This window comes from Genypterus blacodes, unplaced genomic scaffold (assembly GCF_046128005.1).
Source record: "Genypterus blacodes isolate CSIRO-AG114 ecotype Tasmania unplaced genomic scaffold, CSIRO-AGI_Gbla_v1 ptg000021l_1, whole genome shotgun sequence".
In the NCBI taxonomy this organism is placed as follows: domain Eukaryota; kingdom Metazoa; phylum Chordata; class Actinopteri; order Ophidiiformes; family Ophidiidae; genus Genypterus; species Genypterus blacodes.
The window spans coordinates 11,102,194-11,222,202 of NW_027466834.1; the positions used below are offsets into that span (position 1 = coordinate 11,102,194).

At 45.0% G+C, this 120,009-nt stretch overlaps 5 protein-coding genes and 1 long non-coding RNA gene across 13 annotated transcripts; 2 read left to right on the forward strand and 4 right to left on the reverse strand.

Annotated features, from left to right (window-relative positions):
• Positions 1–2,247: 2,247 nt before the first annotated feature.
• LOC142991820 (DENN domain-containing protein 2A) lies at positions 2,248–30,536 on the reverse strand. Its single transcript, XM_076141966.1, has 20 exons — positions 30,099–30,536; positions 15,820–15,906; positions 12,509–13,543; positions 10,846–10,973; positions 9,435–9,547; positions 9,148–9,345; positions 8,811–8,907; positions 8,396–8,446; positions 8,039–8,226; positions 7,815–7,924; positions 7,031–7,100; positions 6,761–6,838; positions 6,138–6,278; positions 5,861–6,009; positions 4,841–5,018; positions 4,679–4,720; positions 4,486–4,591; positions 3,554–3,853; positions 3,292–3,378; positions 2,248–3,192 (listed from the first exon to the last, which is right to left on the reverse strand). Exons 2-20 carry the CDS (start codon positions 15,903–15,905, stop codon positions 3,161–3,163), a joined length of 3,189 nt encoding a protein of 1,062 aa, XP_075998081.1. The 5' UTR covers position 15,906; positions 30,099–30,536; the 3' UTR covers positions 2,248–3,160.
• Positions 30,537–30,688: 152 nt separating this feature from the next.
• Positions 30,689–33,829, reverse strand: LOC142991761 (uncharacterized). Its single transcript, XR_012960990.1, has 5 exons — positions 33,738–33,829; positions 32,928–33,056; positions 31,964–32,112; positions 31,168–31,212; positions 30,689–30,757 (listed from the first exon to the last, which is right to left on the reverse strand). It is a non-coding gene; the product is annotated as an uncharacterized LOC142991761 (long non-coding RNA).
• Positions 33,830–33,892: 63 nt separating this feature from the next.
• On the forward strand, positions 33,893–37,494 carry adck2 (aarF domain containing kinase 2). The gene is made up of 8 exons (XM_076141867.1): positions 33,893–34,763; positions 34,849–34,995; positions 35,088–35,216; positions 35,325–35,420; positions 35,565–35,843; positions 35,925–36,053; positions 36,341–36,394; positions 36,592–37,494. The coding sequence occupies exons 1-8, from the start codon at positions 33,900–33,902 to the stop codon at positions 36,730–36,732; spliced, it is 1,839 nt and encodes a 612-aa protein (XP_075997982.1). The 5' UTR covers positions 33,893–33,899; the 3' UTR covers positions 36,733–37,494.
• A 1,476-nt stretch (positions 37,495–38,970) lies between these two features.
• srpk2 (SRSF protein kinase 2) lies at positions 38,971–80,565 on the reverse strand. Of its 5 annotated transcripts, none has more exons than XR_012960989.1 (16): positions 80,096–80,259; positions 51,694–51,845; positions 50,046–50,154; positions 49,214–49,301; positions 48,931–49,018; positions 48,718–48,824; positions 48,027–48,192; positions 46,672–46,712; positions 45,891–46,209; positions 43,961–44,935; positions 43,519–43,619; positions 43,281–43,388; positions 43,114–43,183; positions 41,399–41,491; positions 39,379–39,869; positions 38,971–39,050 (listed from the first exon to the last, which is right to left on the reverse strand). XR_012960989.1 is itself a non-coding variant. In XM_076141864.1 (16 exons), the coding sequence occupies exons 1-16, from the start codon at positions 80,429–80,431 to the stop codon at positions 39,685–39,687; spliced, it is 2,685 nt and encodes an 894-aa protein (XP_075997979.1). In that variant the 5' UTR covers positions 80,432–80,565; the 3' UTR covers positions 38,971–39,684. The 5 variants fall into 5 exon arrangements, 4 of the variants coding, with proteins under 4 accessions (XP_075997979.1, XP_075997978.1, XP_075997981.1 ...); XM_076141864.1 differs by adding an exon at positions 80,416–80,565 and having other exon boundaries at positions 38,971–39,869; positions 80,096–80,162; XM_076141863.1 differs by having other exon boundaries at positions 38,971–39,869; positions 46,687–46,712; positions 80,096–80,260.
• An 865-nt stretch (positions 80,566–81,430) lies between these two features.
• Positions 81,431–83,807, forward strand: LOC142991759 (Golgi apparatus membrane protein TVP23 homolog A-like). 4 transcript variants are annotated; one of them, XM_076141871.1, is made up of 6 exons: positions 81,431–82,214; positions 82,523–82,667; positions 82,787–82,876; positions 82,960–83,088; positions 83,162–83,290; positions 83,371–83,807. In XM_076141871.1, exons 1-6 carry the CDS (start codon positions 82,135–82,137, stop codon positions 83,395–83,397), a joined length of 600 nt encoding a protein of 199 aa, XP_075997986.1. In that variant the 5' UTR covers positions 81,431–82,134; the 3' UTR covers positions 83,398–83,807. The 4 variants fall into 4 exon arrangements, with proteins under 4 accessions (XP_075997986.1, XP_075997984.1, XP_075997985.1 ...); XM_076141869.1 differs by having other exon boundaries at positions 82,960–83,290; XM_076141870.1 differs by having other exon boundaries at positions 83,162–83,807.
• Positions 83,808–112,722: 28,915 nt separating this feature from the next.
• On the reverse strand, positions 112,723–119,254 carry rhcgb (Rh family, C glycoprotein b). The gene is made up of 11 exons (XM_076142153.1): positions 118,924–119,254; positions 117,586–117,778; positions 117,006–117,156; positions 116,600–116,744; positions 116,316–116,482; positions 116,039–116,176; positions 115,819–115,955; positions 115,597–115,721; positions 115,367–115,440; positions 114,613–114,680; positions 112,723–113,531 (listed from the first exon to the last, which is right to left on the reverse strand). The coding sequence occupies exons 1-11, from the start codon at positions 119,144–119,146 to the stop codon at positions 113,498–113,500; spliced, it is 1,455 nt and encodes a 484-aa protein (XP_075998268.1). The 5' UTR covers positions 119,147–119,254; the 3' UTR covers positions 112,723–113,497.
• Between the last annotated feature and the right edge of the window lie 755 nt (positions 119,255–120,009).

A 120,009-nucleotide genomic window follows, 5' to 3' on the forward strand; every position in this document is an offset into this window, starting at 1 on the left:
CCTTAGGAACAATACAGCCTTAGGAGTTCACGTTACATTACAATTCATCTGTCTGGGACAATCCTGAACCCAAAGCCATGAAAACAAAAGGACCCCGACCTGGAAAGTATCCAACCTCCTCTGGCAGTCGGTGCCTTCACAGGAGGCTTTGACAGGTGCCTGCTAGCCCCCTTTCACACTGTCAGCCTGCCCCATTCCACCTGTTGCCCCTCTGGAAAACACACACCTCAGCTGCCCGGCGGTCACCATAGCGTACACACACACATGCACACATGCACACACAAGCACCCGCAGATACCTAGATTGAACCATGACTGAAAACATTCATAATGTTCCCGTCTTTAGGGCAGTTTGCCACAATAAAGTTCCTGAAAGCATCAGAACTTAACAAACAAATCACAGTGACATCATCCAGTACAACTACATCACTCTGGAAATTCTTATAAACTTAATAAATATCGATATATTTTATTATTACATATTATCAGGAAGTTTGCCACATTCTTATATCTAAAAATATATTCATGTTTTGATATTTAAGCAGCACCTGTGGTTTAATATTTCGTCCAGTAATCAAGATGACTCTGCAATCATGATTTATGAAACCAGGAAACACACCCGGGACTGGGCTGATGTACTAAGACGGACATAAGTTTTATTATGTCATTTAAATGTTATAGTTTTTAGAAGTTAGAAGACTATTTTGACACAGAGAACGTTAAGAGTCAGGATAGCATTTCAGTAACTGCTATTACAACTACAAGCGCGTCTGGAATAGTAACACGGTCCATGTAATAACATAACATGCAATAACATGAACACTATGACATTCACGCATCCAAACTAACAATTAAACGTTATTTAAAGGAGTTGAATATGAATCAACACAAAAGCTTACAGTCCGCTGTATCACATCGTTTCCACTCCACACACACTTGTTGCTACAACAGAGAAACCATCGCTGTGTCACCTGCGAGTTAATGAATACATTGTGTTGAATTATCTGAGTTTCCCGGTGTAAAAGTTTACCCGGGCGAGCATTAATGTTTGACTGCATGGCTATGACGTGATTGGCTTCCTTCAAAAAGTTCCGTGTGAAGCGCAGGAAGTCGAACGCACCGCTGGAATTTGACAAAACGTAGGAATTTGCGCGGAGAAATGCGAGATATTTAAGGAATGTTATAGCCGACGAGTGACAGAATGATTCAGAGGGCAGAAAGCGAGCGGCGTGATGACGGCGTGAGACGTTCACGTCCACACACACCGCAAACTTTATACAACTTCGAAAGATGAGCATGAACGCAACGCTTTAGTAAATGGAAGAAATGAGCCAAACACTTGTTGGTTCTTACCTGCTGCACTCTGCGGAGACAGGTAGGAGAATGTTCTCTAATTGGATGAAGAATGACTCTGTTTGACGCTTTGTTTCCTCTCTTGTTTGATTTCTGCTCCCCGCGTCTCTTCTTTCCTTTTCCCCCGGAGCCGTTTGTTTGAAGCGTGAGGAGGGCAGGAATTTCAGGAATTAGCCGTGGTATGACATGAAGCCTGGAGAAAAAAAGGCAGAGAAAAAGAAGAGCAAGGCAGAAAGAAGGGGGAGGAGGGGAGGGGAGGAGGAGAGGGGAGGTCTGACCGGTCAACACGTAATGACGGAGGGAGGAGAGGAGAGGAGAGGAGGAGGAGGAGGAGGAGGAGGAGGAGAGGAGGGGGTGAGAGGGAAATCTCAGCAAAAATGAGAGAATGCTGACAGAGAAGCAGCTTCAAATGTGCTGTATATGTATGATAACATCACATTATATCAGACCTGTTGAAGGGAAAGTATCAAAACAGTGGCCCTGAACGCATCACATTCAATGTTGTGTCTCCTAACAGTGTCTAAACAGTGTCTTCTAATTATCACCGAGTGGAGTTTATTATAGCATAATGTCCTGAACGTGTTAATGGCCGAGAGATTGAACAGTTTCTTTGATTCCATGTCTTGCTCCAGTCTTCTCGCGTTACTTGCCTAATCTCTCCATGAGCCTGAAGGAGCCGGTGTCACTGTTGGACTCGGGCATGTTGTGCAACTCATTATAAGTCCAGTGGCCTAATTGTCGCCGATGTGATTGTGGACTTTGGACTGTGCAAGTGATAGAAGTGTGGAATAAAATACACCGGGGAACAGCGCCTCTCAGTGGATTGTATTAGTAGTGCACAGTGCCGGTGTTTGTTTGTTTGTTTTTGGCAATAAAAGCAGAAAATGAAACATCCTAATTAAAAATCACTTTATTTATACAGGTTCATTGCATTCTCAAACTTTTATAGGGCCTAGTTGCTTGATACCGATTGGCCCAAATCCATTCAACATCAGATCAATCCAATTCTTACATTGAAATCCAACTGAGAGATGTATTCACACTTGTTTCCTCTTCATCACATGCCTCTTTCTCATTCATATGATTTTCAGTCTTTTGGCGTTTGTTCTGATTGCAATAAAACGTTAATTTACTTACACAGTGGCATAGATACCCAACAACCCAAAGTGGTCTACAAACAGTCTGAACTAGACTCTGTTAAAAAGCTAAAAAAGAATATAAATTAACTTAGCCTCCTGTTGAAGAAGAAGTTGTACTATTGTATTTATAAACGTTTCTATAGAAATTACGTGGAATGTATAAGAAGTCTTTTACAAAACTGGATCTGCCACTTGGCCAAACATCAAAATCTTCAGGGATGCCTCTCATGCAGTGTTGCCATGGTGAAGTAGTGACACTAAGAAGCAGTTCCTATTGGATTTACACTGTGCTATACAATGATACACTGTAATCTGTATTTTTTTAACAAATATTAGCTTTAACGAAGCACCTACAGTATACTTTGAAAAAAGTGAAACAACACAGAATGACGTCCATGGTGTCGGTTTTTGGTCCGAGCTACACAACACTAAAGGAAAGTGTCCAGAGAGGCTGGGAGCGACGTCTTCACATCATCCAGATTTCCCACCGTGCTCACAAACAATGAGTCCAGTTCATTGACGGGTGTGCCTTAGTTAGTCCAGACCCAGAAGCAACACATATCTCTATCTCCATAGGTTTGAGACCTGGGAGCACTTCCTTTTTACAGCACAGTCCCTTTCCAGCTTCCTTTCCTATCCTGATACTCTCCCACATGCTCCTTCTTCCAATCATTTCTTGGAGAGGAATTTCATCTTGTTTCCTTTAAAAAAATAAAGCAAGAGATTTTAGATTTTACATGAAGCCATGACAAAAACAGTGAGGAATTTTACATTTTTACAATAAACACAGTAAAGCTCACCTAGGCCCTTAAGGAACTTGTTGACTCCTCGCTGCTCACTTCCAGGCAGTGAGTCCAGATACTCTTGTGCCCTCACCTCAAACAGACCTGGGAACATAGAAACAGATTTAAACATAAAACAAATATTTCAGATGTTCTTGACTGCAAGTAGTGTAACTCAATGTTCTCTTGAAAACGTAAAAAGTTCTCGCTTTCATGCAGAAACCTGACTTCTAATTCAATGGGAATAGAGATGAAGTGTGAGGCCTGAGCCTGTCCGTACCTCTGAGGCCCTGCCTGCGTAGCTCCCTCTCCTGGATGAAGCCAGTGAACGTTTGGGTCTCCATGAAAACTTCCAAGAACCTTCTCAGGCTCTTGGAGGTCACCGCCTTGCGAAAGGGCTCACGCTGGAAGGAGGAGGAGGAGGAGGAAGAGGAAGAGGAGGGGCTGGGCGTGGAGGGAGAAGAGACAGACGAGTCATCCTCCCGTTCAGCTCCTCCCATGAAGAGAGAGTAGTGACCCACCATCTCCACAAAGAAACGCACAAAGGCCTCAGAGACCACGGTGCTGAGAGAGCAGGAGTCTGGGAGGAGACAGAGGTGAGAGAGAACAAAAGAGATCATGTTCAGTCACAGGATTTGGCATTGAAGCGCTCACTATCCATCTCTGGTTAGTTTAGTGTTGAGTATTAACATAATTGGCAACAGTTGACATCTCTGTTCTGAAATGTCACATTAATATTCATGTCAGTCACTGCCAGTCATAACACAGGGGTCAGGGAGGATGTGAGGGTTGGGGTAGAGGGCAGCGTTCAACCATTTCTGACCACTGACACAACTTTTAGGTCCCACATTTCTCATGACCCCAGCTCTATGAATGTGACTATGATGTCTGTATGTTACATGGAGGGGTGTAGATTAAATTTAGAGAGGATATGTACACGAATAATGCATAAATAGAATTAAACCAGTTTGGAAAGCATTTGAAATGCTTCGAAATGTGTCTGATTTTCACCTTTTCTATCATTTATATATGTATAATGGCGGAAATAATAATAATAGTAATCGTTTTCAACCACTAGATGGCAGCACAGGCAGGTTGTTCATGTATTTTGTGTTGCTTCACTGTTCATTGATCAGTTAAGTTTAGTATATTTGATTCTTCTGATCAAAAACATAAACCTGTTTCATTGCATTAATAAATGAGCTCATTCACCATTGGGCAGATCTCCTTTCTCACATGCCAGTTCCTTCCTCTTGTCCAGTACATGCTCCAGAGCAGCCTGCAACTTGTGAGGAAGAATAGAATCCTCATCATCCAGCTGCAGAAAAAGAAACAAAAAACTGTTGGCAACTCAAACTGAGGAAACACATTAAACATGTCGTCCCTATGTTACTTTGCTTTCTACCTGTCGCAGGAAGCGGCTGTTGCCAAGGTCAACGACCAAGACCTAAAGGGGAGAGCGGAGGGAGAATGATGTCATTTCCTGGAGCCATTGTTTAGTGTAAGATGGGCCAAAGTCAGGGTCACTATGGGGAGTATTTAATGTACAAAAAGAGCTTGTTCTCACCTCTTCAATAGGCAGCTCTTTGAGACGAGGCAGCGAGCTGGAGAGGAGGCCGACTATAAAGGGGGTTGGGGTGCAAACGATGTCCAACATGGAGGGCGGGAGCACTGGGATGTAGGTGTGCTGCCAGGTGAAGGGGTAGAGCAGAGCCACTACCGCATGACAACACTGAGATAATGTGCTGAGGGGAAAAACAGAGAAGAGGTGTGAATGATGAGAAGTCAATCATTTAAGGAACAGTAAAAATATGACACAAAACCAAAGAACCTCCTCGAAAAGTCTAGCCTCCACCACAAGAGGGTGCTACATGATCCCTCCTAAATTCCTCCTGAAATTACATTTTTACTCCTCACAGTATATTTCTGCCTCATCTAAGAAACCGTGAGAATAATGCTACAAAGCCTCTTTTAAAGGTGTGTGTTGTAACGCTCATAAAAAGTATACAGCAGCATCAAGCACACCTCACGTGCTGATACTTACTCGCTACTTTGTGTGCATCTGGTCTGACTTAATTCATTCGAAATGTGATTGACGAGGCCAAGTTTCCTCTCCACCATAGAGAATGTGCAATAAGTCAAGATTTGCTTATAAGCTCTGTTGAATAACGGCTTGTCAAGCTAGTGTTAAGGTGCCAAATGATAGATACAGTGTACAGTATAGCTCAAATCACTCCACTTCTGCATATGCAAAGGAAGAGATTGGTGTAATTGTCACAGGGATGACAGCGAGTGAGGAAGTGAATTATGTGGGTGTGGGGTGTCAGTGAGCACATGTGTCGGTCCTACAGTTGCACACTAAAGCCCAACTTCTTCTATCTGGCATCCATTAGAGTTTTCCAGAGAAATGATTGTTCCCCAGGCGACGTTACAACACAGCAGCATTCCTTCCTTTAACACTTGCTTGGGCTCTCCTCTTCTTCAATCTGTTTGTCGACTTGAAGTCTCTGTCGTACATTTCTTTCCTTTCAGCATCACAACTAAAACTGTCCTGTCTAAGGATCTCTGACAGCTTCTAGGAGCCAACCTGAGTTTGTCAGCGGTGAAGATGACCCTGCGCTCCAGTAACAGGGAAGCAAACACCCGGAGAAGAAGACGTAGACTCAAGGAGGAGAAGAGACATTCAAAGTCCACATGTTCCAGTCGAGAATCAGACGGCCGACACAGCTCGATCACCTGTGGGAGGGAGGAGAGCAGGATCAGACTATGAGATGTGCGGTACACACACATGAAGATATCACCAATGTGGAAATGGATCGGGAAAGCACTGATGCAAAGACTGGTGTGAAGTTTGTTCCTCTCACCTCTGTCCCAGAGCCAGGAAGGAAGTTCTTGACAGTGATGGTCCTGCCTGGAGCAGGGAAGGGAGCCTCCATGATGCCTCTCATGAAGGGCTGCACCAGGGCAGGAGAGATTGCCCTCCTCTTCTCCACTTCATCCAGGATCTGGAGAAGACACACACTGTTGGTATTGTGTGCTCGTTGGACTACAGGGCTTTGGAACACAAACACTAAGATATACTGTGTGTACCTGCTCATGTGCAGGCCTACATCCACGCACAACTTCATTAATGTATAGAAATATGTGAAGAAATGCACACGCCACACACATTTACACACACACGTCGACATAGATATAAATCTGGGGCTCATTACAGAGAACCTTTTCCACAGCAGCAACCACATCAGCTGCAGATTGCACATGTGTGTGTTCTGGAGCCAAAGCTTCAGGGCTCTGTGGGAGAGCAGCTACTAAGCAGAGGGTGGGTGGGGCTCTGCGGGCGCACAGGGTGGTAAATGCTGGGGAGACTTTTGATGGGCTCAGCTCCCAGTTTCTCTGAGGGAAGTGCTGCACGTTCACTTGACTTGATGTGTGCACACTTCATTTAAAGGCACGCTTATGTATTGTGTGTGTTGTCTGTTGCTACCTTGGAGAAGAGGTCGAAACATCCCAGGCGGCTGACGATGCAGTAGACCTCTGGAAGCCTTCGGCCTTTACCGCTGGGCTGTGAAAAGCGAGCAGGAAAGAGACAGACTTCAGACGGCTACAAAACAACAGCGTCTCACATGACTGCTCGCTCAAGTGCAACTCCAGGATTAGAGCAGTGGTGCAGAGACAGGCCTTTGTTTCTCAGGCGTTTATAAGAAGACAACCGGGAAATGGCTTCATCTAACCAGCCCGCATGTCCAGAACTTACCAGTAATCGCCGACAGTAACCAAAGCGTCTGCTCCCATCCTCACCAGTCAGGACAAAGGAGAACGTCTCACTGAGAATAAGAAGAAAGGATTCTCGTAAAATATTTGGAATGGTTGAATGGACAAGACATTACCAGCCAAGTAGGTGTTTTGGAGACGTTGTACTCGATCGAAGGCCCTGGGCAAAGGCTTATTCTTCAAATATCCACACTAAGCCTTCTAAGCTCCACCTGACAGGTATTCATTGACCAGGGACGACCTTCTTGACACGGGAAAATGTCAGCCAGTTCAATGGCTGAGTCTGCAGGTGTGTGTCTGGCAGCTCACATAGCTTGTGCCAACAACATTCCTTTGGGTCTTCACCCATCAAACATTTACCGTCAGGTAATTATTAGCCATCACCTTTAGGGCTCACATCATCATCACTTTCTCTGAACAATGTGGGCCTTCAGAGGTAGACGAGCTGATAGTGGGTAATATGGGGGTAGAGGATCATATTTTTTTAAAGCATACAATGAGCGGTGATTTTGTAATTGCAAACCAGGCGTTCCTCCCCTGTAATCATTTGTCATTGGCAGTGCCTTGTAGTTAGAGAGAGTGCAGTCATCTTTAAGAGCTGAAAGGTCATTTCCATGTTTGGATTTTAACATCTTCACTTATATGTGGTTATTACGATCCAAAAACACTTCAACCTGAACATCTGCTAGGAAATTCCTGTGACCTTGTTTTCTTTCATTGTTAGTCTACGTTCTTGAGTGTCATGGCAACAGTCAGACTCCACTGACCTGGGGAAGTTGTCAACAGGCGCCCAGTCCTTGGCGTCAGGGAAACAAAACTGAGGAATCACCTTCAGCTGGTCCTCAGCCTCTCGCATGAACTTAAAACTCCTCTCAAGCTAGATGGAGAGTGACAGAGAGTGGAAATACAGACGTTTAGCTTCAGTTGAAAAATAATACATCAATAATTTCCCCTGTAATCGTCCGTGCTTCCTTTGCTATGCTCTTGTTACCTTGAGAGGGAACTGCTGCGTGACCTCTGGCAGGTACGGGACTCCGGCCTTGGTCTTGTGAAGCGCCACGACGATGAAATACTCAAAGAGCTTCCTCTCCTGCAGCTCCATTAGATCCCTCTCCAAGGTCCGGTACCGACCCGTCTGCCTCAGCATGGACTGGACCGACACCAGGCGCTGGCTGTGAGCTGAGGTAGAGAGACACACATGCATGACTGTCAATACAACGCAACAAGGAACAAAGTGTGATGATCAGTCAGCTTTGTGTATATTTAGCTCTTTAAATGAATGGAATGATGATAAAAGAAGCTAGAACATTTTGTTTGCACAGTCGAGTGTCAGTGTTTTGCTTCTTACCTTTTAGTTTCTCCTCTGTGTCGCTCTCCGACTCGCTGTTCTCATCCGTCACTACAGGAAATAGAAGGAAATGAGGACACTGAGGAGGCAGCAAACAACAATCAGAAGAAACTGAAGACACGTGCTGTTTGTTTCGCTTCAGTCATTTCCACACCACAATACCAGCCTCAATTTGTGCAAAAATGCAACCCTGCTTGTAAAACTAAGTGAACAAACACAATAAGATGTTATGACAACAGTAATGTAGCCGTTGAATTCCAACTATGATCACATTTCTATGAATAATCTGTAGCTTAAGAGGAAACAGTATACATATAAAAATGATTTCTTTCTCAATTCATTCTGTATTTCTATGACTTCACTTAAAAGCATAAAGCTGTGTTGTTTTCTGTGACTTGTAGCTGTGAAGCCTCACCTCTGCCTGAGCTGCTGGACTCTGTGGACTGAGACACCCTCTTCATGCGTTTCTTTCCTCTCCGCGCCTCAAAGATGGCATTGATTTTCAGCACCATCTGGAGGATGCAAAGAGAAAGAACAGATCGTATTTATCTTTGTTTATCTGCTTGAACTGTTGAATGCAAACCTGCCATGCAAAACAGATCTGAACCCAGCGGCTCAGTACAGTAAACATATGTTGACCTGTGTTCTTCACATCCCCAGACAGCAGCATGAGTTCACCACTGAGCAATGCCTAGAACCAAAACATCACAAATGAGTGTGAGCTCATTGCGTGGCCTCCCTGACTCAAGTACCTTGGGGATTTTTCTCCGTCTGCGGTTGTAAGGGTCTCCAGAGAGGCAGGGGGTGTCATCGGGGCTGCTGGGTGTGGAGGGGGGGCTGATACGGGAGGGCGAGGAGATGCCAGTGTCCCGGTTGGTCTTGCGTAATTCCAGGAGCTTGAAACTTCGGCGCTCTGAGTTTTGTCTAAAGAAGCCGGGCTTGGAGGAGAGCTGAGGAGAGGATAGAATAAGTAATGAAATGTATGATTGCTTCCAGCTTTGTGTCTGTTAAAGACGGTGTTTTGAGGTCAGATGTGTACCTTAGTTGGAGTATCGGAGACAGGAGATGAGGAGGCAGGGGATACACATTTGCTTCCTAGGCAGCTTCTCTCCAGCTCTATATCTTCATAGGGGTTCTCCTTGGATGGAGGATCTGCAGAAGGAAACCTTTTAGAACCCTCACACCACAAAACACTCACACTACAAGCTTATGAACGTTTGAGTGAAGCATCCTTCCCAGGTCATTTAGGTTTATGACCTTTTACCAGGCTTTTCCTACACCAGGTGAGCAGCAGCCTTGCCCAGCTCATGGTTCACTATCATCAACAGACACCAAACATCTCGAAAAACTGATACTAAATGGAACTCAAGCCCAGCAGTCCAGCAGATAAGGAGTGACGTAGATCTGTTTTCCAAAGGCTTCTTTCTCTCTTTGTCTCTGTCTGTCTGTATCTCTCCTCCTCTACTCTTCTCCTACGATCCATCCACCAGATGTGACCTGGAGGAGGAGGATTGAAGGGGACGTTCAGTTCCTCTTTCCTTCATCCTCTGGTGAAAACAAGGGATCAGTGTAGTGTTTTTCACATTGCCTGGCCGCAGCACACCGATCTCTGCGGCTTGTTTGTGTGAGCTGGGGATCTGTGTATGTACAGGTGAGCACGCTATGTCTATTTAGATCACTCATCATTCCCGTGTGGGCATGTGTGTGTCTACATGAACCGCTGATGGCTGCTTTCCACTCAATCAGAGAACACTGCCTGCCGTGTTGTTTCTGTATTTAGAGTGTGCTGATGACAACCTGTTCACACCCATTCATTACTGTCTGCACTGTCTCTATAGGCGCTGCAGTAGGAGTTACTTTACCCATGAGGCACTGCAGGGGATTTGGTTAAAAAATGTCTGAGCATTTCCAAGAGCAATAACTCTATGGAAAGAGGAACTTCAGTATAAAGACATCAAGAATACACTGCGGTATCATTCAGGAATAATTAAACATCATTTTATTGTTGCCTGTAAGCAATGCTAATTACATAACTGTCTTGTGGGGAAAGAACAGACATGTTGAAACCATTGCCAGTAATGTCTCATGGCTCTGAGCCATTCCAACAGTGTGCCCCCCTACTGCACACACAGTCACAGAAAGCAACCTCAGCTATGACCTCACACAATGAAACTGTTATAAGTTATTAAATTAAACAAGCTGCGAGTGGGGGTTGGCATAACATGGCAGACAATAAGGCAGGAGCACAGGTCAGGTTTCTGCGTATCATTTTTAATAAAAAGTAGAGCAGAGTGACTCTAAATTAAAGTAGCAAAAGAAAAAACTGCGCTTGAACTCCTCATCACCTCAGATACTGACATTCTGATATAAGAAATGAAACTGGAGGGTCTGACAGCTCATCAAAGGTGCAGAAACATACAGAAATATCTATAAATGTGTGTGTTACGTACCTATTATGTCCTCATAGACATTCTCTTCTGATAAAGTGCGTGTGAGGCCCAGTCTGGACTGAGCGTACCAGTCCACTCTGCATCCATCTGTAGATGAATGAAGCAGGTCCTCAAATTCATACGATTTCCTGCAACACAGATTCAGGGGAAATGGGAGTGAGGGAGTATTAACTGTTAACATGTGTGTCCTTGTCGATGTCTCAAAAATGTCGATAAGCTAACACACTTGTCAATGCCAGAGGGAATTTGTGAAAGCTCAAACTGTGTTTCAACGCTGCCGAGCAGGGCCGGCCCAAGGATTTGAATTTTAGGGCCCTTGGACTTTGAGATTGCCTTCCTTTAAATTTAATTTCTGTAATATACCACACAGAACTGAACACATCAAAAATGATTACCCACATAAATACATATTATAAATTAAATGACATAAATAGAATGTTATAAAAAGTCTTTTGTTGATGCTGACTATAGCAAAAGTCACAAGGAATCTGGCAATAAATTCTAAAAGTATAAACGCAGGCCTTCCTATAAAAAGTAAGGTTGGCGATATGAATGCTTTCAGATCAATATTTTACAGGGTTTGTATGTGTAACACGATGTACATCAGTTTTTTATGACTAAATTACAAAGGCTGCTTATGTTGCTTAATATGGAGACCCGGCACTGCTGCCAAGACAACGCTGTAGTCCAGTTGAAAAAAAAGCATACAAGCGTCCACTCATGCACGTACATGATTGCAATTATATGTGCCGACATGGAAACACACAGACACAAACACTGCAGTGGACATTCAAAACAGACAGCCTGACCAAACAATGGGTTGGAAACACCACATTGGAGCAGAGTAGGGCCTCCACATATGGTATGGAATGCACCAGTCACAAGCCAAACTCCGAACAAGAATGCAGACCACTGGAGAAAGTGAACAATAGAGTTCCTCCGATACTGCAGACTTGACATTTTTGGTTTCCCTACAGAACAATGTTTGTTTGATTGAAACCACCTGAATTCCCTGCCAGGATCCTAGAGTTCCAAAATTTAGTTGTTGGCAAATTAAATACATTTGTGTTGTGACTCAGACTTTGTTTTTCGATGAATTGTCCAATTTGTTGCTTTTGGAAATTGTAACTCTACAAACATGATGATTGTCCGCTCATTTCACGGCGGTGACGCCTTGCACGAGGGCTTAGTCAGAGTTGAGCTCCTTGATAAAGCGAGGGGGGCCCCTTACACTACATCCACGCCTTTGCATGTTGCTTTCCCCTTCCAGCAGAGTTTTGCAATGGAGAATGAGTTTATGTGTACATTCTTCACATCCAACCCATGAGCTCACTCTTCAGGATATTTAGAAACAGGATGATGTCACTGCTGGTGGTGATTTACAGCAGATGTGGGAGATGTTGTTCACTGCTGGGTTAGTGATGGGGGAAGAGTATACGCCAGGCCAACATTGATTAATAGTATTTTCACTACAGCACTCTGAAACATTTATTTTTTTTAATTTAGCTTTCAGGTTGAGAAAAGCAAACTCAGCCTTGAATGGTGTGATGTAATTATCTTTAGTCTTTTACTGCAAAGAAAAAGGGAAGCTTTAGTTTAAGTGAGCGTCTTTTAGATCGTTTGATGGCAGCAAGTCTTCTTTGTCTCACATCAGGTCTCTTACCTGTTATTGCCGTCCCGAGGTTTGTCCCCCCAGGGTCTCCTACAAACTCCCGGGGGTGGACAGGTGGGTAAAGGTGGAGGGGGGAAGGAAGGCAGAGGGGGCAAGTTCCTCTTGCCCTTCCCTGATCCGGGCCCTGAGGCTGGCGTAGGCGGCGGTGTGTGGTGCTGGAAGGTTCTCTGAGGTTTAGGTAGAGGGTTTATCGACGGGGCGCCTGGCTCACTGTATTCGTTCTCTGGGTCGCCCTCTCTCCTCCTCCTTGACCCGCCGGGCCGAGACGAATCGAACGTCCCAAAAATGGGCTCGTTGGTCTTCCTTTCTGTTTCCTCCTGCTCCTCCTTCGAAGGAGGACAGAAATAATTCCCTGGGAATGCCAGTGAAGGTTTGTCAGGAACATCCTTCATTGCCTTCTCCAGTTTCTTAATATGAGTTAAAACTGTTTTCTTGTCTTGTTCTGTTTGTTTAGGGCCTCGAAGTCCTCTCTCTAGAATCACCTCTCTGTCTCTGTTTGTTGGCCCCTCTGGAGATTTAGGCCTTGAATCCCCCAGCTTTCCTACATTTTCCTTCCCTGAGTCTTGTCTGTCCCAGCTGACAAACCTCTTGCTGTCTGTCCTTTGGACCTCTGAACCTTTGGATTCCTTTTTCCGAACTATCTCAACTTCCTTCTGTGCCGTAGTCAGTGGGCTCATTCCTGTAGATGCTGGTGGAGTGGGCTCCCTCTTGCCCTCCCATTGTGAGATCTTATCTCGGATGCTTGCAGTCTTGGCTCCTGCCGGACTCTTGTTGTGATTCAGCTTGCCGCACAGCCCGTTCTCCGCATTTGGAGTCCGTGGGTCGGTGGTAGCGGCCCTCTTGTGTGCCAACATGGTGTCAGGAGGACCCAGGCTGTCGCTCAGGCTGAGTAAGGGGGAGAGGGGACGCTTAGTGGACACAGTAGCGTCCTTCCTGTCCTTCTCCCCTGGTAACCCACACACCTCTTGGCGCAGGGGCACCACAGATGATGGAGCCGCCCCGACCTTCAAGCCACAGCACTGGAGCCTGGAGACACACAGAAAATATTCAGAAATATGAACACACACCACCTCAACTAATATACGCTTAATTCATTCCTGATTTCAAAAAAGCCCAAAATTTGTCAAAGATAATGAGTACTAGAGCAAAGAGTTACGTCATAGTTTCAATCCTAAGTGTACAAAGCTTTTTATATTGGCCAAACAATCTGAGCACTTTGTCCAAACAAAGCTTTGTTTTATGAGATAAACAAGAATTCATTTTAAAAGCGCCCAGCCTCTGTTTGGTGCCTCTGTTTTAACTATGAGTCACTCCTGGAAGACTACTGGGTCACGACTGTTTGAACTTTGGGTTGGGGGGGTCAAAGTTTACAAGCTGCACACACAGCTATTTCTGGAGGGGATGAAAGCATACAGAGAGCAGGGGAGAGGCCAACGCGTAGAAGTGAATCTTTTCTTTGCTAATCGTGACCCAGAAAACGGTGTTTGACTCACAGCTCATTTATCAAATGATTGGATTTCCAACAAACAAAGGATCTGTGGCTTCAGATGACATCGCTGGATGTGAAGTCATACTATCTGGAGGAAATCTCAGGGGGAAATGGGCGATTCATGTTTCCTCAAGATGATAAAGAAACGAAAGAGGAGCTTAACAGTTTCTGACCGTGATCAAAATGTAAAATAACCAAACCATCCTCTCAACATTATTACTTTGACCTGCTCCCCCTCTTCCCCCCTCCAGCTTCTCTCTACCCGCCATTTCTGGCTCAGATGAAACAGCTGTTTTTTTTTATTGAGCATGAAGCAACAGACAGGAAAAAGTAGGTCAAATAGGAAAGCCAAGGAAAGGACAGATCGAGGCTGGGGGTGGGTAAAGAGGGGGTACAGAGGGTAAATGAAAGACACAGAAAGAGGGAGAGCGAGAAAGAGGAGCAGCTGTGGGGAATCAATGGTGTTGGTTTCCCAATTCAGAAAGGCACTTTGTAATAAAGAGAGATGGAGAGACAGATACAAAAAGAAAGGGAGGTATGGGAAGCTCATCCGTGGCCGTGGATGGACGGGTGGAGGATGGAGATGAGGGTCGTTGGAGGAGGAAGGAGGCAAAGTGTCTCTGAGCAGCTAAACTAACACGGGACCAGAAAATAAGTAGAAGAACGGGTTGAAATCGAGAAGGAGGAGGGGGAACATGTAGAGATATCGCCACCCTTTTTCTAGACAATCAGCATGAACCAAGATCCATTCACATAGCGCTAATGAATAATGCCAGGCTGACAGAAGGGGACATGAGACAGTGGCAGCAGGGGGGCAGTAACAGTATCCAGATGCCAGATGGCCGACTACAGCCTCCTCTGCCCTGCTATTGTTATACGGCTGACCTGAAAGGAACGAGGGCGTCTTCAGCTTACTTGGGAGAAATACAGAAACCCGTGACAGAGAGGGAAAATGTGCAATTGTCTCATTTAAATGTTTATACGTTAATGTATAACATATGCGTGTGTTAGGATCAGACAGTGAAGATAAGCTGCCGATAAGATGTTAAGGTTTTGTCCCATCTTGTTCTAACACAGGGACACAGACTTCTATAGTACAACGCTACCCATGGTTCGGAACCTTTACCTCCACCAAGCAGGCTGCTGGCCGTTTTTGCCTGCATTGGTTTGTTTCTGTGTTTGATTGGTTGGTCGAGTCGTTTACCCAAAACATCCTGAACTGATTAAGTCAAAACTGGGAAGAAGAGAAGAACCTGTTCAGTTTTGGCTTAGGGACTCGGTGGTTAGCAGTCTTGCCATCGCCATTGGTGGGCGAAGTGCTAGATTAATTCAAGTAATCATATTAAGAACAGATTTTGTCTTGTTCTACCTTGGCAGGGGTATGAAGTCGAATGAGCAGCCTTCGGGTTCTATGTGAGAATGAAAGAGTGCAGTGTAGCTGCTATACCAGACCCAAATGAGTTTACCCAAAAAGTCCAACTTATAACTGGCATCCGATGCACGGGTTCACCAAAATAACACCTCTCACTCTTCATAAACAAATAATACCATCTGTGCTCTGTCTCACATCGTGTGCCAGTGGATCTGATTTCATAGGGAAATCTGCTGAGTTGCTTTCTGGCACTCAGACACGATGGTGTACAACAGAAGGCAGAACATGGGATTCTCTGCTTCCAACACAAACAAAACCTAAGACTTCTCCAGTTTCCACTTTGCAAAAATGAAACCTTACATTTACCAGCGCGAGTAGGAGGCGGTTTACTGTGGTTTGATTTGAATATAGAAGAATCAGAATGAGTTTGGAGGCACCTACCCGTTGACTGATTGGTAGATGCAGTTGTCAGTATTAGTACAGAGCAGCAGGGCCCTCCCACCAGTCATGGTGCTAGCAGCCGGCATCCTGGACAGAGAGACAAAGAGGAACAATGAGGTTTGCATCTAATTCAACATGTTGTGGGTCGTGGCGTTGCAAAGACAAACTACAGGACAAAAAGCTGAAACTACTCCTGCTTTTCTTAAACCCAAACATATGGAGATAATGCACGAAAATAGGCGGACATATTGACCGAGGAATGAGGTTTAGGTCAAACGACGAGCTGCTTCCCCAGGACTCCCTCAGGGAAACATCTCTGTCCTGTTGTGTGTGAACATAAACTACCAAATAGCTCCAAACTCAATTTCTGTGACCAAGCAACCGCGAAGCAAGGCATCTCCCCAAAACTGCCAACCCGGGCTTGATGAGTAATTGGAGGATACAGCTGAAAAACAAAGCTTAACCCGTGGCTAGCCAGCTGCTGTAAACACACACACACACGCACACGCACACGCACACACACACACACACACACACACACACACACACACACACACACACACACACACACACACAAACACGAGGTTCCAGCAGCCGTGTGGCATTATGGAAAAAACCCTATGGAAATACTGGAAACTACAAATCATAATATAATTAAGCTCCATTAGGGAAAAACATTAGCATCAACTGAAAGCCTGCGAGCCAAAGGGCATCCAGTCCAACATTTTAGTCATAAGAAGTTCAGATGTGTTATCGCTTGATCTCTCGTTTTCATTTGCCAGAAGAGATTTTTCCAGACAAGAAGTTTGACAAGACACTTTTAGTCACCCTCATACAAACTTCCTTGATGTGTTAATGTGTGTGTTTTCCTCCCTCGGTTCCTTATTATTGCCAGAAGGTGTGTGAAGGGACATGCTTGGCAAGTGTGGCATCATTACTCGGTCCATTTGTCAAACAAAACCAGACCTTCTTGGGATTGTAGCTGGATCAAACAAAACGCCCCTGAGCGAATGAGAACCCCCGTCTCATAGCACCCAGTGACCCGGCCTGTGGGCACCGACCAGAGGCTGGCATGGGTGTGAAGCAGGGGGAGCCAAATGTGGAGAACAGGTCAGATATAACTCCTGCTGGCATGTATTCACTCGTTTTCAAAGCGCAAATTGAAGTAGACATGGATACACGTGACAACACAGCATAAAATAATAGAGAAAAACACACCTACGCAGAGAAGGACACACATCCTGCAGTTCCAGACAGTCCATACTCTCTAGACCAGCATATGCATATGTGTGTGTGTGTGACTTTAACCAGATGTGCTGGGATACTCCAGGCTATCCGTAGGCCGTTAAACATTTCCTGAGCACTGCCCGGCCCCGGACCCCCCTCCGTTTCTCTCCCCATAAACTGGCATTAGCTAATCCTGACACTTCTCTCTTTTTACCCTCTGACTATGCAGAGAATGCAAGTCAAATTCAGAACCAAAATTCCTCAAATTGTTGTCCCCAAAGGCAGCGAGGCACATCAGAGAAAAAAAGCCACAACTTGGTAGATTACGTAAAAAAGGCAGCCAAAGGAGCTGAACTCTTCCTTTGGCTAACAACATAATTGGCCCTCTGAGTCCAGTGTTTGGAAACGATTCCAGTCCTGCCCCTCTCTCTGCCTTTCTTCTCTTCCAGTATGACGAAGAAACGGACACAGCTGAAAAAGTTGTGGCAGCCTCACCTGACAAGAAGCGGACAAAAAGTGGTCTATTTTATCTTCATCTCGCCCCACTTGCAGCTCAGCTTACAGCTCTCTTTTGCTTTGTCTGTAGCCCCCCCATCAGTCTAAGGCCAAGCCCCCCCAGAGAGAGGAGTGAGGAGGAGGAGGAAGAGGAGGAGGAGGAGGAGGAGGGTTTGCGTCAGCCATCACTGGCCTGTAGGCCCAAATTATTTTCAGCTGTGAGCTGAGAAGAGGTCACATGTTTGAGGGGAAACATCAACCAATTTTTTTTCCTTCCTCCTCCCCCCTCCTCCTCTCTTCCCCCCCCTCCTGTTTCTTTTCTCCTTACTAAAAGAACGCCGAGACGCAGAACAGAAATCCTGCATGGAAACGGGGCGGGTGCCAGGAGGGACCGTAAAGAATGTATGCAGCCAGTTCATTTTACATTTCAGGCTTTCTTTCTTTTTTTTCTCCTGGGCTGGGAAGAGTGTGAGTGTTGCATATCAGGGGACGGGGAGAGATGGGAGATAGGGAGAGGAGTCAAATGAAGAGGAGAGGAGGGGGCTGAGGAGACCGAGGTTGTCAAAACTAAGGAAGAAAGTGGATATTGTAAAGAATAATACAAGTATACTGTTGCACTGTGGAAACATTGCAGGCTTTTAGTCCGTCCTACTTCATTGTTTTGAACTCCGAGGCCCAAATACAAAGTGTAGCTCATTGCAGACTCTCATGCCTTAAATGGTAATGCAGTATTTTAACACAATTCTGACTGTCAAGGCATGCAACTCTGGGTTTGAGCATGTCTCAACCTCACTGAATGACTCAGGCTTTTAACGCCACACAATGCATCCCAGTGGCTCCACTCGCCTGAACCTGACAGAGATGCCCTCATATCTTGTATAAGCAATAAAGCTGACAGGACTGACAGCTTTAAAAGCTCTTTAGGGCGCAGAGAGCAAAACCTTCACTAGAGCTTTTCTCTACCATAGCTATTGGCAGCCATTGTTAACCCTGACCCTCCGAGCAAAGATGGCCACCATAACAATGCAGAGGCTGAGGGAAGCCATCTGCTCAGGGCCAATAAAAACATCACGGGGGAAAGCGTGACCCTAATGACCTCCACCAGCCCCGCCCCCCTCCTCCTCCGTCCCTCCCTCGCCCTTCACCATGCGAGGTGTGACCGGTGTGACGGCCTGTGCACGCCATGGCAGAGGAAGTGTGTAGGGAAGCCGTATTGTTCATCAGCGGCTGGGGGGGTGAGCCTACAAACAAACTACAAACCACCATAAAGGAACGAGGTGGCAGGAAGTGGACTGGAGGGGCAGCGACTGACTGTGGTTGAGATGTTTGTGTTTGAGATTGAGACTCATTAGAATTCAAGTTTCATCCAATGAACTAAATGAAGTCTTCAGAGTCTCCTGTTGATCCTGAGGGCTTTCTCAGGTTGATGAACTTTACATAAAAACCATTGCAAACCACACCTTACTTTCAAGCGTGCGTAACCTTAAGTCATGGCATGAAAACACACATGACTAGTGTTCTGTGCAGCAAACAGCAAAGCGTCCTAAATGCCTGAAGGCTTTTCACCAGGGAGAGATAGCAGCAGCCTGGGTCAGAGGCAGGGCATCAGGGCCAAGCATCAGTTCCATAACAAACCCTGCAGGAGATTCCTATCAGAGGACGGATGGATGGACACCGGTGTCTCGCTGTGGACAGACTCACATGTATTTCTGGACAGGGAGGAAGGTGAAAGAGTTGTAGTCCTGTGAAGCTTATATGGGCTCAGGCAAAAACTTACACCCGCCATTCTGTTGCTGTATTAAAGAAGTTCTTCTTATTTCGATGTCCCTAAACTATCATATGGGTCAGGTGAGTGTCAGGAAGCTGTCAGTCACACAACACAACACACAGTCCTTTCATAGATGACCTTTGGCCTGAATGGGTTTTCACATATGGAACTCACAATGCACAGAGGTAGAAAAGACAGTTTGGCCCTGCTCAGTACACACACAAACACACACACACACACCCACACACACACCAAATTTTCCACAGTGAGCTCCTGTTCCTCCTTGTGACTGTTTTAGTTATGAGCTGGCTTTTATAGCCGCGCTTGCCAATGTTATCAGGGCTCATATAAATCATGTTGTCAGGGATGAAATGTAAAACTAGAAAGCGCTCAGATTACACAAAACTTCTGCCAAGGCCGCACAATACCACAATACACTACATTTACTATAAGTCCTAAACGAATATGCAAATGTACAGTAAGTGAATTTTGTCGTCGTGATGAAACTCATCTGCGTGTGTCTTTCAGCTCATCCTGACACACACACACGCCTGCTGTGTTAGTTTCTGTCCATGTGGCAGCGATTACAGCGAACAATCCTGTCAGAAGGCTTTGGATTTGATTTTTGAAGGGTCGATCCTTTTGCTTGCATTTGAACTACACATTGCAGTTGGAAACACAGAGCAGAAAAAGCTCCAGTGTATGTGGATACAGATCTTCATCATAATACAGATAGAGGTAGAAAGAGTCATATCTCACACAAATAAGAAGCCTTTGGAAATATTCCTGGATCTGCACCTGGATTCTGGACTCTTAGCCGCCAATCATTAATTTTGCTATCAAATCTCACTGAAGCCTCTGAGATTTGGGGCCTGATGTGGTTGTTGGTTATATTTGCGTTTGCGATTCATCACAGTGTATGCAGGTGGTGCTGTCAGTGTTGAGTAGCTTTATCAGGCCCGTGGGTTGTTGTCAGCGAGTTGTTGGCTAACTGGAGGCCCGGCGCTCCCCAACAGCTGCTTCTCATAAAGACTTCATCCTCCTCCCAACCATCCATCCCTCCATCCCTCCTTCTCCCTGCAGGAACATCTACCGCTATGACATCATCATCCCTCGCAAATTGCACTCTCCCTCTCTCTCTGTCTCTGTCTCTCTCTCTTGGCCCGTTTATGTCATTCACACATGCCTAAAAAGGGTAAAAGTTGCTCCCAGCACGCATTGCATGTCTCAAATGTCACGATGTGGAATCGCACTAAACACCGAAAATGACTAAAACCACTTTGCAGACTCGTGGGTGAAGTTGGAAGTAACTCGGAGGCAAAGAGAGAATATGATCGCTTGCATGGTGAACAAAGTAAAGAGTGGGCGTTTGTTCTTGTGTTCAGCACCCAGGCTGAGTAGATGTGGCTGACTCCAGCATGTGCCGAAGCCTCGCCTGCAATCAATTTAACTCACGCTGCACATTTAGCCAGCTTTCTCTGGAATGGCAAACTTGGATGTTTTTTTTTTCCTCTCTCTCTCTCTCTCTCTCTCTCTCTCTCTCTCTCTCTCTCTCTCTCTCTCTCTCTCTCTCTCTCTCTCTCTCTCTCTCTCTCTCTCTCTCTCTCTCTCTCTCTCTCTCTCTCTCTCTCTCTCTCTCTCTCTCTCTCTCTCTCTCTCTCTCTCTCTCTCTCTCTCTCTCTCTCTCTCTCTCTCTCTCTCTCTCTCTCTCTCTCTCTCTCTCTCTCTCGCAGCCCACTAGGGTTGCCAGATCTGATAGCAATCGTTTGGTCAGAGCAGAATGAAGATTCAAATGACTGACACGTCGACTTGACCTGATGGGGCTATTGCCTGGTGGCCCAAAGTGGGAGAAAAGGAATTGTCGATGGGGAAAGAGGGATGTATGGAGAGGAGGAGGTCAGGCAAATAAACAATGGAATTTTATCTGAGCTCTGCAGTCTCTCTCTCTCTCTCTCTCTCTCTCTCTCTCTCTCTCTCTCTCTCTCTCTCTCTCTCTCTCTCTCTCTCTCTCCCTCTCTCCCTCTCTCCCTCTCTCCTGTTCAGGGCCCCTGTTGCTTTCCCAAGCTGATTTCACAGCAGGACCTTGGACACGAGCCAAGCCGGCCAACTGTCTAACTGACTGTCTGCATATATCTGTGTGTGTGTGTGTGTGTGTGTGTGTGTGTGTGTGTGTGTGTGCGTGTGTGCGTGTGTGCGTGTGTGCGTGTGCGTGTGTGGAACTTACACTCATTGAATTTCTCTTTTTCCCCCGGTATCTCATTTATCTGTGTATCTGTGTACACTTTTCTACACACTGTCTTTCCCGATCTTTCTTTGTGTGTCCATCTGCAGACAGCTGGGATGTGTGTCTTGATTCTCATGTTGTAGGATGTACAACACCAGAATGAGATTCCTATCAGTCGTCCCATAGGGGTAAAAGGCATGCACACACACACACACGCACATATATATACAGTGAATTAGCCATCCGCTGCCCTGTGTCACGTCCAAACCTGCTGTGCTGTGTCCTTTTGCCCCTCCACCCTCCCCTCACCTCATTGTTAGGAAAGGATGGACACGAGACCGCATTGAAACTCCACTCGCTACAGAACCAGACAGGAACTGAAGTATATTTGCTTATTATTTAATTCTAAATATAATGCAAGCGTCCATTGTCACGTTCCTCTGATATTGCTAACACCCCATGCATGGCGTTTCTTGTTATTGTGGCTTTGTATAGAACTGAGCCTCCTCAAGGCCGGGGTGTTTGCAGCGTGTCCCACTGGGAGCCGTAGGAACCGGCCTCAGAAAAGCGCATAAACAAACCTTAATTACAATTCGGTCCAGAGGAAAGACCACTGTAGAGCTAATTATGGTGCGTGGCAACAACCAAGAGACGTGATTGAAGAGGATGCTTCAGTTCCAGCCAAGCACCATGGAATAAACACTTATTTTCTTGTTTGTTCCATTGTTTACTAAGGGAAAACACACAATCAGACAGGAAGTATGCTCTGACATCCAGGAAGCGGATGTAGGTTTGACTTCCCTTATCTCCTAAATCAAGTTATTATGTCTATTATAGACTTACGTAGGCAAGTTTTCTCATCTGCCACAATAAGAATTCAATCCGTCTGTTGTTGATGAATGGCACAGTCTCGTTTCGTCCAGCAGGAGGTCAAAATGGCAGCAAACAGAAGGAAACTCCAGACTGACTCAGCAAAACCTTCACAAGGCCTTTTTACTTTCTCCACCTGCCAGATTTTACAAATGACCAACACGCTGCTGTAACCACAGGCTGTTAATGGAGGAGGTTCCTCTTCCCTTTGCAGCTTGTGGCTTCCACTCCACATTCCACTGACTGTGCAAATGGTGCGGCACACAAGCTAATGATGCTCTTAAGACCTAGGCGTGATAAGAAACAGAGCGATGCCGCTGAAACTACAGGCCTAATTTGAGGTGAAAATGAAGTTGTTAATTGGAAAAAGGACCTTTGGGAGCTTTAAAGAGCAAAAGACTTTAACTGAACGGACCTGCTGGAAAATGGGATTAGAGAGGAACTGTTGTTTTTCAATGCCTGGTTTGACCTGTTGCCAAGAATCACTAAGTAGTTCAGAGAAGAGAAGAGAAGAGAAGAGAAGAGAAGAGAAGATGCCTCCAACTTCCAGGAGCAGGAGGATGAATCTGTCTCATGGTAGAGCAAACAAATCTCTCTCTATCCCCCATCTGGGAGACGGTATCTCGTTACGTCTCCTAGCGGGGGCGGAGCTTCTGTCCTTCACCTCCCTCCTCCCACATGTCCGTCCCTCCTCCCCTACAGTCTTCAATCAGCAGAACTCCTGACTCATCCGTGGTCTGCTCCCAATTACCCCGCTGGCTCCGCTGGTCACGGCCCGTGCCAGCTCCAGCTCCTCGCGTCTGGCCTACGTAACCTCCCCCCCCCATCCCCCCTCCCTGTCCAACACGGTCTGCGTCCCATCCAGTAACGCTGAGACATCTCCAGCTTAGGGAAGACACAGTGTTGTCAAACTCAAGATTTTGCAATTCTTTCCAGTACCAAAAACAGATGAATCTACTTCTGCTCTTCTATACTGGAGCGCCAAAGTACGGAAGCTTAACATGTTCTTGCAACGCCAAAATGGACTTTGCTCGATTCTTATTGGCACAACAGATCAAAACCCCCAATGTGACTCATTCAAATTCAACCCTACTACCCGCTTTCAGCCCCTATTCTTCTCCTAGTCTTTAAGACAAATCACCACACACCGTATCCTCACCCGGCAGTGAGACCTGAGAACTCGGTCTATAGTCAGACCCGTGGGCGGAGCGGCGCGGTCGCGGCGAGCATCAATCATCGGCGACAGCGTAAGTCAGGCCATTGACAGGAGATCTTGGCAAACAAAAGAAGCCGAGACTCTGTTCCTGGCAACACGCGCTGCTGCTCTTTGGCAGGCAGCGACACATTCCAGAGGGTGAAGACAGTTAGAAAAAGAGTTGTAAACTGCCACAAGACAGGTAAGACACCAGGTGCTTCCGAGACAGAGACACACACACGCACTCACACACCCACACACATTCATGGCCGCAAACCACAGCAGTATTCCGTTTCAGCGTGGTATTAAAGACAGAGGCAACAAGAGACAGACAGACCCTGAGACAATGCATGTCCCCTTTGTCAACAACACCCAAAGCTTCTCATTCTCACAGACATGAGGAAGTGACATATAATCCACGCAAACTGGTTCAACCAGGACCAAGCAGGAGTCCAAACCCTGGCCAGTGGTTCCTGCTATCAGATATTAAATTGTGCTGACAAACGTTGTGGGATTTTTCTGAGCCTGGTAGCTTAATAGTAAAACCGCTCGTCTGTAAAACAGCAGTGAGAGGACGTACGGATCCTTTCAACAATAACCCAGCTTCTTCAACACACTAACATTATTCTCAGGGCCCCCAGATCCAATTTCTCCTCCAAGCCGCAGTCTCTGAGCTGAGCTTTGCTGCCAAAATCCTCTATTCTCCTTCTTCCTGCTGTATCTCGCCCCCCTCCCTCCACCCCCCCATCATCCCATCCCATCAGCCCCCTCTGCCTGAGAATTCCCACCAGAGCCCCCCTCACCCCCCCCTCCCCTCCCGTCCCATCTCTGCTCCCCTGCATGCCTGTGCAGAAGACAGATTTTTATAATTCACCCGCTGATTCCCCGGAGGAGCACAGAGAGGCGAGAGCTTGGGAAAGGGCTCTTCCGTAGTGTAAAACACCAGAATCTGAATCCCCGGCCCTACGTTTCTGACCGCCACACACACACACACGCACATACACACACACACCCTGCGACCGACAACTGCGAGACCAGGGCCAAGATCGACAGTAGTACAAAAAATGTGAAATGGAGAGGGGTGTTTTGCACGGCTGAAGCACGCCAAACTAAACGGACCTAAGATGTATATTTCCACCTCCATCTGCTCAGGAACGTGACTGTTTGTACTACGCACGTGGCAAATAAGGCTTATAGACGTTTATAGGCTTCTTTGGCAGTTAGCTGGGACCAAATCAGAGCAACAAGAGAGACCTGAGGGACAATGAGCTAACAGGTAAGACGAGGTTAACAACAATCAGCTTCAGCCTCTATACAACCATGGATTTGGATTTGGAATGAATCAATGATTTAGTGAATAAACAGATGAATCTATCTAATGACACATAACAGTCACTCATCCGTCTTTTATGAAGCATTAACCAGCAATCATCTATCATTTGGCATCATAACCATTTAAAATGATTGTCTGATATAAATAAACTATTCATCAACTGAAGAACTGATCAATGACCTAACTTACTTATTAATTATGTAGTGCTTAGTCAGAATATAACTTTTTTGGCGAATAGACCTTAGAAATACTGATGAACACACACAGGGTCAGATGTACGGCGCCTTCTCTGCTGGATTTGGATGCAGATTTGACGCATTCTGATTCAAAATACATGCCTGTTAAGTCTCAAACAGGAGCACAGACATGGAAGAAGCAGTTTGCATGTCAGATCCATATCATAAGCTTGGTTGATTGCATATTCCGTTGACGTTTATGTGTCAATTCTACTTGAAACGTCTCCTCCTCTGCAGAACAGGTGCAAATCAGCAAAGGCGTATTAAAGCAGCAAATCTGATCTGATGTGAAAATCTGCGTCCAAATATGAAATGGACACGACGACACACAAGACACACATATTATGTTTGGAGTGTGGAACTGCTGGAACCCTCCTCACACAGAGGCAGACGGAGAGACGAAGACTACTACTTTCCTCCCTCTAGAACCGAAACGAGACGGTGTTTAGATGTGATCCCGTTGCCATGAAAGCAGCTTGGCGTCGACAGAGTGTCTCCACCGTCTACTCATTAAGTTGTCACGTGTGGATGGAGTCCCAGACATTGTTTTCAATCTCATTGTGGCGCGTCTGACGGACAGGTAAACAACATTCCTCTCAAATCCAATTCTCGCCTCATTGGAGGGAGAGGAGAGGAGAGAAGGAGAGGAAGGAGAGGAGGAGAGGAGACACCGCATACAACAAAACCAACAAGCACGCTGAGCCATTTTCCTTGGAATGCTCACTATAACATGGCAACCTGAGCCTGAATCAATGAGCTGTGCAGCCACATTAGAGTTACGCTTCAAACCCTGATGGACGCATTCCATTCCAGACAGCAGCCTTTCCCGACATGCCTGTGCCCTTTCTCTCAAACAGCAAGTGTGGGTGGTTTCATATGGACGTGTGTACATGACGGCAAAAAGAAGTCGTTCAAGCATTGGTGGTGATGCATTAGTACTCGTTATTATCTATATTTCCATGCCTGTGTCGGCCTATGAATGTGTGTGTGTGTGTGTGTGTGTGTGTGTGTGCTGCCACCACAAACTGCACAAGCCACAACCAAGCAGGCAATACTGAGCTTTTGGATTTTCTTCATCAGCGTCGGCTTGGCCACGATTCCACCAGCAAGCACCACATCTAACAGCCCGCCTGTCACACTGCAGCTGCCTCGGCCTTCACCTCCTCCCTCCTCCTCACTCCTCCTCCTCCTCCTCCTGAACCCTGCCACAGGTTCACATGCTCCGCTGGTCGTCTGGGTAAACGACGCCTCACAGCAGGGAGCCTCCGTCCGCCGTGTCACTGCTAAACGTCCTAATTAGAATCGCGGCGAGTCGGGTTTCTGTTCGCAGCTCTGAGGAGTTAAAGCGTCAAACAGGAAGACAACTCGCGAGTGTGTGGAAAATAGTGTGTGTGTGTTCTTTGTGTGTGTGTGACAGTGTTAGAGGGGGTGTTTTTGTGGCCTGATGCCAAGTGGATAAATGCATCCAACATCCAGTGTGATGGGATCCATTATCCATGCATTCATGTGTGTACGTGGGTGTATGTGTGTGTGTGTGTATGCCGGGTCTGACTTACAAGGACATGGTTAAGAGTGTGTGAGATGGTATGAATTATCCATGCATGTCTCAGTGTGTGTATCACACACAGGGGGGTTGCGGGGGTGTTTTGATGATGACTAAAGCCACGGCCATCCACCAACTTTACACACAATGCCCCCACCATATACTACACACAGGAGCCGGGCTTTCACCGTCGCCACGGGACACATTCTCTCAGAGCTCGTCCCCGTGGTAACAACAGCAGCTCGGGGACGGCGAGGGATGGGCTCCGGTGGGGTCCTTCAGAGTCACAGGGTATCCCACAGAGCGCCTGTCAAAAGCCAGTTCCTGTAAGAGGGGGGGTGGGGAGAGCCTGTAACCTCTAAAGGCCCTGCTGTCACTTTTTTTGAATGGAAAACAAAAAGAAGACAGATGTCAACACACACACACACACACACACACAGTCTACTGTATACTTAACACACCGAGCCAGTATGCATTAACAGCCTATGGAGGTAAATGCGTGGTCATGTCTAAATGAGTTTACATGAAAATCAGGTTAAAGTGTTCACATGACGACAGTGACACACATTTACACACACGCATTCAAATACATACAGTAATAAAGCCTATATAAAGCCTTAATTTAATCTTAAGAATCCCAAATTACACTTTTCAGATGACACCCCAATGTGTACGCGCTCACACCCACACCCACACACACACACACACACACACACACACACACACATGCAAGTGCTCAGGCGTGTATGCAAAAAGGGCGCACACATGTAAAACAGGCGTCTAATAGGAGGCTCGTAAAAGCTAAACAGCTCTTTTCCTGAATGACTTACAGCCACAGTGACTCATTCCAATCATGGAGTCCTGATTCTAAAACCCTCTTCATGCTTCCAAGAAAAAAACAAGCTGATTCAGTGGAGGGAGATGACAGAGTCGCCCTGATACCAAACATCTGGCCTGTGAGTCGTCAGGAGTTCTGTCTAACCCGCCGCACAGAGTTTGCATATTGAGAAAACATTCCATTAACGTCTGCTGGGTAGATTGAAGAGCGGGCAGGAGTGCTTTCATAGACGTGTGCTGCACGTGTTGATGTCTCGGTGTGTGTGTGTGTGTGTGTGTGTGTGTGTGTGTGTGTGCGTGTGTGTGTGAGTCAGAGTGAGAGTAGAAAGATAGAAAAGTGAAGTGTAAATCTGAATCTGTCAGTATTTTAGTGTGTGACTCAGTGAAACAGAGAGATAGGAAAGAATACCCTGATAATGTGTGTGAGTGTGTGTGTGCGTGTGTGTGTGTGTCTCACAGTAAATGAGTCATAAAGGGAAGATTTTCAGTGAGGAATTGATGAATATGAGGCCACAAATATGCACTTATTCAACAGCGGAGCACATTGTATTGCAGAGCACTCAAGCAGACAGTTAGGCTCTGTAAACAACTGATCCAATCTCTCTCTCACACACACACACACTCACACTCCACACCAGAGCCTCTTTACAAGATTGCTGCCCTCTTATTACAACCTTGCTGACTGGCAGACAGACCGTCCCTGTCTCTTTATCTTAACGTCCATAAAACGGCGCTCCCCAGTGCCAGAGTCAGCCGGTCTCAATGAAATAAGGTCCAAACCTCACCCGCTCAAAGTAAACACAGACCCAGAGCGAAGAGAGAGAGAGACGGAGGGCAGAGAGCAGAGGAATGTTGATGAGGAACCTGTAACGTCCCCATTCATCTGCTGAGGCCGTCCGGAAATAGGAGGATAACACGGTGCAGAGGTAATGTAGAATGTCACACCAGCTCTATAATGGAAGAAGATAGAGGACCAGGTTCATACTTGAATACTTCATGTAGGCTTCAGCTCATATTGTCTCCATGAGGTGTGAACTGTAGTGTGGAACTACCATGTACCATCTACCAATCAATGACGTCTGCGTTTAACATTCAGTCATTGCATGAATCATGATTCTCCATCGTTTCTCCTCATAACTATCACTCATATTTACCTTTGGCTCAGCTGGTGTCAACAAAACTTGACATTACCGCCCCCTATAACTTTTCACCGGTACTGCATCCTATGAATTAGCAGCGATTAGCGTGGTAGCCATCTTATGTTTGCATAAGCAGCGCAAATGCCAAGTACAGATCTAAGATAGAGTCGTTTCTATGTTATGTTCTCTATTTGTGTTCCAGTTGCGACACATTCCACAGATCTAAATGTTTAGACTGATGTCCATCTTATCTCCATACGGGTCAATGCTTATCAGACAGAGTGGAGATTTCTGTCACAATGTGGCGTGACGTGCAACAGAACATCCTTTATCTCATCATGACAGGATGGGAGCATTTGGTACACACATTCAAACACGCACACACACACACACATCAGTCCATGTATACACACTGTGAGTATATATTTGCCTTTTAAGCTTCTGATAACATCATCAAGTCAAAAATTGGAATCCTTGTTAGTCCACATCCATGTACAGGGTTAATGAGTGTAACTGTCACTCAGCACATGAAACAAAGTGGATTTTTACATGGCTCAATCTGTCAAAATGTTAAACCTAATGGCTTTTTGTAGGTGTGAGGTTCGGTTAAGAAATACCACCTGAGAAACTCTGTCCTCTGTCCTCCCCAGGGACGTTTCCACACCCTGGCCTGCCTCCTCACAACAATTCACACACTGGGACCCTGCGTGAAGAGAGGTGCCTTTGTTTTCAGAAAAGAATGCTCATCTCACTTATCCTCTCTCTCTCTTTCTCTCTCTATCTCTCTCTCTCTCCCTCTCCTCTACAAGCCGGTCAGGAATGTGACGGCTTCAGAGCTCAATCTGATCCAAATGGTCGCCGCAACATCTTTCCCCACTCTGTTCCTATTCAGTGGGGAGATTTGAGCTGACATGCATGGAGTTGTGTGCGTGTGTGTGTGTGTGTGTGTGCGTGTGTGCACATGTAGATACTTAAGTGAAGTAGTGATATGGCTCTCCTGAGCTGCAGTAATGGACTCGGTGCAGACTAACTACTTGAGCAACACTCAGACGCAGATTTAACTGGAGCCAAAGCAGCCCAGATGAATTACAGCTCACATAAACACAGACAAAGCCACATCCCAACATCTACCATGCATATATGTTTAAACACACATACTGTACACAAACACACACACACACACGCATGCAAGGTCACACACAAGCATGTACACTTGTGGTTGTCCAGAGGCTACATATGAGACTTGGGGAAACAGATTTGAAGATTTGAGATGGTTTCCAGACATAACAGTGTATTTACAAGTAGTAACCATAACATTAACCATATGTCCATATTCTCAAATGGATAAACACACCCATCTCACACACACACAAACACACACACACACAAGCTCTCTCCATTCTTCACGTTACCTTTCTCAGCTGGGTGAGCCCTGTTGAAGTGCTCTTGGTGAAGTTTCTCATTTTGTGTAATCTGAGCCAGGAGAAGACAGCATCCACTTGCATGGTTCCTTTCCTTCCCTTCACAGCAACTTGCCTTCTTGGGCCGCTCGCTCGCTCACCCCTACCTACCCCTGCCTCTGACTCTGACTTCTCTCACTTTGCATAGCCCCCGTCTGTACCTCCCACACACAAGGAGAGAAAGAGCATTACAAAAACACAATTCCAAGGGTATAAGAGGTTTGAAAAAGTTCCCAAAAAAATCCCTCTGTTTCTCCTCCAACCTCGAGGCTAAAATGATTACAGCTCTTTCTCTCCTCTCAGCTCTTACTCTCTCTCACATACACTCACTCACTCTGACTTCTATCTTTCAATGAGGCTTGCTACCTCTCTCTCTCTCTCTCTCTCTCCCCTTCTCCAACCCCTCCCTCCCTCATGACCCCCCCCTCCCTCCTCCTTCCCTCCCTCCTTCCTTCTCATTCTCTCTTTCTCCTCCCTCTCCTTTTCCATCATCACCACCACCACCACCCCCCTCAAACCGCTCCCACCCACCCACCTAAACCCCCCACTGTTGAACTAATCTGCAGCTGGCCAGGCGATTGGAGCCCTGGTTGCCTTGGAAACGGAGTGTCCTGCTTGGAGAAAAAAAAAGGAGGAATGGAGCAGGAAGGGGCATAGCTGAGTGCAACTGAATACATAAATAACAGCCTCCTCCGGGAGCCAATTAGAGGAGCCTAAAGGCTGCTCTTCCTCTCTGTCCAGAAGGGGACAACAGGACGGGGGTGGTCGTCCTGTTCATCCAGATTATCTTTGTTTACTGGTTCACATGTACCACGAACAACAACAGCAGCAACAACAAGTGGTAATGGTTTGCAATGAACTTTGACTTTGAGGGTTTTTGAACAGACACACATGCTTAGGTTGCGGTGAGAGAGAGAGAGAGAGAGAGAGAGAGAGAGAGAGAGAGAGAGAGAGAGAGAGAGAGAGAGAGAGAGAGAGAAGAGAGAGAGAGAGAGAGAGAGAATCCCAAAATCCAACTCACCATCTGATACGGAACTGCGCAATCACACAAAGGTCATCAGGGGTTCTAAGGGTCAAAGGAGAAGAAAGTGGGAGAACAGGAAACAAGGTTGAGCTCATAATTGATGATGATTGTGATTAATGATTAATCTGTTGGACACCATGGACCCATATGTTTCCTGAACAGTGCTCATTATGCTGAATTCAACGTCATCATCTTAAAGTACATTGTTATAAATGATTAACCACGCAGAAATGAGTAGTGGAGTCCTAGGGAGTTTGCTTTAACTGTCACTGTTGCTGTAGTACATTGTATTATCTTGTCCAACTAGATACAGAACATACGTATGAACAAACATCATAACCTAAACAAAGATGGGTTTTGATGGAGAACAATGTAAATGAAAAACACGCCTAGAGGGAAAGCTGAATCATGGAAAAACTAGAGTTCAAGAGCAGATGACACACAATATGTACACAGAAGCAGGAAAGCAAACACATATGCATACATGCTGTACATGCAAACCTAATTAAGTATCTGGGGTTGCTTTGTGATTGAATGTAAATATCTCCATACTAAAGGATGCATAATGGCCACAGCTGCATTCCTGCACTGATTTCACTGGGCAGCTCCTCATAAAGCACCTAACATGGCATCACCTCAGAGCAACTATCCTGCTGACCTCTGAACCAAAACCCTGACCCTGCCTTTGAAATGCAAGAGAGATCTAAAAAAGCCTGGCGTGCCCATCAATGGCTGTGGGGGGAAGCTGGTCGGAGGGCGGGGGCTCGTAACATCTGTTTGGCGTTTATCCCACCTTATTGTGCTGCAGAGTCCTCTGTTCGGCCTGCAGATGGGATCCAAAGGTTTACAGAACCCTCTGTTCGGAGGACACACACCATGACTGGGAATATGGCTGGAAGAGGTTCCCAGTGCTTGATGGTGGATGCTGATGTGAATGCATGACTGTTGGTTGACAGCAGAGAATAAGGCATTGAAATAAACCCATGAAGTCCATTCAATGTGTCATCCTTCTCCTCTTTCCTTATATGGATAGATGTTTGTGATGTGTGTGATACAGTAAGAGCCTCGGGCTGACGAATCAAAATGAAACACAAATAAAGGAAATATCAGAAAACCTTTTGTACCTTTTGTTTTAACTTTATAGTTTAAGAAACGTATGTAAACTTTATGATCAGGCTATGTCATCTATAAAGGTAAGGACTATAAACAAAATTACGCTGCTTCTTTTGAAATTGCATCCTTTGTTTTTTCTTTGTGTCCGTTCGGAGAATAAGTTTACACTCCCACAAGTCTCCATCTGCTGGAATGTCCTTGTACCTACAGTTACTTTAGCAATGAACTGCTGTTGAGAAGTCTGCTAAACGTGGCCGAGATGTCCAAACTAGACGTTGAAGTGATTGGACAAAGGTTTTCACATGTATGGAAGGAATAATGCAATAATTGAAATAGCCTCAACTACGGCCTGAAGGTTGTTTGATCATATGTGCGCCTATCATTGATCTTCCACCTCCGGGCCAAGAAAACCTGCTCTGTGAGGTTTAGGAAGGGGAAGTAAGGTGGACGGAAGTGTGATCTGAACTCTGGATGGGCTGTAACTCAGTCTCGCACAAGCAATGCATGATGGAAGTTTACATTGTCCCAGACACTGATGAAAACCATCTGAGCGTTTGGCTCTATAAGACGGTTGTACAGCCCATCTGGAAAATTTATCAGTCATACAGACTTGTATACCCCCAGCAGAGAGTCACGAGCCTCACCTCCATTGTAGGGAAATGGTTGCACACATTGTGATGTTGGCTCCACGCTGTCGCTTGCAGAGACGAAACGCCGCTTCATCCAAATTACATCTCATGCTGCTCTGCTCCCACATCAATGTCCATTATTCTCTGAAATATAAAACACATGAGCATTAAAGAGACAGAAATACACTAGCAAAACATTTCTTTTTTTTTGCTTTTCTAGTTTTCCTTCATCCGGGACATTGTTGTTATTATATTAGGTGGTTTGTTCTGAGAATGGAACATACATATTTAGAGTTTGGCACTTTGTATACAGTTTTACACTTAGCACTTTTAGCATAGCATTTAGAGTCTTAGAGTAAGAACATTGGGACTCAGTTTGGCACTTTGCATTTTAGATATTTGTACATTTACCTTCTGCTGTGAAAAGCCAAAGCAATTAAAGCAATATTTAAAACACTGTATTGCATTTTTGGGCACATGCTAGGTTAAAAACGACTAAACAGTGCACCCCACAGGCGCAGCGACACTTTTAAGGTAGACTGGTAAAATTCGACAGTAGCTGGTGGAAAAAGTGTCGCAGGGCACGCGGCGCCTTTAAGACCACCTTAACGGAAGAGGAAGTGAAGAGGTTCACCGGGACGTGTTTACTGACCGTCTTGTTTTCAGTTGGAACTCGTTCATTTCTTGACTTGTACATTATCATAACCAAAACTGTGAAATGTGTCATTCCTGCGCGGAGGAAAACGAAGATATCACATTTCCAAGCACGTCCAAGAAACTGACCGTAAGTTAAAATAACGCAGTGTGTTTGTTGCAGAGGCTTACATATATTTGTTGGAAGTAGAACATAGAATCGATCCAGGTTTTCCTTTTCGTTTAAGGTGGAAACTACTGTATGTCTGCACAGCTGATTTACTGTACACAACAGACACGCATGAGGATCAGCTTGCCTCCTTATGGACTCAGCTGGGACCATTTGACACGATCATGGTGCTATTTGGAGCAAGACTAGTCCTCAGCTTCAGGTCCACTTTTCAAACGACCGCCTTCACTAAAATAAGGCTCCTCCTCAGATCCCGGACTTGTCAAGCCACCAGGGGGCATGTTGCTCTATCCCAGATACCCAAAGTGTCCCTGCTGTGTTGTGGTGCGTTCAGTGTCGCCACCTCTGCAGCAAGATGTCAAGAAGCCTCCCTCCCGAGCCAAGCCACTGCCAGGAAGTCTGTCGCCAAATTCCAAGTGCACAAACTGGTATTTGTCCTCCGTCTCACCGTCCGTGCTCTGGTGCTGCTCCTCAAATTCGTCCCTCTCCTCCTCCTCTACCCTTTCACCCTGGTCTCCTCTCGATGGGCCTCCCACTGGCTGGATGCTCTGCTTTGGGTGACTGAAACCTCTGGTCCCGCTTTCATCAAGCTGGGACAGTGGGCCAGCACCAGGCCGGACATCTTCCCTCTAGAGTTTTGCGAACGCTTCTCCAGGCTCCACGTCAGGGTGCGCCCGCATTCCTGGGTCCACACCAAGCAGTGTCTTCGCCGGGCCTTCGGGGACCAATGGAGGAGCGTGTTTGTGTTCGAGAGCGAGGAGCCGGTGGGCTCGGGCTGTGTGGCCCAGGTGTACCGGGGCTGGGCCAGGGCAGATCGGGTGGAGGACCCTGCTTTCCAGTCCTTGGTGGAAGAGTTGGAGAAGGAAGACCTGTTAAAAGCCTGGGAGATACCTGGTCTACAAGGTATGATCAGCTCCCTGTGGAGGCGGGGACAGGATCAGGAGGGGAACGAGGAGAGGAGGCACCCAGAGGACCAGCATGTTGAGAGCAGCATGGGGAAGGACCATCTGATACCTGTGGCTATCAAGGTGAGTATGGCCATCAAAGAATCAAGCGTGTGTGAAACAGAGCATAGTGGGTTACTTAAGTCCACATTGTTACTGTGTATTGCAGGTGATCCACCCAGGGATCAGGAGACAGGTGGAGATAGACCTGCTGCTGATGAAAGCAGGGAGCTGGGTGCTGGACTGCCTGCCTGGACTCAAATGGCTCAGTCTGTGTGAGATCGTAGAGGAGTTTGAGAAGCTCATGACCAAACAGGTGAGAATATTCACTGGCTCCCACACACACACACACACTTCAATATGTCTTCAAAGTGTGTCTACTTTAGTGCCCACATGTTTTTGTTTCAGGTTGACCTTCGTTTTGAGGCCAAGAACATTGAGCAGTTCCGGCATAATTTCCGTGATGTGGATTTTGTTAAGTTCCCAACTCCGCTACGGCCTTTTGTCACCAGGACTGTTTTAGTGGAGACCTTTGAGGTGCAGTAAATACAGATGGATTCCTTTATTGACATTTAATTGATTATATGTGTACCATTTATAACTGTATTTAGCTCTATAGGTGACTGAATCTGTCTTCTTCTGTAGGAGAGTGAGCCCATATCAAACTATCTGAGCTCTGCGGCGCCTCAGGAGGTGAAGAAGAGAATAGCCAGGATGGGAGTGGACACGCTGCTGAAGATGGTGAGATTGATGATCTGCTCTCATTTACATCTGAACTTACCATTGCTGTCTTGTCTTAAACTCCTATTATCTCTTTGGCCACGTGATTAGATGTACAGCAAGTTGTTCACTTCTTACCTCTACATTGATTTCCATATCCTCCAGATATTTGTGGACAACTTTGTCCATGGAGATCTCCATCCTGGAAACATCCTGGTCCAGAATCGGGACCCCGATGTCGTCTCCGGTGATAGCGGTCCAATCACAGAGGAGCCCCATGGTAAGGCCACGCTCACTGACCTGTGGGACACGGTGGTGGTCAGTGTGAGGCCGGACCCGTACCCTCTTCAGTTAGTGCTCCTGGACGCGGGCATCGTCGCTCAGCTCAGCGACCGCGATCGTGCGAACTTCAAAGCCGTCTTTACAGCTGTGGTCCTGCGACAGGTAATCACGAGTTTGATTATACGGTTTCACTGAACAAGGCTGAACGCGGAGAATAACCTGCCACTCTTGCGCCTTAATCAGGGTGAGCGAGTGGCCGAGCTGATCCTGAATCATGCCAGAGCGAACGAGTGCCAGGATGTGCCGCGGTTCAAGCAGGAGATGGCCCAGCTGGTGGACCAGGCCCTCAGCAACACACTCTCTCTGGGAAAGGTGCGGCAAGATGGTGGCTTCAGAATTGATTGCCTATATTCTGCAATTACAACAGTTTGATGGCTGTTTTCTTCCTCAATGAGCAAATGAAATTGAACTCTGCAGATTTGTCTCCCACGGCCAATTTAGCAACTAACTAACACCAACCAGAGGTATTCATCTATTTAGAATGTGTTGTTGGTGAAAGTGGCCATTTAGGTTAAGGAAACGTTATTCATAGTCGCCAGCGGAGGAACACTCTGGATATTGAGGTTTGTTGTTCACTGGTATTTTGTCTGCTTTTATAGATCCAAGTGGCCGACTTGCTCTCCAGAGTCTTCGGCCTCCTCATCCATCACAAGGTAAAATAAAGAAACATTCATTAAGGTTTCAAATGATGTTGTTGTGTCAAAGCTTTTAAGAGACATAACTCACTAACTGAATCACCGCTGTTCCCATCGTCCAATTCGGAAATACAGTTTGTGCTGTGGTATGAAATGTTGTGTTATTCAAGACGATGGAGAGATCAATACTGATTCGATACTGTTTGCTGCTGCAGGTGAAGCTGGAGAGTAACTTTGCCTCCATTGTGTTTGCCATCATGGTGCTGGAGGGCCTGGGCAGGTCCCTGGATCCAAACTTGGACATCCTGGAATTGGCCAAGCCTCTGCTGCTCAAGAACTGTGCTTCTCTCATCTGATACACAAATACATGCGCACATTAACAGCTCAATCACACTTTTAACACGGTTACAAAGTCCTATATGTAGGCTAACATATAGTACATGCACATTTTAATATATCCTCGTAGCAATATGATGAAGATTTGTCAAGTTAACTGTACGGAATCCCATTATGGAGTTTTTACTGAATCATCTCTATTGTATGTTTTAGCAGTTTATGCCATAATACCTCATTGCGTTTGTGGTTTTATCAGCTTAATTTTACTTTTGTCTTGTGATAAACATTTCACCGAATCACCCATCGATTTGCCTTGTGGTCCATTTCCCTTTGTCCCAAACTGAGCCTAATGAAGGAGAGCATGTGCGCCTTTTACATGAGGCATCAGTTGTATTTTATTGAGTGCTAATGGATGAGTCAGACACATTGGCAAACACACAGATGCCATCAGAGACCATTTGTATTGATAAAACATATAAAACAGAAGAGTGAAAAAATCCCTAGTTGATACTGAAATGCATTTTTTTTTTTTACTTTTTAATGACTTATATTGATCTCAGGATGTCTCACCACTCTTTTACTTTGACTGCAGTCCAGATAATAATATTGTCTAATGCTGCGTCCTGGCTTTAGTGTAAATGATGTTCTCATACATGACATTGACATTGTGAAATTGTACTCAAGTCGGATCGATGTCTTTTTACTTTCCATCATATAACAGTGGGAACAACTACGGTACATGAATTATACATATCAATAAAAAGGAAATCTATGTGAATTGATCTTTTGCTCTGTTGTGTGGCCATTTTAGTGAGGTTGACTGAGGGAACTTTAAAACAGAAAGATAAACACTACATCAAAGCCACAGAATCCATTAATTTACAATTTTATTAAATCTGTCAATGAAAAACACAGATAAGAGACTCGTTTCTGTCAATGTCATCAGGAAGAACAGTCAGCATGGCTGAGAGATTGAGATCTGGAGGATTTGGTGCAAAAAAATTAATCACGTACTCTTTATTGCAAAACTGTTGATTCTTTTTTTCATCATCATCATCATCATCATCATCAAGAGCCCAGACAGAGCAGCACTGTTCAAGTAAGGAGGGAGGGGAGAGGTGACAACTCTGTAAAAAAAACCTCTAATAATTAATAATTAATAGTAATAATAGCAAAAGAAATAAAAACAGACAAACACAATCACCTCAGTATAAGACAAGATTCGGTCACATCACAACAACCAGAGAAAAGTTGTTTTCTTTTTTCTCTTTTTTACATGATTTAAATAGCTTTTAAAAATATCTCACCATTTACTTATACTCATATTTTTTTTTCATTTATTGCGAAAATAGGCAACTGGACTAATTGTGATGATGTGAATTTTTGTGTGTGAGACAGAGAAACATAAGTAGAGAGAGATAGTGGAACGCCTTGGAGCGTTGGCACTGAGAGCAGCAGCTGTGTGTGGAGATGCAGTACTCTCATTCTGCCACTGAGTGGCGCAGTTCATTCCTCCAGGCCCCAGCTACAGAGGCCCCCACTGTACCAGAGGGAGTCAAGTTCTGTCAACTAAAGCCTCTGTTTTGGAATGATGCTTGTGTGTGTTCAAACTTTGTCGATGGTCGCATATTTGTGTTGCCAGATCTCAGTTCTATGTACAAAGGTTTCAAATCCCTGAAGGACATCTTACAAAGACAAGTGCAACCTCCATGTGACCATCCCCTCTCTGGAGAAACTCCAGAAGCAAGGCGTTCCTCTCGGGGAAATAGGGGAATAGTATCAGATCTGGTAAACGTGCCACAGCAGGACTCAACGTTCTTGGTGTTAGAAGAGCATGGGGCTAAGAGTGAGGAATGATGGCAGACGACCAAGACTGAAGGAATGTCAGCTGTAGGGTCGGGGAGCTGTAACGTAGTGACTCTCCTTAGGTGGAGCACCGACAATGTCAGAAAATAATTCTCTCATCTTTCTATACTGATTGTCCCAAAAGGGATGAAAGGAACCAAAACAAATGAAACCAAACTAAATTTACAACTAAAATACGCATCCGTGGTCCAATTGTGATATCCGTTCATGCCGATCCGTCAGTCTCTCCATGCATTTGTCTCTGTCTCTGTCAGTGTGGCAGCTATTGTGGCGCCCCGTTGAGGACTGGCTGCCCTCCAGTTCTCTACATTGGCCCGGGCCAGAGCATGCAGCTCACTGGAAACGGAAAGTGGGGAGGCCAAACAGGAGAGGAGGGCTTTTTTGGATCGCGGCATTGCGAGTAAACTGTGTGTGCACTGCTTCAGTCCCGTGTTAGGGCGCTTCATCCAGGAGGGAAGGTAGGGCTATTAGGCTGGAAAGAGAGGAGAAGAGAGATGTATATTCATACACGTACCTGCACACTCTTTGAGGCTGTGGTGATGTAAAGGTCACGGCAGATGGAGCTAGTGGGGCTTCTTACGCACTTTCCCCTCATAAGTCGGCCCATAACTGGATCAGAACAGCGTAAAACTGAGTGCGAGTTAGGAATAAGATTGATGGGACCGGTCAACTTCTTTGATGGCAGAAGAGAAGGGACAAAAGCACTTCTGTTTCAAATGGCAGGTAGCGTCTGACTTCTTCCTTCAGCGGTCTGAGCAACATCCACGCTTAAATGATCGAATTCTTTGCCATTTCTTTACCTTTTAGAGACCTTTTTGGAAGACACCGCCTCGACGTCACCAACTGTCATGTTTATCTCCGTGAACATGGAGTCTGTAATCTTTACATTCCTCTTGGGGAATATGGAAGGGGTTGTATGGGATTTTAGCCTACAGGGATATAAGTGTGCATGTGTGGGATAGGACATGAAGGTCTTATCGCTCTCTCCGACGGTCTTTTGTCTAGCGTCTCTCCGTGCTGTTCTTCCGCAGGCCGCCACCAGGGGGTAATATTTGGGCTAATTGTTGGGGGACGAGGGCAGGAAGGTGTCTGATCAGAGTTTGTGGCTACGAGTTGAGCCAGGGGTGATTGAGGCATTCGCCGGCTGAGGCTCTCTTCTCTGGCACCATCTCCAGCATGGGCAGCAGGAAGTGGGTGAAGTGGCCGGCGTCCTCGTGCGACCAGCCGTATTTTTCTACCAGCACGTCAAACAGGGACCACGGTTTCAGCTTGGTGATGTGCCGCAACTCACCTAAGGAGAGCAGAGAGTGGAGTCAGTGATGGCGGCAGGAGGTGATGGTTTGATGAGGCGCCACAGAGTCTGCAAAGTTTCCAACCAAGAACTACGGCGGCTGATAGCGCGGCTTAATTGGCGTGCTAATCAGTGACGCGCTGTGATGTTCAGATGGTATGAAAACCTGCTGACTCCTGGCTGGAGCCTGCTGGAACGCAGGTCAAGAGAGGAAGAGGAAGAGAGAGGTGGACAAGGAGATGGAGAAAGACAAGGAGGGGAATACTTTCATTATTAGAAAAAGGAGGGAAATGATTGGCGGGACTGAGTGAAGGTAATGTACGAGGGAATGATTCATGATGGGAGAGATTAAACCCAAAGGTCCAGATCAAACCATCGCTACCATGGTAACCTCATCTTCCACTGCACTGATTGGAGAGCACAAGATCGAGGGGGAGGAAGCAAAAAATTAATCAGGACTTCCTATACATCGTACAAGGGATTGATCAAGATTGAAGTCGATTTCTGGCAGCGATAGGAACGCTTTCATGTTAGAGAGACAATCCATGAATTGTACTGTACTGTACCAGACTGTAAGGACATACTGTCCTTTTATGGCAATAAAGGACAGTTTGTTTGGAAATCTTTGCTAGATCGCATGGAAAATTGAGCGTGTAATTCCAATGTATCCGCCTTCCCCCAAGTTCATTACAAATCAGTGTGCATGAAGGAAACAAGGTACCAAGGCTGCTAGGCTGCACGGCGTGGCCCAAAGCAGCATGGCAGACAGAGTGAGGGAGTCAGACCAGATTAACACAGCGCCGAGAGATAAAAGGGAAGAAGACTGAGACGTCAAGCCCAGGCTCAGACCTCAGACTGAGACGACATCAAAGAGGGAATATTCAAGTCTCAAGATACAGTATGAAGAATATATGAGCAGAGAGGGAAGGGAGGCGAGAGAGGAGCAGAAAAAGAGAATAAACTAGAGGAGTGTGAGGAGTGTGAGGAGTGTGAGGGTGACGGACTGTGTCAAACAGGGATCAACACACTTACCAGGTTCAGAGAGGAGCAGATTCACTGAGGTGTATCATAAACTTAAGCCTTACTGCTTCATGTATAGGCTGGTGATGACTTTACTATTGGGCCATTATAACTGCTAATACTGAGAGTGAGAGGAATGAGGCAATACATTCTGCTTATTTTCTTAATTAAATTATTCCTTTTCACAACATTAAGATGCTGATAAGAATTCCTTGCTACGTTATAAACCTCTGATCGCTCACTAGTGCTTATGGGACAGAAGATTTGGTCGAATATACTTAAATCATGTTGCATAGTCACCTAATGAGAGCTTTGTTGTGTTTCTGTTGTCTTAGTATTTAAAAGTCACTTAAGTGTTTTTGCTCTGATTGATCACTTACCTGAACTGATCCAAATTCCCTTTCCAAACACTCCCAGACCTCCTAACCCCTGATACACTACAGCTCCTCCTCCTGCAGGTTCACCCTCCACCCCGCTGCTCTAGCCAGCCGCTAACCAATGTCGTTTACCTTTCTTGGAGAAAAACTCTCGGCTGTACTTCCCGGCAGCGACCACTTTGCGTGGGACCTTCCCAAGGAGCTCCATGATCAGAGCGATGTGGTCTGCCCACCACCACATACATCACAGAGGGAACAGGCACGGTTCAGCATTACAGCATGCACACACACTTCAACACACACATACACTGGCTGTATGAGACTGACACACACAATTGCCTCGAGGATCGTGGACACATTAACGGGACTGATGGCCGGTACCAGGTCAAGTGGCAGAATTTTGAAATTTTCAAACCACACATCCAATTTGATGCTAGAGCAATTCCATGGCAAGATTTTGTCCGGTGTCTCATCAGTCTGTTAGTATGTATTTCTGTCCATCTAGGTATTTGTGCATCCCGGCCTCACCAGCTCTCTGGCCAGCGCTACCTCTTCGGTTGAAGAACTCCCGGGAATATTTTCCGGAGAGTGCAAAGTGCCTCGGAATACAACCCAGCAGCTCTATGATGTGGGCTATGTGGTCTACAAAGGACGGAAGGGGGGTAAGCAGGGAGGAGAGGGGTAAGGGAAAAGAAGAGGGGTGCCAGGAGGAACAGGGAAGGGGAAAGGGAATGAAGTGCAAAACACAGGAAGAGGAAGAGAAATTTCAGGAAGAGAAGGAGAAGTAGAGAAATAAAGGGAGGGGTAAAGTGGAGAAGGACAGAGGGGGAAGATAACAGATGGGTCGGGGGAAGGAAAAGGAAGAGAAACAGACAGACAGTAAAGGAGAAAAATCTTGTGTTAGTGAGCTGTGCCCCCACAGCAGAGGTGAAATGGAAATATTCAGCTTTTGGAATTGAGTGAGATCAAAGGTGTTACACAGAAAACAAGACGGTGTGAAAAAAACAAAAAACTGAATTATTGACCGAACCGATGTGCAAAATGAGGTTAGCTGCAGCGTGTGATGGGAAACATATTGGTGAGATTAAAAATCATCGGGGATAAAAAAGATGTGAGGCGATCTGTGAGGCTGACGGAGCAAACAGTGAGTAGAATAAAGGTGATTCGTCATGATCTAATAAGATATGGGAACTAATACAGCCAATTAAAGAGCAGAAAAGGTGACAGAGGCAGCATACAGAGCACACAGATACATGGTTAGTGTCTTGCTTTATGGCTTTATGTTATTGTTATCATTGCACAGTTTGCTGGAAACCAAGTCTTGGATGTATGTGTATCTATAACAGGTTGAACATGTAGGATGGAGATGAGTGGAGGCATAGCAGCAGAGTAAAAGGACAGGTTTCTCAGTGGACAGGGGGACAGGAGGACTGAGGGGAGGGGAGGCTCATTTACACTACACACAAGTTTGTTTGTTTTTTTGGGGGCATAACTAAAAATCAAATCTGTGACTCATCAAAACATTCACATGCAAAATATTTCATGTATTCAATATTTCAAGCCTAACAACAATCCAAGACACTTTGCTTTCACATCAAAAACATTCCCACACAACAACGGCACTGCAACCCCCCGCATATAGGCCAAGTCTATAATCCTGAATAACAATTCTGAGATGAGACATTCTGTGTGTGTGTGTGTGTGTGTGTGTGTGTGTGTGTGTGTGTGTGTGAGAGTGTGAGTGTGAGTGTGAGTGTGAGTGTGAGTGTGAGTGTGTGTGTGTGTGTGTGTGTGTGTGTGTGTGTGTGTGTGTGTGTGTGTCACAGTGGTTTTAAATAAAGACTTACCCTCATCACGGGAGTAGTCCTCTCCAGAGTGGGGCTCGAACAGGTAATCCCCAGTGGCCAGCTCAAAGGCCTGCAAGAGACAGAGTAGAGTCGAGTGTCTGCGTCTGTGTGGGTACGAGGGGGAAATGAGTAAATACTTTATGTGTACATGTATGTGACCTCTTTACCATGCAGGCGGTACTCCAGATGTCAGCAGGAGTGCTGTAACCAGCTCCTATCAGGACTTCAATGGATCTATACTGTCTTGTCTGGATGTCCTCTGTAAAGTGCTTGTGCTGAGGCGAGGAGAGGAGAGGAGAGGAGAGGAGAGGAGAGGAAACATACATGTCAATTCATCTCCCCACAGGTTTTACACAGAGAGACACACACACACAGACCTACACATAAATCCCAAATGTGTCTTACCACCCAGCAGGCATTGCCAAGATCAGCAATTTTGACTCGGATTGACTCAGCGTTGCGTGGGTCTAGTGGGTTGACCAGGAGGTCAGCAGCTCTGGCCCTGGCTGGGAGAGGACAGAGTGGGAGAGCGAAGGGTTAAGTTGGGCTCGATCACATACACAAGCTTTATTCAACACTAGAGATCAGTGCTCAGCGATTTTAAAACCAGGAAGCCAAATATGACACCAGACATGATGAAATATGAGCTTACACAACAATGACCTAATTAGACTCTCAGTAACGCTTCAGTGAAGTGGCTCTTTGATGAAGCTTGTCATTAGACCATAATGACCAAGTTAATAACGCCAAAATGAACACTGTGAGTGGGTGACAGCAGATTATGGATACTAAAGTCAAATAATGAGCATCTGACTTTGTGACGTTTGTCCTCTCGACCGCGTCTCACCTTTGGGCGTGTCTCCTGTGCTGGAGGACGACACGGTGCGACTGCGGTCGGCGGTGGGGCTGTTGGGTGACGGCCCTCCTTCTATGTTTGCCATCCCGACCTGCACGGGATGCCCCGGTTCGGGATCCAAGGGTAAGTCTGGGAAGAGCGGCAGTGTGCTCCGGTGACGCTCGTTGGAGCCGTTGGTCAGTCCCGGCTCGACCACCTCACCGTTATACAGCTCGTAACCCGAGCTGAGCGAGTTGTCTCTGTCCGTGTAGCTCAGTTCAGACTCCACCAGGGGGCAGAGCAGGGTCTCGGCTCCTGATGAGGGGGGCAGAGGACGGCCGGGGTTGGGTTTCAGTCCCTCGCACCCCATCAGGACGTGGCCGTTGATTTTGACTGGATTGTTTTTGTTGATGAGGGGCTTGATGGGGGACGTGCTCTCTGTGAGGAGCTCAGTGGTGGTGTCGTCATCCTCGTGTTCGTCATCCTCATCTTCACCCTCCTCCTCGTCGTCATCATCGTCTTCCTCATCATCCTCTCCCTCCTGCTCTTTCGACTCCTCTTCTTCCACAACCACAACCTCTGTTTTACACTCGCTTTTTGGCTCCTCTTCCTCATTCTCCTCTTTTTCAGTCTCTTTCTCCCCCTTCTCTTTTTCCTCCTCATTCTCCTCCACCGTCTCCTCTTCCTTGTTGTCATTGTCATCCCCTGTCCCTTTCACTTTCTCCTGCTCCTGCACCTCCTCCTCTTCTTCTTCATCTTCCTCATCATCATCATCCTCTTCCTCCTCTTCCTCCTCCTCCTCCTCCTCCTCTGCATCTTCTTGAGCTTGATCTCCATTGCCTTCCTCCGATGTGGGGGGAATGTGGACATCTTTTTCCGCAACTGGCGTGGGCTCTTCATCTTCCGCCTCCTCATCTTCCGCCTCCTCATCCGGGTCTTCATCCGTGACGTGCGGTGTGTCGCTCTGCTCCTGAGGAGGTGCAGCACCTGAACAAAGAGGAGAGAGAAATCATTTAGAGAGCGGGTGGGTGGAAAGGAGATACAAGTGTGATCAAAGCCCGTGTGGGCAGAGTGGAGAATAGCATGAAAGGTGGCAAAGAGTAAAGATTGAAGAGAGAGAGAGGGGAAGAAGAGGATAAAGCAATGAAGGAGAGGTGGAGGAGGGAGACGCAGAAATACGGGGGCTTTTTGTGAATCAGCCTGGCCTCCCCTACACAGTGAGACTGATGTGGGCGGTGGGGTTGGAGCCAATTCGCCTCCCATTCATCCAGACACAGACTATGTTCTATCTGCACACACACACACACGCACGCACGCACGCACACACACACACACACACACACACACACACACACACACACACACACACACACACACACACACACACACACACACACACACACACACACACACACACACACACACACACACACACACACACACACACAATGCAGGGCTGGCTGTCAAAACACAAGCTTGCCTTTAGAAATGCGCTCTATTTAGTTGTTGACAACCTGGATGCAGTAAACAGTGCAGTCTAACCCAAATGTTGCTCAGTTTTCCTTCCCTGTGCATATTTAACTGAATATGTTTACTTGGTGCGACACACACTGAGGCTGAGCCAGTGCTGTCTTTAATCCATCTGAATGCGGTATCAAGTCTTTTAAATTAAATAACGTTTAATGGCCACACAGGCTTTTGGCACTCACTTTAGAGTTCTTTTGAGCATTTGTAAAGCTTCCCATGGCAACGCTGCACGGCTATAAATGGCAGCAAGGAGAAACTAAGACTAAGATGAAGCAAATGTTACATGTTTCGGGGCTCAGAGAATAATAACAAACAAAATGATTGATCACAGCACCCAGAGATTGATCGGCCAGAATTGTATATCAGACTATCAAAGCCACAACTCCACACCTGAGCTCAGCATCGTCTGACTCACATGTATGATTGGTCAACCTGATGGGCCTCTCCCTCTCCCCTGTATCCTCCTCATCATCGTCCCCGTCCTCCTCGTCCTCGTCTTCCTCGTCGCTCTCTCCCACGGCCATGCTGGGGCCCAGCTGCAGGGTGGCGGGTCGAGGTGACACCGGGCCGTCTTCGGGTTCCTCTTTCTCGCCGTCCTCTTTGGCTCTCTCCTCCTTCTTCTCCGCTTCTCTCTCCAGAGCCTCGATCTCCAGCATCCGCCTCTCCAGCAGCTCCGCCTGCCTCTTCTGCTTCTTCTTCAGCTTCTTCTTCTTGTTCTTGGAGATCTTCCCCACCTGAGATAAAGGGGACAGGAGAGGCAAACACATAAGCCTGATTGGTGCTATGCCACAGAATGAAAAGGTGTAATATGATATTTAATACATGCTTCATTGTGTTTCTCTCACTGGGATATGAAATAAAAACAAAACACATCATACACTTATATTAAATTAATTAATTCATAAAATTCCTGAAACTACTGCAAAGTTCTTTATTGAACATGTATTACACAAATTGAGGATCCATCCTCCATGATAAGTGTTTCCTGTGGTTTGAACTTTGATACCACAACAATGGTATAATGGGATATTAAGACACTTTGAGGATTAGATAGCAGCACTGTGCACAGTCTTCCTCGTTCGCGTCTCTAGCTGTGACAGAAATCTCACTTAACGGCGCGAAAAGGCTGTGATGTACCCTGCGTGCGTGCATATGTGTGTGTCGGTGTGTGTGCACTCCTCTCAGTTCATACTCACATCTGTTGTACTCACCGGTTTGAGCTGTGGGGCTGTGCTAACTGACAACAGAGAGAGAGAAAACACATCAGAAGCCTCGAGCCTCCTCAGGTTCACAAAAAGTTTAGAAAGCAATCACACAACTTCACGCTGCACAACAGAGACTTCAGACATACAGAATCTGTGGGTGAAGTGGGAACGAACAAAGACACATTTCACACATTCACACATCCTTCCTTTGTCCCAGATCCATACTAATAACACTTTATTGTTACGTAATAAAGTCTCACTCAAATCAGAGACCAATCAGAACTGGGATACAGAGACAAACTGGTAAAGTAAGGAAGTAATTATACCATAAAGCATCCATTTCTTCAATTATGTTAATCACAATGAAATAAGAAATGCATTTTATTTTCTTTGCTGTGTTCTCTAGCGGGAACGCTCCTGTTTGAACACTTAATTATTTGTGTTTCATTCAAATTGCGTAGAAATGCCACTGGTTTAATGGTTACCCTGAGGCTCACATCTACTCCGCCAGACTGATGCAAGTAATTGACAGCTTGTGTGGGTTCACGGAAAGGACAGGGTTCACATCCAGTTTGTGGAGTCTGTTTTTTTTTAAGGAACTTCCAGCAACACATAACGATGTTAAGATAAAAAGAGCACGGCTTGTCTGTCGCCTGTCCCGCTGGATGTGGGAGCAGCCAGCAGGCAAAGCCTCGCACAAAGTCTCTGCGTTTTCCTCCCTGGATCTCATTTCACTACCGAGCACGTCTCTATTAAAGATTCAGAAGAAGAAGAGACGATTTGTACTTTTATTGACTGGTCTCTGAGGCTTTGACACCTTTCAGGATCAAAGAATATGTAATTGGGAGCCTACACTTTTACCTCAAATCTAAATAGAAGCACAAAAGCTGCCTGCTGGTTATGCTGTTGTCAAATCTGTTTATTTACCAGGTAAATTCCACCACCTCTTTGACAATCAATATGAGACAGCAAGCTGCTTTAAATCAATTTTTAGAATAACAGACGCCTGCAGCAGAAAAGATGAAACCGAAATCTAAATAAGAAGAGATCGACCAGTCTGGTAAACAAAAACAAACAGCTGGAAGAAGCAACTGAATAGGTTAGATGGTAAAATAGCGTCATCATAATCATAATAATACTAAAATTGGAACTGAAGCTATTCATTGAAAGGTACTGGATATGTTATATACATTACTATGTCATTTATACTGTAGTAAGAGTATTGACATTTTGCTCACACACCCGATAGCATGTAGCAGCTACAAAGGAGGCGAGATGAAGGCTAAAACATATAATTTGGGAACACACGATGCGATATCCAGCCAAATGTGTATGTTTGTCTCTACCTGCTGATCCGGAGGGAGGGGGGGCCCCGGCCTTCTGCCACTCGGTGGCCTCCATGGCCATGCGGCGAACGAAGGCGTCGTCTACACACATCAGGATGTTTTCTGGCTTGATGTCTGTGTGGATGATTTTACACTTAGCGTGGAGGTAATCTAGACCCTGCAAGACCTGCGGACACAAACACAATCACACACACACACACAGAGAAATGCATACTGAAAAACAGGATCACACTGCTTGCTTGGGGTGTGCAGACACACACAAACAGGCACAGGCGTGCCCCCCGCCCTGTCTTGTTCGGTTCTCTCAGCTCATTTCTTCTGATGCTTGTCATTTTCTTACAGCAGAGAGACTTTTGATGTTTTCTGTTTGAGCTTTTTCCTCATTTGTTTCTGTCCAGGGGCTTTGGGTTTGAAGCAGCCACAGCAGTAGTCTCATTTAATTTGCACTCATTTTCAGTTTGAACAAGCATGAGGATGCTGAAAAAGCAGGAGAGCTTCATATTGTGGTTCAGCAGGGCCGGCCCAAGCATTTGGCGATGCAGATTACGAGATTTGTCATTCCAACCTTATGGTAGATTTGCAAAAGCACTCGAATGATCTTCTGCAAAGGAGGTTTTGATGAACTTAATATTCTGAGTGTCTGAGTGTGTGAGAGTGTGTGAGAGTGTGGGGGGGTTATGTGTGTAGATACCTGTTTGATAATGCTCTTGACACATGCCAGTGGCAGACCCTGGTAGTTGGATTTGATGATCCACTTAAGCAGGTGGTGCCCCAACACTTCAAACACCATACACACATCTGGGACGTGGAGTCAAGGACTAAGATTACCATGGGTGTTTGTCTTTCTCTATATTACTTACTCGCACACATTACACACACACACACACACGTCTGATTAGGATACGTATGCCGTTGACTCCTGAGATCTTGAAGTCATCTATCAGCTGCACCACCATGTCCTTGTTGGGGTCACCAGGGTCACTTTCTCTCACCTGGGCGACAAGAGATAAAGGAAAGATTACTAGAAAGGCGGTGAGAGACGAAGGATTTGAGGATTCGAGGATAAGAAAGGATAATGAGGAAGATGGAAGATGAGGATTGAGGAGTTAGACAAGAAGGAGAATGAGGATGAGTGGATGTGGAGACATAAGAAGGACAAGAGAGCGAGCGAGTGAGAAAAGACTCACACATCGCAGCAGTTTGATCTCATCCAGGGCCGTCTCTGTGTAATGCTGCGCGCTCTTCACCACCTTCATCGCCACAAAGTTTTTCACTCTGAAGCAAAACACACACACACATAATTCCGTTCACTCACACAGAAATACACAAAATAAATAAAAACAATTACAGTTAGCAAAGGATCCCTATTACTTTAATGACACATTTGCTCAACAATGCCCAACCAACGCACACCGACACCCCAAATACACAAATGTGGTCTTAATCAAGGAAAAAAATACACTCCTTTACACAGATGTTTCCAAAAATAGCATAAGCTTTAACACTTTGACATAAAGCACCGTAACACTGCAGAGTTATAGTAACCAAACGCCAACTCACTAGATCGTGGACACCATTAGTGTAATTAACACCAGTGACATACGTCAATTGAGTTTGAGTGTGTGTGTGTGCGTGTGTGAGTCAGTGAAAGGTGACACTGGGTCGATGATACTGTCATATGTGCACTGCACTTTCCACATCACCACGGAGCAGCATCGCAGTGTTAACAGCTGGCTTCGGTGCTAAGGCGGGGAGGTATAACTGTTGTCGTGGTAACGCCTCAGACCCTTTCCTTCTCCTTCGTCAAACAGGTGCATGCGGTGTGTTTGTGCTATATACTCTATGCCTGTATGTGTCTTCTTAAGTTGAAATGAAGGTTTAAATGTGACCTTGTGTGTGATTGTGCTCCATGTCAGTGTGTCTCTAGTGTGTGTTTTAGGTCAGAGATGCACATATGTGTAGTACACATATATATACTGTATATATAAATACATTGAATGTATAAATATAGTAACTCACTGTATGTCCCAGCACAGCCATACGGTGGAGAAGTGGCCCCACCCCAACTTCCTGATCACATGGTACCTCCCGTTGAACAAATCCCCTATCTTCACCGGATGGTACCCTCCTGCGAGAGAGAGAGAGGGGGGGAGGGAGAGAGAGAGAGAGAGAGAGAGAGATGAAGGTTACAGACTAGTGTTAGCGATAACTGGGGAATGACACGAAATCCATTACGGCGTAAGAAGTGGAGGCAAAAGCTACAGAGAGGGACGGAGATGAAGCAGACAAAAAATGAGATGTGACAGACGTGTTAAGAAACGTAGGAAACACAGGAAACTGGAGGAAGATTTCTAATGACAGGTAGCAATTGGCGAGGCTCGACACAATGCGGCCACAAAGAGATGAAACAGCCACGTTCTTCCAAACCGCCATTTTAAAGCAGCTCTGAGACACAGCAGAAAGAGAGCAATACATTTATTTAGAATTAAAGGGGAATTACAAACTGAACTGCACAATTAGGAAAAGTTGTGCTGCTCTTGCTCCTGCTAAAGGTTAAAAAACGGTTTCAGTTTCAGACTGTGTGCTTTCAAGTTTGATGCATGTTACATTATCTGGATCTGGATTTGTGAGACTTTGGTCCTGAGAAAATGTTCTTTCTCACATGCTGTCTTAGGTCACGAGAGCTATAAATGGCCATGTTTGGACAGTTACATGGCACAGGTCCAAGGGCCTATTATTCCAACACCCCAGTAGTCCGAAAAACATCCCATTGGATAGAAAGCCTGTCGCTCCTAAAATAAACACTTTAATTTTCATCTGCAGCACGCAACACAATCACAGTCTTATCAAAACCTTTCAAGCATGTAGAACTCCTGGCCACATCCCAGCCAGTGATGTCAAAGCAGGTGTTTCCTATACTGACAGGTGATCAGTGATTGTTGTGCAACCAGAGGGGCAACATGCTTGAAAGGCTTGGCCATGAAGAGAGCAGTGTAACAGCGTTCTGTTGCTTTGTTATTACCCTTTTGGTTCAATTAGATTTTGTGCTAGTATTCTATCCTATTTTGCACTTCTGAATCCTACTTGTTATACTGCAACAAGCTTATTACTTCATGTGGATTGATAACCTTCAAAATGCACAATAGCACCAATAAGTTGACATTGCCGGGATCACACAGGAGTCCAAACTGATAACTGTAGTGTTATTCCCTTCTGTGTTTACAAAAGGGGTGTGTAAGTTTGCACCAGCACTGTGTAATGAATATCAGCCTATCAGTAGACAGTAAATCCTTTGGCATCCAGAGCTGCTGCAGGTTGCTCAACCCTTTTCTGGCAACAAGCAAACAACCTTAAAAAACACTGGTTACCATACTACCAAGCAAGACACACTGAAGCCTAAAGTGACACAAATCTCATTAGGACTGAGGGAGGAAGAGGAGGAGGGAGAGAGGAGGGGGACAGAGGAAACAAGATACTGTAGAGTCCAGAGAGGATGAGACACCAAAGAGAGAAGAAGAAATACAGAGAGAAAGAGAGAGCAGCGACTGTTGATGCTGAGCTGCTCAGCTTTGTGCGACAGATGTACAGAGTGGAAGTGATGGCCAGGGGCCGACGACCTCACTTTGCGGGTCTGTGTGCGCATTTCGGTCTGCGTGTCAAGTCTGACCTTTGCAGTAGTCTGCGGGGTCCTCCTGCTCCTCATCGTCGGAGCCCAGGATCTCCTCCTCCGGCTCCGGGGGCCCTGCTGGCTCAGGGGGAGGCGGAGGGGGCGGCGGGGGAGGAGGGGCACTCACTGGGGCTTTCTGCTGGGTTTCAGGCCTGTGTGGAGAAAACAACAGTGGTTAGGGTACCTTTTCACTGGAAGCCTGCTGGGGGTCTCTGTCTCTGCGGGGTTATGACGCAGTCGCCCAGCCAGAGCGTTTTACATTCACATTTCATGCTCCTGCGACCAAACACAGAGAGTCAGAAATAGATGATTTCTAGTCCTACTGCTGTGACTCAGAGTGAACACAGCCGTAAACTAAGTCATTCAAGTGTAGATGACTAATAACTAGTGACATTTTCAAATGCATAAATTTCGGTCTTTGCTGTCTGTTGCTAAATTGGCATCATGCCACAGTGATTCAACCAATACTCTGATCACAGAGCGTCAGATAGGGTTGAACTCTGCTATGAAGAAAGAGACGCAGGGTCAGTAATCCTAACACCATCTAAAAAAGGCTGCTTAATAAAGTAAAAGATGACAGAAAAATATACTTTAAAAAAGGGGCTATGGCGGTCAGTAATCCCTGTGTTTATCTGTAAACACTGTGACTTTATTATTAGATCATCGACAACAATTCACAAAGAAAGCTGACCCCATCCACAATCACCAGGCGCCTCAGGTATGAATCAGCAGAAAAATGGCCACCATCCAAGACAAACAGACAGACAGTCTCTCTTTCCTTTGGTTGTTTTCAATGGAAAACATTCAATTTTACATTCTGAGCGTTGCCTTGGCTCTCTTATCCAAGGCAACAGACTTTGATTCATCAGGTGAAGGATTCAGCATGTTGCTTTGGAGACTCCTCCATTGCTCACACGGGTATTTGTGGGGAATTTGGGAACATTTCTGCGCCACTAATCTTTTGCGGCACTGATTATGTCATTTAATTATGCTCTATTACTTTGATGATTGATCATTTGTATGCATTTCCACAGGTATTTCATTTTGTTTCTGTCAGCTACACATTGCTGTCTTACAATACACCAATGCTTACAATGCATGCATTCAGGATTCTACTTCATAAGCAGAGGACATACCAGAGCCATGTAATCAGTACCTGATCACAACTCAATCAAATGGGGCAGAAACAATGAGACTGAAACCAAATGATGACATAATGCTCACTCATTGTCACATCACATTTCAGGCAACACGACCGACTGCTAAATTAAGATCTTAACACATACATGCAGTCATACACAAAGCCATCGCTTGTGAGCTATGATAAATTGCAGTCACAGGCACAGACACGTGATAAACGTGATGGTGCCTCTTGGTATGTTGCCATAGCAACTGCAGAGCAAGGGGGGGGGGGGGGGGGGGGGGAATCCAGGATGCAAAGTGTTAACATGGTGGCAAGGCCATCACAAACGCTCGCACATAAGCACACAGCAGCATACTCCTCCAGTGTTGCGATGAAGGGCAGCAGATAACTTGGCATTGAAATTTCATTGCTATTTTACAATGCACACACACCCACCCACCCTCACACACACACACACACACACACACACACACACACAGTCGATGGGCTGTGCCCTTGCAGTAGGATGCTGCTTCTTTACCAAAGCAGTCACGTAGGGTGTCATACATCACGTCTATAAGCTCAGTGCTTTTATATGGCTTGTCTTGCCATTGGCTGTATGAACACTTAGCCTCTATGACTCTCTGGATTAGAGCCGAGCAGCAAAAACATTAAGACAGTGGCGACGCTACAGCCGAAATGACAGGCAGAGGAGATAGACGGGGAGGCAGAGACAGAATACAGAGGAATGGAGCAGCCACGGAGACGGCATATAGCGAGACGAGAGACGAGCTGAGGCAGGCAGATAGAATCAAAGAAAGGTGGGCAGAAAGAAATACAGTGGAAGTCAGAAAGAGAGAGGCAACCAATCAGACTGAAACCACTGAGAAAAAGACAAGCAAGGAGGACAGAAGGGCAGGAACACGAGAATAAAGATGAGGAGGGACGAGGATAAAGACGAGGAGAGACAGACAGGCGAAGAGGGGAGGAGAGGAGCTTGAAAGAGAACGGCCTTGACAAATAAAAAAAGAAATGAGACTGAAAACAGAAAACAGTATAAAATAGAGAAACAAACAAATAGAGGAGCCGAGGCAGCAGACAGGCAGTGCAAACGACAGAGACGGTCACTGTGCAGATAACCCTACAATACCAAAGATCAGCTGGTAATGCAAAACGTGACACACGAGACCTTCACACAGTCCAGCACTTAGATAGCACACAGGTCCAGACCGCTGAGCACCGTGTCCCACCTCTCCCTACGCTGCAGAACAGGTGGAGGTGGAGAGAGCGCTGCTGAGTCAGCGGAAAATATGTTCACTATTAAGGAGTGTGACAACAAGCTGTGTGTTTGAACAGCAACACACAGCGAGCCTGTGTGATGATGTGAAAAAGATGACATCATTTTCAGTGGATATCACTGCGTCTATGAGAGTTACTGTAAAGTAAAGTAACTTTAACACCTTAAAGTAAAGAATTATAGTTAGAATTCTAACAGATTTTTGCCTTGTTGACCTTATAGTTAAAAAAAGGTGAGTGAGTGATGTGTGACTCACCACACCTCATTACATGTTGAAGTCAGTGTGTGGCTGTGTGTGTTCGTGTGTGTGTTCGTGTGTGTGTCCGTGTGTGTGAAATCATAACAAGGGCTGAAACAGGAGTCCTTTAGCCTTTAAAGTAAATTACTGCAGGATGTGCCTTCCAATCTTCAACATTTCGCTGTGTGGACATGCCCAGACTCTCATTCTAGTGTGCAGTATGTGCACAGACCTGAACAGCCTAAAAACACACACACACACACACACACACACACACACACACACACACACACACACACACACACACACACACACACACACACACACACACACACACACACACACACACACACACACACACACACACACACACACACACACACACACACACACACAGCCCACTCTCAGACTCCGAGACTTCCACTCTGACGCCCCACAATGGCATTTGTAGCGCCGGTGTTACATTTTCCACAGCCCAACCCAACCCATCGTTTCTGCATCCAGCACAATTTATCTCAAATGTGGCACACGGAGTACAAAAGGTGACATTCTCCTTAGGAGTCCTACTTGAAAAATAGATCTTGTTGCTAACTACCAAAGGTTAAAGTCCAGGTCCATTATTCACACCTGACAGACCTGATCCCTCATTGTATATAAAAGGATTGTGACTGTGGTGGAAATGGAATCTAAGAAAGCGAAAGAGAATCTCAGACAACATCTCACACATAGGGCTGCCTACAGTAAATGCACCCTTACTCACATATTCACACATGTGATATACCTTCACACATATGGAGCCCTCTGCTATCCGAGTGTGTGGAGGAACAATGATGTAAGACAATATAAGGAGTTGTCCACAATGTTAATATATAGGATTCTGTATAAAGTATCAAAAACATTTCTTTTCCCCACTTATGAATGAACTCTTACCCCAACAGGTTCTGCAGCTGTAAATTGCTGATCTGACACAGCAGCAATGCATTTATCAACTTCACGAATTACCCTGGTAACACACATGTATTCATAACATTTTATTGTCTACATTTATCTCAATCCACTCTAGTTGTGAACATGTAAAAGTCGAAAACACATCCTTCATTACTCCTGTCCTGTTTCTGTCATTTGAAAAAAATTGTCCTTGAAATGAGATGGAAGTTCAATGTCAGGTCAAGGTTAGGATAAAGACGAGTCATTGTGTCATTTCAGGGATGTGGAAGCTCAACGGAATTTATAGCCAATCAGCAGAGTTGAAGTAGAAGATCGTTAAGTCTTCCTATAGCTGACTTAAAGAGTACAATATATTACCAGCAGCATTATCGGGGTAAAGTATTCTCTGCTGTCTCTAGATTGATTACCGTGGGTGCTATAATTTCACTAGAGGCCTCACGACAATGATGTCGCCTGCTGTTAATGACAATGAAAGTCAGTGAGCGTGGCTAACACGACACCAATCAGTGACGAGCCGTATAGAAAACCTGACGGCTCTTCGGTACAAATTTGATGAGTCATCCTTAAGCGTGTCTCGTTATCACCAAGGTAACAGGTATTCCTTAGCAACAAGAGCATCATCCTTCACATGCAATGTTACGGCGTGGGATTACAACCATGGGTGTCCTTGAACATTGTTGATGCATCTCTATGTTGGTGTTTCTACCTCCGATTGATACGTCATCCATCTTTCATTCCCTGCGTGTCTCCGTGTTGGCCCGTGTTGGCAGGACGGCTGACTCATTCGCTCCTCTCCTACAGATTATCTGTCTGTGAGGACAACTGAGATCTCACCGCTATTTTCAAGACGCAGCCTGACGTCACCAGCTGCCCTGGCCCCACATAACCTCCGCTGCCATTATGGTTCTGAAGCATCCAGTTGCACAAAACCGGTTTCGAAACATGGACGTATGATGTGAAACAAGATTCCTACACGTGAAAAGCTGGAAGGGATTTTCACCTGCTGGGAAAAAACAAAAACCCAAATCCAACAGGGAGAGAGGTCCAGACAACATCCGCCTCAGGGTACATAACGTGTGTCCGTGAGCTTGGAGGAGTTTCCCACACACCTCTTCAACCTGTCTGGGAGTTTGCAGGAATGCAGGGTTTCCCAGGACTCTTAGCCTTAAATCGTTTCATACTCTGGAGTTCACATATAAAGCAGGTATGGAGGACGCCACAATCTACTGCCTCTACTAAAATATAAAAGTTAACTATATTTTGATCAAAAGAATTACAAGGGGGGTTTATGTAGCCAGAGTGTTGAGCTATAAATTAGCTCTGTGAAACATAAATACACACACTGTGCTTTGAGCCTGAGGGTTCGCACAAATCTATCGGTGCCGTATTGACTATGGGTTGGCTGTAATTCCCCACAGGCAGCTGATTGATACCACAGTCTGCTCCACAGTGACACACTAATACACCCAAAGATGAAACCGACACAAAATCTTATAGCACACACAAATAAACGTGTGTTTGTTTACAGACGCTAATAAACACACAGTGGTCATTGTTTCCATACATACAGCAGTCAGCCACCTCTTTCTGAACTTCTCAATTTGGCTTGAAATCAAATCTGCATTGAGAAACAGGGACCCTAATTCTGTTTTTGTGTGCATTTGTGTTACAGAAAAAATCCATTAGTCTTTGGTTCATGATTGACTGTGCTCAGTAATAGCAGGGGGCCATGCTGTATGTTACACACAAACCCGTCGGGCTATGTCCATTACTGTATGTTCCATTGTGAGGGCCGCTATACCATGTGCACTCATCTGTAGTGCTCTCATTCTGTATTTACACATTCCAATGACGTCAGCCGAGCGTCCACAAAGCTCGGCATTGTGGAGGTCATATCCGCCCGCGCACGTCGCAGTGGGCCGGAATAGGCATGCGCGTGAAAGTATGACACTAATACAAACAAACACGCATACGCATACGCCCTGGCATGCAAACACATCACCGACGTTCATCGCCATCTGAGCGCTTTCATTAACCACAGTGCTGTCAAGCCTCCAAAATCAGGCTTTCTCCACAGGAAGAGGTGATGAAAATTGAATTCCAACCGAGACCAACTGGCACTTTCCCACAGTCAAAGTCTACTTCTATTATTATATTTTACAACACTTCATCAAAGTGTAAAGGAGATGGAGAAAAAAAAAGGTGTTGAGCGAAAACCTGTGAATCTGAAAGGAAATCCCTCCTTTTATGGTTTTGTACATAGGGTTGTTAGGTAGACCCTGTTTGAGAAGCTGGCAGGCAAAAATCTAAATCAAAATAAAAGACTTGACGTTTTAGAAAATAACAAGAAATAGCAGCTAACAATTTCAACATTAATACTAAACAATATTGAGTAATATTGCAAAAGTATTAAGATATGACCTCATTTCCTTTATCAAAAAGCCCAAACACTGAGGCGAACCATGTAATTGCCTGATTTGCCACTGCTGCTTATGGCACCGCTGCTATAGCCTGCTCCCCCCTCCCAAATGATTTCATTGATAGTTGCCCTGTGGCTAGGATACGTAAGTAACAATACGAAAAGTAACAGAAGGTTATGAGTTTTCAGATGCAGGCTCTAAATCAAGCCAATTAATCACTGCCAATCACTATTGCTAACATTTCTATATATAACTGTGCTGTAGAAACGCACAACAAAATATGAGCCTCTCGAAGTGTGCATGATCAAAAATACAAATAAAAAGTATAAGAAAGAAGAAATTTAAAAACAACCTTATGTCCAAATTACAGTCATTTGGAAATACAGTATAGCTGTTTCTTTTTATTATCTAGCCCAGGAGCGGTCACTCTCATCTCTACAGAATGGCTGAATTACAATTCCTGAGGTTAACTCAGGTTAATCTAGATCTTAACATGTGAATTACTTAAACAGGATAAGACCAGAGAGTCCTTCGTTTCCTTGAGTTCTCTGGTGTATTACTGATATGAGACAAGACAATTGAAGCTATGTGTGTGTTAGTGGCAATTCAGGACACCGACGGGCCCCTCCCATCCAGTACTCACACCATCCTCTGCAGATTGGAAACTAGAATCTATCTAACTAGAATCTATATAACGGATAGATGCTTGAGATCTGTCAGTTAGATTCTAACCCAAGCAAGCAGGTAGATGATGTAGCACGTGCGGTAAAAGGTAACCTATCACAACATTACTGCTAGGAAACTTTCATAAGAACATTATCTGGAGCATCAACACAGTCAAAACAATATGCAACAACATGTGCATGTGAACAATCACTCTCACTCATCTAGTTATTTAGGGCTAATAATATAGTGGATAAAGGGTGAATGAGTAGTTAATTGGTTTGTTGTGCTTTCTGTCTGAGAGTTCACACAAATCTATCTTGAATTTTGTAAATTTATATCATAAAAAACATTTGTTGACAGAAAGGCTAATGGGTTGTATTTTGAAAGTGTAATTTTAGTATAATTTCTGCTTGTTTTCTCTATTCTTTAAATGGCTTTACAACGTCTTTAACTCGTCATGAAATATAGTAGAGTACCTTTCATTTCTAAAATAAATTGAAGGTTATTACCCCTTGACCTTGGTATTTTCCAAATCCTGGCTCCGGCCCTGACTGGAGGGACGCAAATGGAACATAATTTGATGGAATTCAAATCCAGTAATGAGTGTGGTGGAAAGAGCTAAACAGGGCTGCAGCACCGTCACTCAGGCCGCATGTGACTCATGGCAACACAAGAAGCGAAGCAACGGCCAGCCGCTTTGATTCCTTTGAAGCATTTGATCTCGGGCTGGCCCCTACTTTGAATACTTCAATGCGAATTTGCCATTAAGAAACAAATTAAGTGAGCATTAAGAGACTCGGTTAATGCACAAGTTACTGTCACACGTCCACGCTGTGTGCAGTCAGTACACAGTCCACCTGGGCGCTAAAGCAGAAAGAACACAAAAAAAAAACAAAGCAGAAAGGACACATGCAAGAAACAAGCAGTCAGTCAGTCAGTCAGTCAGTCAGTCAGTCAGTCAGTCAGTCAGTGTGTGTGTGTAATTAAAGGCAAAATGCAATGAAGCTGTATACGACCACACAATCAGCAGGGTTCTGCTACTCTCAGAGCAAATATGAGGTGTTTGTGTAATCGTAGTATGAGTGAGCGAGTGAGTGAGTGAGTCTATGTACACAAAAGTGACACACTCAAAATAAGATGTTTACGAGCCGAAATAAATCAATTTACAATTGCATAATCTAGGTTTGTTACATAGATTTGTGCCAATGTCAGTCGCATTATTAGATTATTAATAGTCAACACACATGATGGTAAACATTACATTGCTAAATATGGAAGGAGTTCACAAACAGTGGAGGTTCAACATAATTGAGCAAGATTTGAGCGACTTGAGTGCTAGACTACAAGCTATTGTCTGCTGAGGTAGGATTCGGGTTATGAACTTACAACTATACTGCCACATTTGTATGTATTTCTGTGTCACATGATAGCAATGGACCAATCACATCCTTGTCAGGTAGGGAACAAAACAACAAGTTAGGCCATGGGACTTGTGTGACAGCAAAATGCAGAATGTGGCAGAATGTAACAGACAGAGACAGAGAACAAATACTCAACACCAGCCCTACATTTTTACCAAACTGCGCTCTCTCTTAGTCTGTGATATAAGCCGCTAAGATCCCGGAGCTATTCTGGGCGAACAGACAGAGTGACTGGGTTAATGTAGGCACAAACAAATAATGACTCAAATGTCAGTCAACAAAACATTGTTCTGGATGTGAATCCTACCAGCTGCTCAGGAATGATCCATCTTTTGTGCACGGAGCCCCTGGTGTTTTCACTCAGTTTATCACCACTTTTCTCTCATCTATTCCCCTCGCCTGGTTACAAAAAGGTTGTGACATACAAAAGTATCAGAGCTTTGGAGCCGACATGCCTCTGTCAGTCCTGTTGCACTCACATCTTTTCTCGTCTGCCTTGTTCTTGACGACAGTTTATAGTCTCTATGGGGTTACGTGTTTAAATAAAACATCACAAAGAAACAGAAGCATCACGGATCTGAAACTTAGACCACAGTTGCAATTGAAAACCCAAGTTCGCTCACTATCCTCCACCTCAACAATGAGCCCCATCAATCAAGTGCCCTTCAAACACTTAATTCTCCTTTCCTGTCCCCTTCCTCTACCTGTGTCGGAGGGCCCTGTGGCGCAGACGGAGCACGCACAGAGCCAGGCCCCATCTCTTCTTAGCGGGCAGACATGAGTTACACTCCATAGGGCAGGACAGATGGACGGACGAGCGGAGGGAAGGACGACCGGTCTGAGGATACACACTCTCTCTCTCGCTCTGCTGTACTTGTGGATGCTGGTTATACAAATGCAGCAATGGTGGGACGAGACAAACCCAGCCCAGCATTCCAGCAGCAGTCACATGGAGCCCTGACACCTACCTGCTAATGCTGATATACACTGGATATTACAGTGTGTACATGCTCACAGGACTAACGCAAACACACACACACACACATTCTAAGTAAGTGTATGGTCTCACACACAAGTTTGAAATGCAATGCCCACAAATAAATTTGCACCAACAATCTAAACAACAACCTGTGTACCACTTACTAAAATACACTCAACACACAACGTCAAAAAAGGAAATTCATTATACAATGTGAATGTCAACTAATTACCATGTGTGTTTGGAGTTAAAGCTTTATATTCTGAGAGCAGAATATAAAGCAGAGCTGTATGTGAGCCGAGTGCACACAGTTGGCAACCGCATCATTTTGTATCTCTTTTATTGGTCCAGAGCTCAGTCAAACCCGACCAATCAGGGCTGTCAGAGACACCCATGACCATGTAACAGAGCAAAGACACCAGCCGAGTCGTGCTCTCAGACACAACAGATGAATGGCTGCTTCAGTTATGCAGAAAAGCCCGGCGACTAAGTCCTACAGGCTACAAGTCAATGATGAGAGTTTATAATGTGCCGGCCATGAGCATGTGTGTGTTCTGTATGTGCACATGACTGACACGGAGGGGAGGGGGGTCCTGGGGAAAAGGGAGTAACAACACAGTCGGGTCAATATGCACATACACAGCCAAACACTTCACCTTCAAGCACAAACATGTCATGGGGAAAACACACAAAGCTGCACAAACAAATACACGCTTCACCACCGCCGCAAACACACAAACAGGCCATTATCATTCCGGAGCTCTCACGCTGCAGCATCAGTAGAGATTAGGAACCCGGTGACCTAGCATTACCCGACACACTGCGCAAGTCTGCAGAGGGCTTCGAATCTTCCCCCTCAATCTTCCCCTCTCTCCTCTCCTCTCCTTCCCTGCTCTCTTCTTTATCCTCGTCTATCTGTGGTCCCCAGCTGTCTCCGCTGGCTCCCTCCTGAGGATTCTGGTGTCCTTTTCTCTCCTCTGCTCTCTACCGTGCCTCTATCTTGGGGTCTTTCTCGCTCTCTCTCTCCGTCTCTTCCTCCATCTCCCTGACTCCACCCTCCGCCTCTGCCTTCATCCTTGCGATCCCTCTGTGCAATTTTCCCTTCTTCTCCCAGAGCAATCGTAACGCCGCACTCCTCTCCCTCACTCCTCATTTCTTCCTCAACGTCTTAAATCATCCCCCATCTTTTCGCTCCTGGTCCTCCGTATTAACTTAGTGTTCATGCAGACATTACCAGTAAGGAGAGTGTTGATCTACAGCTACACTGCAGCTAATGGCACCCACTCAATAAGAGACACAACCAGTAGCCCACCTGTTTTGCCTGTGTTGAAATTACCATTCAAGACAGGAAAACCTCTAGAGGTGTGTCTTAATATTTAAAAATTTTACCTCTCCATTGTAGGAATACAGTCTGTTGTGGCGCTTTACTTACATAAAACAAATTAGCATTCTTGGCACCGCTCATTAAAGCCAATGAGCAGCCTTGGGAGCACAGTTGGTCGCTATCAGCCTCAATAACGCTAAGGATGCAAATACCATTTCATGGATGGGCCGGGTATCAAAACATAGACAAAGACAATCTGTGGACGTCTAGGAATCAATTTATCGCTTAGAAATAAACTGTAATTATTCACAAATCTGCAGCCATTGCAGTGATGGTTTCAGTCTTGTGCAAGTTATTTTTTTTGCAAGATTTGTTTGATTTGTTATACAAGTGAAAGTCCAAAGTACACAAAGCACAAGATTTGTTTTCAGGCCAGAGAGAGAGAGAGAGAGAGGGAGAGAGAGGGAGCGAGGGGGGGGTGAAAAAAGGCGATGAAAAGATAAGAATGAGATCAAATGTAAGCTATTTGAAGTGACCAAAGCACCACAGGAAAGCCAGGAATGCCGCACACGTAAACAGGGACAGGGTGTACTGCGAACACAAACACACACACACACAATCTAGAGCCAAACCCATTCAGATGATAAGCACTCTTGCTGATTGTTACATGGATCCAATCCCATGAGACACAATATCTCATTTCATATATAGTAAACATGTTCGTTTCATAAGCTCAAACCCCTCCAGCAGTGTTCTGTGCAATGGTAGAGAAGGAGGCGTAACATCGTCACTAAATGGTTTCCAGTGGCTGGACGGTGATTTCAGCCACATTAACGTTCTCCCCCCTACAATGCAACCTGCCAGCATATGGATTTTTCATCCATCTGCTGATACACCGGCCTGACCTTTGACCCCTAACCCTGCCGGGGCACTCTCAGCAGATCAGGTGGCCGGGGACCGGATCACATGGCCACTCCTTTGGGCATTGCCATGGCAATGGTGCCGGACACACTATCGCACTTAAGAGGTGTCCTGTTCCTGTTGGGTGTTTGACTCAGTGATTGTTGCCACTGATTAACCACGTAGCATTGAGTGGAAATTCCCACCTGCGTTATTCTGCCATGACACAGCAGGAAAAGTGTGTTCTGCAGGCTGGTTAGACTTGTTCCCAGTCCTGGATCTCCACACACACACACACACACACACACACACACAGTTTAATTCGCCATTACTAAATCACTGACAGGACAAATAGGGAAACTGTAGAAAGGATTACATCAGCAGTTTAACACACACACACATAGATGAAAAAAAAGGTGAGAAAAGGAAGATGCGGTCGTTTGTTTCTTTCCAGACAAGAGAAGCAGGGTTGAGTGTGTTGCGGGGTGGCGGTGGGGGATAATGGAGGCCAGGCAGCCAGACAAGCAGGGCAGGCCGGCTAGTTTGCTAGCTAGCTCCCTGCCACGCTTCATTAGCTGTTGTCATGTCGTTTCGTGGCTGGCCTATCCATGCAAGTGTGTATGTGTGTGTCTGTAGCTATGTGGGTCAGACTAGAGAAGATGGTGGAAGCCATAGACGCCCGTCAGAGTCATACAGTGTGAACGGTGATGCTGCTGCCTGGCTTATCGACTGACCGGTTCAAATACTTCAGACAGCATCCTCTTCCTCACTCCTAAAGGATCATTTAGTCACACTAGCATGGAACACACACACGCGGGCACACAGTGTCACAGGATGAGACAATGGGCTTGGAAGACTGAGACAGCTTTGCAACAAAAACCCGTGAACTCTTGAGCTCTGGTTGTTAATTATTTGTTTCACCCTTTAAAAAGATAACCCTTCAGCCGGAAAATGTCAGTTGTGACCTAAAAGGACAGGCTGTCCTTCCGCAGGGAGAGACGCTTTAAGCAAAACACTACTCACACACCATAAGGATGTCAAAACACTCATATATCCTACCGACGACACACACACACGCGTGCTGTCCTCCATCCATCTCTGCCATGCCTCAAGTGCAAAGTTACACAACTGGTATCATCTTCCTAATGTAAGTGCCCAGAGAGAAACTTGTCACAGTGCCTCCTCCTGCTCCATCCATCCACCTGTGTCTCTGTGTGTGTGTATGCCTGTATCTGTATGTTGTATGTGTGTGTGTGGAGGGGGGGGGGGGTCCAGGTGGTATTGCGCACAGAGAAATTGTGCTGATCTAAAACAAAGACCAGATCCAGAAAAAAACAAACGGATCCACTTGCTCGATCCTATCTTTTGCTTGAATCAACCAGGCCAAGTATGTTTCACATTATATACTATCGGTGAGTGCTTTGCTCTACATTGCTCGCACTGCCCGTTGGCCCACAAAGTTAAACTTGGTGTCTTAAAAGTCGATGGAGCCTTTTACACCTTCTTTGTTATCTGGATAATGACATCTGATGATGGGACTTTGCAACAACAACCCTGTTATCTGGCTCCCGTCTGTGCTGTGATTGGATCTCATTATGGCGGGCCATTATGCTGTTAAAGCCCATTCTTCTTGCTTGCCACATGAGTGATCTTCATCCATGTATAAAATAACTAATAACATTGATACTTGGGCCTGTCATCGCCTGCTTTCCGTGCCAGTGACAGGTCGCCATTTACAACTAATCGCAACTCCTTTTCGAATAACAATTTGAACGAGTGGCGAGCGGAGCCGTGAAGATGAGATGGGCCGACTTTTATTCCATGTGTGTGTCCCAACTATTCAGATTCACACAATCTACTGTCTGCATGTGGTCTGGCAGATCGGAAAGCATTGCGGTATTTACAATTTGCATTAACATGTGACATCATTATCTCCACTTCAAGCGGATGAGTGACTACAATTGTGCCTGTCCTCTTGTTAAAAACATGAATCCCTGTGTTGTGGTATCACAAAGGTCAAACCCGGCGCTCCATGTAGCACTCGCAAAGCTGCTTATTCCCCCGCTGATCCCTGTCATCCTCTCCTTCTTGTTGCATTCACACACAGCTTTGACCACTGTAATAATAGCATGCTCGTAGCTGAGAGCATAATTAGGCTTTCATGAATTATTTCTGATAGTTAAGCAAGAGACATTATCTAAACTAGTTACAGTGTTTACATACTTCCACAGAGCAGTGCTATCTCCAGACAGCATGGCTAACCTGAGATTAGTTTGAGCCGCTGAGCGTTCTGCTGTCATCGTATGAAATTTTGCAGACACCTGTCATCTAAAATGGCACGCCGTGGCGCAACAATGGACCGCTGCATTGTTTCTTAATTACAGTCAGAGTACTGTGACTCAAACAATAGAGGAAGGAGAAAACAAGTGCGCGACAAAAACCACAAGCCTCACGAGACTGTAATCATGCGTGACACAAGTTCTACTTTCTTGGCCTTAATGCTTCCTTCACGTATACATTTATACTCAACCCCCACATCCTGTTCCTCTAAACTGTACCTGCCACTGTTACGCAGCTCTCCTCTGTGTCCAACAGCCAGTGTAACATCTCATACTCCCTGTGGCCATTTACGTGCGTCGGTGTGTGTGTGTGTGTGTGCCTGCCTGCGGCGCTGTATTTGTATATGTTTATGCCAGTCTGAGGCCTGACGCTAAGCTGGGTCGATGGCGGCAGCTCTGCCTGATCACACTTGGCAGAGCATCAGTGGCTACCTGAGTCATCCCAGTCTGTGTGATCTCATCAGAATAAGTTCAGTCTGCGTTTAGAGATTGAGGAGGAATGCAGGCTCCATCTGATCACACACACATATTCTAAAAGACTTGGGTCACCACATGATGACCTGCATTCACTTTTAACTTCATCACAATAGATAGAAGCTACTATTCACACAGCAACAGCCTTTGTTCTTATCCACTTATCCACCCTTTCTTTCTCTTATTCATTCTTTCTTTCTTTACTTTGTAGATGACTGAGCTGTGGCTAAACTGGCTCCACATGCTAACAGATTTACAGTTCTAGCCATGGTTTTCTGTCCTGTATGCATGTGATTGTGGTGATGTTAGCCACAGCAGACCATGTGACTGATAAGACGTTGTTACTTCTGCTATTCATGCAATTCTATGTAACGTACAGCTGAAGCCTGGCTATACACAAGTCTGAAACCTGTTATTACACATCTGGTGCAGAATTGCTGGTGTAAATAGAGGATGAGCGCCTGTGTGTGGGTTGCACAGGAGTTATGTGGCGTTCAGGACGTGTTATTGTTCAGTAATGCTATGCACTGAGGTGCGTCATGAGGCGAGCTGTTGTCTTGCATCTCTGCTAAGATGCACCGCTGCTCCTGCTGCTGCTGCTGCTGGCTGTGCTAACGTTGACGTGTGTTGACACTCTTGCTGTGTAAGCTGTGTGTTCCAGTGCCAAAGAGAAACACTGTATGTGTGGTCTTGTGCGGCGAGTGTGTGAGATGTTGACATATTGGAGGTTAGAAAACATCAGCAGCATAACATGACATGGTGTTTTTCTAAATGTTATTCAAGGGTGTGTGTGTATATGTGTGTGTGTGTGTGTGTGGGTGTGTGTGTGTGTGTGTGTGTGTCTGTGTGTGTGTCTGTATGTGTGTGTAAAGATGTTCCAGTCAACTGAAGCGTAACAACACCTTGCCACAATGCACTGCTGCATTTTCCTGCCGCGACTACATCTCAGACAATAGAAGAAGCCAGAAACCAGTTTGGGATACACAAACAGAAACGACCAAGAAGAGATGGTGGTGGTGGGGGGAAGGAGGAGGAGGAGGAGGAGGAGGCAGCGATGAGGGTGTATTGGAGGTGGGGGGTGGGGGGTGGGGGGGGGCTGAGGGAGAACACAAATACCAGACAGAAACAAGGGCATGCAGACAGACACATAGCTGAAATGAAAGCGAGCGAGCAGAGAGATGAGGAGGCAGAAGGAGGAGGTGTTACCTTTCGGGGGACGAGGATTTCTCTGAGTTCACGGACATGAGCGGTGCCTGTTAGCCGCTCGCTGGCCCAGGGACCACAGGAGACGGCGAAGGAACGTCAGAACAGAGAGCTGCTTTCTCTTTCACCCCTGTCTCTCTCTCTCTCTGCCGTGTCTGAATAAGGGGGCGAGAGGGTTACAGCCTCCCCTCCTCCTCCTTCTGCCTCCTCCTCTTCCTCCTTTCTCTCCCCCTCTCGTCCTCTCTTGCTCAGAGGAGAAGTAAGGATGGAGGACAAGGCGCCGCAAAGGATAAAAAGAGCTGCGACTGTGCAGTGCAAAATCTGTGTGTGCGTGCGTGTGTGTGTGCCTGTGTGCCTGCCTATCAGTGTGTGTCTGTGTGTGTGTGTGTGTGTGTGTGCTGATGCTAAGACCAGCAATGTCAGTCAGGCGCCCCTCCTCAAGCCCCAGCCTCCTTCCTCCCTTCCTTTCCTTCCTTCCTGCCTTCTCCTCCTTCACCTTGTCTCTCTCTCTCTCCTCTCTAATTTCTGTTTTCAGTGAAGGTCTTTTTCTCTTCCTCTTGTCTCCTTCCCCTCTGGTATCGCTGGTTCAACTGGGTGATGAAATGAATACACAGGCTCTCACACTCGATCCAGTGGCTCTGTCTCTGTCTGTATCTCTCCCTTACTTCTCTCTCTCTCCCCCTCTCTCTCTCTCCCTCTCTCTCTCTCTCTCTCTGTGTCTAGCTGGCTCTATCAGGCCTTCTGCAGCTCTGCACAACAACAGAGCCCAGAGCGAGCAGGAACGTTCCACTCTCTGCACACACAGAGGGGTGGAAGCTTGTCACACCAATGAGAAAATTGATGTGTTTCTCCTCCAGGCGCAATCTCCTCCCCCCCTTTTTCCTCTCTGAATGAGTCCCTCCCTCTCTCTCTCTCTCTCTCTCTCTCTCTCACTGTCTCTGTCTCTCGCTCTCTCTCCCTCTCTCTCCCAATTGCCTTATTACGACATCCTGTATCTCAGGGCAACGCCACACAGATCTGCCTTGCTTCCCCCCCCCCCCACACACACTCTTCCTCTCTCCATAATCTGGCATCCTCCTCCTTCACCCTTCCCCGTTCCCAGCTCTCTTTTTAGGATTCCGTCCGTGTAGACGCTCACCCTTTTTTCTATGTCTCGCCCTGTCCACTCCATCTCCCCGGGCAGATGGGTTCGCCTTCTACATGAGTGGACGGCTCACGGAGTGTAGAGGTAGCCAGAGGGTGTTACCATGATGGGGGGTTCTGTCTCCAGCTCTCAGCCTGACCTCAATATTGGTTTGTGTTTGTGTGTGTGTGTGTCTGTGAAATTGCATATCATGGGTTCCAGGGGCATCTCGTGGGTTAATGTTTTAACCTCACTGGGTGCATTAAGAGAAGAAATACAAATGGCAGATATTCACAGCTAAAAACACAATATTCTTGAATATAGTTGTCTTTATATTTCTTAAGCGCTCAGCCAGTCTGGCCTTAGCTGAGGCGTTACTTCGCAAGCTAACCAGGCTGTGATTTTGGCACCCTTGGTTCTGACAAATAATCGGGAATAAAGATTGTGAGGCGACTCAGGAAGCTTCACATACAGCAGGTCAGAAAGGAGGAGAAGGTCATTTTCTGAGGACTTTTTGTCATGACGTTTTGAGCAAAATCTCCACGACGGGGCAACACAGGAGACGATAGTTCCTTTACAAACAGGTGAGACAGATGGAATGGGGCCCTCGCTTCATTCACAGATTGTTGTATTCGTCACAGCGCACTGTGGCGCTGCCTGATTGGTATTCAGAAAGATTACAGTGTGGGGTAAATCATGGACGTGGGCGTAGAGGGACATAATAGTTACTGATTTCACACCGGCTATGATGCATCCTACCCCCATGCTAATAATATGTATGATAATGAAACTTTCACAGCATTACAAACATCTTAGTCATATCTGAGAGCTGTCAGATACTGCAAAGGCAAAAAAAAACAGAAGCAGAAAATGATCTGCTTCCTGTTTTACCTCCATACAGTTGCACTATCCCACATAAAAGGACTACATTAGGCTCACATGACTCTGAGCCAAACTATTGTCCTCATTCTAAGTGGATGTGGGCCAGCGGGGGGTAAGGAACATAGTGGGTCTTATATAAATATTGAGCTTTAGCAGAAGCATACAGCATTCATTCATTCCTTTGTAAAATCCCCTTTTTCATATTCAGGGTGACAGATGACCGCTCACAACTCAAAAACCAACACATTGCATTCACACCCACGGATACTGAAGTGGTTTAAAGACTCGAGATCACACGAGTGTGTGGCAGACTGTGCGAATAAACACGTGCAAACACAGAAAGAACAAAAAGACCTTCTAGCGATGAATCAATAAATCAATAGAGTTAACCACTGAACCCTGCTGCAACACAGGAGAATTTTAAGGATTTTCTCCAAGTATGTTTAGTATATCAAAGCATCAATCAATTCCTTCAGTGGGGTCAGAATACAGCGACCCTGAGCCAGTGGCTGTAGGTTTAATGAACCACAGTATTCCAATGGGAACACCGCTGCAATTTAGATGCCACTTTCCCAGAATAGAATTTACAAATAAACCTTCAGACTCCCTGATGAAGACGCGCGTAAACTTATTACGGCACAACCTCAGGTGAGTCAGACTCACTCAGACTGACAATAGGCAAATTCAAAGGCGGATTCTTGTTCTATTTTCAAAAGGAAATGAGAAAAAGAAGAATGAGAATAAGAGACAGGGGGGTGAGGAGGGGGGGTGATGATTACTCTCACGAGCAGATATATTTTAGGCGTCAGTATTGAGGCTGCTGGGAGCTATCTTTAAGTGGCCTACTTCTGTTCACTGCCTGGTGGATGCTGGAGCGAAAAGAAAGGGTTCATACACCAGCACACACACACACACACAGACACACGTGCACATACACACAGACACACGCACAGGTCCCATTTAAAATTTGTCCTCAACATTGAAAGCTCAAGTCTATCGAGTGTCCAGTGCGTGTGTGTGTGTGTGTGTGTGTAGCATTTGTATGTGCCGAGAGATGAGGATGATGCTGCTGCGTTCACACTGACAGCATCCTTTGTGTTAGCAGCCTTGTTGTCAGGATCTGCAGAGAAAACACCTCCCCCAAGTGGAAACGTGCGTACACACACTCTCTGTCCTCTCTGTGTGTGTGTGTGTGTGTGTGTGTGTGTGTGTGTGTGTGTGTGTGTGTGTGTGTGTGTGTGTGTGTGACAGCAGTCAGAGTCCAGATTGATTGACATACTGCTCGCCTCAGGTCTGGCTTAGAGCGGCTCATTTACTATGCTACAGTCTTCCATGTGGTTCAATCTTGCCTATAGGAGCTCTGGGCCTCAAACTGCATGACAGAGCCTTTGGATACTGGATGTACAGTATGGTATAAGTGGTGTAAATCTGTACACACACACAAACTGAATAAAGAAGCCTAATACAAACAATTCAACAGACCACTTAAAAGTATGAATCATGAGCTTTCAGCAATCAATTCATCTAAACATCCCTTTCACTCATGAGCAATCTGCTAAAATAGCAAGAACATAAGCTTTGGGAGTAATCATTATCACACACACAGACACACCCACACCCACACAAAGTTCCTGGTCAGTGTTGAGTGCTCTTAATTCACATAGACAGACAGGTAAGCAGCTTGCTCCTGCATACTGTGCCTCATTAACCCAGGGAAAGTGCTCTGCAGCAGTATGTGTGAATGTTAGTGCTTTGCAAGGCAAAGCAAGTAAGCAAAAGTGTGGTTGTGTGTATGTATATGTGTGTGGGGGGGGGAGGGGGGATGGGAAGGAAGGTTGGTGTGCCACAAGAAAAAAAACTACCAAAAATCAGCAAGATCATGACCTAGCAGTGACTTAATCACGTTTTCTTTGTGTGCATGTGACAAGAGAGAGAGCGATAGAGAGAGAACGATAAAGAGAGAGTGAGAGAGAGTGAGAGGGAGAGAGAGCTCATTAGCTAAGTGGTGTGTGTTTAATTGATGGATGAGTGACCTCTGCCCTCTAATCCCACACTCTGATCTGGTGCGAGCAAGCTTCTTCACAATGCTGACATGTTTACATTTTATCACGCATGGGATTGGGTAACAGTTCACACCAAGCTCACCGACCAAATGACCAACTAAACGTTTTAATGCCCTGTAGTAATCACCTCACTAATGGCGGACACGACAGGCTCAGCAGCTAGAACTAATTGATATGAGGCACCGGTCCTATAAATACACCTTATATGTACTTACAATTATCCCCCTCACCAATCATCTTTTATATTCATTACATATTCGTCACTTTTTATGGCACGACGTGCAATCGCCAATATAAACAAAAGGACCAACCCCAGAAGCAAAAAACCTTCAAAACCTGAAAACAGTCAGAGTATTCCTGTTTTCTGATCATGTTGGCCAATTATTAACATCAGTTATCTTTACATATAATATATTATATTATATCTATAAAAAAATGGTTGACGATGACTTATTTACATGCCTGGTGGTGTTTGATTGTTTTCACCAATGAGGCATGAAACAACACATTAATCAGATATAAACTTGGTTATCTGTTTAAAAAGACATCTCAGAATTTCTTATTTATATAATATTGGCACATTTTTATTTGTATTTCAGGGGGTCGATTTCAAATCGATAACATTTCTCCCTGATATTTAAAATTCAATTTAATACATTCAAGAGAAGAAGGTAGGTTATCATTTGTCTGTGTTTGCTCAGGCAGTTTGTTGTCTTGTAGTCTTTGTATTGCTGACTAAACTCTCGATTTCAGCAGGTAAACATCGAGTCAGGGCCAAAGTATTCAGTCATTTCAGGCCTGACGGAAAAACAACCCGGGGGGGTGGAGGAGCAAAGCTTACAAAGAATCCTTTCACAAGATTAAAAAGAAGCACATGACTCCTCTCTGTTGGCCAGTATGAGAATTACACTCCAGACAAACAGACCTGCACACAGTGAACATTTTTTTCCAACTTGATAAAGGCATTCCTAATGTGACACAGGGGAGAAGTAAAAAAGCAGAGCTGAGGCAGGACAAACAAGACGAAACTGGGAAATAACAAGGTGGGTTTTTCCTTCTGTCAGAAAATATGAAGGGGGGCACGGTCCTGAGGGTGAACCACAACAACAACAACCCTGTGTTTCCAGCTCCACGGTCAGCAGTGAGGTCAGCAGTGAGCACTGTATCAACACAGCAAATCAGTCACTTAGCACGACCGGTGCTGTAATCTGAATGGTATTTCAATTTCCCATTAAGAATACACATGAGATGTGCTCACTTCAGCTTCGTCGTCAAAATAGACACATTATGCCTTATAATGTATTGTGTATCACTTATGTTTGTTCAGTTTGTTTAGTTGATAAGAAGGGATCCAGGATGTTTTTATTTGGTTAATTTGCAGGGATTCATCAAAGGCAATACAGCAATCTCAGTGGGAAAAACAGGCATATTTAGACTATTTATGGCTGCAGTCTGGTTAGGATTTGGATACGGACCCAATATTGTGCCCTTTCTAGTTTACGTAGCACAGCACACACACACAGATGCACACTCCACACTACTGAGTTAGTGAGTTGCAGAGATAATGAGATAAAAAAGTCTACTGCCACATTTTGAGGCTAGATTACCAACATGAGTCACACTGATTATAGCAGACAGAAAGTGGGATCATATTATTTGTGCTTCTTAGTGAGTGAGAGGGATGAACTACTGAAGATGTTAATAGCATCTTGGTGTCTGACTTTGATAAACAGAGGTGAGGACGAAAAAAGAGGAAGAAACTTAACACTCAAGATGTGTGAAGAATTCGGTTTTATCATCATATTTGTTCAGTCAAGTTTAAAATTGAGGCCCAAGTGACAGGGTTGATCCAGTTACAGTCACACCCCATCTCATTAGACACGGAAATAAGTGTGTCAACACAGCCCTGATCGTCTCGTCCCTTTAATCTACACTTCTAAGGGGATGCTGTTTGCTAAAAATGAACACCAAGAGAACGGTTTCTTGTTCTCTTGCACACCAAAGGTCTGTGGCCCGTTCCATTTCCATCGCTGCTCAGCAACTCACAATAACAACCCGGAAAGATCAGTCAGCATATTTATACTTGAAATTAATAATGATGTAATGCAAAATTGAAGCGAGTCATAGATTTTTCAAAAAGGAGACAATCTATAACCAGATGATGTATAAACTTAAGCTGATTGTAAATGAGAAACACGTGCATCCATATAACAGAATCATGGCAAATTGGTTACACAAGTATTACTTCGGTACAGAACACAGTAATACATCAACACTCAGTATTATATGTTGCCTATATGTTGCCTGTGCAGCTGTATGGCACGTATTTGGCCAGAAGGTGGCAGTGGAGAGTGATTCTGTGCGGTCAGCAGCTTCCCTGACTGCTATAAGCTCCCGCACTAGTAGAATTTCATGCCCTATTAATGTCATCCCAGCCTCCCTCCACGCTGACCCACTGGCCTGTAACATGGAAACTGAACCACATTTCACAATCATTACATATCAACGACAAATCCACATTTCTTCTTGAACAAATTCATGCTGATTCACTCTGTAGATTTAATTAGATCTTGCGCTTTCCTGGTTAGTATTCTGGGAGACCGGGAGGGAAATCTTTAGCCAGCCTAAATTCCAGCAGTCAGACAAACATCAACTTTACAAGGGGGTAAAATCCAACGGAAAATCCACTCTGTGAGCCGCCACAACAGCTAAACACCACCATACATGTCGACGTGAGGGGGGGTTCACATAATGATGAGGGAGTATATTCCTGGCAGGCTTGATAAGTTTTGCCCTGGTGTCTGTATTCAAAACGTACAACGGCTTCATTTTAACCTCGTTGACTGCAAAGCCCAGGGGCAACAGGGAGGCTCATGATATCTGCATACCTGAATTAAAACCTATGGCTGCAGAAAGAGCAAGACAGCAAGCTCCTCATCAGGAGTACCTACTTAAACACATTCTGGAGTGGCCTACTTCTACATTCAATTAGTTCTTACCCACTCAGCCTGCAATAATACTGGTACTGTGGCCACCTGGGGGAAATCATTCCCACTCTGACACCACCACAGTGGAGGCAGCGTGGAGGCATCATATTGCAATACAGCAATTATCTGTAAGTAAGGGTACGGTCTATCTCTCTGACAGTATGGGCACATGTCCATAAATCCCCATTATAAATATTAATGGTGCTTAAAAAACAAAAATGCAGGAATACAGACAAGGAACTAACTAGACACTCAGGGGGCTCATACCTCTGCCAGGGCAGAGTAGTCCTCCAGTTATTACAAAAGGTCAGAGTGGAACCTCAACATCCAATGAGAAACGGTCTTTCAATCACATCATACAAACAACTTGACGTGGAGGCTAAGCTTCACTGCAAAGTTTCATCAAGGACGTTTGTTTGATGTGACGAAGAAAGAGGAGTGTGTGGAATGCCCAATGCATTGCCTGAATATATTAACAGTGTAATGTGCTGGCGTGATTATTGTATTGATTATTTTAACCATCCAATACTTCACAGACGTAAGGTCACTTACACAGCAACACACCGAAAAAGTGTTGAAGATGAGCGTTTGTTAAAATACTAAAATATAATAAGGAAGCCTGATTTGGACCCAGTGGGAACAATTTTAAGGCATTTGTCTGATAAATTACAAATTCTATGTAACACAAATTACCTGCTTCAAATGGCTTTACATCTGAAAAAACAGTATGTGATGTAAACACATACAGCATTCATGTAGAATTTACAGTGATCAACAGCAGATCCCAACAGTTTAATTAAATTTGTCATCCTTCCAAATTACAGACACCATCATTCAACAAAGTGAAGCTCGGGTTGATCTTTACCAACTCCCATACTGTTTATTATCACAACACCCCTCACAGGGCAGATGCTGGGTGTGGTATTCAGCTGGAGCTCCTCTACGGTCCTGACAACGAGATATAAAGCACTAACATTATTCTTTCTCCGGTCCCTTTCCCTGCAACACTGCGGCTTAAGAGACACCGGATCGATTGTTGTCCTTCAGGTCTAAACTGTAATGACACATTTCAATTTTTGCAAGCCGAGTCCAAATAAATGACATAGACAACACAACACCAGGCCTACAGCTCTGTGCACAGGTCACGTTCACATGTTAATGGCTAGTTTCAGTTCATATGTCTGCTTTCGTGAGTCCGTATTAAGCTGTTGGCCACTAGAGACCCACAGCAGACGCTTTGCCACATCTGTCCGATGCAGCAGTTTTTGCAAAGCCTCATTTCCTGTCTCTGGCCGCCCTGTGGCATCCTCTAATTCCATCTCTCTGCCACTCTTACTCATTCTCTCCATCCCTGGCTTTCCTGCTGATTGCTCACACACATGTACACACTGCCATTCTCCCCCTCAGTCTCGCTCTCTCGTTCCCTCCCTCCCCCTTTATCTTTTTCTCCTCCTCTCTGACTCTCCGGCGCTAAGCGTGCCTCTCTCGCCCTCCGCCTCTCCCTCTCTCTACATGCCGCTCACACGCTCAGCTCTCTGCAAGCCATCATGTCCATCCATTCAGACTGCAGTATTGATGAAGCAAGCAGTATTGGGAAGCATTACAAATCTGCCTGCCAAACATCGAACCAGGGAGCCACACAGCCACACACACACACAAACACACACACAGGCAGGAGGGTGTACATATGTAAGCAAACATAATTACAGGCCACAAATCTATGTGCACATGCATGCACGCCCTCAAGTGTTCTTGCACCTCCAGTTCAAACACACCGATGTGCATTTGCCAACATGTATGGTGAAGCAGAGGTTGAGACATTACAGCATGCTGGTGTAGTGAGCAGGGAGACTGTCACCAAGCTCCCACTTTACCGAAGCATCCTCACATCCCTACCAGCTCCACGGGTGCTGTTCTGTAGCCGACCATGACTGTGACGTCTGTTACACACAGCACAGACGCCATGCCAGACAGAAATGTAGCAGCACACATGAGTCATCACACCACAATGGCTTTCTCTTCACACCAGCACTTATCCACGCAGGGTAACCTGAGCTGTAACCGACCAACAGAAGGAAACAAAAACATTGGGGTTCATTCATGCAACCTGCTGTCCGTCATGTTGCCCCATGAATCAATTCAATTCATTAGCAGAGCAGTTGGGTTCCTGCTCTAAGAGCTGGTCTAGACCTTTTTGCTCACCGCGTGCTTACCAAATCAATACACGATCATTCATCACAGCATCAGGCTGATCTTATACCCCAACAACAAAGGAAAACGCTCTAAATGCGAGGTCACAAAAGCCAGAGTCCTCCCCTCCTCTTGTATTTATAAACCCACAAGATAGTAATGTCATTTGATATCTAATTAGTATTGGCAGAGTGTACTCAGGCTTCATCATCACTGGAGATGAGTAAGAAGCATGTTTACTTTCAGGTCAATGGCACCATTAAGTGCACAGTTGTTTGATTTATGCTCACTATATATGTATGAGTGTGCATTTGTACATTTTTCATATGCAGTCGGCTGTTTACTTTGAGCAACGTGTAACCACTGTATGCTGACATACCAGAATATCAGAATGAAATCAAATAAATAGAAATCTAGACGTTGCTCTTTCCCCCGTTGCCTCAGTCTGCTGCTTGATATCAGTGAATGAGCCTTTTTTTGTCCTGCGCAGCGTTCCGGCTGACTGCCTGCTTGCATCTTCAGTCAAAGGCTGTGAGCCGGGCAACACCCCTGGCAAAATCAATGCAGTTTACTGTGCAATGTGTAGGAACATCAATCAGGTTGGAGTCGGCGCATTGCTCGCACAGAGGGTCTGCAGCACTACGATGGCTGAGACATGAAAAAGGACCAAAGACAATTGTTGGCGTTTGGACTCACGGTTAAGTTTCTCCTTCTGTGATACATTATGCGCAGTTATATGTGATTACAGGGTATTAACAGTACTAAGCTGTGGCACTGCTGTGTCTGCAATCATGGCGATGAGGGCCTGCTCGGTTATTATTGCTATATGGGCCTAGTAAAGTTAAGCAGGACATGTTTCTATGGTAACATACCACAACAAAGGCAGTCTGGTAGTCTGTTTATTTTAAGCAACGGGCATTTCACTCACTATAAAATACTCACAGACCTAAACTCAATTTGGAATCTTCCCCTAACGGCTACATAACGCATTAAAATAAAACTGTTTTATGTTCAATAACAATAGACAACACACAGGTCCCATACTGTGCTACATTTGTGTATAAAACCAATAAATAAAACATAAAAGCAAAGTCACAAATGGTGTCTTTTGAAAGTTACTGGCATTGCTCCTGAATAAAGTCTGGAAAAATGCTTTGAAGAGCAAAGTTACAGCTGCGAGGGAACTAGATAAACACGTGCCTGCTTCACAGCTAGAGCTACTGTGCAGAGCAACACCAACCAGCCCATCAATGTTTTGGTAATGATAAACCGGAGCAGTGAGATGCAGTATCAGCCTGAGTTCTGGCATCTGCAGCCTTTGTGATACGTCGAGTATAGAAATTAATGAATGACTGGATTTGTGTTGGCATCACAATATCTATAAAGAGGATTTCACTCGAATGCTCCTTAGGTTTAAATCATCATTTTGACATCTCCAATTAAACTTACTGCAGCCTTGGGGGGGATGTTTGTGGGTTCTTTATAATCCACAAAATTTTAATGACAACCTGCAAAACGTTCATGCGAATTTTCCAACTCCTCATCAACCCTTCACATAAAAACACAACACTAATTCTGCATAAATCCTCTGGCGCAAAGTAATTGATGAATTTTATGTGCCGGCGATGATAACCGAACAATTAACGGGACCGTACCTGCAGAAAAACAAACTTCCATCAACATGAATCCCACATTTGTCACTGGAGCACTCTGGGAAATAGACTGCTTGTAATTACAACTTTCATTTGCTCTGCCTCGCTCACCGGGTAAACAATTAGTGGTGCAACAACACTCACTCCATATCTGCTAAATACATTTGTGCAGGCAGCGGCAGAGCAACCACAACCCAGAAGACAAAGAGAAGACTTCTACCTACAGAAATCTAGATTATATCAACAGACACTTCAAAGAAAAGAAATATTGCATTACAGTCATGCTGTTTAATTAATCAAACGCTCTCTCAGGGAATTGCTGAACAGATGGAGACAGAATCCAAACAGGGAAAGTGAGAATCATCACGTCGGATTTCTGTGAAAGGTCAAATAGATTGTGCACGTCTGTGTGTGTGTGTGTGTAGATGGGTCAGACATCACACTTTTGAGTGGTGGGGGTCGCCAGGCAATATTGAGGCAGGAAAGTTCTGTGTGTTGCATGTGTGAGCGAGTGTGTCTGACTGAATGAGGTCAAGCAGTTGTATCAATTTATACCAGAAGATGCTAAAGGTGAAGAGACAATCAATTGACTGAACTACAGTCCAATATCAGCGGCTCGACAAAGAACACACTACCCTGAACAAGTACACTTATCCGTCGTGTCTGATGCATGTGTGTGTACATGTGTGTTTGTTGGGGAAAAACACCACCGTTCCTGCAGATCAAGGCAGTAAATCGTATCACACCATATTCACATACAGCAAGTGAGAGTGGGTGAAAGAGACAGCAGCAGGTGAGAGTGTGTGAACGTGTGTGATACAGAGAGTGTGTGATGCCACCGCAAACCTGACCTGAATAGAGCGAGTGACTGAAAAAAGAATGGATGGAATTATGTTCGTCACAGTGTGTGCGTGTGCGTGTGTGTGCGTGTGCGTGTGCGTGTGCGTGTGCGTGTGCGTGTGCGTGTGCGTGTGAGTGTGTGAGTGTGTGTATGTGAAGGGGAGGGGTACTGCTGCAATGTTGTGAGTCATCTGGCATAGAAATGGATAATAAATACAAAACTTTAATCATGATACCAGACACCAGAAATGCCATAATGCTCTTAATATCACACTGTTATCTAGGATTTCTAGCTGCTTGCATACACTTCACAGAATTAGAGATTATCATGGTTCAATAACGTGTTTAATATTCAGAAGAAACTGTTTGCAGTTGGAATAAATAGACGTGCACACTGTATATGGCGTGGAGTATTTGTTACTGGGTAGATTAGACTGTACATCATTTTGTCACATATGAAGGAAAGGCCACCTCAGACATCTCACCAGTCAAGAAGCTACCGATGAGTGATTTATGTTGAAGTGCCAAATGATACTGATACCGTACAAGTGCTCAAATCTATTGATTAATTCACCCCTGACGTGTCTTCATGCTAGATTACAGACAGACACATAAAGCTGAATTACACACAGCTGTGCCTCAGTCTTCCACGGGACTTCCAGCACCTCCCAGCCCTGTGCAGCCCCCCTATGGCGTCTGCGCGGTTGGTATCACCTAATTGATGCCTCCGCTGGCTGCCAGTGACGTCGCTCCAATCGCATCATGCCATGAAGTAAGCCCCCACTCTCTGCACTCCTATTCGCATGCACTTTACACAGCTACGCGCGCGCACATACATGCACACTCACACACTTAGGCTTGGAACACACAGGTGCGTCTTTCTTGCGTCTGTTTCCACCACAAAATCGCGCTGTTACAAGTTCGAGAAAAGTTACAGGCGTGATGCTCCTCGCCAGTCTTTGTTACTGACATCACTACTACTAATGAGCTGACACCGTCTGTACCCATCTCCTATTGCAAACCCCACCCGTGGCACCTCAGGGTGAAGCCATATGCCAGCATCACATGTTTGGGAAGATGCTCTATAGAGGCTGTAGATGTCCGGTGGAGACCATCGAGACACCTACTCCGGTTCCTCCAATGGAATGGCAACTTCCCACACTCTCCACCAGCAGCAGCACGTTGGTGGGAGGAACATACACGCCTCACCATATGTGTGCACAGCCCGGCGTCATACGGAGAGGGACCGCTGTCAACAAAACAAACGCCGCTCTCCCATTCACCAAGACGCACAGCCTTTTTTCCCCCAGACTACCGTCGCCGCCCCACGTACCTCTTATTGTGAGCCGTCTTGTCTTTCTTCCCCTTCGGCCTCCTCTTCCTGGCCTGGATGGCCATCACTGCCGGGGTGCGATCGCGTTTTAACACGGACATGAAAGACGTCCGAGTCCCGGGGAAGGATGAAGGAGGGGACCGGGAGAGACAGAGAGAGAGGGAACATACAACACACACACCGTCAGAGACTCTTAGACTGATCCCGGGATCATAGCATCGCTTCGCAGATCATACCGACAAGATTGTTTGCCGGTTCGAATGCCACATCTATAGCCAACACACGCACAGGGGAAGTCGGGGAGGCTGGGAGATACGCACCTTTCCTTGAGCTCATGTTTCCTCCTGTTCCCCTCAGCAGGAGCAAGCAGCTCGGCGGCGGTGGCAGTCTCTCTCTCCCTCTCTCACACACACGCACACACACTCACTCACTAGGTTCATGCAACCTGTCTTTGGGCAACACGGGCCCCCCCTGCCGGTAGAAAAAGGGAACCGCGCGCTGCCCGTGTTGCCCTGCGGAACTTTGCACACAGTTCACGTCTGCTACATGTCAAGTAACACACATACAATTTTCTAACTCGATATGTTCCCCTTTCACGTCAATTAAGGAAGTAGTAAATGATTCAGGTTAATTTTGATACAGTTTACTGGCAGTAGTGTACCATTTTATTCAGTTAGAGTTCAGTTTTAGTATAACACACACCTCAGCTATACTACAACTATAACGTATCAATAAACGTATTGGTTGCTGGCCCAGGATGCTGCTGGTCCTATTTATAATGTTGGCTCTATTCATTGTATATCTGTCTACAGGCCACTCACTGTATTTTACTATCTCATTGAGATCTGTTGAATTGTTGTATTTGAATCTGCAGTAGTTTGGTGTCAGCCCCTTCTTTCATCTTTTATGGTGCATGACAGCTTAGTTATCCTTGGTTGGTATGAGAAACTAGCACCACCTTCTATAAATCCCTTTATTATTATTAGTATTGGTCCTGTAGTGCTTTGGCTGGAAGCATTTCTACAAATCTTCAATAGACGGCCAAGCATTGGTCTCGAAAATGACAAATACTTCCATTAATATCCATGCAGCCGTATACTGTACAGTTCCCTCCCAAGAAGGAGCTTTTTCCAATTCTGTACCAGAAAATCTAGTTGGACCTTTTACTGTTTCATATTGTGGATTCCGTCAATGAAAGCCATCGATTTTCCTCTAGTATTTGTTTCAGTTTGTGGCAATAACACAAGTTGCAGTGAGGATTATTACCTCAGCAAAGGATGTTAGATTTTTGTCCGTGTAAGTTTGTTTCCCTGTCTGTCGTTTGTGCCATTGGACATGCCCCAAGGAAGAACCAATTTAGTTTTGGTACCGATTTGGCCTTAGGTTGGTGCACATTGCCCCAAAACAGCCAATGTTGGGCCCATAGAGGTAGAATTTGTCACAATCACAACAACCTATGTTTGGTCAATAACTTCAGAATCGTATGTGGTAGAATCTAAACTATTTTTTCCCTCTCTGTGGACCATTGCCATTCTCATGTTATAGTCTGAAATTGGGTGCCATTGGCTTCCAAATGTCACACACTACTAAGGCAGTGGGTTTGCGCTGTAACTGTTACATGTTGCTTAAACGTTTTGAAATAAAAATGTAGTTTTTGTATACCGTGTAAATAAATGATTTATGAAAACGGACGTTGTCTTTTGTGTCTCCTTGCGCTAACTTTGCATTTTATTTTGAAAAGCGGACGTAGTCACTCGTGCATCCTTGCGCTACCTTTGCTAAGTACCGTTTCCGATGCATTTACCGTAAAGGCGAATGTACGTGTGCAGTCCAAATGTAGGGGCGGCTGGTGTGACTACGGAGATCCTCGTGACGGCTGGATTTACGACAGTCGCTGACATAGCAACGGCGATTAGGAATTAAATCGGTGTGGGGTCGATTCGTGTACATCTTTGGCGCTTGCTGTGATCGGTTGTATGGTTCTACGGGGTTGGTTCAGTCGGCTGTTGTTGTATTCAGTCGTTGCGTGATTTCAGACGATGGCGGATGACACCGAGGATGTGGAGTTGGATTTTGCTGCTGATGAGGAGGGAAGGACGATGAGGAGCGCAGTGCTACGGTGTGATCAGCTGCATCAGTGATTTAAAAAAAAAGCGATTTATCCTGAATTCTTATGACCTATGAGTGATGGAATCAAATTTCACTAATCTCTGCAACTGCTTTGGAAACAAGTTTTCATATGAACACAGCAGAATTTTGCAGTTTTTGTACCATATATTAAGGAAAATAATGAAGCCGTACTGAAACTGACAATTTTGTATGACTGACAATCTTCTCTGACCATAAACTTCCTAACTGTATTGCACTGAAGTGTCATTCCTCAATATGCAACCAATCCTTCCTCCCCTCTGGTCTCTGTGACTCCAGGCACCCCCTGGCCTCCTTCTTCCACCTGTTCTTCAGGGTGTGCGCCATCATTGTGTATCTGCTCTGTGACTGGTTCAGCAAGAACTTTGCGCCCTGTTTCATCCTCATCATCACTCTGCTCTCCTTTGACTTCTGGTCTGTCAAGGTGAGAGGTCGGCGAAGGTCAAAAGTCCTTTTTCGCAATAGGTCCTCTATCCTTCTTCTTTCCTGCCTTTTATTTCTATTTCTGTTGCCCTGATCTGTCACATAATTGCCTTGTTTCAGAATGTGACTGGCAGGCTGTTGGTGGGGCTGCGATGGTGGAATCAGATTGATGAAGATGGAAAGAGCCTCTGGGTGTTTGAGGCCAAAAAAGTAGGACACTGCTTACTGTGAAAACATATTATGGAATGTTATTTCAGATACTAAAGTCTTTGTTTGTGTGTGTCTCCCTCCAGAACTCCCAAGGCCATAACATCGGGACAGTAGCAGAGGCCCGGATCTTTTGGCTGGGTCTGATCATCTGCCCTCTCATCTGGACCTTCTTGTTCTTCACCTCTCTCTTTGCGCTGAAGATCAAATGGCTGGTGAGCGAGCGGCTTTACACTGGTGCTCCCCTCTCTTCATCTGTATCCACCCGTCTGTGTGTGTGTTTTCCAGGTACTGGTGGTAGCGAGCCTTTCCCTTCAAGCTGCAAATCTCTACGGTTACCTACGCTGCAAGTCGGGCGGAGAGGAGGGCCTGCCTGCAGACGGCCCGTCTTTCATGGGACAGCACTTCCTGCAACGTGTGAGCTGTATTTTGCATTTAGATATTTCCCCATTAGTGTATGTGTGACTAGAACTCACTGATCGTCTCTCCTCTTTCAGCCTGACATTATCTTCGGAATATTGTGAAGACAATGTCCTCGTCTACCTCTACAGCCACTCTTCTCCAGTTTCCATTTGCTGCATCTACTTGAATGGCTTTGTGCCTCGTGCACGCCTTTGTTCAATGCTGCTGACAGTCTTCACACTTTCCCACGGATTATTCTGCCTATTTTGTCGCCTTTCTCTCTGAATGTCAATAAAAAATATCAGTGCACTTTATCACTTCCTACTGAGGGAATATGCTTGATGCTGCCTGAATGGCTTAATGAAAATGCAGTTATTTTGCAGTTGAATGTACCTTTCATGAAAAAGTACAGAAGATCTCACAGTACATAAGAGCTGCCGCCAATGAAAGCCGTAGTGAAACTTGAATGAGTGCCCAATTAAAGATCAGTAATCCCTATGCTATTTCCTTAAGGATTTCTTGGCTGCACATCAGGATGTCTCACCTAAACTGAAGACAGGCAAGAAAGAAAGGAGACTTGTCTGTGAGGAGCAAAAGGACCCACAGCAACATTAAAGGAGCTGCAAGAATTTCTATCAGGAAGTGGTTACTCATAAGACAAAGGCTGCTTCATTTGCACATGTCTGGCTCTGCAGAAAGCGCTAAGAAATATGTTTGGTTGTTTCAGCATCGAGCTTTGAGGCTTCAGATGCAGATGCAGATGTTCAGATGTAGGCATTTGTACTGGTATTGCTGCAATGTTAAGAAAGCTATTGGCACCATAAGAAAGAATGTGTGTGCTATGAATAACCTCCTTGCTTGCCCCAGTACAGTTGTCATGAGCACCCGCGGATGCACACCCCCTTCGCTACCAAGCAGAGGGGGAGGCAAAAAAAAAAAAAAAAGAGAAATAAAAAAAAAAAAAAAAGCAGCCCGGAAAAGGTCACTTCCGGACCTGCGCAGATGCGGATTAAGTTTTTCTGCGCAGGTCCGGAAGTGACGTATTTTCCCGAAAATACGTCACTTCCGGACCTGCGCAGAAAAACTTAGTCCGGGTCTGCGCAGGTCCGGAAGTGACGTCATTTCGGGAAAATACGTCACTTCCGGACCTGCGCAGAAAAACTTAATCCGCGTCTGCGCAGGTCCGGAAGTGACGTCATATCCGGAAATGACGTATTTTCCCGAAATGACGTCACTTCCGGACCTGCGCAGACCCGGACTAAGTTTTTCTGCGCAGGTCCGGAAGTGACGTATTTTCCCGAAATGACGTCACTTCCGGACCTGCGCAGACCCGGACTAAGTTTTTCTGCGCAGGTCCGGAAGTGACGTATTTTCCCGAGATGACGTCACTTCCGGACCTGCGCAGACCCGGACTAAGTTCTTCTGCGCAGGTCCGGAAGTGACGTCATCTCGGGAAAATACGTCACTTCCGGACCTGCGCAGACGCGGATTAAGTTTTTCTGCGCAGGTCCGGAAGTGACGTCATATCCGGAAATGACGTATTTTCCCGAAATGACGTCACTTCCGGACCTGCGCAGACCCGGACTAAGTTTTTCTGCGCAGGTCCGGAAGTGACGTATTTTCCCGACCTGCGCAGAAGAACTTGGTCCGGGTCTGCGCAGGTCCGGAAGTGACGTCATCTCGGGAAAATACGTCACTTCCGGACCTGCGCAGAAAAACGTAATCCGCGTCTGCGCAGGTCCGGAAGTGACGTATTTTCCCGAAATGACGTCACTTCCGAACCTGCGCAGAAAAAATGAATCCGCGTCTGCGCAGGTCCGGAAATGACGTATTTCCCCCGAAATTACATCACTTCCGGACCTGCAAAGACGCGGAAGGGGAGGTGCATATCGGATTTCATTAATAACTGCACTGGGCCAAGCAAGGAGGTTACTCATAGCATACATATTCTTTCTTATGGTGCCAATAGCTTTCATAACATTAACAACAATATCACTACAAATGCCTCTATCTAAATGTTAATCACACACCTAACTTAGACACAAAACACTAACTTACCTTAGTGTTTGTTGTGAAGTGCGGCAAGGTGAAGAGGGAGCTGCTCTCTGACGTGCTGTCCAGCAGACGACTCGCCCAATCTGAAAGAGATGAAAACACAGATCATCACTGTGACACTTCAGAGCTTTGCTGAAACATGCAAAGCGTTGTCAGGACCATGGGTTACTTCACTTGTGGTCGTTCAGGACAACATGGGGAAAACATCAAACACAGAGGCTCAAACCCTGCATGTGTAGATGTAAAGCCTGCTGTGTGAACAATGTCTGGCTCACCTGTCCAACAATTTCAGACAGCTTTCTTTTGCGCTGCAGGTTCTGATCTGACAAGGTCCGGAGTGACGCTTCTTTGTTTAACTGCGAGACCCTGCAACACAGTAACAGTGACTTAGCAACATAAAATAGATCTGCCGCAGGAAATGCAGTAAAGTTTGTTGACACCTACAAATGACAGCCGCAATGATCGCTAAGTGGTAAACTTTTAGCGATCATTACGGCTGGATCGGGAGCATCCATCGAGGCGCCGGCGATGCTGCGCGACTGCTTTGCCCGCTGAATGGCGAGCTTGAGCAGGAGAGATTTAAAAAATGTGAGTGATCCTCACGACATGGGCTCCTCCGGTGTCAGGCTACGCAGGTGGAAGTCATCGTCCATGGGGATGTAGGGAGCCAACATGTCCAGGTCCAGCCCTCCCATTGCCTTTGAGACACAGACAAAGATACAATGAGTGAATGAGGGATGAGGAATCCTTCCCTACATTAGATCAAGGATGTCCTCGGTACAGTCGTAACATACCTGTGTGGTGACTGGCGTCCTGGGTTGTGTATCGATGGCAAAAAGCTTCTCAACCAGGTCTAGTTTGACATCTGAGCTCATGTCTGAGTCCATGGGGAAGCAGAGGTATATTCCACTGTAGGTCTAAAGGGCAGAGATGCACACGTTAACAAGAGCCCATCATGACCCTGTGGATCAGGATGCTGTGAGCCACGTCCGGGAACATCGGGTCTCTCGGCTTTAGCTCGGCAACAATGCTGGAGTGAAATGACAGACACACAAAGCTTGTCAACGAAAACAGACAGATGTCAGCAAAATGATCTGGCTTTATGCTCAAGCAGAGAATTTCAAGCTCAACATGCCACATGAAATGAAATTAATTCAATGAAAATAAAGTTATTTAAATGTAATTTAATCTAATCAAGGAAATTTTACTTAACACAAGTTAATACATTAAATTAAATTTAAAAAACATATTTAAAACATTCAAATACATTTACTTAAAGTTGCAAATATATCAATAAATAAAAATAAAACAATGACATTATCAGGGCTGCGTTCTCTCTCCTCTGCTCTTCTCCTTATGACTGCAGTCATCTGTCGGTCCAGCTCCTGAAGTTCGGGGAACACACCACGCTCATTGGACTCATCTCTGATGGGGACGAGTCCGCCTACAGGCGGGAGATTGAACGTCTGATGAATTGGTGCAGGCAGAACAATCTGGAGATTAATGCTCTGAACACAAAGGAGATGGTTGTGGATTTCTGACTCAACGCAGCCTCGTCCGCTATCATTCTGTGTGACTCCCCAGCTGACACCGTGGAGTCCTTTCGATTCCTGGGATCCATCATCTCCCAGGACCCCGAGCTCAACATCAGCTCCCACTTGCTGAAGAAGTTCAACCTGCCAAAGACAATGATGGTGCACTTCTACTCTTCCATCATTTAGTCCATCCTCACCTCCTCAGTCACAATCTAGTTCTCACACAAGTAAAATATGAATGAACACACAGTAACACACTTACAGTAATGTATTAAAGAGGCATGTACTGGACTGTTACACAATTCAATGTATTTACCTCAGACTGATAACTGTTAAATGGAGAGAACATTCAGACCACTCAAGGTTTAAACAATAAGTTTACAATTGTGGAGTAAACACATTTATTAAGAACAAGTACTACAACATACAAGTACGAGGAAAATAAAATAAAAGGCTTGATATAAATTGCTGGTAATAGTTTTCTCTTTAAGAAAATAGGAATTGTGAGACTTTATCTTACAAAACATTGCTGTCAGCAGCCCCAGGGTCAGTGGTGACCTGCTGGAAAAAGGAATCCTTTGCACCACAACCCAAGACACTGCTGTGGCGTTTGTACGGTGGAATGCTGCAGATATCACATGAAGTGCACAAGCGTTAGCCAAACTAAGGTCAGACTCATACAGATACTGTACATAAATAAGGGGCGGGGCCTTAGAGAGGGACTGAGAACATTGGGGAGAAACTGTAGTGTCCAGTCTGGTCCAGAAGTGAGCAGGCTGAGCATCGACTCAGTTAACATGGTCCAGAGCAGCAGCAGCTCCTCTCCCAGCAGGAGGTACTGCCGGCCCTGCAGGGGGGCATTGATCGTCGCGGGTGAGGTGCGGCAGGGTGAGGAGGGAGCTGCTCTCTGACGTGCTGCCCAGCAGACAACTCGCCCAATCTGAAAGAGATGAAAACACAGATCATCACTGTGATTCTTCAGAGCTTTGCTGAAACATGTAAAGCGTTGTCAGGACGATGGGTTACTTCACTTGTGGGCAGTAGAAGCATGGTCCGATGGGAGACTGCAGCTGGTGCCTCTGACTCGGAGACCTTCAAAATCTGCTTCTGCTCTTGTTGGTCGTTGAGCAATGCTCCCTGGGGAAAACATCAAACACAGAGGCTCAAACCCTGCATGTGTAGATGTAAAGCCTGATGTGTGAACAATGTCTGGCTGTTGATAACTCACCTGTCCAAGAGTTTCAGACAGTTTTCTTTTGCGCTGTAGGTCCTGAGTGACGCTTCTTTGTTGAACTGTGACACCCTGCAACACAGTAACAGTGACTTAGCAACATAAATTAGATCTGCCGCAGGAAATGCAGTAAAGTTTGTCGACACCTACTTTACCTCTTAGCGATCATTGCGGCTGGATCGGGAGCATCCATCGACTCGGCAGCGCCTGGCCGGTGATGATGCATGGCAGCTCTGTCCGCTGAATGGGAAGCTGGGATAGGAGCTGTGCACCTCCTGTGTGCTGTGAGCAGAAGGTCCAAGCCTCCCATTGCCTTTGAGACACAAACAAAGATACAATGAGTGAATGAGGGATGAGGAATCCTTCCCTACATTAGATCAAGGATGTCCTCAGTACAGTCGTCTTAACCGTAACATACCTGTGTGGTGACTGGCGTCCTGGGTTGTGTATCGATGGCAAACAGCTTCTCACCCAAGTCTAGTTTGAAATCTGAGCTCATGTCTGAGTCCATGGGGAAGCAGAGGTCCTGTCGGCCTAAAGGGCAGAGATGCACACGTTAACAAATTAACACGTTAACAAATCTGTAAACAATCTAAACAATCTAAACAAATCTGTAAACATGCTAACCTGTTGGCTGGAGAGCCCATCATGACCCTGTGGATCAGGATGCTGTGAGCCACGTCTGGGAACATCGGGTCTCTCGGCTTTAGCTCGGCAACAATGCTGGAATGAAATGGCAGACACACAAAGCGCGTCAAAGCTGATGGTGAGATATTGTGCAGCTTAGCCACCAGACGGCATGACTTCTAAGCATTTACCTCTGTGTCAGCGTCAGCATCATCACACCGATGTACCGCCACTTAGTCCCTGGGTCACCGAACCACCAACCCTGGAAAATGTGAAGAAAACAGACAGACGTCAGCAAAATGATCTGGCTTTATGCTAAAGCAGAGAATTTCAAGCTCAACATGCCACATGAAATGAAATTAATTAAATGAAAATAAAGTAATTTAAATGTAATTTAATCTAATAAGACATTTAAGTTAACACAAGTTAAAACAATAAAGTACAAAATACATCACATACATTTAAATACATATAATCAAAGTTATAAATATTAATAAAACAAAATAAAAAATAAAACAATGAAATTAAATCGTTTGGATTCAGCTCCGTCATGAGCAGATATGTTTATGTTGTAGAGCAGCAGGGGTATTCAACTACAATTTAAAGAGCGCCAGTAGAGAAAATGTCTCGGAGCAAAGGTCTGGAAGATCATAATGTCTAACTATGTAGTGTGATATTTAAGTAGCCCCGTTGTATCAACATCTGCTTGTAATCAATACCTGACTGTCAAATCAAATGAATTTAGTACGATTCAAAAATGTTTTGACAATATTCATTGTCACGTAACATAGAACATATATGTACCAAGTTAAAGTGGGGCTGCATTTCAAAATATAATTCAGTATGTTCAAATAAAATGCTCAACTTATATAAAATAAAGGAATCTCCCATTTTCTGTTTCACATCTTGACTCAACTGATTTCACAGATAATAAATCTCAACACAAAACGAGGAAAGAATAATACCAGCAGCTCTGAGGGAACATTGAATGTGCGGATCCCGGTGGACTCTGCTCATATTGGGCTCTAAGACCACTTGTTTTCTACGATCTAACTTCAGATTTTAGCGGCTATATTTGTTCAAAACCCTAATGTTTTGTCTCAAAATGCTGTTTCACATTGGTTATTTTAATACGGAACACCGATTCTGAACAAGTATGTCGACTACACAATTTTGGAGAGCACCATTTTGTCTCCCTTTCTCCGCCTCACTCCTATTTCTTAACTTTCTCCGGCTCAGTCGTCTGTATATATCTCTTAGTTTTAACACACGTCAGCAAAATGTTCCGACTTTATGCTAAAGCAGAGAATTACAAGCTAAAACACAACAACATTTTCACTTACCTGTGTCGCTCTTTCTTTTTCCGCTTCCGTCTTCAACTTGGCTTTGACTCAGCAATCGCCTGTCTGCGTGGAGAGTCACACTTTTTACCAGGCACACACCTGATTGGCTTGAGTAGTATCACGTGGGATGGCTTAACTCGCATGCAATTGGTCTCTGAGTTGTTCCTCGCTAAACCATTACCGTAGACGTCACCTGTCTGCGTGGAGCGTCACAAATTTTCCCGCCAAAAGGCACACACCTGATTGGCTTGAGCAGTATCACGTGGGATGGCTTAACTCGCATGCAATTGGTCTGTGAGTTTTTCCTCGCTGAACCATTACCGTAGACGTCACCTGTCTGCGTGGAGCGTCACAATTTTTCCCGCCAAAAGGCACAAACCTGATTGGCTTGAGTAGTATCACGTGGGATGGTTTAAACTCGCATGCAAAAACTCTGCGGTTTCCTCGATAAGCCATTACCGTAAAAACTGTAAAAGCGGCGCCGGTCATAATAGAAAAGCCCCGTCTTTTAAACCATAGCCTTGATTAGATTCAGGAAGCTTGTTACGCTGAATGTAACAGCAGTAATTTGTTAAATGAAATATAAATGGTGCCTCATTTACATAAAATAAGATAAGTAGAATAAATCTGCATTCAAACGGAATCACAGAGAGTTTCAGTCAAAACAAGAGACAAGTCAATACTTATACATATAATACATATCTACTCCAGTACGCGAGCGTGTGTGTGTGTGCCATGCTTCCTCATTAGCTGCTGTGGAGGCTGGAGGTGGAGGACTACAACATCATCCACGCACATCCCCACCGCTGCTCTAAATCATCCAGAAATGCAGTATATAGTCTTCAATTTCTAAAAGAGAAATAGTAAAAGGTTGTCAATAACTTCTGAACTTGTCACGATGAACTTACAGATCCTGGGGCTCGGTGTCACATTTCTGTGTTTGTTATGCGTTTCCCCACACAAGCAACTTCCCGTTTTTCAGATATGCAACAAATCATATTCTCACAATCCTCACAGAAGATTTCACGGTCATCCTAGAGAAATACAGTAGGGGGCACAGTTGCGCTACTTTTGCATGAATTTAACCAAGTAATATTATACTTATATATCTACCATGTATACAGTCTATCCCTATATTGTTCCCCCATATATATCTCTATATATTTCCACAATGTATATATATCCATATGAATCCACCATACATATCTCCATATACAGCTACGATATTTACCATATAACACGTTAGAATGGCCCTGTATAAGCCGAGACCCCAAACTTCCTGGAAGTCCGCAGTTTGGAGCTATAAAGCTATAATTGGCTTCAAATAGCTAATATTTTCAACCACTTTGCCAATTGTGTCTTTATTGCTCCCACTGTCATGAATAATATCAATCATGTTGAACCAAATCACAGATGAAAATGAATGTGACGACACACATGTCAGTACCAAACCATGGCCACAAGGTGACAGAATGTGCAGCGAGAACAAATCCAGCACAGAGTTACAGCGTTAAAACCATCAACACTCACCACAGGGGACAGACTAAAGATATCTAAAGAACTCACACACACGTTGTACTAATAATGCATTTTTAATTATTTTGCATCCAACAAACCTGCGAATTAGATACATTTGGCCATTTTCAGCTTGGTTAAGGCTCTGCAAGAAACCCCCCATTATCACTTTTTGAATTGCTCAACCTGTTTTGTTTTTAAAAAATTATTAATATACAATGCTCATTGGCAACCAACATGGGTATCACATTTATGTAACTGCCATTAAAAAATGTAGCTGCTTCCACATATCCATGCTGGAAATGTTTATGTAGTTTTATATAACCTATCCTAGACTTAAATCCTCCCATGAGGACCTCTGAAATCTGATTTTAGCTTCAAATATACAATATATATCCAAAAATAACCTCCGCCACAAATTTCACGCAGGTCTCCCCGAGTGTTAAACATTGTAGAGCAGATTTGTCCCATCTGGTAAATGGATTTATGGTCCTGTCACATGCTGCTGAATGTAACTGCAGTAACAGTATCTACCCAGGAGATGGCGCGCTAAAACTATAACTATATGACTGAGTAAACCTGCTACCAACTACAGTATATAACTGTAAATTTTGGAAGGTGATGAAATGAGTTTGTCAGTTGAATTATGACTTGAAATTACATTAAATTGAATAAGTGGATTAAATTATTGAAAATTAAACATTCATTCTGGTTTGTGCTACTTTGGTAACTGCACATCAAGTTCCCTAAAAAGTGATTTTTCTGTCCTCAGTAATGATGAGTGAGCAGAATACTAAGAGTTGGTAGTTTAAATTTATCCAACAGACAAACAGACATTGCAGCTCTTATTGATTTGTTTTAAAGAACTTTCTATGACACAGACTTCACATTCTTCACATTCATTGCTGAAAACGATGATTGATTTGCTGGCAAGTTCAGTAATGAATGCCTGAATGACAAATGTTGAAGGCTAGAAAATAACAGCTGAAATTTAAATGTGCAAATGTGGAATTCAAACTGTAATCAGAACGTGGCAATCTGGTGTATGAATTCATAGTTTGGGGGCTTTTGTTTTAGTATATATGGGGGAATAGAGAGGCTTGACACGCAACAAAGGGCCCTAGCTTGTATTGAGACAGGGGCGTTGCGATTACAAATGTATGGAATGTGTTTGAACCAAGTGAAGAAGTGTAGGGATTTCTAAATCTGAAGTTGATATTTTAGCATATCATAATCTTTTATCTGTTTTACTTTTCAATAGTATATTTCTAGCCTTTATTTCGTCTCCATTGTGATCGCCACAACACAGTTTCAGTTATTGTAGAAGCATAAATTAGCAATTCCCCCTCAGTTTAATTCATGAGAGAAAACCCTCTCTCTCTGTCTGTCTCTCTCTCTTTCTCTGCTCTCTGTCACATAACTCTGCTCTGAAACATGCAGCGTGGTTTCATTCCCTCACCGAGCAGCTGATCCAGCACTGCTTCACCCTTCAACCTCCACATGCCAGCAAAAGTGATCTGCTATGTGGACTCCAGAGGAATCAAGTAGGTGGGAACAAAGGCCCAAAGGCTACAATCTCATCTAAATTGTAGTTGGTGTTGCATACAGATTATATGCAAATCAACAGAAACATCTAAGCCTTCCTGTATTTGTATGTTTTGTATATTATAAAGATATTTCATGCTGGTACACTTCAGTTTTTGGACCCTAGATGCGTTTGCACTGATGTGGAAGCGTTTTTGAGTTAGAGAGTACATGGAGGAAGCTGAGCCTGAGGGAGAGGCTTGCATCTGGACGACCACAGCGTCAAATGCAACTACACTTTATTCTTCATCTGATTAAAGCTACTTTGTGAGGTCGCCCCACTTCTGTGTGAGAAGGTTCTTCTCATTCCCTCAGGTAATCAGTCAAGGAAGATGTGTACACTGGGGCGGAGGTCTGTCAGTAGAATGTGGATGGCTGATCTGAACTATAAGAATAAAATATTGTATTTAGGAGAACGTTTCGATTTATTTGTCTGAATGTAGTTTAAAGGAGCACAAACAGTAATGAAATATTGTAATGGAATTGCATTCTGAATTTGGAGGGAACTCATTCAGAATGATTGACAACACGCACGCACACACGCATGCACGCACACACACACACGCACGCACACACACGCACACACACGCACACACACGCACACACACTCACACACAGAGGCAGCGGGACCGTGAACCTGACCGTGGCCTCTGTCCCTCTCCTCTCCCACGCTTCCAAACGCCTCACTTTTCAAAGATCCAATATTCGTTAAGACGTCTCACACGCTCTGAAAATGTGTGACAGATTGGTTTCTGTGGCAACAACACAGGCTTTTAATCAAAATAAAACAATTGTTACATTCACATTTTTTTTGTTATTTTCATTATTATCAGAATCATGACAATTGTGACTTAATCTTTATGAAAATAATGTTACAAATAAAGGTTTACTGATAATAATGTTAAATATAAAAAACAATTTATCTTAACGTGTTAATATGTAATCTGAATTCATAAAATGGCTTTAATGATCTACATTATAATTACATTTCAGGTGCTATAGAATTAATTTGCATTATAGATGTGGAAAATTGGTATAATATAGAAACCAATCATCAAATTTCGTCAAGTCTTCATAATTCTGTCCTGTCTGAAAATTAAAGGACCAATTTAGTTCCAAATCAAGGCCGAAACTTTTGAAATCAAGTCAGAGTTTGTCATTGATCCACCTTCAATGTAGCTTTTGCCAAACTACACAGCTACTAGTGGGTTTAAAATGGGGGGGAAAGAAGTTTTCTACTGGAAATGCTTCATTGATTTGAAAATAGCTCAAGCTACAGTAGTTACAGTAGCTTCTTCCCAACATAGATAGATAGATAGATAGATAGATAGATAGATAGATAGATAGATAGATAGATAGATAGATAGATAGATAGATAGATAGATAGATAGATAGATAGATAGATAGATGAGGAGTGAGAGGTCTGTCTGCATCTTGCCGCTCGCGGGGGGGCGTCTCGCTCTGTGATTGGCCAGCTCTCCGCCCTGCTCCTGATATGACGTCAGTGCAGGGCGAGTTGACGGACAGTGGAGGAGGCGCGCGGGCTGGAGGAGAGAGGCAGAAGCAGGAGGACCGAGGAGAAGACTGGAGCCCATCATCAGAGGGGACCAGCGGCGCTCTCAGTCTGCATGCAAGGGGGCCCGACGGACAAATCATCCAGGGGGGACAACCAGTAATGATCCAGAGTGAGAGGACATTTGATCCACATCCACACACACGCACACACACAGGTAAGACACGTCTGGACATCTGTGCTGCGTTTACATCTTTGGGAATCTGCTCTCGTGTTCATGTCAATGTGTGTGATGACGAACATGTACACGGACACACACACACACACACACACACACACACACACACACACATACACACACATGATGCATGCGATGTAGATTATTTTATCACTGCAGAGACGCCTTTGATTGTCCTTTCATGTGAGGAGGAACAAACCTTTCCAAGTCCCATGCAGTTGTTGTTTGGAATGGCTGAACGCGATCACACTCCTCATCCTTTTTTTCCCTTCTTCTTATTTCTGTCAGTCACAAAAATGATTTCATCGTGAAATAGCGCGTTGAGACAATCCTCCCCGTGTGAAACAGCCGTTAGTTGTAGAAGTAGGTCATTATAAGAGTCATTAAAAGTAAAAGATCGTTACAGGAGAAACAACAGCAAATTAAAGCTTCTTCAACTTAACGAGGCTGCAATGTTTTTCCTTTTAACACAATCTGATGTTGATCTCATTGCTGAACATCATTTAAACGTGCGTGTGCGTGTGCGTGTGCGTGTGTGTGTGTGTGTGTGTGTGTGTGTGTTCACGGTCATTCTTTCAGGCGCACTGACGTTTCATGATGGGTGACAAAAATGGGCTGCTATGAAAATTCACTGCTTCTTGATAGTGTCCCAATTTACGCGTGTGTGAGTGTGCGTGTATGTATATGTTGTGTGTGTGTTAGACCTGTACAGTAAATCTAAAAGCATAGATGGGCCTTTTATCATTTACTGGCGAGTTTTGTAAACTATTTCATTCATTCATAGGAGTGTTTATGTTGTGTTACAAAGGACATAGATTTTAAAAATAAATAAATAAAAGCGTAATTAGAAAATGCTTCGTTTATCTGCTGCAGAATATTGACGTAGGTATGAAATCTTATGATCTTTGTATCTTTATTTGTGAATTGAACACGTACGATCAGAACGGAGGACACACGCGTGAGTGTTTAAGGGACAAAAGCTCATGTGACTGTTTTTAGATGACGATCTAATTCATCCTTTCCTCCCTGAACCATAGATTGTTAAAATGAGCCTGTAATGTGAATAAATTTACTTAATACCACTCATTTCCTTGTATAATAAAGAATATAATCGGCAGAGTGAAGTGATTGTAGCTTTAGGCCCCAACACGCTCGCATACGCACCAAATCACGGCAATACTTCCTTTAGAAAGCTTATAATTAATTCTGTAAATATGTTGAAGGGTCTCATATAAGATGTGTACTGCATATACGCGCTATAGGACGATTACGTGCATTAATATGACCGCTTCAGCAGCTTTATTTGCCTTAATACGGCTGTAAAAATCACATATAGCATAGTTTTCGAGCCGATGAGACGTTCAATTGTAATTATGAAAATAGGAGAAAAATACACTAATGCGTCTTCACTTCCTTTTTCCAGATGTGTGATGATGAAGAAGCTGGCCTGCAGTGTGAGAGGAGGAAGAGGAGGTCGGTTTCTGTCTTTGGTTATCTAGCTGTATGAGTGTTAAATACCTGTCATAAAGCTAGATAACCGAATGTAGAAATGACTTCCATGTGGCCCCGCGTTAATGAAACGAGGCCCTCCGGCTTTAAACAGGAACAAAGGCGGATCTTGATGCGTTCACGCCCCAAAAAAAAGGTAAGAATCACTTTTGCTGTGCAGAGTTTGGACAGAATAATGTTAAAGAAATGTCAGTAGAATGTGGATGGCTAAAGAATTTTGACGGGTTGATGTATAAGTATATATATTTACTTATTGTACAGAGTTATTTTTCATCTGTTTTGTAAAATTGATACATATGGGATACAAACCTATATAGTTTGTGTGAAGCTGGGGACAATAAATGCCTTTTCTGACCACACATGTCAATTTATTTATTTTCCTTCACCTCGCGCGTGTCTACAAGTTCACCCAGCCTCTCATTTCCAGCTCCATTAGCCCACACTGAGTCACACACAGGCCTATACGAAGCCTGAGCTGCGTCCTTTGATCTCACCTCAGTTTATTTGCAGTGCACTCACTCTATATCATTTGAGCGGGGATTCACTAAGAGCCCCGCACGGCCCGTAATTTGCCTGTTTTCTAGGGGTTTTTCTCCTGTGAGGCTCTGAGTGTCGGGAGCTGTCCATTCAGATTTCCTGCAACATGGTGCTGAATGTTAAACAGTGGCCTGAGCGGGTGGGGGGCTGGTTGGGAGAGGGGTGGTACAGTCTAAATCCTGGACTCCAGAACTTTCTCTTGTTCCGAGAACTCCCAGTATAAGCAGATATGGGGCCTCAAACCTTGAAGTGAGTTCTGATTTATTATACATTTACAGTAAATAATATTGGATGCATTCCAATCGATCACACTGGACCACTTGCTCACCTTAAATGAAATAGGGAATAGGGGATAGGGAATACTGCAACACTAAGTAGTCCTTCAGAGGGTTCTAGACCCCCATTGGGAAGCTTAGCCCTCCCCTCACTCACACCAAACTCTCTTACATGTATCTTTCGCATTCCACAGCATATATTCAACCCCCTCCTTTCATTGATCTAAATATGAAAACTCATTTTAGCTTCTATCTCAGAGGCTTTGTTTCCCCGTACTGAAAGCAAAGGAAGAGGCTTTGTCCTGGGCACTAACGTCTCCGGGCCCCTCTGTTAATGCAGTTGAGTGGTGTAGCACCCTATACACAAACAGGGTTAAGAAAAACACTTGGCGTCTTGTATTTCAAGCTGTAGCGAGCCTCCACGCCTTTGGGATACATTGTGTCCCGCCTCAATGAGGAGTCCGGGGCCATCCTGTAGACAGGAGCTGAACTTTTCAACTCGGTACTTCAGCGCTCTGCATACGCTCGGGCTACAGAATGTTCCTAAAGCCTAAAGAGCACCGGAGTGAGATGAGTTTTCATTCACTGTGTTAACTAGCTATTGCAGGAGAGCTCGCTGTCAAACCAGGCTAATTGCTTCGTTTCAGAGTGTGATATTGGATATGTGAAAAGGCCACAGCCCAGGTCTTTTCCCAAGATTCAACTATTATAAGGTAGTGTGTGTGAACGCAGCGTCCCGGCGTAATGAATGCTTAAACACACTTGAGGGTTTATTTATGGGACGGAGGGCCAAGGCGCCTTTGTTTTCGTCACTGGAGGAAGCTTTTCCTGCTTTCATTATTGCTATTTAGCACACACACACACACACAAACACACACTACACATACAGACCAAACATGTCCGAGGGAAATGTTCTTTGAAAGAGTTAAGATTTTAAAAGTTTGGATAACCAGATATGTTATTGAAATATTGTGACTGTTGTATTCTATTAGAAGGCTCCACCCGCTCCAGGCCTGTTTGGGGATACAGAGTTTTTAAGTTTTGTCTTACATAGTATTACTTTTTGGAAATATTAATAGGAATTTTCAAAGGAAATTGGAAAAAATGCAAAAATGACCCACTAAGTTTATGTGCCTAATTTATTATTTTTTCTTCACCTATCACGATGAATAAAACGGTAAATCGCACTTTTCCATGTTTTATTTGTCTGTTTTGTCTCCTTCTGTCTTTGTTAGAGACTTCCGATTTACAACGCGGAGTGGAAAGTGGAAAGTGGGTACAATCACCTTTTAAAGACGACAAGGAGAAAAATGGTCCGGAACTGCTGCCTCCGCCTCCTCCTACCACCCTCGCCCTCTACACCCATTAGCCTCTGTTGCCATCTGTACTGCCAACAGGAGACAGTTTTCCTGTGCCAGGAGGGGGACAAAGACCCTGCCGGATCCCCGGAGTACGGGCGCGCTCGGAGAAGCCATCTTGGGAGACGTTGCCGCGGCACCTAAGATGGCTGGGCTGGCACAGGAGGTGAGTTGCATCACGGTTTTTCTGTTGGGTACCAAAAGGTGATGGTGGGGGGTGGGAGGTGTGAGCAGTGGGCAGGGGGTGGTGTGTATGTGTGTGTGTGTGTGTGTGATGCTGGAGGGAAGAAAAAGGGGGGGGGAAAGAGGAGTTTCCCCATTTCCTCCCCAGTCACACACTCCATTTTCTCTTCTATCTTCTGCTCCTGCTAATTAGCAGTTAAGGGGTGATGCGGGAAGGGGGGGATGGGGGGGGCAGAAGAGAAGAAGGAGGGGGGTGCTGGGTAGCAAACAAAATTAATGAGCTGGCACTGGTTGAAGGAAAGCTGCCATCCTCTCTTGTCATGGTGCTTCTCTGGTCCCTGGTGTACAGCAGGCTGTGCAGCGAGGGGTGAGGCGGGCAAATCTGCTCCGCACGCAGCGTTCCCATCTGAAATCTGCCCCAAATTCATTTACCTAAAAAATATAATATACTGCTGGTCCTCCTATTAAACACGGGGGACAATGTGAGGGGATCATTAAAGGTGCAGTAGATACATATGAAGTGTTTCCAACGTTACCACATCATATATATCCTATGATCCATACGTACCTTTGTGTCTGGTCTGGATACGAGGCGCCATAATGAATTCATTTATACTTAATTAGAAACAGAGCTATTCTATTTTATTTTAATTGAAGCTCCCTGCAATGGTCTGGGACTACAACGCTGCACACACACACACACACGCACACACACAGAACAAACACAGACTAGAAAAAATCTCATCATGCCAAACGACGGGGGCAAACAGTGGCAACGGTGTGGTGTGGATTGCCTGTTCTGTCTCTGTAAACTCTCTCTCTCTTTCTTTCACACACTTACATGCACACACACACACACACACACACACACACACACACACACACACACACATGCAGATCCCCGAGCAGAAAGCCCCTTCGCATGTTGCAGCGTCGCTCTCTGCTCCTGGTGGCAGACACGTGAGCTTGTGTGTGCGTGTGTGTGTTCGGGGCCAACATGTGCAGCTGCACAGCCCTTGTGTGTGTTAATGAACAGCGCCGTTGCGTTTTCACATTATCATTCAGCCCCGCTTTCTCTCCCCCCTCAATAGCTGTTTAGTCTCCACCCCCCCCCCCCCACACACCCCACACACACACCCATCCCACCCTCCCCCCCACCCCCCTTCCCCGGCCCTCCGAAAAAGCCTGCTTTCCCACCATTGTGGGAGCTGGTGCTGCGGCGGCCCCCCAGGCCGGGGGGCAGGGTGGGAAAGGCCCTCCAGACTAGACATGAGCAGATGCCTGAGACATTAGACTGTCGCGCGGATCACCAGGGTCGGGTTGAGCCGCTGGGTTCTAATGTGTGTGTGTGTTTGATATGTGTGCATGTGATGGGGGTGCAGCGCGGGGCCTTGGAGTGCCACCTGACTGTTCATTAGTCTATTCATCCTCCTCTGCATGTCTGAAAGGCATGGAGATGCTGTTTCTCTGCTAAATGAGAGGGATTTCGCCGGCATTAGAGACGCATTCACACATGACATATGCATATAGGCAACACGCACTCCTGAGCCTGCACCACTCAGACAGGCGTAATGCAGCATATATGCACACACACATTTCAACACCTCAACACCTCACACACACACACACACACAGACAGACACATATTTTCACCCCTGCTTGTCATAAGCTATATGCGCTCGTTTGTCACCTCAGATCAGCAGCTGGATGCACCGCCGCCGCCTTAGATTTGCACAAACACAAACTGCACATTATTACTGCTCGCAGGTTTGTAAAGCGACGCAAACGCAACGTCGGGAGAATCACGTAAAGACAGTCGTCGATGGAGTCGAGTGTATCGCCGCGAGTGACTCAGCTAAGGCGATGGGTGTGCCTAACAAGCTGAGTGATGTAACCTGCAGATAATGATTATTAATGAGTCTCGCAGTATACACGTGCGGGCTATGTGTGTGTACGTGTGTGTCTCTCTCTCCCTGTGTGTGTGTGTGTGTGATATGTAAGGCGCATGCGGGCCGCACGTCAAAAGATTATTCCCTCTCTTTATTCATATAAAAGACTCGGAGCTGTCTTTATAATTGCATTGGCGCTGCTCATGTGTGATATACAGCGTGTTGCTCCGGGCGGATTTGACAGAGGAGAGAAAGCGAGGTGAAGGTGAGGAATTAATCTCGCAGATACTGGAGCTCCACGCGTCTCTGTCACCACACATCTCCGCCACGGCCGCCACAGCCGCCAGAAAATGATGAAATCTCTTGCTGCTTTTGAAAAAGTCAAACTAGCCCACGACGCGGAAAGATCCTGGCTTATCTGGAAGGGGTTTAAGATAGAGGAAGTGTGTGTGTGTGTGTGGTGGTGGTGGAGCACGTGGGCAGCCATGTTTGAGTCGTAGCCAGTCGCCTCGTTTTGCTTGAAGTTGGGAGTTAGCGTGCGTTAGCTTGCCGTGCTAGAGCTCATTGGCGGAGGGGCATGGAGCTACCGGTGTGTGTGTGTGTGTGTGAGAGCGTGTGTGTGAGAGAGAGAGAGCGTGTGTGTGAAATGAGTAATGGGGAGGTTGGGCCTGCCTCTGTGTGTGTGATAGCTGCAGCAGCATTCAGATACGTCGTCGACGACTGAAGCTAATTGACAAAGAATCACTTTTGCTAGCAGTTGTGAGTGTGTGTGTGTGTGGAAATGAGTGAGTGACGCATGCGTGCGGATACACACCGAAGCTGCTCTCAGTTTCCAGAGTGTGTGTCATCTACTGCGACAAATGAGCGAGATTGAAACACACAGTCATAGATGAACATGTGTTGACAGTATGTGGCATCTTTTTAATCTGCTCTGAAACAAAGAGAGAGTGTGTGTGTGTGTGTGTGTCTTTAATCCGGATTGTGTGTGCTTGTGTGCGTGTGTGTGTGAGCAGACAGCGAGGTCAGCAGCTTTGGCTCCGTGTCACAAAGATTTAGGATGGCGGACGTCCTCTGATTCTCTCGCCCATCAACGGAAAAATCTCTCTCTCTCTTTCCCCCCACAGAGAAAATGGCAGAGCGCCTCCATCATCATCATCCTCATCATCATCCTCCTCATCTCTCTTTCTTCTTCCCCTTTCGCTCTAGATTCTGTTATTCATTATTAATCACGTATTTCTTCTTCGCCGCCAAAGGAAATTAGAACGGCGTGACATGACGAAGTGACGGTGCCATGGCAGGGTGAAGCAGCGCCGTATCCATAGTAGCCATGAACTGCCCCTGTGTGTGTGTGTGGGTGCGTGTGTGTGCGGATGCTGTTAATGTTTCAAACCGCTGCCTTGGATCAGGTCCAATGTGGGTCAAGCCAGAACTTTGGCCCGAGACTAATCTATAGCACAAAGCCTGCCGTTAAGTCTCTTAGAGGAAGATGGAGAGAAGTTTCTCCATCCCCGGGATTTTCAGATTACGTCTGTTGGCTCTGCGGCGTCTCAGCGTCGGGGTCCCATGGAAGTGGAGGAGAATTAGGTGATTGAGCCTTTAATACAGCAAGAGGAGGAGGAGGAGGAGGAGGAAAATCAGGGGAATCCTTGGTGTGACCTCGTTGTTTTTTCTCTGTGTGTGTGTGTTTTTGTGTGTTTGTGTGTTTTGAACAGTGGATGAAAAAGGAGTAAAAGGCCTCAATCTTACATCACTGTGCTTCAATCAGACGAGAAGCACTCCATCAGTCAAGTTCAAGTTCATGGCTGCAGTCTGCGGCCACCCTGGAGAAGGGGAGGTGTGTCTGTGTGTCTGTGTGTGTGTGTTGGAGTGTGTGTCTGTGTGTGTTTGCCATAGCCTTTGACCTCTGTTAGGGTTGCTATGGGAAAGAGGCCGGTCGGCTCAGTAATGTACGATTGAAAAGGCCGAACTGTCAGAGCTGTCCAGCAGACGTCAACCCCCTACCACACACACACACACACACACACATGCTCACAGATGGCACAGGCCAGCTTGGGAATGTTCATTCTGAGAGAAAGCTTTCATGTTCATCACACACAAATTTTACTTGTACTTTGTCTCTCTTTCACACACACCCGCCCCACACACACACACACATACACTCTCTCACCCGATACACACCAACGCAGCCACTTGATTGGCCCATTGGACTGTCCTTATATACCTCACATTCACACACTGATGGCGGGGTTATACCATGGAAAGTACCAACCTGCACCTCCTCAGGAGCAGTTAGGGGTTCCATGCCTTGCTCAGGAGCACTTAGACAGGCTATCTTAGAATTAAACCAAGAACCTTTTCCAATCCCTAGACGATCAGACAATCGTTACTCGTTTGGGGTGGTGACTAGACTACTTTTCAACCCAAACGTTCCACCTTCACGTTAATCAATAAACCGTAAACCCCACAGTTACGATGATTATTGTTCTGATCAATCAGCCAGAGCCAGTGTATCGTTTGTGCGTCTGCGTGTCAGAGTGGGCATGCAAATCCGCCGATTGTAATGCGTGCATGTTTCCGTGCCCCCTCTGTAAATGTGTGCAAGTGTGGCCTCATTTAAGGTTGCATTCATTCAGGGGAGGGGTCCGGAGAATAAAGGAGCGTGTATTTGCATACGCTGCATGCTGTCTGCAGAGAGGGAGCAGTCCAAAAAAGATATCAGAGGTGGACAAAGAGAAGGAGGACAAATCCTTCATTGTGGGCTCGGTGGGAGAAAGGGCTTGTGTGAATTGGGGAGTGGGTGAAAATTGACAGAGAAAGAGTTGGGGCTGGTTCCCTGTGGGGATAAAAGCCTTAAGATCCCTCCATGCATACAGCCTGAAAATGGGAGAGGAGAACAACACGCAGAGCGCAGGGGCCATGCTTCAGGAATAAAAAAAAAAAACAAAAAGGGGGAAAAAAAGGAAGTTTGTATTTCTGGAACGGTGTTGACGACCCCAGAATGTGTGAACCTCAAACACAGTATGAACACAGATCGACCCGCTGAAGAATGAATGATGGTCTTTTAAATTGCTACATCTCCATAAACTCACATGTGCTTTCTATAGATGGGTTTTGTCAAGCTTTTAATGTTGTTTAACCTGTGGCGCGTTGGTTTGAATCCCCTCCTGTTAAGCTTATAATTGTGAATGTTTTATGTATGCTTTGATCAGAGAAATGCCTTTCTTTCTTTCTTTCTTTCTTTCTTTCTTTCTTTCTTTCCGCTTTCCCAAAAATGTGAAATATCACTACTGTCTACACAGGGTAGAAGTTTATGGAGCCAAGTTTAATTCTCATGCTAATGATTCCCTCCATCATTTATCCTGCAGGATGGGACAAGATGTCTGTGTGTGGGTGTGTGTGTCTTTCCGCACTCTGGCTCGGAACGAAAACACACTGTGGACCCCAAACCAACAAACCCCTCTGTCGACCTCTCGACCTCTAAAGATGTTCATCAAGCAGGACTATGCTGTTTTACAATACAAAACCTGGATCCTGTAGCTATGAGATGTGGCGTTCAGGGGCGTGTCTGTTATGCAGGAAAAAAGAGGCATTATTTGTATTTGTGAGAAGCCCTAAAAATGTGGTTATTATCCTTATTGGTGCACTCATATGTTTCAGAATTTGTAAAAGTCTTAAACAAATGTATGATTTAACTGTTTGAATATTATTTTTTTTATCATGAAGTTGTTTTTGTATATGAATGAAGTTAAACCTGTATTTTGTAATTTTCTACATTTCTTTGAAATAAAATGAATGAAAATATCTTCTGTGTGTTGCACTTACTTTTTTTCTTGGTATTAAGATGATTTTAGTGGTCTAATAATTTAATTCAGTCAGTTTTAGGCAGCTAATCAATACATTTATGATCGTGTTTAGCTGCATGGAGTCACAGATAATTAGGATCACAGCTAAATTATTATTATTTCTACTCCATAGTGGTGTGGCTTGAATGAAAAAGTGGATTTAAACGCTCTGTCGCTCCCTTCTTCTTATAGATTTACATTGAAATGTATGGGGACACGTGCGAGTGACCCGCATTAAGCTTTAAGTAGGAGGAGCAGACAGAGGGAGCGCGTGCGGAATCAAACCGGGAATACATGACGTCATTAAAACAGAGGAAAAGTCCCGGATTCATCAGGGGGAATCTGACGGGTTTTAATTTCTTTGAATAGTATAATTACAACACGCAGCGCGGCTTTTCTTTCTGCTTTACGGCGAAATCAAAGCCTCAAACTCAAACTCCAGCGGCTGGATTGAGGCCTGTACGGGGCCCGATTGAGTCTGACTCTTAATCGGGTTTTTTGGGGAGGGATTACAGGCCGTCAATCAGCGGACACGCAGGTCAGAGAAGGATTATTACACAATCTATACATTCACTCAATCCAAACAAGGGCGGAGAGATAATCCAGCAGATGTAACGGAGTCGAGGATTAAAGGGAGAAAACGGCACAAAAACACGTTGTGACCGTAAAGACGTTGTTAATTACAGAAGCTTCATGTCTCAAATGACGCTGCTATAATACGAAAATAAGATATAATAATCACTTTTACTTGCTAATAGAAGATTTAAAGTGACAGTCGTGTTTTTTTTAATAATGTGTTTGTTTATTTATTTGCTGAAAATTGATTTCCTGTGTTTGTCAGACGATCATAATAAAACCATAATAAAACATTACGACTTTAGTTCATACTGATATGTTACTAATGGGGTATTAATAGGGATTCAATCCACTTTATAAACAAAAATACAGGCATATATTGAGTTTGCACCAATGTGCATGATAGCAGAAATGTCACATTTATTTAAAGATGAAACTAAAGATGTGATATGTTGTTGCAATACACTGCAAAGACTGTAGTTACTCTTTAGTAAAAATGAATAAAGTGTATAAAAGTGTGGCCTTGTCCTCTTGAACATGTCAAAGTGTTTTATACTTAAACATCAAGCAGGACTCAGACTCAGTGGCTGTGACTCTCAGGCGTGGAGGCCCCAAATCCAGCCTGTGTTTATGTGATTAGTTCCTCCTCCTCTCTGGTTGAATGGAAAGCAATTAGTGAAATCAGCCTGTGTGCAGTTTGCCTCCTTAACTCAAAACTGATTTGATAAAAAAAAAAACCTCACTTACACCGATGTGACGCTGTTCTGTATGCTCTGCAAAAATGTGTGTTTTTATGTTTCTTAGTCAAAACAAATGTCAGCCAGCACACGTGACCTTTTACATGCCAACATCTGTGTGACATCATACGTCTCAGTGTGAAGCGGCTTTTACGTATTCATTGTCCTTTCATCCTTCATCTTCGCTTGGTTAAATATTGCTTTTTGATGAGGCAGGGCAGCTGACCAGGGACCTGTTGTTGGTGTGGTCCCTATAAAGCTCAGCAGGGTTCAGGGGTCATATTCTGGACAGTCCCCTAGAGGACAATAAACAGGCCGGAGGATGCCGAGGTCAGGAGCCATCTGAGCCCGAGCCAAAGGTCAAGAGCCGCTAATTAAGTGGCTATTTCCTCTTATTCCCCAGTGGCCCGGTGGACTCGGGGATGGACAGGGACGTGCATTAAGTGGCCCATCTATGGCTCAATCAAACCAGGTTACACTACAAACAGAGAGGTAGTGACAAGAGATGATACAGCCCAAGAGAGCAAGTGAGGAGGAGGAGGAGGAGGAGGAGGAGGAGGAGGAAATGAAAAATAAAAATAGCTTTTAGCTCTCATTTAGAGGACGGATTTGTTCAATCAAAGCTCACTTGGCACAAAAAAAAACATACCCTCGATGCATTTCCTCTTCCACAACTAGTTTGAAATGACATTAATGAATTTAGCCGGAGGGGGATTTGAACGCCTCACCCAAGAGAAGCAGGGTGGCCGAGCTGCTTCTTCTTCTTCTCCTCACACAGCTCTCCTTCTTCTTCTTCTTCCCTGCCACCCCAATCCACAACATTTTGGAGGGAAAGTTGGCAGGAGATGTTTATGCTTTTTTCTCGCCAGTGAATTAGACTATGATCCCTTAGCATAAGAATGGAGATGGGGCCTGTGAACTTCTCTGACACTGACCTTTCTCCCAGGATGTGAATAGTATCACTCAAGGGCTGGCCGACAGCCTTTCAGCCAGACCTGAGCCTTGGCCTTGCCTAAACTCCTAATCAGGCTGATTTAATGTATCCTACAAGTCCTTCCTCACCACCCACCCCACTGATTCAGAGTCGCTCTACGGCCACACACTCCACACACCCCTGCCGCTGGGCCCCTATAGCTGCACTTGGGAAGTTAGAGGAGCTGATCTGAAACAACAGGGGCCCCTTTCTCTTTGCAAAAGAGTCTGGCTCTTTTTATAATCAATTGGTTCCTCCTCTGAGGAGCTGATGCTTTTAACCCAAACTGTGTTGGATGTGACAGAAATAAAAAGGAAAGAATCGATTGTGAAAATGATCTAAATCCTGTGGATAACCTGCCAAATATGATCTAACAGTCTACATTAAAGGTATTGTGTAAATTCAAATGGATCTCAGTGTGTTTTCCTTTAACCGCTATCAAATAAAGGATCTTTCACACAGCCCAAATAAGTATAAAACCATTTAAAGGCTCAAGACATGCAGGACAATATTGATAATTTAAAGAAGTGAGTGAATGTGGATCTGCGTGGATTCCACAGCACAGAGCGCTGCAGTGCTGAAGGGACAGCGACCAGCGTGGACACTTTCACTTCTCTAATCTGATATCACAGAATGGAGGATCTAAACTGCTTAAAAACGCTCTACAAATATCCATATGGTTTGTTTACGTACTTCTGATCCTTTGAAGAGATTTATGACTTTCAGTTTATATCAGGAAACAACATAATGAACCAACAGAAACAGAGTCCAGTGTGTTCAGTAATAAAGTTAATGGAGAACCGCTGTAACGAGCCAAACTACATCAATCCCGCTACATTAAAACCTCACTGCTTAGAGGATTTATAAACACTACCGAATGTGAATTTTCAAAATAAAATAAAAAAATTGATGATGATATAATAACTAATAATGATGATATAAGTGATATTTCATTTCAGCACAACTTTTGGTTTATTTAGTTTAGTTTTTAGGGTTTTTTGCATCGCGTTATATCTCCTATAGCAAGCTCCATTGTTTATTTAATGTGCCTCGATTTTTTCCGTGAAACGTGTTGAAACGAAATTGTCTTGATTTTAGGGTCAAGGTTGCAAACTGCTCCAATACATTTAATAAATAAGAAAAGACAAAAAGAAAAAAGGGGGACTTATCTCAGCAGATTCCCTCTGAAATAACGATTAAAACTCAGCGTATGTTTAATTGACAAATCGAGAAAAATAAAATAAATTAACAGAATACTGTGTTTCTCTCTTGGTGTTTATTTAAACAATAATTCATTAAATTTAATTGGGGCAAAAATCACACATTTAGCGGAGTTATTTTAAAAGTGAAACTGATTCTCACATTGAATTTGATTAAACACACACACACACACACACACACACACACACACACACACACAGTAGAAGTGGAAACAAACGGCTTTGATTGGCTGGTTTATGTCTTGAAAACACTTTATAGGAAGTGGCCCGTTCAACCATAAATGAAAGAAAAGATCTGATTTATACGTTTGAATGTGAGGAGCGAGTGAATGATGAGAACATCAGTCAGCAGAGAGGAACCGTAACGATCTGGACCACAGGAATGTAGATCCAAAGACATGGAGGTAAAGAAGCAGGATGGATTGAAGAGACAATAAAAAGAGAATGAGAGAGAGAGAGAGAGAGAGAGAGAGAGAGAGAGAGACGATCCCACGCGCCCATCTCCTGCGCATGCGCACATGGCAGCGCGTGAAGGCAGATCAGAGCTGCACTAAGTGTGGCTTGGCATCTTTCAAAAGCCCCCGTGAGGCTGCAGCCACGCCCTCCTCTCGCCAATCTGCCCTCACGTGCGGGCAGCTGCTCTGTGATTGGCTGAGGACGCTGTGAGTCAGCAGTCAAAGGTGATATTAACATGGCTGCTGATTACTTGGGGAAATTATGAGACTAATCCTTGATTCTTTGTGTGGATAAAGTCAAAGTAAAGGCGTTGTATATTTTTTTCTCTATTTTCTCTTGTATATACTGGTGTATACAGACGAAGGCCAGACTGGCGTGCTTTAAAGAAATAACTAGTTGTTTTTATTGTCCTCATATCTGTCACAATTATTCCTAACGGTCTCCCTGAGGTCTTTGGGTTCATCTCTGAAGGAATTCAAACGCACATTCCAACAGGCTGATTTTGGCCTGATTTACCATTCAGCATTTATAAGGACACAGGGGACTTGAACCGTGTCTGATGTGTGGCTGCTGTGTTAGCCTTTGACCCCAGACTGTCTGGAGGGCCACTGTGACAGAGAGTCAAGGTCAAGGGGATGTGTGGGGGGATGGGGGTGGATGGATGAGGGCTGCATGTGAGGGGCAGAAGGGCTCCCTGTCTGGGAGTGTGGAACCCAGACAGTCCCAGACGTCTATCTGAGGGGAGACAGTGTTGTGTGTGTGAACCCCTCAGATCCCCACAACTGCCGTCCCCTGTCTGTTCCCACTCACCTCCACCAGCCCTGGCGGGGGGTGAACAGGGACCCGCCGGTGTCTGGGATTGTGATTCCCAGACCCTAGGAGAGTATAAAGGAGAAACAACAAATCTGAACGCAGCAGTTTTAATTTGCAACAAAAGCTTTTAGTTTGTTCAAGTTTATTTTGAAAATCCTGTATATTTATGCATTTAGAAGGGCACAGCTGTATGAAGCCACTGAGCTGGGTGAAGGCATTGTAGAGGAGTGATGGATGACCTGGTGGGGCCCAAGCTTACAGGCAAAGACGCCTTTATGGTTTAAGGCTTATGAAGCACAATGAGCTCCCCCTTCAGGTAATAAACGGTGCTGCTCTTATCCTGGCACAATTTCCAACACACTCGATGGCCCCAACCCCCGTTCGGCCTGCCACACAACGCAACCTGGCACAGGCAACTCGCGCATTGCTCTACCAGACACACACTTATGCACACGCACGTACACACACACACACACACACGGTCACAAATATAAGGCCCCCCAGACCTCCCGGGCGATCGGCAGTGGAGCGTGTAGCCACCTGTCAATCACCAGATCATACCCGCCTTAAGAGAGACATTTCGTCTGGGACAACAGCAGCCCGGCCCTCCCCATACATTCTGCCTCCCCTAGCAACCATCGCCGGATGACTGAGAGGCTTTGTCCCCTCACAACAGGAGTCCACCATTGAACCCAGAAGCCCGTAGCAACCAGAATTAGAGGGTGCCAGAAAGGGTCTTTTCTGTGAACTGGGTGAAAGCTCTGTTCTTGTCCCTACGTCTGGGATTCATATCACGGGCCTGAATGGCGTCCCCTCCTCCTTTTAAATGCTGGTGTAACGGAGCGTATGAAGGGGCTAGCGGTGAGCGGATAGGATCATGGTTAATCTGCTGTTCCTCTCCACTGTGGTCCGATAGGGACACTTAAGCAGCCTCTGTGGACGGTTAGTGGCGTGGGGAGGCCTGTGGATACCAGAGGAGTGACGTTCATCAGCGGGTTGCGACCACGAGTCAAATCATTCTGGCGGGGCGGATGACGGGAAATACAGTACGCTCTTCACGTCAGGGTTGGACCTTTAGTTTCCCCAAAAAGATACTGTGCAGAAACGGCTTCAGGAGTCAGGCGCACATGCTGGGAAACAATCTTGGGAAACGCAAACGGCACAAAGCGTGAGCAGATTAAGCAGAGGGGAAAGAGTGGCAGGTTGAATAGTTTATGAACACTTTTATGGACTTGTGGGTTCTTTCAATAGGCACTTTTACAGGCGTCTTTATAAGGGAGTGAACATGCATCGCTCAGTACTTTACTGCTGTAGATCCACAAACCTTCCTCCCCGATAACACGTAAAGTGAAATGGTAGCTCCTCAAGCTACAAACTGCAAGTGATTTAAAGTAGTAAAGCTGCAGCTAAGCTACTCCTTTAATAAACTTTTCAGCTATTTGAGATATTTATGCTTTTTTACTCTCATATATTGAAGAGAACATTTTGGAAAATAATGTGTAACATAATGTGAATTTTGTATTCATTGTGTAACTTATTCTGTATAAGTTACACAATGACATTTTTAAAAGCCAAAAACAGAACAACAAACGACAAACAACAAATTTGTAACAAATCATGGATATGTAGGTCTATTTCCCATAAGGCCAAAGTGAGAAGAGTGGTGCATGCTGGGATACGTTCAAGAGAATAGAGGTGGAGTAGCAGTGTGTTTGAGAGTACAGTGTAAGTGTGTATGTGTGTGTGTGTGTAGCCTTTGCCAACCTGCACAGCTACATGCGGAAAAGAGTCGAAAGTTACACTAAAAACACTTCATTATTTTGAAAATAGCTGTCAAACTACTGAAAATGTAGCTAAGGTAGTAGCTTCACTACTTGTAGCTGACTGATCCCTGACACTGACTGACACATATCAGTCCTTTGTTGTGATTGGATGAATATTCCATGAGAGCATAACTTTTGTCTTATTAACCAGGTGCTGCGGCCTCCCACGTTGTATTTAGGCCCTGGTGGTGTTTTGTACATTTTACATCAGGATGTATAGGAGATTACCAACTAATCTAATGTACACCCAACATCACGGGCAGGCAGGGAAAACATACAGCTCCTGGTATGTTCTTTATCATTAATGAGCGTCTCCCCGGCCCCCTGTACCAGAGTATGTTTTGTGTCGCCTCCATTCTGAACCCTCGTTCCCACCCTCCACTTTCCTCCACCTGTCAATCACAGATCATGATTGAGGCTGGATGGCAGGCGGTCAGTCAGCGGCAATGAGCGCACACGGTCTCATTCTCTGTCCATCCCTCCCCCTTTTCATGCCCCCTTCTCCCGTCCCTCTGCTGTGGACCTGTTCGTTTCTAAGGTGGGGGGGCGGGTGGGGTTTGAGGCCCTTTTCGTGCGATCAGCATCTGTAAAGGTCGACTGTGCAAACGCTCCTCACCTCCAGGATGCCACGGTGCCATTAGACCTGAGAAGAAGGTCTGGTATCGTTACAAAAAAGAAGAAGAGTCTGATTTAGTTTTAACAGGGCTCTGCATATGCCCGTTAAGTGGCTGATGAATAAACATGAGATGGGGCGGGAACTGGGGGATGGATGAGAAGGGAAGGGGCCCGGTGTGTGTGTGTGTGTGTGTTGAAGAAGGGGGGAGTATCGAGGGTAAAGGGGGAGTCTTTCTTCCCAGCAGGGCTGCATCTCGTTTAATTGGAGCACTTGTGGCACCATTACCTCCTTTACTCAAACACGTTACTGATGACAAAAGAAAACAGCACTAAGCCTGCCTTTGTTCGAGCCAAGGCTGGACGAGGGGATGGATTCCTCGCCGCTACTCATGTGTGGGAATCATCCACACTCCCGCCGCGAGCCGCCTGTCCTCCACCAATGAAACGGCTCGGCCAGGTGAAGGGAGAGCAGGGCGAGCAACCCCCTGTCGCAAAATGACGGACAGGACGAAGCTTTTCATCATCGCATTAATTACAGTCCATTGAGGAATGTGCAAAATCAGATTCATAAATCTGCATTTCTCCTCATCCTCCCCGGTGAAAAGAGCAGGGATTTGTTGTACGACGCTCTCTCCTTCTCCCCTCAGCAGCTTCCCGGATGACTGACCTCAGCATATGTTTGCAGCCCTGTCAGTGACCTTGCTCTTTTCCTACCCTTTGACCCGGGGCCACGATGATGAGGCTGGTCTGGTTTTGGTCACCACAGTGTCCCTGGAGAGCAATAAGGGTTTGACATCTCCCCTCGGCCTGACCTCTGCAGCCTGAGGGACATGTTTGTTACTGATGATCTAAAACTTCAGTCTTCTCCTATAGGAACATTTTGGTGAGCATATAAGATCAAAATCGCCTTTTCCAGTATGATAAAGAGTAGCAGATTTGCTTTTGACAAAATATTCAGATTGATAATGTCATATCTGGATCTTTTACATCATAGAATAACTTAAACATCACAGCTTTTAATTAAAAAAAATCATAATGATCAATGTCTAAATATAAAGGCTCTCCATGCAAACATTACATCATCTACAGCCAGTTTGATGCAATGTATCACAATACAGTAAAAGAAGCAGCTATGCAACACACACACACACACACACGCTCACACACACACACACACACACACACACTCACACACTCACACACGCACACACACACACACACACACACACACACACATTCATGACAGAGACAAATTCAATCAGATGAAAAAAACAGGGTGTGAAAGTTTAACTTAAAAGTAATTAAAGTGCAATTCACAACAATGGAAAACAAATATAGAACGTGAAAACAATCATCATCTGACAAAAGGACAAATATTAAAAAATGTTTTACTGACTGTATAAACAAGCTGTGATTCTACAAACACAAAGGTTGAACAACGAAACAAGTGCAACTTCAACTTGATTTTTAAATGAAAGTAAATACATTTTGAATTTAAATAAATTTCCCTTGTTTCTTACATGTAGTTGCATTTGCTTCACACGTGTGAATATATGATCTCATTAAATTGGCAGATTCACTCTCACATTAAAGATCAGATTTTATGGCTTTGATTTCAAATTAAACTAAATGTTTAGCACACATTTATTAATTGTAGCTGGTGTTGATTGGAGAGTAATTGTTGTCATTGAATATTTCTGTCCATGAGGGTGATGTACAAAACAGCCGGGGCCGGCAGGATAACACAAGCCATCCAGCAGGAACAACACCTACTGTCAATTCGGCTCCATGGCGAAATTCGTCTCCCCTCTGCAAGAAAACATGTTTAGCGCCATTAATTTGCCAAAAACAATATCCGCTCATCAACAGAAAATCTGTAAAGGAACCAGAGTTATTGTCGAGGGGCAATTATCAGCTGAGAGCAGCCAGGAATTAACAGGCCATAAATGGGGCACACCAACAAAGAGCAGCGATAACACAATACACACTTACACAAGATGTAAAATGACAATAGAGGAAGACTAAAACCAACTATGATGCTCATACGTATGGAAAAGGAGATAAGACAGTTTAATAATATACGGCCCAAATAGAAAGAAATGATTAAACTGGATAATTTTCTGGGTCCTTCTCTCTCACTATTAAACATATACCACTGGTAAAAACATTGTATCTCACCATGTTCCGAAATCATGACAAAAGTATTCCTGGATACATTTTACAGTTTCCCCTGGGCCTTGATACACTATCTCAAATGTAGTCAAAATCGCTTTTGTAACTGTTGGACAGGCCTTGGAGAAAACAATAAGCACTGAAAACGCTCATCCGCATTTATATTCAGCTCTGTAGGAGTTCCTGCCTTCGTTGTACATTATCAGACGAGTTAAACGGCACAAACATCTGCTGCCCAACTTCAAGGTCACTTTGAGTTTGAGCACATGCAGAGCTGTGCTGTGAGAAACCCTCATCAACAAACAGCGCAGGTGAGAGGAGCGGGGAGCTGAGGGGCCGTGGGTCAGCAGTTCATAATCTCGCCTACACGCTGAGTGACAGTGATGGCACCGGCTCACTCGCTCTGTGTGTGTGTGTGTGTATGTGTGTGTGTTTGTGTGTCTGCGGACGCATCCTCACGCCGCGGTCATACTGCATTCAACACGGCGAACAGGCATATCTTCAACAAAGGACAGGAATGACAATGAGGCACACGAGGGCCCTGCACATTGGGAATCTGCTGCCACCCAGAGGACGTTTGGTTTCACACGGCACATGTCACACCACAAAGGCGCCTCTACCTGCATCTGGGTTTGTTGTTGTTTTTTGTTTGAACATGAACACAGCAAATCACCTGCAGCACAAACCTTGTTGCCGCATCAACTAATGGGACACTTACACGTTTTTGTTCATCATGTGGTTGTTGTAGGTCAGTACTGGCTGGACGCTCTCTTCTTCTTCAGGCAGCTGCAAATGAACAGATTTCAATTTGTTAAATGAGCATTTGGCTGTGTCGTTTTGTTAAAAGAGCACAAAGAATGATTCATTGATTTAAGTGTATTATAGGTGATCAGCCTAAACCAAATTCTTATATCATACACACACATGATCGCACATGTGTTATGTAGGCAATCAGGCTGAGTTTAAGTGGTAATTCTGTTTTTTTATGAGCGTTTTCAGAGCATTTTCTTATGGCTCCTCTGAGTAAAGTATTGCAGAAATTCTTCCAGCCTGAACGGATCTCAGCGGTGGTGTAGAGGTGGAGGTGAGAAAATTTCTTCCATTGACCTTCACACGACTCCCAAGTGCCTCATTGGCTCACGTGGGAGTCATCCACATGACTCCCACATCAATGAACACTGAGGTGTGAACGACTCTCAGAGGAGAAGTATTCTGTTACTCAGAACTGAAAAAAGCTGCGGATGAGTGAAATGAAACGAAATATCTTCAAGGATGAAAAGCCGAGACGGTTGCTTTGAACAACTGCTATCAGATATCACGAGCCATTTGCAAACACAATCATAACATTATAATAATATGAGGGTTCTGACACTTTTAATGTGTAAAAATCGGAATGAAATGTGACCTGATATTGGTATTTCTATTTCAAAGTGTAAAAACCCTTTTCATGGCTTTTAAGATTGATCCCTCACCTCCCAGTAGGGCTCGTCATTGAAGCAGTTGTCATCAGCAGCATCTCCCCAGATAGGTAATCTTAAAATGAAGCCTGTGAAACACACAAATAAATCAGAAAGCCCTTATTGCAAATGGCAGAACCTCTAATACAGTGACTAACACTACAACATCGCCTTTGGTCGTTACATGTATTTTGATTTGCACGATCAACCTTAAAGAATATTTGATCAACAAAATGATTCCTTACCAACAAGAATGCCGCCGCCTACACCAAAGCAGATCGCCACACACAGCCCGGCTGCCTGGTAACCACCTTGACGATTGGGCGTGAAGTTTTTGAACTTACCCTCAAAGTCAAAAGTGTTGATCAGCCTTGAATACACAGATTTAGTTGTCAGCAAAACAACAAAAGTCCACTTGTGGGCGTAAATATCACAAATATCCCACAGTTTGATAATCAGTCACTCACCCCTCTTTGCCATACACTGACTCAGTTGCGGCTGCAGCAGTGATGGCGCCCACGATACCACCGATGACTCCTGGCACTGCATGCAGGTTATGGATTCCACATGTGTCCTGGATCTTCAGGTACTTCTCCATGAATGGCTGCACAACAAGACAATTAGAAACAGCTGTTGTTTAACCCTTGACAGCTACAACACAATGCGAGGAGGGGAACGCTACCTTACCGTGACATAGATGTAGCCCAGCGTGGAGATGACTCCACAGCAGAAACCTACAATCAGAGAGCCGTAGGGCATCAGCATGAATTCTGCTGCAGTTCCCACGGCAACACCACCGGCCAGAGTTGAATTCTGGATGTGAACCTGAAAAACGGGTTGATCGTGAAACTCCAATCATCACTTTGATCCACCCAGAGCACCGATACCATTACCCTGTTTTATTATAATAATGTCTTTTAATCATAATGGTTTAACTCTACTGTTATTGCACCACTGGTAGTACCATGTCCAGTTTTCCGTGCTTCTGGAAGAGGCTGGAGATGGCCACAGTGGTGAGTACAGTGGAAGCCAAAGCCAGGTAGGTGTTGATGGCGGCCCTGTGCTGCCCATCGCCGTGGTCGGTGATGGCTGAGTTGAAGCTCGGCCAGAACATCCAGAGGAAGAGGGTCCCTACACAGAGAGGAAGGAGAAGCCATGAACCGCCAGAATGATGGGAAGTGGAATTTTTGCAAGGGTGAAAAAAATTAAACTTTCACAAACAATTCAAAGAACTAAAACCAGACCAACCGATCATAGCAAAGACGTCCGAGTGGTAGACGGATCCCTGCAGCCTGCTCTGGTCCAGGTTGGGCCGATAGAGCATCCACGAGATGGACAGACCATAATAACCTCCAAATGTGTGGATCACCATAGAGCCTCCAGCATCTCTGGCCTTGAAACAAATGTGTTACGTACAGCTATGTACCTCGATTATTGAGTTTTACCGTTTGTGACTTAATTTTCATTTATTTACTTTGAATATCTCATATGAGTGATGATGACACAAGAGGACTCCATGGTGACCAGTGTCTCCTCTCAGCATCTCTCTCGTGATATGTACTGTATCTTCAGCTATGTCATGAAATGTTCCTTTGATTTGTCAAAATATAGATTATTTGTGATATTCAAAGGTGAATTAATAGTTCAACCTTACATGTATGAGGTCCAGGATAATGTATTCTTCCACAGCAAACAAGGTAACTCCAAACAGAGTCATAACCAACAGCTGGACTGGACTGACCTTCCCCAGCACGGCCCCGTAGGCAATCAAACAGCCTGCCACACAGAAATCTGCATTGATCAGGCTAAAGGAGAAGAAAAAATGGTCAGAGAAGTCAAAGAAATGTCAATATAAGAGCTTAATCCCTCCACTGTCCGTCTCTGTCTCAGATTCCTCATATCTATTTCATATCTGTTGACACACGGGACTTCAAACTGTCATAATACCAACCACATCAATGTGACTTTATCTTTCTGTTTACTTTGCATTGTGTAAATCTCATGCGGCAGGACAACTGGTTTCTCCACCTGCTGTGTCCCAAACCCAGTCAGGCTTGTGTTTTCATGAAAACAATGTGGGACGTTCATTCAAATCACACGTGTTCATGTCAAACAGGATGTGCTGTGATGTGAAATGTGGAGAATCAGTATCTGTGGGTTTGTGTTGTGATATTTCTTGACAACAGTTTAACAGAAAGGGCCATTGTAACGCGTGAGAAAAATGAAACAATTACTTCTCAATTCCAATCTTGATCTTTCCATCAGTGTAGTCCAGGGAGTGGAACCACCCCTGCATGAGCAGAGCCCATTGGAGGCCGAAGGCTGCGATGAGGAAGTTGAACCCCACGGCGCCGAAGCTGTAACGCTTCAGGAACGTCATCAGGAAGCCGAATCCCACAAAAATCATCACGTGTACGTCCTGAAAACCTGGAGCAGAGACGAGGGGAGGGGGAAAGGAAGATGGATGATGAAGAGTAAAAGGGAGAGAGAGGTGGCGGGGCAGCAGAGAGCTCAGTGCTTAGGATGATTTCCTCACTGTAAAGACGGAGAGGAATTCGATCTCTGGCTCCCTCTGCTCTGGTCTAGGTTACATCCCAGCCTACCGTCACGCAAGTAAGATGGATGGGAAACTCTAAACTCCCCACAGGTGTTAATATAAATGGATGTGTATATCTGCCGTAGCACGAACCTCTCCATCACCCAGTGCATGCTGGGATAGACAGAACGCCACATGACACGAAAAACAAATAAATCTACGAGGAAAACGATTAAATTAACAACCGAAGGGAGAAGATGTGGGACAGGTGTGCGTGACGAGGTTATCTTATGTCAGCCAAATCTAATTAGAGAGGTTCCATTGCCTAACATGATAAATTGCACCATTCCTCTATCATCCAAGGTGTTAAAGGCTTTTCAAAAAAATGTATTAACTTCTTCAAAATTAAAGTTACACATGTACGAGTGGAATGGAATCGATTTCACACACAGGAGTGAACCACAATGTATATGAAGGTAAATATAAGTTTCCCTTCAACACAAAAGGTGTCTGATCTTATGAATGAAGGAGGAGGGACACACCCTGTAAGACGACACAGGTTCAACGCCCCGTCTGCTGGTAGCCATATTGTTTCAGGTTTGTGGGATATGACACCCAACACTATATCTGAGCTGACACCTCTGATGCCCTGACATTGACAAGGCAGTTGTCTTCCTTAATGTCAAACCCAAACAAATACTAATAAAGCCACACCCATACATAGACGCACACGCACACTCATGGCTTTACCCAAATATTAAGTTAAGACATTATTATAAAGCCAGAGGGGATCTTCATGTGTGAGTCAACAGAGTTGAAATGGAATGAAGTCACCAGTGTCTCCACGTGATCAACAATGAAGAAAAAAAAACAACTGATCATCTTTGCTAATAAAATTGTAAGAATAAAGGCACGGGATGTAAAAATTAAAAGTAGATACAATTATAGTTCTTTCTAGATAACCTTGATACAGGAAAAATAGTATATCTATTAGAAAACAACAAAACAAATAAGAAATCAGGTTACAGTCACTTACTTGGATATCTGAAGTAGAAGTCATTCTCAATGTCACTGGATATGTTTTTGCGCCTTCTCTCTTCCACCCAGTGTGTATCAGATTCCTCATTGTATCGAATAAAAACACCAAATAAGATGATCATGGCTATTTGCCACACAAAGCAGACGGCTGGAAGGCTGACACGAACGTTGGTGTTTTTGGGCCGGTCACATAGTTCCCTGAAGCTCTGAATACAGCCCATGGTGCCTTTTCTCCTGGCTTTCCTCTGAAGCTGTTTGGAGCTAAGCTGTCCTCTGCAAAAAGTGACACCTGAAGGCTCCTGATTATCATAGACATGTATGAAGCAGCCTATAGAGGGTGTTTGCACCTATTTGAGGACACTCCCCCAGTCACTCCCACCACTCTAGCACCTGGAATGAACTAAATTGACATGGCGACACATCTTAAGTGAGTATAAAGCTTCCTTTTCTAATTCATCTTGTTTTATGTCTGTCATGATTAATCTCAGTTATACAGGTTGGAAGATCTTTGTATTTATATATAGAGACCATTGCATTACAAGGAATTATATGAATTTAAATCTTTTTGGAAACCTTTCTTGACATAATTGAGTGCTTCTGAAAAATAAGTTTAGCAGTGATATGAAGACAGATACAACAGCATTCTTAATCTGTGAGTGTGTGTGGTCGAAGCTCCTCTGTACAAAGAGGATCCTGTCAAGCATTAAGTGTAAATAATGAGTATTCATGCTGGCTCCCACAGGCATTAAAGAAATGCACGACAGGTTTGACTCAGTCAACCACATTTAAAATACAGAGACAAGGATGCAGTCAGACACACACAGACAGACAAACCTTCCAAAGACAAGTAGACGAGTACAGTGCATATATCACTGGTAATAAGTAGTAATGAGTGCCAAAGCAAATAGAGATAGATAGATAGATAGATAGATAGATAGATAGATAGATAGATAGATAGATAGATAGATTATCATTATCATCAAACACGCTGCCCTTTGTACTGTGTAGGGTCAACCGGAGTTCCTAAATGTTGGCAGGTCAAGGATGATAAATAAAAAGTTAAATACTTCAGTCAGTAATTGAT

What these genes read in the sequence shown, in the direction of transcription:
- LOC142991820 (XM_076141966.1), bottom strand. Translation starts at nt 15,905, where the DNA reads ATGCCGGCTGCTAGCACCATGACTGGTGGGAGGGCCCTGCTGCTCTGT. An exon ending in GAAAGGAGATCTGCCCAATG is followed by an intron (nt 3,854 to 4,485) that starts GTGAATGAGCTC and finishes GTCTCCTCCCAG; the next exon opens with ACTCCTGCTCTCTCAGCACC. An exon ending in ACGCAGGCAGGGCCTCAGAG is followed by an intron (nt 3,379 to 3,553) that starts GTACGGACAGGC and finishes CTATGTTCCCAG; the next exon opens with GTCTGTTTGAGGTGAGGGCA.
- adck2 (XM_076141867.1), top strand. Translation starts at nt 33,900, where the DNA reads ATGGTGCTATTTGGAGCAAGACTAGTCCTCAGCTTCAGGTCCACTTTT. An exon ending in TGATACCTGTGGCTATCAAG is followed by an intron (nt 34,764 to 34,848) that starts GTGAGTATGGCC and finishes TGTGTATTGCAG; the next exon opens with GTGATCCACCCAGGGATCAG. An exon ending in AGAAGCTCATGACCAAACAG is followed by an intron (nt 34,996 to 35,087) that starts GTGAGAATATTC and finishes TTTTTGTTTCAG; the next exon opens with GTTGACCTTCGTTTTGAGGC.
- srpk2 (XM_076141866.1), bottom strand. Translation starts at nt 80,196, where the DNA reads ATGTCCGTGTTAAAACGCGATCGCACCCCGGCAGTGATGGCCATCCAG. An exon ending in AGATCAAACTGCTGCGATGT is followed by an intron (nt 49,019 to 49,213) that starts GTGAGTCTTTTC and finishes CTTGTCGCCCAG; the next exon opens with GTGAGAGAAAGTGACCCTGG. An exon ending in TCAAGAGCATTATCAAACAG is followed by an intron (nt 48,193 to 48,717) that starts GTATCTACACAC and finishes TTGTGTCCGCAG; the next exon opens with GTCTTGCAGGGTCTAGATTA.
- LOC142991759 (XM_076141868.1), top strand. Translation starts at nt 82,135, where the DNA reads ATGGCGGATGACACCGAGGATGTGGAGTTGGATTTTGCTGCTGATGAG. An exon ending in TTGACTTCTGGTCTGTCAAG is followed by an intron (nt 82,668 to 82,786) that starts GTGAGAGGTCGG and finishes GCCTTGTTTCAG; the next exon opens with AATGTGACTGGCAGGCTGTT. An exon ending in GGGTGTTTGAGGCCAAAAAA is followed by an intron (nt 82,877 to 82,959) that starts GTAGGACACTGC and finishes GTCTCCCTCCAG; the next exon opens with AACTCCCAAGGCCATAACAT.
- rhcgb (XM_076142153.1), bottom strand. Translation starts at nt 119,146, where the DNA reads ATGGGCTGTATTCAGAGCTTCAGGGAACTATGTGACCGGCCCAAAAAC. An exon ending in ATCAAGATTGGAATTGAGAA is followed by an intron (nt 117,157 to 117,585) that starts GTAATTGTTTCA and finishes CTTCTCCTTTAG; the next exon opens with CCTGATCAATGCAGATTTCT. An exon ending in TTATCCTGGACCTCATACAT is followed by an intron (nt 116,745 to 117,005) that starts GTAAGGTTGAAC and finishes ATTTGTTTCAAG; the next exon opens with GCCAGAGATGCTGGAGGCTC.